At 44.4% G+C, this 144179-nt stretch overlaps 1 protein-coding gene and 1 long non-coding RNA gene across 3 annotated transcripts; both read left to right on the forward strand.

Annotated features, from left to right (window-relative positions):
* The first annotated feature begins 14571 nt into the window (after positions 1-14571).
* Positions 14572-24135, forward strand: LOC123277945 (uncharacterized). Its single transcript, XR_006515139.2, has 3 exons — positions 14572-14792; positions 16221-16321; positions 23616-24135. It is a non-coding gene; the product is annotated as an uncharacterized lncRNA (long non-coding RNA).
* A 19697-nt stretch (positions 24136-43832) lies between these two features.
* Positions 43833-106634, forward strand: CACUL1 (CDK2 associated cullin domain 1). Of its 2 annotated transcripts, none has more exons than XM_044750000.2 (9): positions 43833-44665; positions 66279-66405; positions 67283-67385; positions 84349-84444; positions 86481-86583; positions 91904-91993; positions 94862-95000; positions 101208-101251; positions 101692-106634. In XM_044750000.2, exons 1-9 carry the CDS (start codon positions 44299-44301, stop codon positions 101730-101732), a joined length of 1110 nt encoding a protein of 369 aa, XP_044605935.1. In that variant the 5' UTR covers positions 43833-44298; the 3' UTR covers positions 101733-106634. The 2 variants fall into 2 exon arrangements, with proteins under 2 accessions (XP_044605935.1, XP_044605927.2); XM_044749992.2 differs by having other exon boundaries at positions 44008-44665; positions 101696-106634.
* Positions 106635-144179: the final 37545 nt, after the last annotated feature.

The raw sequence follows: 144179 nt of genomic DNA on the forward strand, positions 1-144179 counted from the left end.
GTGGGCGTGCTCAGCGGGGCTGGGGTTTGGGGTTCCGGTGGTGGCCAGCTCTAAACTTTGGAAGCCAATGGGAGGGCTGCTTTCTGGGAGTCCTTCTGGGAGTCCCCTCATCCCTAGGCCAAGGAGCATTTGTCTTTGGGGGAAGGAAAGCTGGGGGCAAGAGGTAGGCACTGCAGGGGTAGCAGAGATCTCCGGGGCCCTGGGAGGCGCTTTGAGGGAGCCAGCCTAGATTCCTGCCCGCAGGGAGGTCAGAACCAGAACAGCAGCTGATCTGATAGGCTGTGATCTATAATTTATACCCAGCTCCTTCTAGAAAGGACTGGCGGCTGCCTGCCAAGGGATTTGTAGCTGTAAGTTTTGCTTTGATGAAGCTAAGGGATTTCAGGTTGTCCCTCTGGTTGGGTGTTCCTGAATTAACACCATCTGCGAAGCTCTTGCCCACAGGTTAACCTCTTTATCCTCACGGCACTGCTGCAGAGCCCGAATGATTATGTGACAGATGGGGAAACTGAGGCTCAAAGGGTGAAGTGACTTGCCTAAGATCCCACTCCTGGGGAAGAGACGATTTAAGTCCAGGACTGTTCGTTTCGGGCAGCATTCAAGATTGTTGCCTGGGAAGCAGATGGTGATACCATTTAAAACCTCTGATTGAAATCCCCTTGGTGCCTATAGGCATTGTAGGCAGGACCCAGCTCTACAAGTTAGCCAGCTGGTTCTAGACACCCACTGGACTCTGGCTTCTATTTCCCTGTGATGATTTCCACGCAAAACATGGGTCTTGGCTGGTCCTGAACGGACTGTCTTTTGTTGAGTAAGGAGGGAGGGGCTGGGATCTGGCGATCTGTATACTTTGTACATGCAGACCCAGCCATGAGGCTATCTATTACCCTCCTCTCCAATTAGAGGGTTCCATTGTAGATGACGAGGTCCTTAAGAAGGTGGCTCTGAAGTCGGACTGCCTGGTTCCAATGTTGGCTCTGCCGTGGGGTGATGGGTTAGTCCTCGGGCTGCCGTAACAAAATCCCACAGGCTGAGTGGCTTAAACGCCAGAAGTTTATTCCCTCACAGTTCTGAGGCTAGAAGTGCAAGGTCAAGGTGTGGGCAGGTCTGCTTTCTTCTGAGGCCTCTCTCCATGGCTTGCAGATGGCCACCTTCTCACCATTTCCTCACATGGCCTCTCCTCGGTCTGCATCCCTGCTGTCTCTTCCTCTTCTTCTAAGCACATCGGTCACGCTGAATTAGGGCCCCATCCTTACGACCTCATTTAACTCTAGCTACCTCTTTAAAGGGCCTATCTCCTAACATGCTCACAGTAGGGGTTACGGATTCAACAGATGAATTCTGGAGGAATGTAATTTAGTCCATGAGAGGTGAACATAGGCAGGAGCCTCCCTAAGCCTCAGTTTCCTCATCTGTTACAGGGGCATAAAAAAAGTAATCATTCCATAGGATTGTTGAGGGAATTAAGCGAGATAACACACGTAGAACAATGCCTGGCACTCAGCACGTGCTCAGTGTGCTGGGTACCATCACCATCATCCCTGCAGTATCTCCATCAGTCTAGAGGGAACTACCAGGACCCAGGACACTGCTGGTTTCAAGCCTCAGGTCCTGCTTGTCATTTATGGTTCAAGGTTGAGTCACGGAGGATCAGAGAGGCAAGGATCTTGACCCTTGACACCAAATGCTGATTTTACAAATGAGGAAACTGAGGCCAAGCTCATCTAGGGTCAGAATGCCAGTAACCTGTCCCCTGCCTGGTGTTCTCAAGGCTTTTTGAACCATTTCAGTGACCAGTAGGGGCCAGGAGAAGCTCCCACTTCCTGTTGGGGCAGCCCACGAAGTATCTGGACAATTCAGTTCATTTTTTCCCTTAATGTTTTAGGGACTGTTTCTCTCATGCGTAGTGCAGTGCCTGTCACATAATGAATGAATAAAGGCCATTAATTACCAAATTCTTGGGGACATGCCTCCCCAGCCCAGCCCCTCTCCATAAAGCCAGTGTTTCAGCTCCTGGTGTGATAACATCAAACCCTTCCAAGGACAGCAGAGCGTTACCTTTCCTCGTCCCATCCATGCACCTGTGTCTCCCTGGGAATTTGGATGGAAGTACTAATAATCCACCAGGCTCCTGTCAGAAGGGCATGATGACTCACTTGTTTTGACAGTATAATATCTCCAGTTAAAAATAATGCAGAAGCTGAAACCCCAAAATCCCAACAAGGCCTGGCAGCTCAGCTGGTTTCCAACTGAACGTCCGCTCCCGCCATCTTCCTTCCAGCAGAACCCCAAATGTGCTCAGGTATGGGTGCCGTGTCCTCGGTGGGGGTCCGCCTCCAGCTCAGCTCTCTCTCCTTTGCCAACGATCGTTTTAGGGCTGGGCCTGTGACCCAGTTCTGGCCGCTGGAACTTGAGGAAAGTCTTCTGGGGACTTGATTTAGATGAGAAGCACCCTCCCCCAGCTTGGGGTCATGGGATGTTGGTGCTTGGGGAAGCGATACCTGCAGCTGCCATCTTACAAGCGGGAAGGCGAGGTCAACACAATGGACTCTTGGAGGATGTGACCTGCGCCCTGTGAACCCAGCCTGGAACCTCCAACCTCCAGACTCCTCATTAGCCTCTATTGTTTGAGCCGGGTTTGCTCAGGTGTTACTTGCAGCCAAAGCCGTCCCAGCTGAAGCTAGGCTGGTGGTGAAGCCCTTGGCCAGATGCAGCTGAGGGAAAGCGTCTGTTCCTACTCAAGGATGGAGGAGGTTTAAGGGCGCTAGATACAGTTCTCAGTCTTGATGTCTCACCATGTGACTAGTGGTCAGATGGTCCTCCTCCCGCACCTTGTGTGATGGGCCAGTGGGCACTGCCCTGAGGAACGGGGTGAGGCGTTCGGACCCCAGCCTCACTTGCGTTCATACCTCCTCAGCTTCAGATCAGGGCGCTCTGCGTTCCCGTGGCTGTTCCTTCACCACCATCTCCACAGCTCGTCCTATTTCTGGAATTAAATTTCACTTGCAGATCGAGTAAGCAGCTACTGAGGACCACACATGTGCCGGGCCGTATATGCCCCACGCTGGACCCCTCCGCATAGAGCGTCTGATTTCCGAGTCTCCAAAGCGGGCATGGCGATCACTGCATTGCGCAGATGGGAAGGTGGGGCTGAGTGTGGCTGAGCGACTGGCTCCAAGGTCCTGCAGCCAGTTGTCTAACCTGCAGCCAGGCATCGAACCCAGGCCTCCTTCAGCTAGTCTTTCCCTATAAGATGGGGTGGGGTTGGTACCATAACGTAGTAGGTGAGGGTCCCAGCATGAGTGCAAGAGGATTCAGATGTGGCCGGGCTTGTGCACTGCAGCCCACTAGAAGTGGATTTGCCTGATGGACTGAGGAGAGAGGTCACCTAAGGCAGAGGGAGTCGGGAAGACAAGCTCTGCCTGGCACTGACCATGGCACGGCAGAGGGGGTTATGGGGGGCCACGGTGAAACTGAGCACAGCTTGGGGCCCCAGAAACCCATGGGGGGAGCTGCGTTGTGAGTGAGGACCATGAGATGTCAGGACGGCCACACTGCAGCTTGGGGGCCTGTGGGACCAAGGGGGGCCCTGAGTAGGGAGAGAGGTCTCAGCATGGCACGGGGCGGCAGGCCAGAGCTGGGGGGAGACTGACACACACTCAGGTGGGTCCTGTCCTCCAGGCGAGGTGTCGTGACAGAGGCAGGTGTGCACAGGGGCTGTGTGGGCCCCCTAACCCCCAGACCTTTGTGGCGCCCACATTTGAGGGTTCCATCTTGGAGGAGAGCGGTAGGTGGCCTCTCTTGCTGGCTTTCTTGCCCAGGAGATTGTGGTCCAGGGGTTGGCAAATCTGGCCCACCACCTGTTTTTGTATGGCTGGCCTGTGACCTAAGAATGGTTTTTACATTTTAAATGGTTAAATGTTAAATATTTATGCAAATACTGACACAATAGCCTCAATTTTGCCTCTTGGCCTGTAAAGCCTAAACTACTTACTATCTAGGCTTTTACAAAGCTTGTGGCCCCTGGTGTGGTCTGTTTTCAGAGTCCAGCCTTGGGGGCAGCTGGCTGCCAGTGGAGAGGCTTGGCGTTGCCCCTAGCTTGGCCCTGGGGAGGCCGGGATGCCTGGCTTCCTTGGCCTCAGTTCAGTGTGCCAGTGCCCTCCAGTTGTCCCTGAGGCCCCCCAACCACAGACAGGACCTCTGAGGTCTGGGAGAGGGTGCCAGGCTCCAAGAGCAAGCCTATGGCTCCAGCCTTCCCTCCAAAGTCTTCCCAGGGCGTTTCTGGCAGCCGCTCCTGCTGGGGGCAGGTGTGTTCCTGCCAACCGAGCAGCATCTTGCTGATAAAACCTAATGAGCTGCGTTTAACAACAACACGGCCCTGCCATGTGGCTTCCTCGCAGGGCTGCCCATCTGTCAGCCCTGGGAGGCCACTCAGTACTGCTGGAACCTTCCCCCATCATCGAATCAGGACAGAGCCAAGGTCCCTGGGGCCAGGCCCAGCACACAGGCCAGCAAATCTCTGTGCTTAGCTTGTGCCAGCTCCTGGCCACCCTCCAGGCTCTCAAAGACACTGCCAGATGGTGGCTAACGGAGGGTGGAAAGCTCCCGGGAAGGTCTGGGCACGGAGCAGTAGGGGGAGGCCAGTCAAACAGAAGGCAGCCTGACCGTGGCCGTGGGGAGGGCTCCAGGTGTGGCCTGCCTTTGCTTGGGCCAAGCAGCTTTCATTCCTGGCCCCTTGTCAGCCACCCTTCCTTTCTTCTCCTTGTCACTGTCCCCAGGGACCTGCCAGCTGGATGCTTATCCATTGCAAAGGATGAGCAAAGGCAAGGTGTTGGTAGATGGGCGCAGCCCACACGCCTGGGCCAGGGCGTCCCGGGAGGGCAGTTGCTCTCTGTCCCTCTTGCAGATGTCCCAGCAGACCCACCCTTTCCTTTTTCCTGGAGTGAAGGACTGGGGACATAACACATCTGGAAACCCTGCGGTTCATCCTGTACCCCCTGAGCCACAGGCTGGGCTGTTCAGGTGAAATGGTTTCACCTAACTTGTCAGGGCTGTGATTGATGTTGACTTTGCCCCCTGATGGTTTCAAGCATTGTGCTAGAGGCCAGTTCACAAACAAGTCCAGTCCCCACCTGGGCCAGTGTCTTCTCCCTCCAGACCCATCCCCGGAGAGGCCAGGTGAGAGAACGGGGCTGGTCAGGGCAGATCCAGCTCCACATGACAGAAGGAATGTAGTTGTAAAAAAATCCCAGCCAGCTGTAGGATGCCTGCTGCCTTAGGGGGAACACGTGGTATCCTTCCCATGAGGGAGAGGAAGTAAATGTGTGCCTGTATCCCTGTGGGGCAGCAGAGGGAGGAGAGCACAGGAGACGTGTGCTGCTATGAGAACGGGCCGCGGCGGACGAGTGAAGGGCTTCTGAGCTGGTGGGTGTTTGGAGCTGGAGAAGGCTGAAGTCCTCTGCATAATAAAGCGGGGGGATCATTTTGAAGTCGCAGGGGTGCCAGTAACGAAAGAGAAGGCTGCACAGCCTGTAGGCGCTGGCACCCGGGCCGGTGAAATGGCTGAGGTTCTGAGAGCAGACACATCCCAGATTTAATTTTAATCTTGTTTTGTGGATCCATCTGCCCTTCGTGTTTCCAAATCACCAGTGCAAACAGCTGCCCTCCCAGGACCAGATGTGGGGGCGCGGTCTGTGCCCCGTGGTTGGGTGGGGGCCACGTGAGCACAAAGAACCAGCTGCAAAAATGAGCTGAAAACAGGAATGCAGGGGGGCAGGGATCAGATCCGAGTGACCACGGGAATGTAGTGCTTTGGAGAGGCCTGGAGCTGGGATGTGGGAGGGGGCCTAGTTTAGATCTTAAGGGGCAGAGAGACCCCAGGTGACAGCTGGGTTATGGTCACTCCACAAAAGTGACTTGACCCCTTGAACCTACGGTGGGGCAGACAACAGTTTTGCTCTGCTGGATGCTGACCTATTTTCCTGGCAAGTTTCTAGCCAATCCCACGTCTATACCTCCCTGGGTTTTTTTTTTTCTTTTTTGGTGAGGAAGATTGTCCCTCAGCTAACATTTGTGCCAGTCTTCCTCTGTTTTGCATGTGAGATGCTACCACAGCATGGCTTGATGAGCAGTGTGTAGGTCCATGCCCAGGGTCTGAACTTGCAAACCCTGGGCTGCTGAAGTGGAGCAGGCGACCTTAACCATTACGCCACTGGGCTGGCCCCAACACCTCCCTGGCTTTTAGTGAAGAGTCTGCAGCCCAGGTCTCTGTCTGGTGAGGCAGAGCTTTAAGTGCTCACCAGCCATCCCTTCTGGGCCTGGGGAAGGAATGGGGGCATTTGAAGGTTTCTTTTATTCTTCTTATTCTATCTCAACTGATGGGGAGTAAATGGCAAGCATTAAAACCCAAAGAATCTTATAGCTTTAAGACAATTGGGACACAAATCTGGCTCCCGTGGGCTCCACTTCCTCCTTGACCCAGGACCCCTGCAGCGATGAAAATGGCTCTGGAGAAGGCCTCCCCCTGGGGACTGGAGGCACAGCCAGCCTAGCCCTGCTCAGCTGGGCTCCGGTGGAGGTGGGGTGGGGGCAGGGGAGGCTGGCCTGGGGGTTCTTAGCTGCTAAGGCTTAGTGCTTTCTGGCTGGTGAAGGTTCTGCTTGACCAGGGCCTCAAGAGCTAAAGGAGGTGGGGCATTAAACCCGGATGTGCCCTTTCTGTTTTAGCTGGGGAAGCCCGGGCTGCAGCAGTGTGAGTCGCCTGGCTCCTGCCTGGGCCTCCAGGGAGGCAGGGTTAGCATGAACCATGCTGAATGGGGCTTGGTGCAGACTGTGTTTTCCAAAGATGGCCACACCAACACACACCCCACCCCCACTCTCCTCGCAGTGATGCTGACACTCCTCCATCACGCAGTACGGCCTGTGTTCCCTTCCCCTGAAACTGGACAGACACTGGTAACTGCCTCCACCAATCAAGTGTGGCAAAGTGACTTCTGAGGCCAGGTCCTGAAGGGTGATCCAGCTTCTTCATGGTTTGCTCTCTTGGGACACGCACCTATGGTGCCCTGCGCATCCAAGTAAGAGATTTTAGTACCCTGAAGTCACTGTGCTGGAGAGACCACACAGAGGCAGAGGGAGAAGCCCCAGGAGACTGAGCTGCTGCAGCAGTCCTAGCCCAGTGTCCGGGGGGAGGAGCGAATCTTGAGACACCTCCAGCCCCCACATTCATGTCACTGCTGCTGACACCGCAAGGAGCATAATGAGTTGTCCCCTGAGCCCTGCCAACATGGCAGCTTCACCTGCAAAAGTGTTGCTGTTTTAAGCCGTGACATTTTGGGGTGTTTGTTATGCAGCCATAACTGACTGATATAGGGTGGGAGGAAGATATTACCACCTATGAAACAGCCATTTTGCCAGATATTTTGCGAGCATGAACTCATACAACTCTTGCAACAGGAACGTAGGCACCACTGCTGGCCCTGCTTCCGAGGTACAGACGCTGGCAGACATGAGAACTAAGTGACGTGGCCAAGGACACACACCTGCAGGTGACAGGGTTGGGACTGGAACCCAGGCTGCCCCAGGGCCTAAGCTTTTTCCCATGTTGGTGCCTCCCTGTTCTGGAATTCTCACCCCTGCTCTGTTGTGAGCTGACCGACCAGCCTGGGATGAGCGCTGCCCCCTCGTCTGGAACAAGAGACTCCCGGCCCTGACCTCACCTGTGGCCTTGCCCAACCCCTTTCTTTGGCCATGTGAGCTGGCCTCTATGGATCTACAAACAGGCCTTTTGAGGCCATTGGAGCTGGATAGTGAGCGTGCCTGGGGGGCGGCTCCCCCATTGACAATGGCAATGGGGGGAAGTCTGTGCTCTGGAGCACAGAGCTTTTTTTGGGGGGAGCTAAGAGATAATACCTTTTTCTATTTTTACCATTTACCTTGTGCCAAGCACTGCTCCAAGGGCCTTATAAGTATTAGCTCATTAATTGTCATATCGCCCCATTGTACAGATGGGGAAACTGAGGCACTGAGTGGTTATTGAATTTGCCCAAAGTTACACAGCTAGTGAGTTTGGAACTGGTATTTGAACCCATCAGTTTGGCATAAGAATCCCACGTGGAGGGACAGTAAAACAGCCCTATGAGGCTCATGTTGCCGCGAGTCCCGTGGGGGTGATTGCTCTGCACCTGCAGGAGGTGGGAAGGGGAGGAAGCAGGAGCGGCAGAGGGAGACGCTGAGCCGTGGTCCAGTCTCAGGAGAAGCCTCGGCGGGTCCTGTGGGCGGCGGTGAGATAGGATGACCCCTGAGGGCTGTTCCAGTTTGGGGTGAGAGGGCCAGGCCTTCATGCCCCACTCCGGCCCCGTTACCGGTCGTTGGATGTGAGCTGTCCGGGATGGAGCACGACTTTGGGTGAGGCGCTCCGTCAGCAGAGCCGTCATCCCCGAGCTGAGGGCGTCGCTTGTTCTGACAGGAGGAGCAGCACAGCCTGCAAGCACAGGGGGTGGGGAAGACCCCTCTGAGAGGGGACATCTGAGAAGAGACAGGAAGGTCAGCGCGACTAGAGCAGATGGGTGAGGGGCCAGCGGTGGCGGGAAACTGCATGGGAGCAGGGCCTTGAAAGTCGAGGATGTGGCTGTCCCTCTGGGGCAGAGGACACAATTCGACTTCAAATCAAGGCCGTGCTCTGGCTGCTCCACGGAGAACTGGCAGTGACGGGGAACAGGGAGACCAGCTGAGAGGCCACGGGAGCAGCAGAGATGGTAAGAGGGAGGATGCGAATATATTTTGAAGGTTGGAGTCCAGAGGACTTAGGGACAGGTCGGAAGTGAGGTGTCAGAGAAAGAGAGGCGTCTAGGCCCCACCTTTGGCCTGAAGCATCGGAAGGATGGATTTGGCGCTTACAGGTGGGGAGAACCGTAGAGAAGTGAGTTTGGGATGCTGGTGGAATCTGCAGTAGGTTCCATCCCCTTAACGTCCCAGGACTCCATCTCTCCCTGTGGGTGCTCCTTGGGGCCATACTCAGCTGAGCTCCCTCTGCCCTGGCCTGCTGGGGCTCCAGGAGCACCTGGGGGCAGGACTGTGTCTATTCGTGTCTTTGTAGGAACTGCTGGTGGGAGCAGGATGGGGAAGGACCCTCTGTGGCTGGTGGATTCTCAGAGGCTATGCTGCGTTTTCCTTCCTCTTTGCCTCCATCATCCCTGGATCCGAATCTCCTGGAGAAAGCGCACAGGGAGATGTGGGCTCCCACTCAGAAGGGGAACTGGGGAGCTCAGGGCTTCTCTCTGGCCCCCGGATGAATCCTGTGAGTCACCTGCTCCAGCACCCTGAGGGGAAGGGGCCTGAAATGTCCCCGGAAAGCAGATTCTCAGATGATGAGGCTGTCTCTGCAGTACCCGTTGCCATGGCAAACAGCCATTTGCGGAGAGCCAAGCAGATCATTCCAGAACCCCACCCCACTGGTTCCCCCGTAACCCAGCACCATGAGTGGGCTGCATTTTGAAGGTGGAGATGCCAAGTCTCTCACCCGAATCTGAGCTCAGTTTGGCCTCACTCTGACAGGCACAGGTCTGTGCCCCTGCTTCGTACCTGGAAACAGCTTTCCCTTCACCTCTCTGTTCTGGAGAAGGAAAGCGTGAGGTTCAGATGCTCACCACCCTTCGGCTTTAGAAAAGAGCAATTACTCTTTATGCTAATGCGCCTGAATCCTTGCGTTGGAGCTGTTGTGAGTGCCAACCCTGAGCTAGTTTTCCTTCTGAGCCTTGCCCGTCCCTACATCAAACACTCAGGAACAGCTCACGGGCCGGTGACTGAGGTTGGGTTATTGTTTTATTGGGTCAACCAGAACCTCTCCCTTTTTTGGGCTGCTGGGTTGGCAGAATGAGGTAGAATATATCAGGGGCTTAGCACAGGGCCTGAGCCCAGGGAGGGGCAAAATGCATGCTTGTTCCTGTTCCTTATCTTTATTTCCCCCCTACTACATGCTCCTCTGTCCTCTCTTTCCCCCAAAAGTACCCCAAAAACTTGAAAGAAAGCCTAGAGGGGCTTCCTGGAGATGGTGTTCCGATACCCAAAGCAGGATGTATATATTTTCCAGTAAAATAAGGGCCCCTATTTCTAGAGTATCTACTGTGTGCCATGCGTGATCTCACTTGATTGTTATTGCCGCCCTTCAAGGTTTCGTAATCCCTCATTTTCAGATGAGGAAATTCAGATGAGACTCAGAGAAGTTAAGTAACTTTCGCAAGATCACACAGGTTATTTGAACCTGGGAAGTCTGACTCCAGAACGTGGGTGTTTAACCCACATGCAATACTCTTTTGTGTCATATTTGTGTTTGTGTTTGCATTGGGCCTCTTCCCAGCTCTGCTTCAGGCCCCACTTCCTGCTCTGGCTCCTCTGAGCAGCACCGCCTGCGTCCCTCAGGGATGCTAGGTACTTCTGCCTTGGCTCCTTTTTGGTTCCTCTCTGCCCTCAGTGCAGCAGTGACCACAGTTGAGCCACTGGACCATAACTTCTAGTCCGCTGAATGCACATGGAAAGAGCAGGAAAGGTGGGGGACAAGCTCAGGGTGAGCCTGGCAGGGGTTGGGGGGGGGCATAGCCATACTAGTTGACAAGCTCTCAGGGAGGAATAAGACCCCAGGAACATGGGGAGTGGGGCAGGTGTGGTCCTGGCAAGGCCAACTGAACAATTACTGTCCAGAGTCCAACGGCAGGCTCTGGGGAGCTGGGAAGCAAGCCCCAGCCTCTAGGGAAGCAGCTAGAAATACTCAGAAGGGTAGGTGCCCGACTAGGCAGAAAGGGGTCTCATGGCTGGGCTCGGTCCATGGGGCAATGGAGCGCTGGGCAGGGAAACTGAGGCAGGAACCTTGTCCTCCATGCTGGGCTGAACCTGGGGGCCACAGGCAGGCTTCTGACTCCCTGGGGGACCTGGCCACACAGCCCCAGGCCTGTGGGCAACACAATTCATCCCAGCCCAGGGGCTGGCAATACTCTGGCTGTTGGGACACTTGCTGCCTGTTAGGACGGTCTCAGACCTGGGTGGTGCCTCATCTGCAGGTGGGCACGAGCCTTCCCACGCGGGGAGCAGGGAGGGAGAATCAGGTGAGAAGAGGTGATGATGGCGCCTCCCAGCACCCCATCTCTCCCACCGCAGGATCCTGGCTGCACAGAGCTCCCCCTCCCCAGCCCACCACCCAGAGTCCCCAGACCCCCAAGGCCTGCTCCCCAAGGACACTTAGGGTTGGTGTCACCCAGGCCTGAGGAGGGAAGGACCTGATAACCTGACTGCTGGACTTTATACTAAAGTGTCACTGACTACTTGTTTTTAAAAAAAGGATCCGAGGACCTCAAAGAAACCCCTCCTTGGTGTGATGTGGGGATGGTGGTGTTGACTAAGCTGGGGGATGCCATACACACCAACCCTAATGAGGGCCAAGCTGCCTTCCCCCACAGCCCCCTTCTCTGCCCCTCACAGATCTCCTGGGTCCTTGACTCTCCCCTTCGCACTCCTGTTGGGACCCCTCACATTCTCATTCTTCCCTCTCCCTCACTGGACCACAGTGAGAAGCAGTCCCCCATCTTGTCCCTGGCACCCTGCCTGGGACGCGATGTCTGCTATTCACTCCCCACCCCAATCCCCCATTGGGAGCACCAGTAAGAGAGGCCCCATCTCGGGCCCAAGGTGCCAATCAGCTCACCTGATATGTCCAGCCTCCCCTGCTGGGCCATTGCAGGGCAGGAGGGGTGGAGGAGGAGGTGACGAAAGCTGTGTGGTCCTTTGGGAGCCAGGAAGGCTCCCCTACTTCCCTCCTGACCCCTCCTTCTGAGGAGAGGCCAAGGCCCCACCTGGTAGTAGAAAGCGAGCCACAGAGGCAGCGCCCTGCTCCCTGGAGCCGGAAGCCCTGATCACCTCCTGCGTGTTCGTCCTGTAGTTCTGGCCCATCGTGAATTCACACACTGTCAACTGGCTCTCCCAGGTGGAGAGGCTGGCCACAGAAAAAGCCACGGGGAGAGACGAGGGAGGCCACTCCTCAGTGGCTCTTTGCTGTGTGGCTCCTGTGTGTGATTCATTATCCCCAAACCCACAGCACTGGGAGTCCATGCGCTGGCCACACTGGCCTCTGCCCGCAGCTGTGGCTGCCTAGCCCTGTTCCGCCAGCTTCATTCCATGACCAGTGACCGCCTGTACAGGGAGACAGATGACTGCTGTCATCCAGGCAGGTGTACATCATGGCACAGGCTGGGGGCGACAAGGGCACAGGTGACAGCTGCAGACAGGCTGGGAGCTGGTTTGGGGTCTCTGGTTTGGGAGGATGGATGCCCTGGCCCAGGCCCTCTGGTGGAACGCAGCTGCCACTCCAGCCTCCTTGCCTCTTCCTCTTCACCTCGTTCCTGGCCGCCAGCCAGCTCTCCCCGCTCAAGACCACTGGGCACCGTGGGCTATCCTGCAGCTCTCTGATCCCCCAGCCCCTGCCCCCATGGATGTGAGGGGACGTTCCCCAGTCTGGCTTTCTGTCTTTAACCTGATGCTATTATTACTGTTTCCGCCCTGGCTGTTACTAGGGGAAGAGGAAGCAGAGGAGGAGGGGGAGGAAGAGGAGGAGGAGGAAGAGAAGTGGGAGGAGAAAGAGGAAGGGGGAGGAGGAGGAAGGGGAGGAGGAGCAGAAGGGGTCCTTGACCCCCATGGGACACTGAGGTGGGAGAACTCCTGTCCCACTGAGCTGTGAAACTAGAGTGACTGTTTCAGTTTGCCTGGGACCAAGGGGCTTCCAGCAGGCAAGACTTTGAGTTCTAAAACTGAGAAAGCCCCTGGCAGGCTGGGATGAGTTGTCACCTCTGTGGAAAGCTGGGTTGGAAGGGGCGGCAGGCAGAGCCTTGCTGTCCTGGAGCAACAGTGCCTGTCTGCCTGCTCCCCTGAGCTTCTTCAGAATGCAGCTTTGCAGTTACTGGGCTGTGTGAGCCCGGGTGTGGCTCCTGGGGGATGAGGTCTCCTGTTCATTTGCCTCCACCCTCAGAGTCCCTCTGGTGGATTTCAAGTTCCAAGAACTGGTGCACTTGGAACCTTGGCAATGCCCAGAGAACGAGATGTCCCCACCGCACTGGCACCAACCCATCCCCAGGCCGGGGGCCCAGAGCCTGCCCCTGAGAGCTGACGGTCCAAACCAGAGAAGCAGATGCACTGTCAAATCCAAGGGTGGGGGTGGGGAGCAAGGGGGTCAGGGACTTCCGAGAGCACGAGACAAAGCCAGGTCAGGAGTTGAGACAATCCAGAAGCAAAACTGGTGAGTCGACTGCGTGGGTCACGAGAGGGTGAGCCGTGTTAAGGAACAAGAGTGGACAGGCAGACAGCTGTGGCCAGACATCCCAAGTCGCACCTTCACATGTGGCTGGACTTCACAGACGCACACCGTAGACGACGGTGAATGTCGGCTACCTGCCAGCACTGTGCTAGACGACGCAGGGGGTGCGGAAGAAGATTCCACGAACGCAAGCTTCGAGACAGAGAATCTGCTCGCCTTTTTCCTCCCTGTTTTCCTAGCACCAAATAATACTAGCCAACGCTTCTTGAGCGCTTAATATGTGCCAAGCATTATTCTGAGGCATTTTAAAAACAGCTTTGTTGAGATATAATTCACCTACTGTACAATTCACCTATTTAAAACATACAATCCAATGGCTTTTAGTACATTCACAGAGTTGTGCAACCATCGTCTTAATCAGTTTTAGAACATTTTCATTACTTCAAAGGGAAACCTTGTACCTATTAGCAGTCACTCCTGTTCTCCCCTCCCCCAGCTCCAGGCAACCACTAACCTTTCTATCTCTGTCGATTTCCTGTTCTGGACATTTCATATCAATGGAATCATACAATAGACCGTCCTTCAAGGCTGGCATCTTTCACTTAGTATAATGTTCTCCGAGCTTATCCTTATGGTAGCTTGTGTCAGCACTTTATTCCTTTCCATGGCTGAATAATCTATCGTACCACATTTCATTTATCCATTCCTCAGTCGATGCGCATTTGGGTTGTTTCTTCTTTTTGGCTGTTATGATGAAAATCTGTGTACAAGTTTTGTGTGGGTACGTGTCCTTATTCCTTGTTCTCATAAATTTATATGCCTCGTTGAATCCTCAGACTCTGACGAGGTAGGTAACGTTATTTTCCCTAAGGCTCAGAGAAGCTTATTAACTTGCCCAAGGTCACACAATGTGTAAGTGGTGGAGCTGAGAGAGGAACTCGGGCCGTCTTGCTCCAGAGCCCGCGCCCATAACCACACTGCTCTGTTACCTAGAATGCCTGGCACAGTCGAAAGTATGTAAGGAATGAGTGGCTGAGTGACACAGGGGCCCTGCTCTGGGAGACTTGTAACGGGGTTGCCATCTTGCAGACAGCTTCTCTCTGATTAATCTCCGCAATACTCTCAGGGCTGGAAACAGGCAGAGAAGGCTGGCTGGAATCAGCTGTTGAAAAGTTGGATGTAGTGGATGCCTATTGCTTAATGGGACACTTCCCACCGGGGCTGAGGCCGAGGGTTCCTCAGGGAGAGAAGAGTCAGCACTGGGGCCTGAGAGATTTGAGAAGTTACAGAAAGCTTCCTCTTCAGAGAGGCAAACAGGAAATCTGCTTTTTTGGTTGTTTTTTTTAAGTGAGTCATGTTGAAGGTGTTTTGTGTGACATCTCTGCCTGCGGTCCTGGACTGCCTTGTCCATGTTACCTGTCGCGGGACCACCAGAGGCTGATTCTGGGGTGGGTTCTGGAGGCAGCCTAGCTGAGTCATCTAGAACAGCTACCAGCGGGTAAGTGCAGTGGCTCGTGGCCAGTGACATTCTTGTCCTGGCTCTAGGGAGCAGGGAGCTGATTCCCAGAGACAAAAGGCACGTCAGACCCCAGCAGACCTCGTCCCCACAGCCCTGCCGCTCTGTTATGCCCTCTGCAAGGCCAGTGTCGATGAGCTTGCTCACCAGCTCTTCCCGGCCCTTGTACCAGCACCTGCTCCATAGGCACTGCGATGTTTTGGGAGGTGGCACTGACTTTTACAAACCAGACTGTCACCTTTTTGTCCCTGACTCAGAAAGTTTCAGGTTCACAGAATTAAGTGCAGACTTCTCCGCCTGGTACTCAGCTCTCTCAGGCCCAGCTCCTGGCTCCACTGTCAGCTCTAACCACTTGGCTTTCCTGCCCACCTTTCCCTCCACCCACTCCTTTGCCAGGCATTCTGGGTGTCAGCCTCTCCACCCTCCCTGCACAAACCCATTTTTCTTCTGCCTCTGGGTCTTTGCTCAAGCTGTTTTCCCAGCCTGGAACAGCCCCTGTGGACTGTCCCAGATCATTCCCGCCTCCTCCAGGAAACCTTCCCAGTCCCATTGGCTACAGAGAATCTCTCCCTTCCTTCCTAACCATGTTACTCCCACCTCTCGTAGCACTTCCCCCTTGCCTGCAGCTGTGAGAGTTATCTATGTGTGTCTGCTTCCTGGGGGGCAGGGACAAAATTGCATTAGTATCTGCTCTCTCTCTAGGCCTCATATAGCGTCAGATGTAGGTGTTCATAGGAGGTGTTCCGTAGATGGGTTGTTGGACTGAACTGACCATCTCTAGTATCATTTACTGTTTGAAGTCTTAATCTCAGGCCATAAAGATCTAGCTCCTTCTTTATAATCACGGCACAGTAGTCTATCATATGGGTGGACCAAAATCCACTCAGCCAGATTTGGCCAACTGAAAGTCATTTAGGTTGTTTCCAGCTTTTGGGGGTTACAAACACCTGTGCTGTCTTGCTGTACCTCAGTGAGTATACCCATCGGGGGGCATCTAACAGAACTGCTGAGTCAAAGGGCATGTGCATATGAGACATCCACAGAAACTGCCAGAAAGGTTGCACCTGTGCCTCTCCTCCCAGCAGGCAGGAAGGCGTGGCTGGTCTCCCAGCACAGGCAGGACCTGAGACAGCTTAGCCGCTCGTCCTGGGCTGTTGGGGAGCTGTTCTCCTCGGCTCCCGCTCGCTCCTCCTGCCCCGCCTCGGCTCTGTCTGTGGTCAGGTCTCGGGGCTCCCAAGCCACTGAAGCAAAGCCGGCACCTTCAGCGAGCTCATTGTTTGGCATCAAGGATGCTCAAAATCGAATCAATTCAGAAGTTGCCTGAATTCATGCGTTCCTTTTAAGCTGATCTAACCAAGTCAATCTGGTGGGATTTATTCAGATTTCAATACCTTCTTAATTTCTTGGTAGAAAAGAGGAAGAGAGATTCATTTGGAACCATTTCTACAATTTTGGTGGAAGATGTGACTCAGGGCCACTTATCCAAACACAGCAAGATTGGAATATATAAGGTAAGGTGGATGGGGCCAGGGTCAGAGGGCCACGCGAACACAGAGGCTCCTGCAGGCCCTGTAGGATACAAGGCTGTCCCTGTGTGAGTGGCCCCTGTCCACCTCGCCCACCACTCCCCCTCCTGCCACTCCCCCCTCCCCCACATGCTTCAGACAGGTGCACATGCTCCCAGTCTTTGGTTAGGCCTTGTGACCTTCACCCGCGCTGTGTCTCTCTCTGGACCTGTCTTGCCTGCTCTTCACATGGCTGACTCCCTCTTACACTTCAGGGCTTGGCCTGGGGGTCATCTGCTCAGAGAGGCCGGCCCTGACTCTCTGTGAGCGTGCCCTCCCCCGACTCTTCTGAAGGACACTCTGGTTAGTCTCTTCACACCACCAGTTGGTCCTTATTCACGCATATTTGTTTGTCGTCTACCTCCCCCACCTCTAGGGCCTCAGCGCCACGTCTGTCAGTGCATCGCCCAGTGCCTAGCGCGGGGCCTCATGCAAAGAGTTACCTGGCAAATGTTCATGGAATAAGTGGATACTGCTATGGATGAATGGCCAGATTAGGAAAAGGGGGAGGGAAAAGGAAACAATTAGTGGAGACCTGCAGGGATGGCAAATGAGTTCCTCCACCAGACAGCAACGGAGGGGGGTCTGCTCCTGGAGGGGACAGGCTAGTCGGCAAGTGCCACTCATAACCTCGGAGGTCCTGGTCCCTCTGGGAGATGGAGCCAGCAAGAGGGCAGATCCCACAGGGTCGGAGCTGGGAAGGATTCCTGGCTGCTTCTGAACTGTGCCAAACGGGCCGAGAGAGCAGTGAGCACAGGAGATGGACGCAGGGGTTTACAGGCACCCAGGCGTCCCAAGCAGCAGGAGAAGAGGGTACAGCACGGGGGACTGTGCCTTGGGGGAGGGTGCCAGGAATTCTCAGCATCAAGCAGGAGCCTATGGCTAACGTTTGGTGCAAGTGTTAGAGGGGGTCCCCCACTGGACGATTGGAGAAGCATCGTATGCGTCGACACCCCTAATCTGCCTCTTCTGGAACAAATTTAGGCTGTCATGCGCCAGCTACTGAAAAAATCATTTGAGCCACCCAAGATGGTGCTGCCTGCCAGGTGACAGGGCACCGTGAGCAGTTGCCGCTTTTGTTCAACAGGACACATGTGACTGTTGCAAAGTTTCATTGCGTTTTGCCCGTGTTGTTTTAAAAAAAGAGTGAAAAGTAGAAAAAAAAAAGTGCTCACATGAGAGAGATGCACCTATCACTTGCTTAAAGCGAGATTTCCATCTTTAAAAGATGGAAATCGTTACCCAAAGTGGCCAATCTTTGGCTTATTTACATGCTCATTGGATTTAAGTGGATCTACCATAGACTCAACAGCAAAGAAAAAAACAGCATGAAAGAAAATGCTATCAATATTTGACTGGAGTTTAAAAATATTTCTTAACCTCTCAGGATCAGGGCCACTACTAGCTGATATGGTGTCCTGTGCAAATCAGAAAAAGGGACTCCTTGTTTTCTCAATAAATACAACTCTGCACCAGAGTACACAGCCGGATGTCAGTCCCCACTACCCTCTTGGCTGGGTGCCCTTGTACAGTGAATAATCTGCCCAACTGTACAGTGCTGTTTGGGATGGAACAACCACGTGTAATGTGTCAGTCTTTTGCTCCACTTCTATGCAGTTACTTTTATACATGTTTTCACATTTATAAAAGCAGAGGACTGCCTATACACAGTATTTCCTGTTCATTTATTCTTTAAGGTAGACAACTTGTTTCATATTCAAGATATCCCTAGGGGAGTGGAGAATCCAGGACCACAAAACTAACTATGAAAATTGCCCAGAGGGTGGTGCTCTACCAGGGCTCATGCTCCCCTCCCTCAGCAATTCTGCTGCCCTTTGGACCGCAGGAGCTGCTCTTCACCTTGTTTCCTAGTCTTTGTATCATTTCTTCCTCCTCCTATGGATTCTCAACTCTCTGAGGATGAGAGCGATTTGTCTTGTCCTTTACTTCCAGCAAACAGCACAGAGACCTGTGAGAGTTTACTGGTTGTGCTTTGATAGAAAATAAAAAGAATTGCTGGAATAATTATTGTCATGATGCAGAAGAATTGAAATATTTTCTCCAGGCACTTGCCCCTCTGGGCTCTTGTCGCCATTTGGGGCTAAGCGACACTCGGCAGTTTGATTTGCTTCCTTTTCTTATTCCTTCCAGCGGCTGATGGGAAAACCTTTGCTGACACCAAGAGGGCTTGTGGGTGACGGAAGATTGTTAAGCATCAGATCTTATTTAGGCTTGAGTCACGCCTTCTCTAAAGGATTGCATTCAGGAGCCGGGAGTTTCTAGCGCTTTCCTTGAAGAGGGGCACTGTGTGTTTTCTTTAGTTAGTTCCTTTCTGTCTGCACCAGGAGCAAGGACTGGGCTTTGGGATGAGTCAAATGAGAGCAAAGGTCAGGTGTGGGGAAAAATTAGAACCCACAGTGATGGTAAATGTGATGGCATTTGGGCAGTGCCCCAGACGGTGGGATGTGTTGGACATGTCCTCTTAAGTAAGGAATAACTCTGGGATAGACTTGGAAAAGCCACAGGACCCATCTCAGTTTGCCACATAGTGGAGCCGCGTCAGCCCGGATGCCGCCCCAAAGAGGAGTGAATTGTGTGTATTTCCCTCACGTTGGCAAAGCAATGACTATTTCTGCACACTCTCCTGATTTCTTAAACCCTGGCTGCTCCTTCTACGCTATGTTTTATGCCACGGGCCCTGAGGTAATGTGTTTCCACTTCTCCCCCAGTAGAACGCCACTCATTTTAGTTTAATGCCCTTGTTCTTGACATTGTCCATCTCTTCCTCCCGTCTGAGAGTCAGGAATAAAACTTACCTCATTCAGGAAATGGGGCGCTGGCTCTCGGGGTGAGGGAAAGGAACTCGCAATGCACAGATACACTTCACATGGTTGTTTCCGATGAGGATGGAAAAGTTAATCTCTCATTGAACTCCACCGGGACGGCTGGGTTCTGTGCTGCCTCTCTCAGCAGCTTTCTGGATCTCTGTGGGCTGGGAGCAGCCCCTCGTGGGACTCACCCTCCTCTTCTGTAAGACAGGCAGGAGCTCCAAGTCTCCTACAGACTTGCTATTCCAAGGGCGGTCCTGGGACCAGCTGCATCTGTAACACCATGGAAATTGTAAGAAACACACAAAAATCTCGGGCACCGCCCCAGAACCACTGCATTTTGACATGATCCCCAGGTGATCCGTTTGCACAGTGAAGGTTGAGAAGAGCTACTCTGAAGCCCCGTGTGGCTATAAAGCTTTATGATTCCGCAGGGAGGTCTCCAGTAACAATAGCCAAAATATTTGAGCCCTGACTCTGTGCCAGGGCCTCTCACACGATCTCATCTCAGTGGGCACAAGCCTGAGGCAGGGGCAATCGTGATGCAGATTTTACAGGCGAGGAAGCTGAGACTTGGCTCAGAAAAGCTGGGCTCTGCCACTGAGGTCACCTAGCTGATTGGGGACAGAGCTGGATCCAAAATCTAGTGGGCCTGACTTCAACTACCGCACGTGCAGCATTGCTGTGGGGTCCAGGCAAGGCTTCAGAGAGGAGCTGACACTGGAATTTTGCATTGCCAGATGATGAGGAGGTTGCCAGCCAGTAAATGGGAGAGAGACATTCCAGGGGAAAAAAAGAGCGAGGGCCGTGGCCCAGGGATGGGAGAAAGTTTGGCAAGTCCAGAGAGTGGCCTGAAGTTTTGCTTTAACAAAATGAATGATAATTTAGCATGAGCCGGTTTCTGCTGAGCACAGCGTGGGAAGAGGAGGAGAGAGTCACGTGACCTAAATTATCCACAAGTTTAGATAAAACCTAATGACAATTTAATGTGTTTCTGAAGGTACTGTCTACTGAAGTGAAATGGATCATACTAAGCGAATGTACCATATGCTCGTTGTGCTGGAGAAAGATCATTCTTGTGGATTGCATTTGCTTTATATGATTTAGCTGCCACTACTTAAAAAGGGTCAATTTCACCCTGGCCACATAAGGGTAGTAGACCCCGGGAGTCCCTCCTTGGAAGGAGGGACCACCACCAAGGGAACTTATGCTTGGTGAGATTCTTCCCACATTTACCTATCAGCCTACGCTTCTGAAATTGGGTCCTCACATCGCTGCGCAAAGCAGCACAGAGTCACACGGTGGGCCCAGAAGTCATGTCATCACATATTTGTAGCCATGGTGAAAACTCTCAAAATCAAATTTCGGAAGTGTGCATGGGAGCAAACATTTTTTAAGCCCATCTTTAAAGATTTTGTTAGAGGCCTTGCCCCAGTGATGAATCACTAGATAAAAACATAAGAAAGAGAAGAAAATCAACACACCCTTCTCTTTAACTTGGATTTTCCTCTTCTGAGGAAGCATCTGGATCAGGCAGGAAGAGTTGAGCTGTAAGGAACAGAAACTGTGAGGAAACACGGCCTGAACAACGAGGATGCGTAACAAGCAGCCCCGAGATAGGGCAGCTCCAAGGCTCACGAGGGGACGGCTCCTCGGCGACATCTGGGACTCAGGATCTTCCTCATCTGTCCTCCTCAGAATGTTAGTCTGTCCCGTTGTCAGCTCCCCTCATGGTTCCAAAATGGCAGCAGCAACTCCAAAAGTCTAGAGGCTTAAAAAAAGGAAGCACCATCTCGTGAGTTTCTTTTAAAGAGAAGCCTTTCCAGAAAGCCCCTAGCTGACTTCTCACATGTCATACAACACAGCATGATTACATACAACACCAGCAACCTACAATTGGCTTCGATTAGTCAAGACTCGCTCCCTGCGGTTGAAGAGGACACCTTCCCTGAGCTCTTGTCTGGGCTGGGCAGAGGGTGAACTCCTGAAAAGAAGTCAGGGCTCTCCCAGCAGGAAAGAATGGCAGGAGGCATGGATCTGGGGAGGCAACCAATAGGATTTGCTATGAATAGTCACATATTCATGGTAATGAAAATGTTCTTGAAATTCTGGAATCAGGGGGTGCGATGCTCAACTACTGGCACAGAGGCACTGCTTAGCAAACAACTACAAAATTTCAGAGGCACCAAAAAAAGGACCATTTATTTAACCCATGGGCCTGTGGGTCAGCTGGTGGTTGTCTAATCTAGACTGTGTGTGGCTGGGGGTGGCTCAGCTCCACCTGACTCTCACCCCACTCCTGTATCCAGCAGGCTCTCTTGAGCATGTTCTTCTCATGGAGATGGCAGAGGAGCAGGAGCCCAAACCCCAGTGAGTGAGCCTGTTTCAAGCCTCTGCTTGCATCATATCTGCTGATCTCCCATTGGCCAAAGCAGGTCCCATGGCCAAACTCAACATCAAGGGGCTCCACCCATTTAGTGGGAGGTGCTGCCGAGTCCAACGGCTGAGGGTGTGGGTACAAGGAAGGGTGACAAATTGGAGTCAGTGATGCAATCTACCACAAGGGGAAACAAAATAATGATTCAAAAAGAAAATTAAGGGTAACAATACTCCTGTTTTTAAACTTCACTTTAAAGATTCGAAGCCTTTCTTTAGAATATAAAAGAATTTGGGGATCTGCAGGTGAATATAAACATTGAAAAATTGCATGTGTGTGTATGGATTGCAAAGGGCCTCACAAAGCAGATTTTTCCAGCTCCAAATGCTACCAGCATCTGTGGTTGTCATGACACCAGGTATCAGTGTATGAGTTTCCACAGAGCGAGCTACTCCCATTGCCCCTCTCCCTGTCTTAAAAAGCAATATCATAGACTACACTCAGGACATAAATGAAGGCCACTTTCAGTGAGAACAAACCAGCTGTTTATTTAGAGCAGAAATTCAAAGGCAGGCGGGGGAGTGGGGAAGCATTACAGCGAAGAAAAAGGAAGTCTTCAAGTGTGCCCTGCCTGGAGGTGTTGGCCTGGGGAAGCTGGAGGAGGGCATCTGGAAATGGGGCTTCTTGTGTGCTTGGTCCTGAGTTGGAAGCAGGGACAAAACAATAGGGAAACTGGCAGGCATTGACCGAGTCCTGAACTTTCTGGGCAGATGGCTGCAGACGCTGTCGTTTGGCTTCCTGGACAGGTTGCTTCACAGGTTGTGGTTAGAGTTCTACCATCATCTCTGGTCTGGCCAAGGTCCATTTGTATAGTCAGTCTCTCAAGACCCATCAGAGAAAGCCCCAACTCCTCAGCATCTCGACTCCAAACAACCTTTCTGGCTTCCTCCTGACATCAGCGCCACTAGCACCCCCACAGACACACACACACAGCTCCTGCCTCACCAACCCGGCCACAGTGACGCCTCCATTGCCTCCCATTGCTTCATACCTATCCGTCAAGGTCAAGGCCAAGAGCCCCCATCCCTAAGCCTTTTCCCAAGCTCTTTTCCTCTTTTCCACCTCATCTGGCTCCACCCCGTACAGAATTAATTATTCCTTCCTCTGTGGCCCCCAAATGGTTCGTCTGAACGTGTATTAGGATGGGGATGAATCCCACTGGGTGAAAGGCAGTGGTTACCAGTTTGTCTCCTGCCCTATGCAGTGAACACCTTGAAGGAAAGCATTATACTTGATTTGTTCCTAGTAAAGGACTCTGCAGACAGTGGGCTCAAAACAAAGGCTTTTTAGAAGGAAGCAAGGAAGGAAATGAGGGAGGGAGAAAGGAAGGAAGGATGGAAGGAAGGAGAGGAAGAGAGATAGGGAAGGTCATAGGTAGGGTTGACAGACAAAATGTGGGACACTCAGTTAAATTTGAATTTCAGATAAACAATCATTTTTTAAAATAGAACTATGTTCCAAATAGTGCATTTTAAGTAGATTTTTAAAATATTGCATGGGACATACTTATACTAAAAAACTCATTGTCTATCCAAAACCCAAATTCCACTGGGCGTCCTGCCTTCTTATTTGCTAAACAGAGCAACGCTGATCACGGGGCAAACACCTGGTTAAACTTGAAAGTGGTTTGACTCTGAGGCCAAGAGGAAATCTCCCAGTCCACTCTTCCCTTCCTTGTCAGGCCAGAACTCTGCCCCTGGGGCTGGCCAGGCTTTGCTGCCTTTGTGCCCGCTGATAAAACCCCAGCTGTCTGGCTCCATCCCTAGAGATCAGAAACCAAGCTGCTTGTGTCCTAGAGAATGCTTTGAAGAGTCCTAGGGGAGAAGAAATGCATGGAAATGGTAGTGGAAAGACAGGAGGAAGGAGCCTTAACAGTCCTTAAAGGGCAAGAAATTGCTTCTCTAAGTTGCAATGATTTCCTTCACATCGGAAAACATGAGTGAATTGTGAACAACCAGGACATGCTTCTTTGCAGGGGGAAGCCTCCTTTGATGGAGCTTGGTGTTCAGAGAAGCCCTGTACAGCCACGAGAGAGGAAAAGACAGAAGCCGGTCCACACTGTGCCCTCACCCTCCTTCTGGGCCCCCCTTCACCTGTTAAAATTGTGGGGAGGATGTGTGCAGTGGGCTGCATGATGACCCTCAAAACCTGCAAATATGACCTTATCTGGAAATGGAGTCTTTGCAGATGTAATTAAGTTAAGGGTTTTGAGATGAGATGATCATCCTGCATTATCTGGGTAGGCTCTAAATCAATGACAAATGTCCTGGTAAAGGACACACAGAGGAGAAGACAGGCGCAAGGAGGCAATGGCAATATGAAGACAGAGCAGAGTGACACAAGCCAAGGAATGCTGACAACACCAGAAGCTGGAAGAGCCGAGGCAGGATTCTCCCCAGGGCCTCCAGAGGGAGCACGGCTCTGCTGGCGCTTGATTTTAGACTCCTAGCCTCTAGAATTGTGAGAGAATAAATTCCTGTTGTTTTAAGCTGCCAAGCTTGTGCAATTTGTTATGACAGCTGCAGGAAACTAGCAGAACATAGGACTGGAGTCCTAAAGCCCAGTGCGTGGTCTGGGGAGGGAGCTGAGAATGTCCCGGAGGGCCACGCACTCATGCAAATATCAAATAGCCTTTGCAGTTTTTTTGTGAGCCTATGGCCCACAATCCTACAGACTTCCAGTTTTATGTAAGACCAAGCCCTACTCACCAGATACTTTATGTTAGCTCTTCCGTTGTTACCAACGTTGGGCATAACGCATTGTTTTAAATTTGAAGATCACATACAAAACCTCATATTTGTCTTTGACAAAGCGAATCAATGGTCTCCAAGTCGGGGTGTTCAACACAATCCACCGGGTTGGGGAAAAACAGTGGAACTTTGGGGCAAGAACAGTAAGGAAGCAATTATACTTTCCTAATCTTTTAAGATTGGCACTAGTAGCTTCCTTTGGTGGGTGTGTCAGAGGGCTCTATGTTACCCGCAGCACAGGTGGGCCCTTGAGGGCTCCACAATGTGGGGGCCAATGGTGGTGACCTCGCGTATGCATGAATCTCAGGGGAATTTGAGGTAATATGGTCTACATGTGCTGGGTAAGTGGACTTGTAAAGCACACAATCTAGTTTTAGCTCAACTAATCCCCACAAAATGAAAAAATAGTTTGAATAGATTGCTGTAGAGAGACTGAGGATTAAAGACAATGCTAATAGTACAAGTCTGGGTAAAAACCAAGAAATTAGCAGAAGTGCTGTAGCTGGTGTGAGCTCTGCGTTAGCACATCGTGAGGGAAAAGTGAGATGGGACAAGAAGTCCGTCCCCTTGCCCCCAAAAGTAAAATTATCAAGAAGCTTCCTTGAAAGATGGATTTACATTCACTGTCATTAATGATGAAACTCGCTATCCCATTGTGCCTTGGAATATTAGTTATTAATAGTAAAGAGTCATCAAAATTAATGCTTAAAATATTACTTTGTACCTTTAACTTATCTACTTAAATTTTCTATTTAATGGAAAGTGTATGTAACGTATACATAAATATGCATATATTGGAGAGGCAAAATAAAAAAATTAGGGATTGCTATGGACTGAATTATGTCCCCCACTTCCCATGTGTTGAAGCTCTAGTGCCCAATGTGACTGTCTCTGGAGTTAGGGCTTTTAGGAAGTAATTAAGGTTAAATGAGGTCATGAGGATGGGGTCCTAATCCAATAGGATTGGTGGCCTCATGAGAAGAGGAAGAGAGAGAGAGCTCTCTCCATGCACACACACCCAGGCAAGGCCCTGTGAGCCCAAATCAAGAAGGCAGCCATCTGCAAGCCACGAAGAGGGCTCTCGCCAGAACCCGATGATGCTGGCACCCTGATCTTGGACTCCAGCCTCCAGAACTACGAGAAACAAATTTCTGTTGTTTAAGCCCTCTAGTCTATGGTATTCTGTTATGGCCGCCTGAGTTGACCAACACAGGGGTATGTGATCAAAAACGTTTGGGGACCACTGAAGTACATAATGTGTGGTTCCCATATATTCCTTCTCTGATTCTTCATTGTCAAATTCTTTCTCATCTGGGAAGTGGGAATAGCTCGGTGTGGTTGACTGTGGCAGTGATGGCCCCATCTGTTCTTGCTTGTTCCATGTCCTTGGGTGGTCCCCTCCCATAGAGACTTTGGCCTTGTGACTTGCTTTGGCCAATGGAACCATAGCTAATGTGTCACAGGCAGAGGCCTGGGAAGTGCTTGTGAGTTGGAGCTTGCCTTCTTTCTTACTGTGCGATCTTCTGGCACATGGTACGGAAGCCCACCATGGCCTCCAGGAGACTGAGAGACCATGGGGAGAGTGGCTGCAGACATCCCAGCTGAGCATGGGGCTGTCCTGGACCACCCAGCTCTGGCCAGGCTGGCCCAGACCAGAAGAAGTGCGTGGATAACCCACAGGGTCATGAGAAAGTACGAATGTTCATCGCTGGAAGTTTTGGGGTGGTTTGTTACACGGCAAAAGCAAAGTGAGCCAGTCAAGTATAGGGTCTTTCCCCTAGTTGAGATGCATTGCAGTCTAAAAACTGGATGGTCACCAGATGAGAGGACTTCCAACAATCCTTTGTTATTTGTCTTTGCGTTTCCAGGGGCTAGAACAGGGCCTCCCTTATATTAGATGCTCCGAAACATTTGTTGATTGAAGAAGACAGGTCATAGCAAACATACATGGAACATTGGAACATTTCCTAAATGTGTTGACATGGATGATTTTACTTACTCCTTCCCCTAGCTTTGAGGTAGGTACGATGATTGCCGCGCCCATTTTAAGACAGAGCAACCAATGCTTACGGAGGTGACAAAACTTGCCCAAGACCAGACAATTGGAAACAGCGGGTCTCTCCCATGTCTGCCTTCAGAGTACCTGCTTAGGTTCTGTGCAACACCACCGAGTCTAGACGGCCTATCTTTCAATACTGAATGAATTCTAAGGATGAAAGCTAGAAACGGAATTTTCAGAGTCGCTCTGTTGCTTACATTGTCCTCAGTGCACACATCTGGCCCCTCCAGGCACAGTGGGGGATGGGGTCCAATCCCTTAGCTCTGAGAACCAGGTTTCTCATGATGGTGGCAGCTGTGGGCCTGGTGGGCCCTGCCTGATCGGGGAGAGGTCACCAATGGAGGTCATTAGGAGTAAAAGACCCACAGCTCAGGAGCTGGCGGCTTCCAACGCCATCACCTGGGAGGGGAGCCAGGTGCCGCTCCAGCTTGGGCTCAGTGAGAACTAATTGATGCCAGTTGCCCTCCCTGGGACCCAGGTGGTACCCATTATGCAAAGCCAGCTCAGCGGAGGGTCTGTGCCAGGCAAGGTCTGCAGCCAATAGCTTTCCCTGCTGGCAGTCTGTGTGAGGCCTCCCTCCATCCTCAGATGGACAGAAAGAGCACAGATTGGATGACCCTGGTAGGAGCTGTGCACAAGCGGCATGGCTGGGGAGGGGCACACTTGTGATTTGCTAATGGCAGGCTCCCCTTTGAGGAGAGCAGTTCTGGCAGCTACCAGGTGAGGACTATAATAGTAACTGGCCAGTGTGCCCAGAGCTTTCCATCAGTTACTCTTTTAGCCCTTAGAGGGGCTGATTTCCCAGTTCTCGGTGCTCACACTCTGTTCTTCTCTGTTACACTAAACTGTTTGCTGTGATTCTCGTTTGCTTGCTTTATCATCTCTCCATCACTGGACTGCATGCCCCAGGAACATCGAGGTCTTGTCTGTCTTTTTCTCAGTGGTTTCTCTAGCATTATGTCATGCAGATAGTAGATGGACAATAAAAGTTTGTTAGGTGAACTCTTCAAGACAGACATTATTTTCCTTATCTATAAAACAGGAAACCAAAATTCAGAAATGTTGGATAACTTCCTCAAGGTTACAAAGCTAATGAATCTTAGAAACCAAAATTTTGAAACTTGCGAGGTTTCTCTAGAGCATGAGGCAGGTACCACCTGTGGTAGGAGGGAGACTTTAAGTAGTGCATAAACACACCTAAATAATATGGAATCAGCGGGCCAGCCCCGTGCCTGAGTGGTTAAGTTTGTGTGCTCTGCTTTGGTGTCTCGAGGTTTGCCAGTTCAGATCCTGGGCACAGACCTATACACTGGTCATCAAGCCATGCTGTGGCAGCATCCCACGCAGAAGAACTAGAATGACTTACAACTAGGATATACAACGATGTACTGGGGCTTTGGGGGAAAAAAAAAAGAAGATTGGCAACAGATGGTAGCTCAGGGCCACTCTTCCTCACCAAAAAAGCATTCCTTTAAAAAAAAAATATTGAATCATAATGCATAATTCGTTTTAAGAGGCAGAAAGCTTGAAAATATTTTTGAATGAGATAAGGTATCTTTCTCTCTCGTGTAAATGAACCAGAGACAGATAGGCCAGGGTTAGAAAGGCAATTCCATGATTGTCAGGAGCCCAGACTCCTACTCTGTTGCTCTGGTACCTGTATCATGTAAAGTCTATTTTGTAGCCCAAGATAGTTGCTGCAGCTCCAGCCATCATGTCTGCCCTCTAGCCATCAGGAAGAAGGGAAGATCCTGCCTCTTTCTTTAAGGGCCACTTCCTGGAAGTCGTGTACAACAATTCAGCTTATATTCCTTCGGCCACTGGAGAACTGAAGAAGAAAGGAGGGGAGGGAAGAACCAATACTTTCATTTCTATCGCTCTGTGAGGAGCCTGACTTTCACAGAGTCCCTGGGCTCATTGCTCTCAGCAGAGCCTCCAAGCCTGGAAGCTTTGATCAGAAGATCGAGAAGTGCCTGGTTGTTGGACAGGCAGTAGAGTATGACTTGCCCTATGGCTCTGGGGCCCAGGCTGATGAGGACAGGGAGTCCCTCTGTGTGAGGAGGGCCATGAGGGCAATTTCCTTTCCTCCCCAAGGTGTGTGTGGGAGAGAGGGAGGGGCTGCTCCCCTCATTGTGCCACAACCCAGCGAAGGGGAAAGGTTGTAGAAGAGCCCCTTATAGGGACTGGGGTGCCCACAGGAGGGGAAGCCCGCGGCTCCATCTGATCAGATACTGCTCAGGCCCTGGACGTGCTGATCTGCGATGAGCCTCACTGAGCAGCAGGGAGAGGGCTGGGGAGAAAGGGCAGGGCTAGGGCAGGCACTTGTTAACCCGTGTGTGCCCTGAACACCCAGGTTGTGAATTTCTCAGGTGTCTGGGGGACATGGCGGGAGGTGGCTGCCTCTGGCAAAGGGACCTCAGCAGCAAGAAGCTGTGGGGGTGGCTGCCAGTGGGGGCAGCTTAGGTGTGTGGTCGACTAGATCCAGATTGCTGGCTCAGGGATCTGGCAAGTGGAGGCCCCCATGGATCCAGGGGAACTCATGCCTGCACCCATAAGCCACCAGCATCTACAAGCACCCCCACCCCCACCCCTGCCCTAGGAAGGATTAGCCAGGCAACCAGAGCCTACAGATCCAGAGAAGACTGCAATGCCCCAGCTACACCAGGAGACCTCTGTCCTCTACCCCAAATTGCTGACTCCTAGCCCCCAAATCCTACAAGCTGGAGAAGGGAATGTTTTCTCAAAGGCAGACCAAGCTCCCCTTCAACTCCCAGGTGTGGGTGTGCAGAGGAGGGAGAGAGCAGACTGCCTGTCCCCACTCAAGTCCCCAGAGCTCCAAGCCCAATCGTGATGGGGAAGGAGTGATCTTGGAATCAGATAAGAGATTATCATTCCAAACCAGACTGGCTGAGTTTTAATAAGGAAAGGGATCCGAAAGCTCTGAAATATTCCCAAGATCTTATTAAGGAACGGGAAAGGGAGATTCTGTTAAGGAAGAGGCTGGCTCATTCTTTTATTCACCAGATGGATTTACCACCTACTATGTGCTAGCCACGGCCAGTGCATATGCCCCTGCGCTCATCACGGAGCTGGGGAGACAGATGATGGAAAATAAACACACATTCCGGGGTCGGGGAGGGAAAAGGGCTGTGAAGGACTAGGAAGGAGAGGGAGGGAGCACCGCCTCTGCGGAGGGATCTTGAACAAGGGCTTGGAGGAGTGAGCAAGAAACTCTTGTGACTACCGCGGGCTGACAGCTTTAGGCCAAGATTGGCATTTCCCCCCTATTTTCTACTAGAGGTGGCCTAGCCAGCCTAGTGGGGACTTCCAGAGGGCATCAAAGTTGGCTGATTATTAGAATCTCAGATTCCCACGCCCAACCCTGGGATTCTGATCAGTTGCATGGGGGATGGGCCCAGAACCTTTCTGAAAGCTCCTCTGCTGATTCTGATCACCTGAGGGTCTGAGAACAGGTTGACTCAGTGTTATCATCTGCTACTCACAAAGCACCTGCTGGGCTGAGGTGGGAGGTAGAATCAGAACTGAGAGCTCTTCCTGTGTATTAGGAACCCTACTGAGCACTTTGTTTGCATTGTCTTTTAAAAAAAATATATAATATTTGCAAGAACTCTGAGGTAGGTACTATTATTCTACCTATTTTGTGGGTGAGAAGACTGAGGCTCAGAGATATTAAATCACCTGCTTGAGATCACAAGATGACAGGTGGGAATGCCAGGTTCTGACCCAGGCATGAAACTGTGGCCCTGCCTCCTTCCTGCAGAGATAAGATAAACGCTTACTAAAAAGGGAACCGGCCACACAAGCTAACAATTCCAGGTGACAGATGAGTGTGGACCATGCACAATTTAAGATTTCAGAGGTGACAAAGAGCCAGTGAGGTCTGGATATTCAGGAATAAAGGCTGGACTGCCTCCGGTGGGGAGTCAAGTCTGGGGGAGGAGAAGCCAGCAGAAGACGACAGTCTGCAGTACGGAGCATGGCGCAGTCACCCAGCGAGAAGCAGAGACCAGAGCACACGTGGGTCCTGGATGAGGAAGTGGAGACAATACTTGCCTTGGCTCCTTATGGCAATCTGGACCCTCATCCCAGCACAGAGGGAGATAAACGGAGCCTGGGGGCCAGAATTTGCCTGGAAACAAATGTCAAACAGTGAAACTAGAGGTTTCCTGTTCAACGTATCTAAATATAGTAAGTCAGTGCAAAACTGAAATAGGAAAGGTCCTCAACCTGCATCTTTGTGACACACCCATTGACTGGCACTCAGGCACCTGTGTCCCCTCTGCCCTCCCCCCTTGCTACGTATCTGATCATTTGCACGATGCTTGGATGTACTTTGTTTTCTGTCTCCAAAAGTCCATGAGGTCTCAGTAGCCTTATAATAAACCGTCCTTTGTGTCAGCTAGTTTGGGTGGTTTCTGATCCCTGCAATCAACATATTCCTGTCCAGATAGAAATGATGAATCTGGTTTCTAATACAGGCCCGTTGAGATGTGGGGGTGGGTCATACAGGTTGAACTCTAACAGGAAGTTTGAAATTAAAAGACAGAAATTGAGTGATGTATTAGTTAAGATAATGCCAGCTGCTGTGACAGATAAACCCTGAAACCTTAGCAGCTTAACACAATAGAAGTCTATTTCTTGTTTACACCATGGTGTGTCAGGGTTCCCAGTCAGGCAGCCTTCATCCAGGGACCCAGATTCCTCCATATTGCGGCTCCTCCCTCCCATATAACCGTGGAGTCCCCTGTGCTCAGGCACAGATGGGCCAAGACTGTGGGGAAGCACTCTGGCCCAGATGTGACAAAGATCCTTCCACTCACTTGTCATTGGTGAGAATGAGTCCTCAGTCACATGATCCCACCAAAATACAAGGTGGCTGATGCTGTGGAAAATAGTATGGCAGATCCTCAAAAGTTAAACATAGAATTACCAACGAGCCAGCAATTCCACTCTTAGGTACATACCCAAGAGAACTGAAAATAGATGTTCTAACAAATATTTACTTGTATTGGAATGTTCACAGCAGCATTATTCACAATGGCTAAAAGGTGGCAACAGTCCAAATATTCATCAACAGATGAATGGATAAACAAATTGTGGTATATCCATACAATAGAACATTATTCGGTCATAAAAAGGAATGAAGTACTGGTAGATTCTACAGCATGGATGAATCTGGAAAACATTATGCTAAGTGAATGAAGCCAAACACAAAATGTTACATATTAAGTGATTGCTTTTATAAGAAATATCCAGAATAGGTAAATCTATAGGGACAGAAAGCAGATTGGGAGCGGGAGGAAATGAGGAGTAATTGCTTAATAGGTACAGAGTTTTCTCTCGGGTGATGAAAATATTTCGGAACTTGATATAGGGAGTGGCTGCACAACACTGCGAACGTATTAAGAGCCAGTGGTACACTTTAAAAGGGTAATTTTGTGTTATGTGAATTTCACCTCAATTAAAACAAATGCAAGGGCGCTGGGAAATGTCATCCCTAGCAGGGCAGCTGCTGCTCCCTGGTGACAACTCCACACTCCAGAGGGGGGTCATGCATCCATGGTGACCAGCTAAATATCTGTGTGCACCGTTGTTTCTCCTTCCCCCCGGAACACACCCAGCTCCTCCCCCAGGGAGATAATCCAAAGACCTCTCAGGTCACTGTATCCAGTTCAAAGCCGAGATGCACAGTCCTCTCTTGAGTGTGGAGGTGGCTTCTCTTGCTCTGGTGACTTGTACACTAACAGGACAAGCAATCTGAATCCCCCCACCTTCACACCCAATACCCAGAAGTGGAGCAGAACAGCATGATGACGGTACAAACTCGTATTCAGCATGTGGAAGACTGGCTGACGGGCAGCCGCTGGCCCCTGGAGACTGTGAGCTCCTTCTGGGAGCACTGAGGAGGTGGGACCAGGGGTGGAGAAGTTCCCTCACTAGATCCCCTTCTGATTTCTGGGGGTCCATTATTCTTTATGGCCCTGACTCCACCCTCTGAGAGAGTTCTCCTTGATCGTTATCTCCTGGGCCACATCTGAAGGGAATATTGGGGAGTTTGCCCTAGTTAGAGGCTGTACAGCCTGCACAAGCCAACCTCCTGCCTGTGCGATCTCGGGGCCCCAAGGGTTATTTAATGCTTGAATAATCAAAATCGTTGTTGGTTTGGGCTTGACACTTCTTTGGCAATAAAATGCCCTAAAAATCGTAGGGGGGCCAGCCCAGTGCGCAGTGGTTAAGTTTGCACTGTTCCACTTTGGCGGCCCAGGGTTCACCGGTTTGGATCCCAGGTGTGGACATGGCACTGCTTGGCAAGCCATGCTGTGGTAGGCGTCCCACATATAAAGCAGAGGAAGATGGCCACGGATGCTAGCTCAGGGCCAGTCTTCCTCAGCAAAAAGAGGAGGATTGGCAGCAGATGTTAGCTCAGGGCTAATCTTCCTCAAAAAAAAAGATTGTAGTATGCTTCTTACTAGACACAAAAAAAGGGCATTGTGTATGATTTTAGTTGTATGATGTTCAAAAACAGGCGAAATGGATCAATGATGACACTTCGCATTTGATTGGAATCCTATAGACAAGAAGACTCAGAGTGGCTAAGTGAATAGCCTAAAGTCACACAGCCAGTTTGAGCAGAGGCAGGACTAGAACCCAAGTCTCCAAATATACAGCCCAGGGAGCTCCCTTTCACACTTTGGCTTTCACGGACAGTGAACAGACACAGCAGTTTCCAAATGCAGTTTTTTTCTTTGGGTGCTTTTAATTAGCATATATGAAACACACTGCCAATCTAATTTAATTATAATTAGGTAACCAGAAGTCTGATTATGTTGTAAATTTAGATTAAAGAGCTGTTGTTTTCAATTAGGTTTGATTGTAAAGTGCTTTGACACTTTTCCTGGCCTTAAGGAAAGTTCACTATATAATTTCCCACTTACTTGCATTTTGTCCACAGGTCTGGGGTAGTAATAACTGGACTAAAGTTTCCAGGGCACCCCCATTCTGGTGCAGATTTGGACCTGGTACCTATCCCATTGGTGGCAAGGGCAGCTGGATGCTGCTGGTCTGTTGTGTCAGAGTGCTCTCGGCTGCGTGTTAGAGAAGATGCAGCTGAAAAAGGCTCAGTCCTCCAGGGGCCTGAAAGTCTCACACAAAAGAAGTATGGAGGTAAGGCAGCTCCAGGGTTGGCCAATTGCTTTCAAAACATACTTGAGGACCCAGGCTCATTCCACCTTCCTGCTCTACCAACTTCAGCATGTTGGCTTCTGTCCTCAGGCTTGTTGCTAAGTGGTTTTGTAATGGCTGCTGCAGCTCCAAGCTTTCCCCTGTCCCCAGAAGAAGACATTTGTTCCTTGCATCCCTTGAGCTTCCGGTAGATTTCTCATGACTTCTTGGCCAGGACTGCAGCACAGGACCCTTCGTAAGTCAACCACTGTTCTAAGGACTCACCACGATTGGCTTGGGCAAATCAAGTTCGTCCTGTAGTCTTTCCTAGAGCCCATGGTTGTCTGATGCCTGCCAGCAAATTAGTAGAGGCCTGGGGACAGGAATTGGCCATTGGCTGGGCTACCAACGATCTATGCCTGGAGCCAGTGTGCCCACAGCCTAGGCGTTTCTGGCTGAACCCAGTTTGGGTCTGCAATATCATGACCCAAGGAAGCTAGCTGCAAATAATTGCTTTTTGCTTCTCCATGAGGTATCTGCCATTCCTGTGTTCCTGAAGGCTGAGCTGCAGCACTGCCTGTAGGTGGTGTTGGCAGGGTAAGGCACAGCTGGGCAGGGAAAAGGATGGAAAAGAGGGGACCTTTTAGAAGACAGCGAAGGAGGCAAGCTGCCTGGAAGATGAGAGAGAAGTGCATGTGGCTGTGGTGGGAGTGGCCAAGCTCCCCCAGTTGTCTCTGGGGAACATTGAGAGATCTATCTGCCTTGGAAAGAAGGCGTCAGAGAGAACTGGCTTGGCCCCCTGCACCTCAGGTAATGCTCCCAGCAGTCCTGTGAGGTGCGTATTACCCAACCCAAACTCTACTGTTCTGCTGTCCCAGGCTGCCTCCAGAAGTGACCATCCACTTGGCACTCCTGTTTCCCCCTGCTGCCTTGTGTGGCCCACTTCTGGACAACGAAGTGTGGTGGATGTGTGGATACGTCCTGGGCTCAGACTTCCCGTGCGCACATTCAAGTTCCTCTCCTCCCTGACTTTAGGAATTTCTTTAAGCTCTCTTAGCCTCAGCTTCCTTATCTGAAAAACTCTGCCTCGTAGAGTTCTTGTGGGGATGAAATGAGATAATCCAGAGAAAATGCTTAGCACAGTATCTAGCAATTAGTTAACAGCCAACGAACATTCACTATTATTATCACTTAATAATATTAATATTATTATTCGTGGTACTCATGGGCCACATGGAAAAGCTGGCTAATGCTCTGGCCATCAGGACTCCAAGGCTCTTTTTCAGCATTGGTTTTAAGGCTAGTTCTGAGTCCAGAGGAAAGGCAGTACACGCTGGGTGGAAGGAGCCCCCGGTACGGGCCTGGCACACAGGAGGTGCACAACAAGTATTAGTTGCCTCTCTGCCTTAGAATTCTGCCAGCGGCTCAATGGCCTTCCCGTTTTCTCTGCTGTCAAGCCTCCAGAGCAATGCTTAACCCGTCACCTTGGAGACACTGTGCTCCGGAGAGAGGTTTCCATTTTGGATCTCTGGTGACTGCACAGGCAGCCTCCGCTCCCTTACCGAACATGTTCCTTAAACCGTCGGGAAAACTGAATGCATGAAAGTTGAACAATGGATCCATGTAGTTATAAGAGGCTGTTCCATTCTCAGAAAGCTAAAAATATTATAAAATCCTTGATCACAATTGTTCTTTTCAACAGTCCTTGACAGTATTTTCTTGCCTTTTGAACTTAATTTTGTTCATCTCTTTTGAAATTAAATACACAAGTAACTGGCTGAAGTCCAGTGAATGGCCGACAGAGTGGAGTGTTAGCAGCTCTTCTAATGGTTTCCATCGGTGTCTAAACGGAATTAAGTTAACAGGGTTTTTTTAAATCACTGGTATCAGATCATCCGATTTTCCATTTTCTACTCATTTTTACAAAACAATAAGGCAAAAACATGCAATTTTCATGAACAGATACTGTTGACTAGATAACGACAAGGAGCTGCCAAAACTGACCAATTGGCTGGCAGGAGGTACCGCTGTGCCAAGGCTGGAAATGTTTGGGTGTAGCATATGAAAGGCAATTTGGGGTTTAATGTATGAAAGTGCCGACTGTGAGTGGAGTAAATGGAGTTGTGACCCATTTGTATCTTCCTCTTTTTAAATATGACAAGATAGATACCAACTCCTGCCAGATGATCAGCATGGCCTTTAAAAGGCACTGGCCTCTGCCCAGGGCTAATCCACTGAGATTTTTGGCCCCCAGATCATGAAGCATCTTGGTCCAACCACCTGGAATGCCAATGAGAATTGCCTGGATTGACTGGCCATGAAAAACCAGGTGTTTTGTGCTCACTGCTGCCAAGTACGGATATGCCCATGGCACCTGCCAGGGCTGGCTGATGGCAGAGGGCCAGTCCTGAATTTCAACCCCAGGAAGGGCCTCCCTTCCAGGCCACAGATGAACTGTGTTAGGCCCAGGTGTCCCCGTCTGCTAAGACTCCATTGGGATTGGATGCTCTGGATCTTTCAATGCTGTTTCATCACTCAAAGTGCAAACAGTGACTTTGAATAAACTTCTGAATTCTCGTCTCCAAGCTTCTCTGTAATCTTCTCCTCTGACACAATCCTTTACCCTTTTCCTCCTTCACAACCCCTTTCACTGCTCCAAAGTCAGCACATTCTTTTATGCGTGTTTTCTTTAAATATTTCCTCCAAGTCTTTGCCTTAATCCAAATTTAGCTGTCCCCTGAGCTCAGCTTCCCTGTGACCTCTCAAGGGGACATTATTTCTCATACCCTGTATTCCTCTAATAGGGAGGAGGTGGCATTTGTTCCATTCCATTCCTTCCTTTCTCCCTTGTAAGCTCCATTGAGACTCATGCCATTGGAGTTTTCCACGTCACCTCCTCATAGTGACCATCTCCTTGTCATTACCTCCCCCTCATTTTCATTTCTAGATTACCTTTACCTCCATGTCAACTCCTGCCATCCCTTCCAGTCCTCTGAACTTTTATGTCCCTGGCCTCTACCAGGCCCAATTCTAATATTTGCAGCAAGAGGGCAAATAAAGGCTCATCTGTATGTCCAAATATTTAAATGTTACATATCCAGCTAACAAATTGTTAAATAACACATATCCTGTCCCCCTTCCTTGATAAACACACCTTTATATGACGACAAAAGAAATATATGTAAAGTTATGGTAAAATATCAAAGATGACTGAATTTAACTATTTTTGTGTATTTCTGGGTGCTCTTTCCATGAGCTTATTATTTAGATACATAATAAAAAAGTCATACATAATTCGTAAATTATATTTATTCCATAAAAGTTAATTTTCTTGCCTTCACGTAAGTAAATTACTAATTATGTTGTTATAATCAAGACTTTTACATAATTTGTGTTCTATTGAGAGTAATGACTAATTATACAAACTTCTGGGGACATTATGGTTCTTAGGATGTTTATCATTAATTTCAAAATGGAGAAATTATGTTGAGTTGAGGTTGGAGCAACTGGAATTGTCAGTTAAATTCTTAAAGCAATACTTGGATTGGAAATGAATCACAAGTTTAATATATCATGTTCATATGATCATGATATACCATGAGTTTAATATATCATGTTTAATATATAACATTTTGATGGGGTTAGGTCATATATGAATTACTGTCACCAAAAATAGTATAAAATATTTTAATTTCATTACATAAATTGCTTTCACCAATATTATGAGTTTCACCGTCTCTTAAAAGCAATTATCAAGATCCATACAGTATTTTAAAGTATTTTCCCTCCCAGTTCTTCAGTGCTGGGATAGAATAAGAAAATTAACAACAGCAGCACATTATTTAATTTGTTAAAAAATCCTTCTCCAGATTATATTTTGATCTATAATGGCCAAAAATAGTCTCTATAGAAGCTAGTTCTGGGAAATTTTGTACAAGTCTTCTTTATATTACGCAAACATTTTTGCTTCCTTTAAAATTTTCTTTAAAAATAAAAAAATTAATACTTTAAAAAGTGAAACAGACAAACTTAACTCTGTATGGTTTTCTTTGGTAAGCATCAGTTCACACCCAAAACAGGATTGTGCAAATACAAAAGTACTTCCATTTTTCAGTAAAGACTACAATTCACTCATACTTGAAGACCTTTTATTGTTTTACTTAACTCTTCAAGTGCACCTCATGTATCTCATCTGAATTAAATCAAATTGCTTTAACACAGCAAGTAGATCCAAGACCATGAATTAGAACACGAAATGGGCACTTGGCACAACTGGGAAATGATACTTTGTTATGCAAGACTCTAGCACATTAATGCCAAGTGGAAAGGATTTCAAAAGTTAATTAATTTGTCCTCTCTCTCAGTTAAGTGCTTCTGTTGCTCAAATCCTCCCCATATTCTGATATATCACTGTCTTGTGTGTCAGTGGACACCACCCAGAAACCTTCCTGGCATCCAGAAGTGGTCACTTGTTGTTTTGAGGATATGGCATGTAGAGAAGCGATACTGAATTGCTAATTCAAACGTTCTACCTTTTGGTTATCACCTATCCTGCTGGTTTCTGGATTAAGGACAGACATCCTTGCAATAGCTCTTCAACCTTACAAAGGCCTCTCATCCATAAACAACTCTACCTTCTCTCTAGCTGTTGGCCCTATCTGTCTCTATTTTTTCATCCAGCTTGGAGTCCATGGCTGATCCATTATTCCCATCGCTCACGCAACTCTCTTCCCATCACCAACCATCCAAACGCCAGCTTTGGGTGAACATGAGCATCTATCTAGGCCTATATCAGAGCAGCTGAGCCGTCCTTGAAACCTGTCTTTCCCTCACCTTCAATATTTAATGTATCAAGTCCTGTCTATCCTAACTCTAAAATAAATCTGTAGTCTACCACTTCTTTCTGTGTCCACTACCATCCCTCTAGTCCGAACCACCCTTATCTGGTGCCTGAAATATTGCCAGAACTCTCTAATTGGTCTCTCTTTTTACTTTCCTTTCCTAGATGCCACTCCCCTCAAGGCAGTTAGATGCCCTTATACAATGTAAGTCACATCTTACAGCACTTCCTTACCTCTTTTCCATTCAGATAGAAACACAAATCCTCAAAGAACTTACAAGGACCTGCATAACCTGGCTATTTCCTACCTTTGCTCCATATGCCATATTGCTTTCCCTCTCCTTCCCTCCACTTGAGTCTCATTACCTTTCTTTCAGTTCCTAGATGATGTCAAACGCCTTCTGTCCTGTTGCTTCTTCTGCCTAGAATGTTCTCTCTCTAAACTTGTTGACTGACTACCTTCTCCCCATCCTTTCATCTTAGCAGAAATACACCTTTGCAAAAAGATTCTCCTTGATTACCCAAAGTAAAATAATTTTCTCTGTTATGTCCTCTCACGGCATCTCGTATTTTCCTTCATACGGCTTGTCACGCCTGGCTCATGTGGTTCAGTGTTTAACACATCACCTCAGGGCAACGGAAACTCTGTGAGAGGCAGAAACTCCGTCCGTTTCCTCCTGCAGCCCCAGCACAGTGCCTGAACACACAAATATTTGTGAATGACTGAGTGAAAGGGACAGGCCTGCAGCAGGGTGCTAGCAGGAAAAGCTTTTTTTCTACAGCCTCCCTCAGCCTACAGTCATTTCCTTCAGCTCCTAAATTCACCAGGTTTACAGACAGAATTGCATCATTATCTCTGTTCCCCTGCTAGGATGGAATTGAGGAGTCAGACATTCAGATGTAAAAGGAAGGAACAGAATCCAATATGGAAAGAAATACTGAATAGAGAACGCTCCCCCGAGTGGCTGCACGTCTTCACTGTAAGCAGGAGTCTCGCTGTGCAACTATTGAGGCTTGAGTTATTTACATGTCTCTGACCCTCTTACCTTCTGATCAAGATCCCTCTAAGAGCTTTGCAGTTAGACTTCCAATTGCATTATGCATCCACAAGTCATTCCTTTGTCAAATGCTGTATTGGTACCATTGTAATCTCCTAGGGATTAAAAAAAAGTAGGCATTCTTCTTTATCCTAATGTAGTTTATCAAAGTTGGTTTCTGTTTTCCATGCTAATGTCTTCACGAAATTAATAGTAAATTTAAAAGTAAAATAGCAATTAAAATAAATTATCTACATGTCTGTATGCTGTCTGCCACAGTCTCCTCTTATTCAGTTAGTCCTTACTCGACTACTTAGAAGAAGCATGTACAATCTGTGGATTTTTTTCATGTGATTTTTCTTTTCTTTCCTCTTCTTGCTCTCCTCTGAGCAATTTACCCTTTACCAACAATGCAAGAATTAGGAGGGTAGGATAGATGAAAAGATGTAAAAATGGCAATAATAAAACTTACTTTCTCTTAGGGAAAAATGTATCTCATTGTACAGGTTATGTTTTAAGAGCTGACTAAAGGAACAAGAACTGTTGATGTGGAGTAAGATTTCAAGTAGATTTAAGCTGGTCATGCATTTGTTCATTCAAAAATATTGATTACAATGAAACATTCTGTGCGAAAAGTGACAGGAAGGTATTTAAAACCACACAAAGACTAATTCTTAGTGACAAAGTCTCTGTGCCCCTACCCCCTCCAAGTTTTAACTATTATAGACCATTAGTCACATATTTATTTTGTAATTAAATAAACACGTTATATCTTTCTTGATTCTAATCAGTACATACACAATTTTGCATAACTATATTGATTAGGGAGGTATTTATGAAGGGGAGGGAGTAGAGAGGTTGGGATGAGGTTACGTGATGGATGGGCTCCAGAAGATTAGGTACTTGGGCCTATAATGAGCAGTGTTGCCTATCCAGTACCCATTTACACCTCCCAAACTGCCCCGAATTTTGTTCTTATATCCACCCTTCGCTTCTCAGCTAATGCACTTAAGGAGAAGCTGATCCCACTCTGAGTTCCACGGGTGGGCCTTATTTTCCAGGAATAAATCTATACCCTTTCCAGTAAATGGCTCTGGAATTCAGGTCTAAATGCCATATGGATCAGCTCAGGAATGGGCCAATGAGACATTGAGAAGGAGTTTGCTAAGGGCTCCTGGGAAAGAACTTGCTTGCTCATAATAGACAACTACCAGAAGTCCTGGGCCTCTTCTTCTTGGCATTGTTGTCCGTGTATACGAGGCCTGGGGTTGGGGCAGCCAGTTTCCTGGAAGCCTGAGGATGAAGCTTGAAAAGAGATCAGGTCAAAGAACACTGCATAGGACAGAGCTGGAGCCCTGACTGAAGCACGCCCCTCCTTTGCCCTCCCTAGACCTTATCAGTCTGTTAGCCCATGAATAGCCTTGGTTTTTCAGCAATATTTACTTGAGATTTCTCTTTCTGGAAGCCAAAACAAACATTTTAATGTATAGAATCCCAAACTGTACTTCTTTTATCTTGTTTTTGTTTCTTTTTTAAACTTTCAGGTTTGATTTTTTTTTTGGACTATGAAAATAACACATGCTCATTGTAGAGAATATAAAACATTGAAAGATACAAAGAAGATTAAAACCATCCAGAAGCACATTATCCTTAGATAACTGCTATTAATGTTTTGAATTAGTCTTCTCTTTATGTATACAAACTTACATATATACATATATTTATCCTGCTTTAATGAAACTCATAGACTGGTGGGAAATAGAAACAAACAAACCAAAAGGCCGAACAAATAGATTAGTATCTGTGACTATTGAAGGCTGTAGTAAATATTAACCTATTATAACTGTCCAGTGTCAGCTCAATGGTTGCTAGTAATGTTATTCCCCATCTTCATATCCCAGAACAAATCATTGAAGATTTTAAGTTAACTATTAAAATATAATATGCTTTTAAGTGTGATATAATAATGTCCATAAAATCAACCAGTTATCAATATGTTCGTTTGGTTTCCCTTCAGCAGGTGGTATTTCTTCTTCTTTATGGTAAGTTGCACCCTGTCAGTGACTGCTTTGGCCCAATCATCATTAGATTTTTCCTTAATGGTGTGTTTAGTCAATTACAGCTAAAATGAATGTCTTATATTGATCATTTTGGTAGTACACACGTGAAGGGTCGTGTTGACCAGTGTGTTGAGTAAAAACCCCGGGAGTAGGGCCTTACTAGGATGGATGTTATATTACTATCATACCAATTACTATCATACCAATCCCTTCAGTTCTAAATGTTTTCTAATTTCCATTATGACTTTCTGACCCATAAGTTGATTGGAAGAATAGAAATGTGGGCTTTACTAGATGTCTGTTGCTTATTGATTTCTAACTTGACTACATAATGGTCAGAGAATGTGGTTGCTATGATACCAATCTTTAGACATGTAGAGAGACTTGCTTTATGACCTAGTATGTGCAACTTTTGTAAACGTTTCACATATTCATGAAAGGGATGTACATCCTGCAGTTATTGAGTACAATGTTCTATATGTATTCATTAAATCAGGCTTAGTAATTGTATTATTCAAATTTTCTAGTCCCTTAAAGATGTTTTGGTCCCTTTGATCTGTGTATTAGTTTCCTGTGGCTGCTGTACCGAATTACCACAAACTTGGTGGCTTTAAATGACAGAAGTGTATTCTCTCCCAGTTCTGGACACTAGAAGTCTGAAATCAAGGCATTGGCAGGGGTGCGTTCTCTCTGGAGGCTCCATGGGAGGGAGAATCCACTTGCCTCATCCAGCTTTGGGTGGGTGTGGGCCCTGGGGTGGGAGTGTGGCTGGGTCACCCAATCTCTGCTTCTGTGCTCACACTGCCTGTTCCTCTTTTCTGTGTCTCCTCTTTTGTCTGTTTTCTCTTTTGTCTCAGATCTCTCTCTGCCTTTCTGTTATGAGGACACTTGCCACTGGTGGCCCACCTGGATAATCCAGGAAGCTCTCCTCATCTCAAGATCTTTAACTTGATTATCTCTGCAAAGAACCTGTTCCCAAATAAAGTAACATTCACAGGCTCCAGGCATTCAGACACAGACATATCTTTTTGGGGCCTGCTATTCAACCCACTGCAATCTATTAGAGAGATATGTGAAAATCACCTACTCTGATGGTAGATTTCTCTTCTTGTACTTCTGTTAACTTTTGCTTATCTTGTGACCATGTGGTTAGAAACACACTTATGGCTCTTCTATCTTTCTTGTGTATCCAATTTTTTATGTAGAGACCTCTATCTCCAGTCACACCCACCCACCTAAAAAGTCCATTGACGACAAACTGTCAGTTGTTGTTTGTCCGAAAAAGACTATAATTTGTCTTCCTTCTTCCATCCTTTCTTTTGCTGGGCATAGAATTCAAAGGTTACATTTTTTTTCCCCGTTAGCATTTCATTCAATTGTCTTTTATAAAAAATTTCTTTTTTTATATTTCCAAAACGTCTCAGGGCCAGAGAATTAGTATTGTTCTACGCCCAGAAATTAAAAACCTCTGCTGATTCAAAAAAATATATGCCATTATTAATATGACGGAGGATTGTCTCAAATGAAATCATTCTAAGTGACTGATAAAAATGTTTCATTAAGTATAGCGCAGAATATTTTGGGAAAATATATGTAGAGAAGCTGAAACAAACGTGGACACTGAAGTACATCAGAGACATCTCAGTGTCTGAAGAGATTCTTCACACTTCATTATCTGCTAGCTTAAATGTAATGAAGGGTTTTTCTAGAAAGCTTTATTGCTAGTAGCTAGAATGAGCTCCACAATAAACAATTATAATGTATATTCTCATATAATATACTGCTATTGCTACAATTTGAGAATGAAGAGGAATGAAAGAAATTAGTTACATAATCTTTCTTCTTTGCCTCGCAAGACTCTCACACATCATCTCCAATTTGTAATCAGTCTGTGAAATACTGCACGAAGCTTGGCACGTGTAAGTTTAACATCTCTGGCCTCAGAGTACGGAGGAGTTACGGAACTTTCAAGGGCTGCCCAGAGCGGTCCCACCCACTTATAACGTGCGGGCCGGGGCCTCTCGTGGCCCCCAAGCTCCGTCCTCAAGCAGAGGCCAGGGATGCGAGGCTCTCTGCGGTGCGAAAGGCGGGTAAACCCGGCGAGAGCAAGAAAAACACCATCGAAACGCGTGGTTTGAGCCACAGCGACCGCCAGCCCAGCTGTGGGTGCATCTTCAGACCTCCCGGCTCCCCGTCGTCCTGGTAACCAGACTGAGAACGCGCGTGCGCAGATAATTCTCTTATCACGTGAGGCCGGGCCAGGGGGCGGGGCCGAAGAATGCTCACCCGGACCCGTCGCCCCTCCCCTGTCAGTGCGGGGCCCGCCGAGGCTGGGCTAACCTGCCCAATTGCGTGGGGGCGCCTCGCAGCTCCCGCCCCTTCTCGCTTTGCTTTCTCGCGGCTGGTTCCTCGCACCACGTGCCCTCCTGGCCGCTCCCCGTGCTGCCCTTTCCAACTGCCTGTTGGAAGCTGCTGTAAAATGTCGTGAGGGGTGCTGCCGCTTTACGGCTGCCTCTCCCAGACTCCAGCCCGGGAGCGCCCACCGCCGTCAGCCGTGTCTCTGAGAGTCGGCCCAGTGGAGAGTGAGAGACCCGGCCTGCCGCTCTCTCCTTGCCGCGCCCGATCCGGCCCCCGGCGATGTGAGCTCGAGGAGGCTGCGGTGCCCCCCTGCCCGGGGTTGAGACGGGCGGCAGGTGCCTGTGAGGCGGGCGGGTGCTGGGGGCCTGCAGGATGGAGGAGAGCATGGAAGAGGAGGAGGGGGGCAGCTACGAGGCGATGATGGACGACCAGAACCACAACAACTGGGAGGCCGCCGTGGACGGCTTCCGGCAGCCCCCGCCCCCCCCGCTACCCCCCTCGTCGATCCCAGCCCCTGCCCGAGAGCCTCCGGGGGGCCAGCTGCTGGCGGTGCCCGCCGTCTCTGTGGACAGGAAAGGCCCCAAGGAGGGGCTCCCGATGGGGCCGCCGCCGCCGCCGGAGGCCAATGGGGTGATCATGATGTTGAAGAGCTGCGACGCGGCCGCCGCCGTGGCCAAGGCGGCCCCCGCCCCCGCCCCCAGCGCCACCATCAACATCAACACGTCCACCTCCAAGTTCTGTGAGTCCAGCCTTTCCCCGGCAGTCCCGGCTTTCCTTCTCCCCACCCGGACGCCGAGTCCACCCCTCTCGGCCAGCCCGCTTCCTTTGTTCCAGGCCCGGGTCTCTCCTCCCCTCCCCGCCTCTCCCCCCTCGTTCGGTGTCTGCGGCCAGCGCCGGGGCGGCCCTGGCTTCTTGTATTACCTGGCCGGGAGAAGCAGCCCGGGACGCGCGCAGCCCCAAGTTCTGCAAACGCGATCCTTATCGCAACCGGCTCGCTCTCAACTGTAGGAAGCTCTTTTCTTCTCCGTTCCCCCTTAAAGTTTCACTGTCAAACGTGAGGGGAGATTAAGGGTCCCTAAGTTTCGTCAGGGAGAGGCCTTCAGTCTTCCTTTTACAGCCAGAGAGAAAAGAAACCTGGCAACTTGTGCTCTTGTGCTTTTAGCCAGTCCGCGTTAAACAAGTCAGGAGTTAGAAAGTTAACCTACATCTACCCCTCGTTCTTTCTCTTCTCCGGTGTACATCTTCTGCATCCTGATAGGTAGGGGCATGTGTGAGTTGCTTCTTGAGTAACACCAATGCAGTGGGAGCTGCGACACCGTTTTAAAGCTATTAATGTATAAAATTACTTTTCAAAGCCCGCACTTGTAAGAATAAGCCATTCAGCATGTGTCCACATCCCAGATTCTGTTGAATATTGAACTTTCTGTTAGTGATCTGCCTTAACGCTCGATTGCAGGCAGAAAGATTTAAGACCATAGTCTGTTTTGTAATCGGAAACTGTCCCTGACCAGGATGTATGCTTCCATAGCTAGGGAAAAAAGTGCTTTTGCTCTGAGCGGTTTTTTTGGGGAGTGGTGGTGGTGACAGTTGACCATTACAGCCAGATTTTTCTCTCCTATTAATAACTGTAAGTTTTGAGTGGCATCTGCTGAACCAACTGGAGATTTCATTTCTGGTTACTAATTTTATCAAGCTGTACCAGTAATTGTCCAATTAGCTGTGCAGAGGAAATATCTGCCTTGATTCACATGTGTAGTCACAGCCTTACACTTTTTGTTTTTTATGGGAACAAGCACATAACCTTATTTGTTTGCCTTTGAGATAGTGCTTTAGTCAAAGACATTCATATGTAGGTATGGTTGGTAAGATTTGTATGTGATTTTTTTCCATATTATTCATACGTGAGAATAATGGTTATATCGTATAGTTTGTATGTTGAAGTTTATGTGGTGAAACCAGACCTTGGACAGAGTGGCAGGGTGACTTGTCTAATGCTGAAGGAAGCTTGCTTTAGTGTTTAAACAAAACTCTTTTGAAGAGTTCAAAAAAGATCATAAATTTAAAAGCAGAAATCAGTGAAATTAGGAACAAAAGGAAGATTTGCCAAAACAAAAGATTGTTCTTTGAAGATTAATAAGCTAGACAGACCTCTGATAAGATTGATCAAGAAAGAAAGATGCAAATAAAATACGTGAAAAATGGGAAATAACTACAAACATGAGATTTTAAAAAAGAATTTTATGAATTGCTATAGGTTAGTAAATTTGAAAGCCTAGATGAACTGTATAAATTCTTAGAAAACTACAAACTGATAGTTGGTATCAGAAGAAATAGATAGCTTGAACTGACTAATAGATATTTGATAAACTGAAAGGGTAGTTAAAGACCTCCCCTTTCAAAAACTGGACTGAGATAATCTAATGAGTTGCATCAAACTTTTAAATAACACTTAATTCCTTTTTACATGTTGTTCTGGGGAATACGGGGGAGGGGGGGAAAAGAGATGCTAAGCTCATTTTATGAGGTTGGTTAAATCTTTATTCTAAAACTAGATTAGGACAATATGGGAAAATTATAATCTGTCTCAGTTATTAACATAGATATGAAAATCCTACACAAAATACTAGCTCATCAAATCCAACAATGTGTTAAAAGACTCATGATCCAGAGAGTTTGTTTTAGGAATGTAAGTATGGTTCAACATCTGTTTATCTATTAATGTAATTTATCATTAATAGAGTAAAGGAGAAAAATCATGATTTTCTCGATACCATAAAATCAGTGAATAAGATCCAGCTACTACATATTATAAAAACTCTTTGCAAGCTTGGAGTACAAGATAAACTAGATAAAGGTCATTACCAAAAACCTATAGCAAATAGTAATACTTAATGGAGAAATTTTAGATACATTCACTTTAAGATCGGTAACAAGATAAAGATGCCCTCTATCATTGTTACTGTTTAACATGGTAAGAAAAGTCCTGGCTAACACTACAGAGGGAAAAAATAAGAAGTATAAGAATAGGAAGGGAAACAATAAAACTCATTATTTGCAGATAACATCACTTACCCAGAAGAACTGTTAGAATCTAGAGTGAAGCTATTAGAACTAGTCAGAGATTAGCAAGGTTACTGGAGTTAAGATCAACCTACAGAAACTAATAGCTTTTACTACACTAGCAGTAACCAAGTAGTAAAGGTAATCAAAAGCAAATACTGTATACGATAATAGCAACAAAACTATAAAGCCTCTGGGAATTAACACAAGACTACACAAGACCTTTAAGGGGAAAACTTTAGTAAGGAGTTAGAAGAGGGTCTTAATAAATGGGGAAACTTTCCATGCTTTAGGCATAAGATTACTGATTATAAGGATGTCAGTTTTGGGGGCCAGCCCCGTGGCACAGTGGTTAAGTTTGCACATTGTGCTTCAGTGGTCCGGGGTTCACTGGTTCAGATCCCGGGTGCAGACCTGTGCCCCGCTTGTCAAGCTGTGCTGTGGCAGGTGTCCCACATATAATGTAGAGGAAGATGGGCATGGTTGTTAGCTCAGGGCCAGTCTTCCTCAGCAAAACGGGGAGAATTGGTGGCAGATGTCAGCTCAGGGCTAATCTTCCTTAAAAAAAAAAAAAAAAAAGAATGTCAGTTTTGGGGTTGGCCTGGTGGCTGAGTCGTTAAGTTTGCATGCTCCACTTTGGCAGCCTGGGGTTTGCAGGTTTGGATCCTGGGTGCAGACCTACACACTGCTCACCAAGCCATGCTGTGGTGGCATCCCACATAGAAAATAGAGGAAGAGTGGCACAGATGTTAGCTTAGGGACAATCTTCCTCAACCACAAAAAAAAGCTTTCTCCATTTTTTTTTTTTTTTTTTGGAGGAAGATTAGCCCTCAGCTAACTACTGGCAGTCCTCCTCTTTTTGCTGAGGAGGCCTGGCTCTGAGCTAACATCCGTGCCCATCTTCCTCTAGTTTATACGTGGGACGCCTACCACAGCATGGCTGCCAAGCAGTGCCATGTCCGCACCCGGGATCCGAACCAGCGAACCCCGGGCCGCCGAGAAGCGGAACGTGCGAACTTAACCACTGCGCCACCGGGCCGGCCCCAAAGCTTTCTCCATTTTAATCTATAAATTCGATTAAACTGCGCATAAAATTCCACCTGCTTTGTCTGACAAACTCAGTAACCTAAATCTAAAATTTGTATGGTAGGCGGGATAAAGTTTCTGAATAGCTAAATCAAAGATTTGTTTTGGCGGTGGCTTGCGTTATCAGAAGTTAAGATACTGTTTCAGGGCTGTAGTAATAAAAACTAGGGTAAGTGCAAGTATAGAAATACAGACTGGGGGAACAGATTACAGAACAGAGACTTGCATGTATATGTTAAGGAACTTAAGACAGAGGTGGCATCATAAGTCAATGGAGAAAGGAGGCATGTGTTTATGAAGAGTCCCTCACTACATGGAGAAGAAACAAACCTAACACAGACAGGATGGATAGTGGATAAATTAAAGAGCTAAATGTGAAAGGAAAAATTAGAAAAGTAATGGAAGACTATGTTGAAGCTTTTTCCCTAGGGACAGGGAAGGCCTTCTTAAAGTTTCAAAAACTTACAAAGGTGAAAAAATAATGACACTGATTCTATAAAAATTAAAGATTTTCATTCAGTGAAAGACATGAAAGAATGAGAGAAGATATTTGCAGTGCCTAAAATTGACCAGGGATTAATATCTAGAGTAGAGAAGGAACTACATATCAATAAAAAGAAGGCAGCAGCTCCTGTGGAAAAATAGGCAGAGGGTATTAATAAGTAGTTTACAGAATAGAAAATCTTAAGCATAGAAGGAGATGTTTGAAATTATTAAATAATCAGAGACATGCAAATTAAGAGAGTAATGCAGTGTCTTCTTTTTCCATGTGTTAGGTTGGCAAAAAGTAGAAAGCTGGATGGTACCAGGTGTGGGTGGGGTATGGGGCTGTAGGATTCGCTGGTAGGACTAACAGTGTAGAGGACCTGTGAGGTGTTGAGATGCCTGGTCTCTGTGGACCAGATAGTGAAAGACAGCTGTAGTGATGAAGCCCTGAGCTGTGACGGTGAGGGTGTACTTCTGATCTGTAAGGTGAAAACAGCTTCTGATGGTCTGTTTTTGGAACAGATTGAAAAAAAAAAAAGCTTTTGTTACCTTACTGGGTGCGTACCAGATTCCAGGGACTGTTAATTTGTCCCAGAAGGAGACCATATCTGGAACAGCAACTACAATTGTAGTTGCCACTTGATGTGATTTACTGTATACTCTACAGTTATTTTCCAAGACCCAGCTCCTCCACTCTGGCCAAATAAGCTACTGAGATCGGAATGTCATAACAATCACAGTCCCTGTATCTTTTAAGTCTTTGAAGTTGGTACCATCCTCTGCAGTTTCCACCGGGATGCGCTGTTGTTTTGGTAGGAAAGGGCACATCTAAGGGATTTTACTTGACCCTTCCTACACTGATAGCCCTTACTCCATAGTTTAGGGAGCCTTTAACTGCATTCAGAAACTAGGGAAGTTACAGGGTGGGTCTGTGGATCCACTGAGCCTGCTATGAGACAGATTGAGGCCAAAACACCATTTATCAGTGTGACATCTACAGCTCCTGATCTGACTAGTTTACTACAGTGACGTTCTGTCAGGGTTTGTATTGGCTTAGAGCCAGCGTTGAGTAACCCCTAAAAAGCCTGAGTGATTCTGTTTCCCAAATGCACTGTCTCCTTGATGAATAGCTGCATGTTCTATTGGAAAAGGCTAGGAGGAAGACTTTAAGTATGCTCTTGATGCGATTTTGTAGGATCCTTCCTCAGTGAACCCATTTTCTCCTTTATTCCAGGAACTCTGTGTCTGTGAACAGGCTCAGTCTGGGTATTAGGTGAGGTGCCGTAACTCTCCATTGTGGCTACTTAAGTCAGGCCTCTGATATACTTAGAGTTTTTTGTTTTTGTTTTTTTTCTTTTTTCTTCCCATTATACAGATCAAGTAATACCTGAGTATACCGCCCATCTTTTTTTCCTAAAGACACCATGGTTAGCCACCACCAGAGATCCAAGCCATTCTGAGAGCCGTTTGGCCCTGCTGCCTATTATAATAACCATCCCCACTTTATGTCTGAGGAGTTAGTATTTCTACTTACCCTTTATCACTTTGGGAATCCCATTATCCCACTGAAATCAAGCAGCTGCTTTTAATGGTCAGTGTTGCCTGTCTTTAACCCAGAACTACAAAGGATAGCCACCTCAGCATTTTATAAGGATGTTGTATCCTTCACCAATATATTTATCAATTCCTTGGTGAAGGGTCTTCTCAGAGGACAGTTTAAGAGTGTGTATGTGAGTGGGCTGGATATGATAAAAATACTCTAACATGCGTGTCTTTATAAGTCTGGATTCATTCGTCTGCATACTAAGGAATTTTTGGCATCCTGACCTCCTCTCTCCTTCCTCCTCTTCCTCACTCAGTTCCCTTCCTGCTCTTTTTCCTCCTTGTCCATTTCCTTCTTTCTCCTACACTTTTTCTGTTTTCCCTCCTCCTCTGTTTATAGTCAATGAAGTGTACCCGTTTTAGCTATGTAGTTTGATGGGTTTTGACCCATGTAACTGTTTTATCTGGGAAATCCAGATAAAAGCAAGCTAAAAGCTAGCCCATTGTTGTTATTACTGGATGCTGGCAGAAGCCAGGAGACTCCTGGGTCAGAGGAAGAAATATGTTATTCATGACACAGCAAATAGCATGAGAATCGGCATATTTGCATAGGTTTCCTTTCCCCTCAAGTCCCCCAGAGGTGACACCATATGGCCAAGATGGATGCTCCCTCAATGGGTTTGTGTTGCAGCTGAAGAATATTGAACTTGAGGAATTCACTGCTTTTATAGAAAGCAGTAAGCAAGCCTGCTCTTTTGTCCAGAGGAAGATAATACCTCACCTTTCAAGGTTGTCAACTGTAGAATGGCCCAGGTTCAAGAGTAATTGGTCTGGGCCTTGCAGTCTTTGCTCACTCAGCATGACATGTAGGAGTGCAAGAGGCCGGTGGAGGACTGTCTCTCTGATGGTAATCACTACAACAATCAACAGATAGAAATTTCCATCACTAAAATACTTCTTATGCTTCTTTGCAGTCAGTATCCCTGCCCCTAGCCCCAGGCATCCACCGATCTGCTTTTTGTCGCTAGGTTTTCCTATAAATGGCATCATACAATCTGTATAATTTCCTGCTTGGCTTTTTTCCTTCACCCTGTTTTTGAGATTTATGCATATTCTTGTATGTATCAGTTATTTTTATGGCTGAGTACTATTCTTTTTTGGGATATACTACAAATTGTTTACCTCTTCTTCTGTTGGTGATCATTTGGATTGTCTCCACTTTGAGTTATGAATAAAACTACTATAAACAATCATGTGGAAGGTTTTGTGTGGACATAGGTTTTCATATAAATATCTACAAGTTTAATTGTTTGGTTATATATTAGTTGTATGTTTACCTTTATGAGAACCTGCTAAGCGGTTTTCCAAAGTGATGGTAGCATTGTACATTCCCATCAGCAAGGTGTGAGAGTTCCAGTTGCTCTGCATACTTATTGATACTTGTACTGGCCAGACTTCACCTTCTTAGTATTGTCAGTCTTTTAAATTTTAGGCTTTGTAGGGTGAATAGTGATATCTCATTTTGGTTTTATTTTGCATATCCTTTTTACATGTGCTGTTGACTTTTTCATGTGCTTATTGGCCTTTCATATAATTTTGTTTGTGAGAATCTCTTCAGGGTTTTCCTTGGATTGTTTGTCTCACTGTGTTTAAGAATTTGTCATCAATTTTGTATGCATATTTTTTCAGATATGTATTGTGAATGTTTTCTCTGTGGCTTTTTATTCTTAACAGTGTCTTATGAGTTGCAGAAGTTTTAAATTTTGACTAGGTTTGATTTGTCAATTTTTCTTCTATGGCTTGTGCTTTTTGTATCCTAAGAAATATTGCTTACCCCAAAATCAAAAAGATTTTTTTCCTTCTATTTTCTTCTAGAAATTTTATGGTTTTAGCTTTTATGTATAGATCTGTTGATATCTGTGTGTAGTTAAGGATTGAAGTTCATTTTTTTCCACATGGATGTCCAGTTGTTTTAGCACCAATTGTTGAAAAGATTATCCTTTCCTCACTGAGTTACTTTGGTAACTTTGTTGAAAAATAACTGACCATATATGTATGGGTCTAAATTCTCTGGTGTATCATATTTAGGATTGTTATATCTGCTTGATGAATTGGCTGTTTTATCATTATGGAATGTCTATCTTTTATCCTTGGTAATATTCTTTACTCTGAAGACTGCTTTTTCTGATAGCCATTGCAGTTTTTTCAGGGTTATTGTTTACACAATATATCTTTTCCTGTCATTTTATTTTTAACCTCTGTATTTAAGTGCATTTCTTGTATGCAGCATATAGTTGCGTCTTGCTTTTTTTAATCTAGTCTGATAACTTCTGCCTTTTAATTAGAGTATTTAGACCATTTATGTTTAATGTCATTAGTAATATGGTAGGGTTTAAATCTATCATTTTCCTGTTTGTTTTCTCTTTGTCCCCTCTGTTCTTTTTTTTAATTTCCTTTTTTCCCCATCTTCTTTTTGGTTATTTGTTATGATTCAGTTTTGTCTCCAGTTTGGCTTATTAGCAGTCTTTTTCTTTTTTTTCATTTTTTTTTTAGTGCTTACTCTAGGATTTACAATGTGAAAATTTAACTTATCACAGTCTATCTTCAAATAGTAAACTGCTTCATGTATAGTGTAACCATCAGTTTACTTCCATTTCTTCCCTTCTCTCCTTTATGCTATTGTTGCCATACATTATCATAATTTTACTTCAACATGTCATAACCCCCACAAATAGTTATTAATTTTGCTTAAGACAGTCATTTATCCTTTAAAAAAAATTTGAGATGAAATTCATGTAACATAAAATTCACCATTTTAAAGTGAATCATTCAGTGGCATTTAATACATTGGGCAACCACCCCTCTGTCTAGTTCCAAAACATTTTTTTTTTTTTTAAATTCACCTTGAGCTAACATCTGTTGCCAATCTTCCTCTTTTTTCTTCTCCTTTTCCCCAAAGCCCCAGTGTATGGTTGTCCATACGATAGTTGTAGGTCATTCTAGTTCTTCTGTGTGAGATGTGGCCACAGCACGGCTGTTGACAGATGAGTGTTACAGTTCTGTGCCTGGGAACCAAACCCGGGCTGCTGAAGTGAAGTGTGCCCAACTTTAACCACTACACCATCAGGGCTGGCTCGCCAAAACATTTTTTATCACCCCAAAATAATAGCTGGTACCTATTAAGCAGTTACTCCCCGTTCCTTCCTCCCCCCAGCCTCTGGGATCCACCAGTCTGTTTTCTTTCTCTGTGGGTCGTCTTATTATGGATGTTTCAGATGAATGGAATCATATATGAAATTTGTCTTAAATAATCAAAAAGTGGAAAATAAGTCTTTTTTATTTCCCAGGTAGTATTTGTCTCACTCTTCATTCCTTTGTTTGGATCCATGTTTCCACCTCTTATTTTTCTCCTACCATAAGAACTTCTTTTAACATTTCTTACAGTGCGGTTTATTTTGGCCTTCATTTATTCAGCTTTTGTTTGTCTGCAAAAGTGTTTTACCTTCATCTTCTAAGGATATTTTTGCTGGATACAGAATTCTAGATTGACAAATTTTTTTTGTTTTCTGTTTTTCCTTTCAAAACTTTAAAGATATCTTTCCATTATCTTTGGCCTGCATTGTTTCTTACATGAAGTATTGATATTCTTATCTTTGTTCCTCTCTATGTAATGTTTCCTTTTTTCTGGCTGCTATTAAGGTTTTCACTTTTAGTTTTCAGCAGTTTGATTGTGGTGATCCTTGGGGTAGGGTTTTCTTTATGTTTATTTTTAGTGTTCGTTGATCTTTTTGGATTGTGGGGTTTTAGAACTTGTCAAACTTGGGACATTATCAATCTTCTGTATGTTTTTTCGGAATTACTTCTCCTCTGGGTACACATTAGACCATTTGTTATTGTACCCTAAATCACTGAGGCTCTGTTCATTATCGTTTCTGACTCCCTTACCTCCCTTCAGGTCAGATAGTTTCTATTGCTATATCTTCTTTGGTGTCTAATCTACTGTTAATCCTGCTCTTATCAGCAGGAGTTACAGCTGTTTTTAATGTAGGCTGTCATTGAGTCCAGGTTTTAGTCAGTTAACTGAGCAAACTCTTATACCCATATTTAGCTTCTTGAGGAAGTGCAGTGAATAAAGAATCTTTAGTAAGTATGTTCCTTTTGATAACTTAAGTCTTATCTAAAGTTATGTTTCTTTCTTACTCAGTATCCCCGGAATCTGATCCCACATGTATTCTTTAGGTGTCTGTCCATATAAGATGTTCAAGTCTTTGGAAGTCTTAAAGTCCTCCCAAAGTCTGTAGATCTTTTGGAATGTAAGCTGGCTTCTGTTCATTTAGCGTTAGTACTTGTTCCCTTGGGAAATCTGATTTAGTTGGAGGATTAGAAGCAGTGAGGGCTGTCTGGAGGTGAGGCATAAGGAGAATCTGCATTCCCTTGCAAGGTTTCAGGTAATATCACGGCAGGGTCTTCAGTCATGTGAAGATTAGTCATGTAAAGGTTAGTTGGAGAGGAGGGGTGCCTCTTAGGCAGGGAAGGCTCAGTGTGTTGTGCAAGGTCAGAGTCCTCGGGTTGATCAGACTCCACTAAACTGGCCCCATTTCTGGTTTCAGGGTCCTCCTCTTTCACAGTTAGTGTCCTAACTTTTACTTAAGAGATCTCTCTAGGGTTTGAATTATTTTTATATGGTAATTCTGTAATTTGCAGGATCATTCTGTTTCTGATTTTTGGCTATATTAACCCTGTGCCTGGAAGAATTAAGAGATTCTTTTATGGAAGTCATAGATGCTCTTTGGCTTTGTCTTCATTGAGCTAATCATTTTCTTAAAACTTTTACCTGTCATCAGAATCAGACAACCCACTCCACAGTCTATTTCTCATTAACTGCCAAAGCAGCCTGCCATGTTGTTTTCTTCAAGAACAACTTTATTCCAGGTGTCTACAAGTAATAATAAGTAACTTTGTGCTGCTACATGGCATATATTATTAGTATTATGCTATCTAATGGTGGTAATGTCATCATTGCCTTTAAATCCAACTAGATCGTAAAACCAAAGCCAGCTTCCTAGCTTTTGAGGGTCTGTGTCCTGTAACTACTCTGGTACCAAAGACTTTTATCAGTCACAGTTCAGTGCAAGAAACCGCTCTAGGTATTCAAAGTGAGAAGAGATTTAATACTGAAAGTTAGGTCTTTTTAAAATTGTTGGAAAGGTTAGAGGTAGTGGGAGTCAGTGAGGCTGCTGCTGCCGCCGTTCTTACGTCGTCACAACTGCCTCCCTCATCCCTGAAGTTGGTGACCACACACTGGAACTTGGAGTTTGGCTGCCACAAACTCTCGCGTCTCTAACCTTACTGCCACAACCACCAGCAGCAATATGTCCTTTGCCTCACCTTGGCCTTCCAGATCTCAGTCAAATCTATCTCATTGGTGGAATCTAATCTGGGAAGTGTAATTATTTAGTTCAACTTTCCATTCTACATTAGTCAGCTTTCTATCATAGTAGCCCCCAAGTCTCAGGAACTTCAGGAACAACCAGGTTTATTTCTTGCTCGTGTTATGTTAGCGGCTGACAGTTGGATGTGGCTCTTAAAATGTTGTCTCATTCTGAAGACAGAGAATGAGACACAAGCTCTTTTCTAGGTCCTGTCACTCTTGGCAGAGGCACAGAGAAGAGAGTGGACAGAAACACAAAATGGCTTTTAAAGGTTCTGCTCAGGTGTAGCATGTGTCACATCTGCTCATATTCCAGATTTATTACACAGTAGAATGGTTCCCTGTCTGCGTGTGTTGGGATGGGGGCAGGTGGGACTGTGGTGTGAGGATAAAAGGCAGTGAATGGGTGGACGGAGGGAGGGAGGGATCTTCTATTGACTGATGATACTGTGCCGTGATCTTAGGAGAATTATTAACCCAGTGCACCAAACGGTTCTCTCCTCCAGATGAACAAAGGCTTCTAGTGTTTTAAATTGAACTCAGTGAAATTATTTTTTAAATTATTCCAAAGTGTGTTAAAATTGACTTTTGAATTGAGTGAAAATGTTAACTGATTTTAGTAAATCATAAATAAAGTTGCCCTTTACTTGATCAGATCCTATCTGCCAGTTTCCAGATTGGTTGGTTGTTTTACAAGTGGATCAGGTAATGTATTCAGGTCTTAAAATATGCACTTTTTGTAGCATCTGTGGTGGTATTTGGTATCTTCTTGCCTTCTAGCTTAGTGGAGTTGTGCTATAGCAAGCATCACTATGATATTGATTGATTGTCCAAATTCTAAGATCTCATTGGGGACATTGTCTTGCTGTCTTTTGACATGTATTGCACCAAGTGACATTGATGAAACTGTAAGAGAAAACCATTGTAATATTTATTCCAGTTCCAAATTCCTAAAGAAAGTGAATGCTGTTTACTTCCTCTTTAAACTGTAACTCTGTAAGGGATAGACCATATGTAATCACTCTGTAAACTGTTAAATAGTATATAAAACAGTTATTGTTGATATCCTTTTGTAATGTGTTGGCAGCGCAAACTGCCCTTCCATTCTTCTTCCTACTTTTGTTGTCATTTGGCTGTTAGCCTCTATAGAGTTATAGATCTGTAATTTGTAGTTGCAGGTGTGCTGACTAGACCGGGAATGGCATTTTATTCAACAATTATTTATTTAGTGTCTTCTGTTTACCAAGATAATATTTTAGCCTCTGGTGGTGAATGAGACAGAGTTTAGTGTGGGAGATGGTGGACAGATCATTATTATACATTATGGTAAAATGCTGTAGTAGAGTTATCTATGTACGTGGTAGCATAGAGGAAAAAAATAATCTTTGTGAAAATGAATATAACTTTGTCAGCAGGATTGAGGAGGCAGGGTTGGGCTGGAAGAGACCTCCTTTGCAGAGGGGGCAACTTGAGCTGAAGATCCAGAGTTGAAATTACTGTTGGAACATAGGGTGTGAGGAGGAAGTGGCACAAATTAAACCTAGATAGAAAGAAAGGTCTAGATATGAGGTGCGTGCGTATTAGATGTAGGATTTTCTTCTGTAGGAGTAGGAGCCACTGAGGATATTAAGGGGCTCAACTTAGTAAAATTTGTCTTAGTGTGTTCAGGTTAGAAGAGAGAGAATGGAGGCTTAGAGACTACTTGGGGGGTTGTAACTACTGTAGTCTAGACAAGAGATGATGGCCTGAACAAATAAAGCATCGGAGGAGAGATTGCTTCAGATTTTGGAAATATTTGGGGACTAGGTACAAAATTTGGGAGTGAAGGAGGAAGAATATGGATATGGGAGGAGTATAGGTAGGTGCCTCTATGTCTGCACATGTGTGCGTCTGTCTCTTTTTTAAGGTGTCTCTGGAACATTCAGGTAAAGAGGTTCAGTAGGCGGTACACTCTGAGCTTTCTCATTCCCTGTGCCTTAGAATATTGGAAATACTGCAACAAAAATTTAATTTCACTAGGTTTGTTTTTCCCTTTCTGAGGATTTGAGATTCACCAAACTCTTTGGCCTTAAAACAAAACAACACAAAACTTTGCTCTTACTAAAATACAGGTTTATAATTTGAGAATTCAAACTGTGAAGACACATAATGAAAATCAGTGGTTCCCTCCCCTGCCCCTTCTTATGCCGAGACCTGTGACCCAGAGTCAGTCACTTTTAATTCTCCTAGCTGTTTCTGCTGGTAGTTATCCATACGTCTTAATGAGTTAATATTGTTATTCCTTAATTTATCACTTTTATATTATCTGTTGGCTTCCTGTTATTAATATGAGGTTTAGTTCTCTGCTACCGCTACACACCTTACCTCTTCAGTTCTTTTAATACCACAACTTTTGGTTCAATTAATAAGCCATGTTTATGTTATAACTATGTAAATATTCACTGAAGGACCAGGAGTGTCTCAGATTTCTTTTGCATAGAACTTTGTTATTAGTTGTCCTGTTTATACTTGTATAACTTTTGTTAAACTTATTTTTAAAACGTCAGTGGCTTCATCAGATCTGCCATATACCCCTCACTGGTGTTTTTGAAATGCTCAATTAATTAGTATTTTCTTTTTGTCTGCTTATGAAGCTGTTAGACTTCTTGTTCCTATTTATTCTTTAGGGCCACTGCATGGTTGCCACTCAGGGACTTCTCAGATAGTTGGAATGATTGTGGCTTGGTGTCTTCCCCTTATTGGTTTAGTCGTGAGTGTGTGTGTGGAACAGATCTTCTAGTAGCCTCCTGAGAAAATGTGTGTGGATAGTAGTTTCACGCCTTGCATATATAAAAATGCTTCTTTAACACTTGATTGACAGTTTGATTGAATATAGAATTCTTAACTGAAAATTTTTCTTAAGTTTTAAAAGTGTTGCTTCATTGACTGTAAGCTTGCAATAGAGAATTCAGGTGCCATTTTAATTCTTGTTCTTTCACATGTAGCCTTTTTTCCCCGGAGGAAATTTCTGGGATATTTTCTTATATTTTTGTGTCAGTATTTTTCTCCCTTTACATTTTGTCTATTCTCTCTTTTCTCTGGAATTATTGGTAGTCAAATGTTGAATTTCCTGTTTTGATCTTCTAAGTCTTAACTATGTTTTGCTATTTTCTTTTTCTCTTAATGTTCTGAGAGAGTTCCTTGGTATTTTCTTCATTCTTCTATTGGATTTTTAACAATGGCTATATTTCTAATTTTGAGAGCATGTGGATTGCTGTTTTTCATCACAATGTTTTTAATTTTTATCTTACATCTCTGGGGATAGTAATTATAGGGTTTTTTTTTTGAAGTTTTCTTCTATCCTCTTATCTTTGTTTTTATCTTTTCAGTTTCTTTTTGTTTTGATCTATCATGTCTGAGACTTTGCATATCTTGGTGATCCTTAGCTGTCTATTCATATTCAAAAGTGAAAAAGGCTGATTGGTAGTTCTGTGTTTACAAGGGGCCTGGCCAGGTTTCACTGTTGCCTTTCACTTCAGGCTAACTGGATGCAGAGTGGCTATTTTGTTGGAGAACTGCCAAATATTAGTTTCGTGGATGACTTTTCTCTGGTCAGAATGGTGGGGGTGGGTAGGTGGAGCGGGAAGTAAACTGCATTTCTCCTGCCTGATGACGTTCTAGAATTAAAGAGAAGGAAGCAGGTTAGATGTTTGAGCATTTCTTATGTTCATTTTTGACTGTTATTTTGTCCACCAGCTCTCTGCTTCTCTCTCTCTCACACACACACACGCACACACGTCTGTGTCTCAGAGACACAAGTTTTATCTTTCAGTTTCTGTGCAGAATAACCCTTGTCTTTTTCACTATTTAGTCTATAGGCCAGCATCCAGTCTTCACCCGCTACCCACTGACTTCTAACCCACTCTCGCTGTATCCTGTCCTTGTGCCCTGAACTTCTCAGGGTCCTGCAGGGCAAGATGAGCTCACTTATTGGTGTTTCCACCTCAGGACACATGGCCTTATGCTCCCACCTCAAAGTTACTTTCCTGGTCTTAATGCCATGGAGAGATCAACTTGAAATCTTGCAGGAAATCACAGAATTATAAAACTATGGTAGATCTGCAATTAGCATGGTTTACACCTGTGTAATCTCAATTGAGCAGATACTTTCTATTCGAATGTTGTGAGTTTTTGGATTAGTTGAGCCATAATGGATGTCTTGTTAGCTCTTGACCTTTTCATATATGTACTATCATAACATGTTCATTTTAGGAACTGTGTCACAGGCTCAAGTGTAATGTTGTAATTGTAGAATGACGTTGAACAGTAACTATTCTAAAGGAGTATAGATTTCAATCTTGCTGGTAGGCTGCTGCAGCTAATTTTCATTTTTTTAAGATAGTAGTGATGAGGGAAGTTTCCACTATTCTATTACATTTCCTCAAACTGAGAAAACGTTGGATTTCTAAGCAGTAAAACAACAATGAAATGTATTTTCTATACAAGTTTTACAGTGTTTTGGGGAAAGAATGTTATTTGAAGCAAGGCAAAGCAGGTTGTGTAGTTTCATATAGTTAATATGTTACAAGCCTTATCTGTACCAAAATGTTTTCTTTTTGTGGGGGAGAGGGTGGGGTGGGAAGCACAGAACTCTGAAAGAATGTGTTAATGAGAACCTATATAAAATAACAAGGGACTGGCCCCCTGGCTGAGTGGGTAAGTTCATGAGTTCCGCCTTGGTGGCCCAGGGTTCACTAGTTCGGATCCTGGGCGTGGACATGGCATTGCTCATCAGGCCATGCTGAGGTGGTGTCCCACACACACAACCAGAGGCGCTCACAACTAGAATATACAACTATGTACCGGGGGGGGCTTTGGGGAGAAGAAGAAGATAGAAAAAAAAAACATTGGCAACAGATGTTAGCTCAGGTGCCAAGTCTTTAAAAAAAAATAAGACATCAGTGTTTAGTTATTTGTTTAAATGAATGTCACCATGTTTACATGGATGTAAGATTATATTCACAGTAGACATTTTATATTGTCCGTAGTGTTTAAATTGAATTATGCAAACTACAAACAGTAAAACTTAGAAACTCTCCAAACAGACACCTAAAGCATGCAACTTTAAGAGGTTTTAGCCTACTTTATTTTTTATCTTTTGTTAAAAGATTGGAACCTGCGCTAACATCTGTTGTTGCCAATCTTTTTTTTTTTTCTTCTTCTTCTCCCCAAAGCCCCCCGGTACATAGTTGTATATTCTAGTTGTGAGCGCCTCTGGCTGTGCTATATGGGACACCACCTCAACATGACCTGATGAGCGGTGCCGTGTCTGTGTCCGGCATCTGAACTGGCGAAATCCTGGGCTGTCGAAGCGGAGTGTGGGAACTTAACCACTCAGCCCCAGGGCTGGCCCCAGCCTACTTTAGAAACAATTGCTTCATTAGGACTTAACATTACCTACCCTCTTCTGTTGACAAATCAAAATATACCTGAGTAGGTGGTGCAGGTGTTTTTTTTCCCTACTGAGGAAAAGGATATTTAACATATTTGGTAACTTATTTTACTATTTTTTTTTTAACTGGGCCGTTCTCTTAGGAGCAGCTAAGTATTACTGTCTCCTTTGTCAGTATCAAGTTACTTTCCTTTTGAGAGAAATGAATAACTGGAATTTTCTTAAAAATTACACTACCTTGTTCTGGTTCTCCTCTTCCACTCTGTTCCTTTTCTGTATTCCTAGAGGCTTCCCACCTTCCACAGGCTTTGATCTTGGTCTTCAGCTTCTCTCTATTACTGGAAAGATTTCAGTCATCCCCTTGTGCTGGAGGGAGCAGAATGTTCCACCAGGTGGTAGTGTTTTGGACCACACAGATGTCCTGGATTGTTACTGATAGATGGGCACACCGTGGCAACAAGAAGTCATAATTTTTATCTTAGATCACATACGCTAGCCAGAGTTAAATAGAAAACCCAGGGCCTTTTCTCCTAGTCCATTTTGTCAGATTATCCAATTGTAATTAATTATGGTTAATCTAAAAAGTCATTATTTTGAGACATAATTTAGCCTGTTAAATTTGGCTTAATCATTTATTTAATAATTGCTATCACTGTTTTTTTAAAGATTGGCACCTGAGCTAACATTTATTGCCAATCTTGTTTTTTTCCTTCATCTTCTCCCCAAAACCCCCCCCAGTACATAGTTGTAGATTCTAGTTGTGAGTGCCTCTGGTTGTGCTATGTGGGACGCCGCCTCACCACGGCCTGATGAGCAGTGTCGTGTCTGCACCCAGGATCCGAACTGTCGAAACCCTGGGCTGCCAAAGCAGAGCCCACAAACTGAACCACTCGGCCACGGGACCGGCCCTCTATCATTGTATTCTTCAGGAATCAATTCTAAATGAGGGTGGCTTTTTTGGTGGGGAGAAGGGATATGAAAGAGTGGAACATTAATGAGTCTTTGATATGCAAACAGTTCCTAGCTGCCCTTTAAAAATTTTTCTTTGCTACATTCACACCTTTGACTCTCCAATTCAAGTTGTTTAGAACAAACCGTATGTTAGCAATCGAAAACAGAGGAACACCTGTGACCCCTGGCTGTCCTAGCTGCTGATTCTCAAACTTGAGAAGGCATAGGAATCACCTGGAGGGCTTGGTGAACAGATTCCTGTATCATGGGGTGTGCAGCCCCGTCCACCCTGCCCATAGGGGTTTGAGTTTGTAACGCCTTCTTTAAACAGTAGTGTGTTATTTTCAAGCTGGAAAATCTAACCTAGATAAAATTTAGTAATTTAATGGTAATTTCATTTTTGTTTAGGTTCCATATAGTATATTTCTTTTGGTCAGTCTGAGCTTTTTTGTGGGCAGATTGAAAGCGATTGATTACATTTCTTTAACAAGAGGATCTAGTTTTAAAATTCAAGGCTGTACATACATACACACACTTACTTTGAGGGTATGTATGTCAAAGGTTATAAATAAACAAAACAAACAGCTAATATATATTTTTGTTTTGTTTTTAAATCAGGGATTAGGTTGAATTTAGCAAGGAAATAAATATCTTAGAGGTTCCTGGATTGTCATTTTAAATGTTGACTGCAGATTGGTATAAAAAACCTTCCTGATCTTTGGCTCAGAGTATATACCAACTAGTGCTCATTCTTCAGACTTCTTCTCGCTCTGCAGACGCTTGTCTGTGTTCTACTATTTTGCTGAGTCTGTTCAGGCTGCTTTAACAGAACACCGTAGACTGGGTGGCTTGTTTATGTCTCACAATTCTGGAGGCTGGGAAGTTCAAGATTAAGGTCCTGGCAGATTTGGAGTCTGGTGAGAGCCTGCCTCGTAGTTCATACAGGGCCGTCTTCTCACTGGGTCCTCACATGGCAGAAGGGGTGAGGGATCTCTCTGGAGGCACTAATCCCATTCATGAGGACTCCACTCATGAACTAATCACCTCCCAAAGGCTCCACCTCATAACACCATCACACTGGGGGTTAAATTTCAACATATGAATCTTGGGGTGGACACGAACATTCAGTCTGTAACAGCTATAATATACGGTCAACTGATTTGGCAAAATGTATGTGGAAATAGATAAAGCTTTTTTTTGGATGTGGAAATAGGCTTTAAGATTTTCTGCTGTGACTCATGCCCTTTTCATTTTGGTTTTAAAGTCTCTTTTCAAAGATGTTTAAAAGCAGAGCATTAAAAAAGAAAATACCCCGTGAAAGACACTGGAGAGGCACTAGAAATCCCTGCTTCTGTGGTGGGACTGCATTCTGTACTTAGAGCTGCAGGACTTTACATCGTAGGTTCTTTCTCCTCCTTCCTGTCTTTGACTTTGTGATTTGCTAACGTGTGAAGCCTGTGCTTGAGAAGTAGGAGTGCGCCCACCTGCAGCCATAGGGTGTAGTTTGTTGAACTGAGCACCAGGAGCCCATGAGATTGGTGTGTTAATTCTTGGCTTTTCTCATACTTGGAGTTTTCTTTCTGAGCATGTCACTTACTTTCTTTAAGAATCAGCTTTTGGTGTAGAGCCGGTGTATGATGTGGTTTAGGTGATACACTGTTAGGGGGATTCAGTAACCTAGACTCACATAGCAAGAAAATTATTTCTTTTTCCATTGTTTTCAAATTTTTTTTTTAATTCTTCTGAAAGCAGAAAGGTAGTATTTTGGAGCTGATGTGTAACACTTCTCAACGTCTGCCAGTCTCCCTTTTTCACAGGGAAGGAAAGCAAGCTTGAGGCTCAGAACCTTTAAAGGTGGTAGGACCTATCTAGAATTTAATAACATTGTATTTATTTCTATATTTCCTTCTGTTTAATGGCAAATGACACTGCTTTTCTATTTTTGATCATTTCGTTTTTTTGTTTTAAGCCCAAGTACTTTTAATTAAGCACACGGGGGTGATTCTGGGAAGCACCTGTGGGAGTGGAAATGTGAGACAGAGATGGTAAGGAAGCTAGTAAAGCGGTCACCACTGTGGTCACCTGGAGCATTATCCCAGTGGGCACTCTGGGAGACAGTGTAGCACATGTGCCTTAGCCTTATCTCAGCTGAGAAACCAGGGAGACACTGGGGTATCAGTGTTTACAGCGAATTCTCTGTAGTCGTTACCTGAAGGTGGCTCCTGGGGTTAATTCTCCAGAACTTCCAACCTGCTCCTCCTCTAGGCAGAGCAACTCTGGCAGCCAGACGCAACGCTGAGGCAAATAGTGGTAGGTCTTGACAGTGGCCTTTTTGGACAGAGTAAACTGTTCACGGAGCACGAACTTCCGCGCATGCTGAGCTTCTTCTGCATCCTCCTTGTCTTATTAAACAGCAACCCCAAACTTTGGCACTCAGGCCCAAAACTTTGGAGTCCTGCTTGACCGTGCTCGCACATCTTGCATCCAAACTATTAGCAAATCTTCTTGGCTCTACCTTAAAATATATTAAAAAATCTGACCCCTCCTCTTGACCTCAGTGCCACCACTTCATTTAATTGCCCATCATCTCATAGCTCCTAACTTAGTTTATTCCTAACACAGCTGCTAGAATGATCTATAGAAAAGTAAACTCAGATGATGTCACTTCTCTGCTCAAAACCCTCCAGAAGCCCCCGTCTTACTCAGAGTATAAGCCAAAGTCTTTACATGGCTCATAAGGCCTCCGGGACCTGGCTGCCTCCCGCCTTGTGTGTGTGTGTCTGTGTCGCACGTGCATGTACACTTCTTTTTGTTTTTAGCCTTGTATGTGGTCAAACATTTCTTTCTTCCCCATTCCCTTCAGTGCAGGTTATGTGATTCTTTTGTAACTTAGATTCATTTGTGGGAATCTCAGTTTGCATTTCTATCTTTACCACTATGTTCTGGTTGATTTTTTAATTTATTTTCATTCAGTAAGTTGACTTTTATGGTGTATAGTTCTGTTGGTTTTGACAACGCATGGCATCGTGTATCCACTCCCACAGTTCCATACAAAACAGTTCGTCCTAAAAATTCCCCCAGGCTCTCCCTTTGTAGACGGTCCTTCTCACGTTCCAGCCCCTGTCAGCCACTGATCTCTGTTCCTTCCTGTAGTTTTGCCTTTATTAGTGTCTTAGAAGTGAGAATCTTAAAATATATAGCCTCTTTGGTCTGATTTTTTCATTTAGCAGAATGCACTTAAGATTATTCCGTGTTGTGTAAACAGTAGTTCATTCCTTGTGTCCTTTAAATTTATTTAAATAAATTGTTCAGTATTTTCTTTAAAAGTGATTTGATTTAAAGAAAATCTTGAACAAAAATGATAGAGGTGATACATAGATATGAGAAACATGTCGAACCTGAATGACTAGGATTTGGAAATCAGTAATATGGTAGAAAGATGCTAGGTGAAGGCTTTGCTTCACTTGGTACTTCTGCTGGTAATTAGCCATGTACTCTTGGGGAAGTCAACCCTCTCTTCCCCATTTTCTGGTAAAATAAATGTAAAACTTCTGATCTAGTGGTTGTTAGCTCCTTTCATGGTTCATAAGAACCGGGGTATCTTAGGTGCTTCAGGTAGCTCTTTTTAACATTAGCATTTCCTTGTTGTGAAGCACCTGTCACCCCTGGAGTTCAAAGTTGTTAGGACCAGCTGTTATAAATTCTTTATTGACCCTATAGTGAAGAAATAAGAGCCAGCCTAGGAAGACAGAAGCTTTCCTCCAGGTCATGGGCATTTTTTTCTGTGGAGCTTGTCTATAGTGTAAGATAGTGAGAGCCTTAGAGCTACAGTGACCTCCAGGAGGTACTGATGGTGCCATAAATCTCTGTAAGTTTCTAGCAACCTCTTTTGTTAGTGTCGCTTGTGAACTTTAATCCCCATAGTGTTATCCTTAGGTAGGTTTCCCCAGCAGTGTCTGTAAAGATTGATTGTTGGAAGTCGTCGTTTCCCAGAACTTTATTGTGGTTCACGGGTAGGCCATCTTGGCTCGTCATTGAGGGTCAGTGCATGTTTGAGAACGCTCCACTGAAGGCTTACAGAAACCAGGAAGGGAAACCCGTGATATTTGCTCATTTTGTTTTTATTTTTAAAGATGGGCAGATTCATAGTAATTCCTTTCTAAATCATAATTAATGGCTGTTTAAAATTCCTGACCAGGTTGATTTTTAAAAATTGAAAATGGGATAGTGGTTGAGTTGTATTTGGTGATAGAGTGTCATTGTGAAATCTGAGAGTAAGTGAAAGGAATTTGAGTGCAAAATTGCTGTGATTTGTGTGTTTTATATGTGGCACATAGTAATATTAATTTTACTTTTTACTTTTAGTAATGAATGTTATAACTATTGAAGATTATAAGAGCACATACTGGCCAAAATTGGATGGTGCCATAGATCAGCTTTTAACCCAGAGTCCTGGTGACTATATCCCCATATCCTATGAACAGATATACAGGTAAGTCGAGATTTAATTTGCCTGAATTTGAGAGGGTAAATTGAGGTTCATAGCAACTTGAATTATGACATTATGTATGCATAGAATATACATAAGATGAGGTTCTGTAAGTTATTTATATGTTACACACTTGTGGGTGGGAGGTTTGATTTATACTTTTTGCTTCAAAATTGGTTTCCAAATGAAGATAGTGTTAACCCCATTCAATTAGACTTCCTCCTGCCATACATAATGCAGAAATTGTGGAGGTCAGTGAAAAGGCAAAAATATGTATTTTTAGTCTCACAGGAAGACCCTAGCTTAATCTCTGGATGTTTATTGACACAGTTCTGACTATCTTTGGTTGTTTTGTTTCCCAGCTCCTGGAAAATGGAAACAGCAAATTAGTGAGGAACTGGGTTGGGGTATGGGATCAGCCCAGTCACAAGAGGAAGAAGTGACAACTGTGTTGTTCCTTCCACATAAGTGATGCATGTAGAGGTTATATTGCAAACGTTTTTGTGAATTAGAAACCTTCTGCTAATTATCGTTCCCTCTTCCTTGTTTTGACATTCATTAAAATGAGAGTGAGAAAGAAGCTGGTTTGTAAGTGGTTATCATAGTCAGACTCTCAGATTATCACCCAATATTAGAGTATCTAGTACTGATAAAATGTGTAATAGAGTACTCAAAAAAGATTATTTGTAACTGGTGGTAATGTCTCTTCCATCTGAACACTGATGGGGGCAGGATAAATTTTTATTTAAAATTCATGATTGGCCCCATTTGTTAGGCCAGAATGAATTATTTGGCCAGTGGCTGTCTATTGAAAGTATGCTTTAACCTTAGGTTGAATTAAGCGCTTCATCGTTAACTTGGTTTTTCTGTATTCCCACAGTTGTGTGTATAAATGTGTATGCCAGCAGCACTCGGAGCAGATGTATAGCGATCTGATTAAAAAGATAACTAGTCACTTAGAGAGAGTCTCAAAGGAGCTGCAGGTAAAGAACCGATTGTATCGATTTTTGCTTCTTTGGGATTTTCTGACTGGTTGGAATTAACTTGTGTAATATACATTTGGAGGTTTGCTAATTTGATTATGATATAAAATTATAAGTATTTTTCTAGATGAATATTGACCAAGTCATCTAATCTTTGGAATAGATTATTAATTTGAAAATTTGACATAAATTATGGAAATTTTTAGATTGAATTTATTTTAGACTTTAATTGGTTCCATTTATTACCATGTCAACGTTTCTTTTGTTTCAAACCTTCTTTTCTGTTAAGCTTCAGTATTTGGTGACTTTCATAAGATAAACATGTATGTTTTAATTTTTTTCTGGAACTTTTTAAAAATTATCTTTGAAGTGTGGTCTGCCTACCAGTTTCTAATATTTGCTAATAGACGCAACTGAAGTCAGCATTTTATTGATAAGCCCTCTGTAGATGAATGTCACCCCAGCTGTAGAATCTGGGGCCTAAGGTTCTGGAAATCTTCTGTCTGAGGAAGCACTCGGCCTCTTGATCCCCACCCCGCCCCTCCCGCCTCGGCAGAGTTTCCACTGCTTGAAGGTCAGGAGCTATCTTTATGCCAGGGCCAGATCGTATTTTAGTTCTGGTGTAGGAGTTACATGATGTGTAAAAAAGCCACTCGGCAGTAGATCACCAGGGTTCACCCACAATTAGGAGGTGCTCCAGCAGTTCTGAAATATCCGCAGTTTCTAGCAAGTGCTGGGGTGTGTTTTAGGTATTGTTCCTCACTTACCTTGTGGTCTCAGGTATCTTAGTCTTGTTTACACCAAACAGTTGTGGCACTAAGTAGCTTTTTTTTTTTTAAATTATAGCCAGAGGTATGTTTATCATAGCTAAATATATACTTTTCCTGTTGTTAGTGTAAGTTGTTTTCTTCCTTTTTTTGCCACTAAATACAAAATCTTTATTCATTTAACAAGTGTAAATGAATGTTTAGTGCCTAGGCATTCTTTATAAATTATAGATGAAATCTAAGATCTGTGCATTATAGCTTTGAATGATTTGCTTACTAGTTCTTGACTCTACCTTCTCCCTGAATTTCCACATCCAGTTTATTGCCAAATCCTATTTACTTCCTCTTTCTCTCTTGGCTGTTGTCCACTTCTGTTTAGTTGCCACTACTCCGTCCAAGCCACCATCATTTCCAGTGTTTTACTGAAATGCTGGTCTTGGCTTGTTGCTCTGCCTGTAGTCTTAACACCTCTAACTTATTCTTGCATTTTAGTCAGAGTGACTGTTTCTAAAGCACAAATCTGATTATCATATTCCTGTTAGAATAAAGTCTAAACTTCTTAATGTGATATAGGAAGCCTTTCATTATCTGACTCCTGCTTATTTCTGTAGCCTGATATCTTACCTCTCTGCTCCTGCGTACTGAACTTACTTCAGTTCCTTGGACATTTTGTGTACTGTCTTACCTCTTGACTTTTGCTGTGATAACTTGACTGCCTGAAACATTCTTCCTTTTCCTCTGCCCTCTTGTTTTTTTGGTCAGTGTGAACTTAACATTTAGGCTGCAGCTTAGACATCATATGTTTTGGGAAACATCGTCTTATGCCTTGTTCCCCCGAGTCTGTATTTAGGGGGTCCCTCATTTGTGCTTCTTTAATACCTCGTACGTTATTGTAGTTCTTTATGTATTGTAATTTCTCGTTTAGCTCTTCTCCTTCCCCACAACCCCTCTCCCCGTACTGTGTTCTGACAGGGCAAAGGAACGTGGCTGTCGTCTTCGTTATTGTCTTGGCAGCACGTAGTCCTGTATCTGGTACATACTAGGCATTAAATAGTTACGGAATGAACGTTTGTGAGTAAATATTTACTGGTTGTTGGATAGTGAAAGTTTTTCTAGTGGAAATCTGAGTTTGATCATGTTTTTAACCTGAAGTCCAGGTGGTCTTTGGGGTGCCGGCAGTACCAGAGATTTCGTTAGATGAGCAAAGAACTCAGTGACCTCAAAAAGGATTGTTTTGCTATTACTGAAATAATTCTAAATGTCTTCTGAAACAGAAAGCAAACCATTTCAGTTCAAATTACAGGGACAAAATATATTACTTGTCTTGGTTATAAAAGTTACCTATCAAACGTGAATTTATAATATGTATTATACTTGTGCTCTGCCTTCACATGTACATCATTAATTTGTCTGATAGAATTGTGATTTGCTAAATTTATTTGTCATACTGTGGTTTCTGCTTGAGTAGATTTTCCTTGTATTTAGTTTTGTAAGCATTGTAAGAGCTCTTTTCATCCTTAGAATGTTATTGTAAAATATTTTTAAACTTAGAGGGAACTGTAGTACTGTATTATCAAGCTCAGTCTAGTTGGTAGTTTTTAGAAGGCCACTTGGCTACATTTTCTGGCATGAGTTTGCTTGACCAGTTATCGGTAATGTGAGGGTAACTTGCCCAGGCTGGGCTGCACAGGGTACTAATACTAGGAGTCACTGAAGTTCAGAGAGTAAGTTTCTGAGGTTTTGGAGACTGGTCCCTGTCAGTATGTGAAGAGCTCCTTTATCATGAATGCATAGTAGTTCATTGCACCTTACTTCATTGATGCACCTTCATTTATTTAACCATATTTAGGTTACTTCCAGTCTTTGGCTATTACTAACAGTCTGCAGTGAATAATCAGTCTTGTAAGTAATGTCATTTGCTACATCCATGCTGTGGTTCACAGAAGTTGTACCACGTTACTCTCGCACCACTTCTGTGTGTATCGGAGTGCCTGTTTTTTCTCACCCTTATTAATATAGTGTATTAGAAAACTAAAGAATTTTTGCTTTATATTAATATAGGGATAATTCTTTAAAAAATTAAAACATAGTTAAGAATGATCTCTTTTTTTTAATTTTTTTTTTTGAGGAAGATTAGCCCTGAACTAACTGCTGCTGCCAATCCTCCTCTTGTTGCCGAGGAAGACTGGCCCTGAGCTAACATCCGTGTCCATTTTCCTCTACTTTATATGTGGACACCTGCCACAGCATGGCTTGCCAAGTGGTGCCCTGTCTGCACCCGGGATCCGAACTGGTGAACCCTGGGCCGCAGGAGCGGAATGTGCGTACTTAACCGCTATGCCGCTGGGCTGGTCCCAAGAATGATATCTCTTTTGATGTTAGTATTTAAAAAACCATATTGATAAATGTAAAGGTAATATATGATGTAAAAGCAGGGAATTTAGTTTATTTTTAGAATCAATGCATGTCCTACTTTGTTTTCAGCAGTCTGGCCCTATAAAAAAATCTTACTCTGAAGTGATCTCTTTTGTAAGATTATAAAGTCTAACCATTATTAAAATCAAGGTGGAGTTGGTGAAAAAAACATGGGGACCTGGGCTCTGGTCTGAACTCTGCCACTCAGCAGCTGTATGCTTCTTGATGAAACATGCTAATATCATCTTGTAAATTTTCTCAACGTTAAAATGAAGTGGCTTCACTGAAATATCTGGTTCCTTTAAGCTAAATTCTAAGATATTTTTTCTTCTGCTTCCAGCTTGGCAAATGCTCCTTCATTCTTTTCTCAGGCTTACACTCATTTGTGTCCACCCTGCAGTCTTCCTGGAATCCTCGCACACCCCTCACAACAAAACAGACCATTGGAATTTCTTCTGTGGATTCCTAGCATCTTGGCAATAGCAGCACTGTTAGAGCAGTGCTTATGTTGTCTCTTCTTCCACGTCTGGCCACTTCACAAGTTCTCCTTTGAGGGCAGGGACTCTGTCTTGTCTTTTTATCCTTAGTGCCTGGCACAGTTACAACTCAAGAAATGCTTGTTGAGTGAATGCTCAGCAACTAAATTTGACCTATACCAGTGGGACGATAGCATAATTAGCCTCTTATGACTACTAATCTTTGTTCTCTAGATGCTTAGGCGTTTTATTAATTTATTCAGTGTTCAATTAATTCAGTTTATTAATCAGTGTTACAAGTATGTGGTATGATACTGGTGCAATCTCTATAGAGACTTTAAAGGCAGTTTTCTTGTGGGACAGAATAAGATTATATGCCAGGCCCCATGAGAAAAAGTTTTGAGAGGAGTGTTTTGTTTGCAGCTCTGATTTTAGTAGTGAAATATTGTTTTTTATGAGTTAAAATAAGAGTGTGGAATGAATGGCTTTTTGCAGATAATGAGAAATTTAGTGTTAGGGTTGATAAATGACTGAGTTGAACCTTCAGGGCATCAGTCTCTATCTTTCAAGGGCATCTTGAAATTGCTGGTTTGTATAGTTTATGTATCAGAGTGACTTATTTATCTCTATCAAAAGACATATCCTTTTGAGGAGACTGAAGAGTATATGAAATAACGTTCCATATTCCCCAGTTATTGACTTAAAAGCTAGAGAATACTGTTTGCAGAGATTTTAAAAGATTATTTTAAAATTTTGAACCTAAATGTTTTTATATAAATAGCATAATCTAACTTGTTGCCTCTTTAAAAAAAACATTATTTTTCATTTTGGAAACGGTGACTTTTCACCACTTGAATAACTTTAAAAAGTTTTTTTTGTTGTTAAATTAATAAAGCCACTTAAGTAGCTAAACTTACTTAGTATTCTGCTTACTATTGTATTTTATTGTGCGTGTATCTATACTTTTTCTACTTACTACTAGATTGTTTGAACTATGACAGTATATTTTCCCTTAGTTTTTTTTAAACCACTCTCCCCCCTTGTGTTTAACTCTTCTCCTCTTTGAATGTGGTAATGAAAGTCTCTATTTTATTCTCCTTTTTCCAGGTCTCCAAAGCCTCAAAATGTGAATTTCCAATTCTGATTTTTTGATATACCAATGAATGGAAATAGATAATTATAGAGAAAAAAATTGGTTTACTAATTTAGTAAATTTTATTCTGGTTAGTTCTGGAAAATTCTGTTGAAACTTTTAGCAGCCACCCTACTTTTGGACTAAGATAACTACACGTTAGGTAAATGTGCTAGTCATAATGCTGTTGACCAAAGGTTTCCAATTCTCTTCCTTCTGGATACCTGGTAGGAGGGTACTTCTCTCTGCCATCGCAGTTAGACTTGGCCAGGTGCTTTGGCCTGTGAATTGTGATGAAAGTGAAGTGTGTTTAGTGAGGTGTGTACCCAAAGATCTGAAGCCGTTAAGATCCGCTGTGCAATTTCCATGATTCCCTTTTCCTGCTGAGTGTTCCAGATGGCAGCAGCTCCCTTAACCTGGGTCCCTGAGTAAGTATGACATGGACCAGACCCTCAAGATGGGCATGGAACATGAATGAGAAAGAAAGGTTTACTATATATTTTTTATATTTTTAAAGTCTGTTTTTTTATTGCAATACAATTCGTATATCGTAACATTCACCTTTTTAAATTATACAACTCAGTAATTTTTAGTATGGTCGCAAAGTTGTGTACCATCACCAGTAACTTCAGAATATTTTAGTCACCTTGGAAAGAAACCCAGGACTCATTGGCACTCACTCCCTCTCCCCTTATCTCAGCCTCTGGCAACAACTAATCTGCTTTCTGTCTCTGTGGATTTGCCTGTTCTGGACATTTCCTAGAAATGGAGTTAGACAGTATGTGGCCCTTTGTGTCTGGCTTAATTAACTTAGCATAGTGTTTTCAGGGTTCATTCATATTTATAGCATGATTAATACTTCATTGCTTTTTGTGGCTGAATAACATTCCATTGTATGGTTTTACCACATTTTGTTTATCCAAGCTCTGTTGTGTTAAGTCGCTGAGATTTAGGGGGCTGTTTTTTGACTGACACAGTAAGTATTTGAATTGACGATGTTGGGAATATCCTGTTTTGCCTCACTACTGTTTCGATAATTGAACTTAGTGGATATGGCATCCTTTATTCTTAAAGCTGTCTTAAATGACACTTCCACATTGCAATTACGTTTGTGTGTGTCTGAATCCAGAATCCACTAGAGCATTTGGGAGGCATTTTCTTCCCACGTAATGGTGATAAATTTATTGTATACGTTAATGCGCTTTATGGAATTGAGAGTATATTTTCACTTTCACCAAACAATAATAGTCTGCTGTTTTACTCTAGTACTTTTATAGTCAGTAACCCATTAGCAAGTGTGTTCCTTCCAACAGTTGTTTCTCACTGATTTGGAACTTACACTGTACATAACCCCCAGTAAACAGTGTTTAAACAGAGATCTGGTTCCCAGGCCAGGACGATAACATTAAAGTGTTAGGAATAGCACCAGTAATACTAACCTGAGTTCTGGGTCCTGAGGAGGAGAGACCACAAAGACAGAGGCGGAGAAGGAAAATGTTGCAATTTTTATTCTCAAATAGGACTGAATTTATTTTTTTATTAAAAAAAATTTTTTTTTTAAAAGATTGGCACCTGAGCTAACAAATGTTGCCAATCTTTTTTTTTTTCCTGCTTTTTTACTCCCCAGATCCCCCCAGTATATAGTTGTATATTTTAGTTGTGGGTCCTTCTAGTTGTGCATGGGGGACACCGCCTCAGTGTGGCCTGATGAGCGGTGCCATGTCCGTGCCCAGGATCTGAACCGGGGTAATCCTGGGCCGCCGAAGTGGAGCACGCGAACTTAACCACTCGGCCATGGGACCGGCCCCAGGACTGAATTTGGAATAGTTTAAATGAGTATTTTTCAACTGTTTTAAGAGGAAGTTAACTAATTACGTTTAAACCATTCATTTTAGTAAAATTATACTTTTGATGTCTTCTAAGCTAAATATATCTTGAATTAAATATAATTTGACTCTCAAACCTATTAATAATAGAAACTAAACCATAATCAGTCCACAATGCTTAACTTCACTCTTCACAGACACCAGATTACACATAAAAGCTTTATTTCCAAACTGCCAGCAAACTGAGCCAGACTTTGTTGGTGTTTAAAATCAGAGAAGGGTTGCTTTGCTATTTGTGTTTTGTCCGGTGGGTGGCAGCAAAGCTCAACTAGTTGTATGTGGTCATTTGAAATTCTATGTTTTTTTTTAAAGGCTATAATTTCTATATCTCTTGAACTATAAAGTGTGTTTAAAAAAAAGAACTTTCATTCCTCCAAATATGCTATTTATTCCTTACTAGAGTGAGGAAGATTTTAGATAATAAGAATTGCCTGTTATCCTTTCTACATAGATTTCAAGTAAAATAAATATCATTGCTGGCTGGTAAGTAGCTCTTCACGTGTGTATTCTACTGAAAGTTCTCCTTCGTAAGTTATTTGGAGATCTGTTTTCTAATCCAAGCGAGCGCTTAAAGCAGTTGTTATAGCAAAGTTGTTCTTGTCTCAGAGAATTTGCCAGAGACACCCTAACCCTCAGTCTCTAGGCTTCCATTCAGAGCATAATTCTAATAAGTTTACTATCAGTCTTTGGAGACAAGGACTGTGTTTTCTTTTCATGTGTCCTCATAGGGCTTATCATAAAGCCAGGCCCCAAAGAGAGATCCAGTAAAAGTATTTCTTAGTTGATAAAAAACATGCTTGCTTTACAGTGGAGAGTCACTAGAATCGTCGACTTGTCCCAGTTAAAACAGCATCCTCAACTTGGAAGGTGGAATTTGTGATGAGCAGGAGAGTAAAATCACTTAGATAACAAACAGTTATTTGCAACTGTTTATTATCATAGTGTACGGAGTACAATTATGAGTTGTACTCTTTTTGAAATAAGCTTTTTTTTTGAGACAGTTGTGTGCTTAAATTGGAAAAAATAAGGAAAAAGTTTCTTTAAAAAGTAAGCAAATAAGGATAGATGGTAATTTTTGCTAAGTGTTAAAAAGGTATATAGGTGTATAGGAAAGAGAGAAGTCATCCTAGTCCGTCAGACTTCTTTAGATATTTTCTCTATTAAGTAATCCTTGAACCTTTTATGACTGGTCTGTGAAAAGCTAGGATTTGAACCTAGGTTTATCTCATTGTTGTGTGGATAAGCTGAAGCAATCCAGGATCATAGAGGCTGTTCAAGCCAAATAGTATTTGGAAAATGAGGAAAGTCTTATTTTAGAAATAAATCAAGAAGACATTTCCATATGATAGTAGTAGTAACAATTGTAGCAGTTAACCTTCAGAGTGGAGAGACCTAAGAGAGAAGTGTCTTCTGCTGTCTTATGTTAGACTCACTTTAACTTCTGTATTGTGCTTTTAATTAGAAAATCATTCTTACACTTTATATTAGGAGCATCTCATACATATATTACAGCTTTTAACAGCTCCTAAGGTTCATTTACCTTCTATATAACAGCTTTTTTTGGATATTCTACTATGGAAACAATATCTGTACAGCAGGAATGAGAATGCAATGTCAGATGTATGTGTCTATTTGGGAAGAAATTCCATTTTTCTGTAGCATCTTTGTGTCAGCCTCAGGTGTAATTGGTGTTGCTTCTGTATGTAGCCTTAACAAATCTGTCCATTGGCAGTATGGTGTTGCTCTGGAAAGTCTTGGAATAAGCTAATTAGACTAAAAGCATATAACACACTGTTAGTTTTTGCTAGAGTTAGTCATGTAGAGGCAGATTTAAAAAAAAAAAAGGAATTTCTAGTTTTGTTCTGAAAATAATACTAAGGATCCTTGAGAGAGCATCCAGGTCTATTTGTATGGTATCCAAAATGCCGAAGTCATACTTGGTAATATAGGAATACATATTAAAAGATTATGAAGGAACTATTGGAGAATTTTTAGCATTCCCAATTGATTTAGAAAGAAATACTTTCCATTTGTTTGTTGAAATTCCCCATCTTTTTATGTGTGTTGTCCACCATTTCTAGTAAGTCATTACATATATTAATCATAGTTATTTTAAAGTGTGTATCATAGTTCCAGCTTGTGAGCATCTCTGCATCTGGGCCTGCCGACTCTTTAACTCTTGACAGTGGGTTGTGTTTTCTTGCTTTTTGGGGTATTTCTTAATTTTTGATTGAATGCTGGAGATTGTGTATAAAACAACAGCAGAGACTGACATCAGTAATATTTATGCCTAGAAATCGGCATGCCTCTTTTCTGTCAGGCTGTTAGTGTGAGGAGCTGAGTCAGGCCTGTCAGTAGTTGAGCTGGGTTTGAGTTTTGTTGTTACTATCGGCTTTAGATTCTCTGCTAGTGGGCTGTGGCTACCCTGTTCCTAGTGTGAATCAGAGGTATTTTTCCAGTCTTCTGCTCTACCGCCAGCTCTTAGCAGGCCCTGCCTCACTGAGGGGCTTTTCTTTGCTCCATGGCCCCTCTCCCAGCAGTGAGTGGATGGCTCTTGCTTATTGCTTGGGGAATGGGGGACAGGTTTTTTGGTTTTTTTCTGGTGCTCTCGCTTCTGCCGTAGTCATAGGTAGTCCCTGTGTGCTGAGCCCTCGGAGGTGGGGCTTGCTCAGTGTTCTCAGCTCCCTCTTCGCCACCCCAGTTGCAGATGGCCTTTTCTTCCTCAGTTCATGGTTAGAGCAGGGGTTAGTAAACTTTTTCTTTCAGCGGCCAGGTAGTAAATATGTCCATGGGCCTTACGGTCTCTGTTGCAGCATCTTCAGCTCTGCTGTTGCAGCGTGAAGGCAGCCATAGACAGTTCATAAATGAGTGGGCATGACTGTTCCAGTAAAACTTTATTTATAAAAACAGGTGGTGGACCAAATTTGGCTGCAGGCTCTAGTTTGTTGACCTCTGGTCTAGCTCTGGAGGGTTTCTTGCTCTCCTTCTACCTCCGTAACCTCTTGTCCCCTGCACCCCTGTGGCAGCCGCATTTTGCCTTGTGTCTCTTGGGCGCCGGGGAGTGAGCAAGTTTCCTGCACTTCCCTCAGCAGTAGTATGCTTTTGCTTTGTAATAGTGTAGAAACCTGGGCATGAGTGGATTTTCTTCCCCCTCTCCAGTGGTGGCTGACCTTTACCTGTGACAGGAGGGCTGGAGGATTACCTGCCCATCCCCCAGCAGTAGGCGGTTTTTGCCGCAGGTCAAAGAAGAGTCACGAGGGTATGCAGGTAGGTCTCTGACCTCTTCCCTTCAGCAAACTTGTGTATCTGAGTCGGGTCCAGCACACAGGCATTTGTTCATGTCTTCCGCTGGCAGCTAATCACCATCTTTTTCCTGATGGAGGGCCCAGAGTGTGCATGGGCTTCTCCGGTACTCCTCTTCCCTCCTCAGACCTTGACAGCCTTGCACATCTGTGCCATCCAGGGTGGCTCTCAGATCTCTTTCTCTGTCCTCAGTCTCTCTCTCAACGACCAGAGCTGGAGAGTAGGGGTGGACCGCCCTTGTGTTGAGGCTCCCAGGGATTCTCCACTGTTAGTTCATGCTTGGCTTTTAATGATTGATGACAACTTCTGTTGTTTTCTTACCAGCTTTTGTGGCTGCCATCACCAAAGGAGAAACAGTTCCTGTGTCTTTTCTTTCCTTAGAGGAGCTTGTCACTCTTTGGAATTTGTTTCTCCTGTTTGGACGTTGCAAATGTAAAACACAGTCACCTCAGGTCTCTGATGAGCTCAAAAAATTGATTATGTAGGTTAACCAGCTTTTTGTTATTGTAAGGGTGGGACTGATTCTAAGTGGAGGTGGAACTTCACTGTGACCTTCTAATAACTTTGTTATCACTGAATTCAGTAACAGTCAAGAAGGTGTTAAATTTCAAAGAAAAATTCACCTATAGTCTCAACACTAATGTTAAAATGTTAGTGTATCATGTTTTTACTAATTTCAGTATAGTTTGCGGCTAAATTGGTGTGGGTACTTGCTGCTCAACCCTCTCGTGAATCCTCTAGGCCTCCTTCCTAGAGAGCTCCTCTCTCTCCTTTGAAGTGGTCCCAGGTAGAGGTTTCTAAAGGCTTAACAGCTGCTGGGTCAGCGGTTGAAGGAATCCTCTGAAGTTCTTGTTAAAGATGTACAGTCTGGAAAGTTTCTGAGTCAGGACGTTGGAATATGGCAAAGGAATCTGCATCAAGAAACCCGTTAGGTGATGTGCCTGTGGAAATGTGCCATTGTTCCTCACCCTGGTCTGTCTCTTAAGCAAGGAGTGGTGTCATTTTGTGTTTAAATATAAGGTGGTGCTATTGCTGAAGCCACTGAACGTGTTTGCACCACCAAAGTGCAGTCTGGATTAGAAGCATCTGTGTAAACCTCGATAACAGAAATAGCAAAGCACAGTTTAAGTATCTAATGAAGGGGGATTGATGGAACAGACGATGGTGTGTGCAGAGGTCATTAAAATTAGGTTGTAGAAGTATATTTGACCTGGGAAGTGTTGATGACATATGGCTGAACGATAAAAGCAGTTTACAAAATAATGTAATTCCATATTTGTTAAAATACACACACACACACAAGAACAGGAGAAAATGTTAATAGTTATTTACCAATGTTGATAGTGGTTATTTTTCTCTAATTACATTTCACATTTTTTTAAATTTCGGTGAGCCTGTATTACTTCTGTGAAGATACGTTAGTGGCCTTGTTATGTTTATTAGATCCTTCCCTCCCTTCCTTTCTTCCTCTCTCTCTCATTTTATTTGCAAAAGTCATTTCTTCACTTGAAGACAACCAAAATGTTTTTGTGAACATAAAAGCACATATTCTTAAATTTTTTTACGTTTTGTTTTGATGGGATGGGGATGGGACATAGGAAAGAAGGGATATAAGTATGAAATTGTGGAACTTGTCTGTATTTTACACCTGCAGTGTCTAATTTGGTAGCCACTAGCCACATGTAACAAAATTAAAATGAAATAAATATTCAATTCCTTATTTTCGTTAAATGCATTTCAGGTTCCCAGTAGCCACACGCATGGCCAGTGGCCACCATATTGGACAGTTCAGATGCAGGACATTTCCATCATTGTGGAAAGTTCTTTTGGGCAGTACTGACCTAGATCATAGTATATTTAAGGTTATTGGCTGGTAAAATTATTTAAATAAATCATGCTGTTTTAATATGCATCTAATTAGAGTAACTGACCAGGCTTCTTTATCTAGCTTTCAAAATTAAAGATAGCAAGCTTCTGTTCTCCTTCCTTCCTGCAAAGGTTTGGTGTGTGTATCAAACCTGACCCTTCCTTTCTTGCTGTAAGGCATTTCTCACCTTTTACTTATTAAGGAATATACTCAGTAAGTAAATTGTGTGTGTGTGTGTATTAATTTATTTATTTGGTGAAATTTAACGGGTTGAGTCTGTAAAAGTGGGTGCCAAAATTATTTTGTTTTTAAATAATGATACATAAGATTATCATCTAGTTCTGCATTTTTTAACTTTAAAATTTTTCTTTAAAACTGCTGTCTACAAAATAACATCTGTATGAAGTTATTTATTACAACATTGTGGTAACAAAAGATTAGCAACAAGCTATTAATATGGAGACTAATTAATACATTCAAACATTGTACTTAGAAAATAGATTTCTTAAAGAGTGGTTTCAGGAGCTCCGAGGGTCCCTGAAATCCTTTCAGGGGGTCCGCAAAATCAACACTGTTTTTCTAATACTACTAAGATATTATTTGCGCTTTTCACTAGGTTGATATTTGTTCTGATGGTGCAAAAACACTGGTGGGTAAAACTAGTGTTGCCTTAGCCCGAATCTTCACTTCCACACACTCGCAGTAGAAAACAAAAGCATTCCGCTTAAGAACGTCCTAGATGAAGTGGTGAAAGTTAGTAATTTTATTAAATTCTGACTTTGAGTATACCTAAAAAAATATTCTTTGTGAAGAAATGGGAAGCTGCGTACCAAAGTAACAATGATTATTTTGAGAAAAAGCCCTTGTGTGGTTTTGAGCTAAACTAGCTGGGTTTTTTTCCCCCCTCTAGAACACTATTTTTATTTGAAAGAATGAGTGACTGACAAACTGTGGTTATTTGGACTTTGTTATTTGACCCACATTTTCTCAAAAATGAATGAAGTGTATGACTTCCAGGAAAACAGCTGACAGTATTTGTTGCCAATGATAAAATCTGAGCTTTGAAGTGAAAATTAGAGTTTTGGAAAACACGTATCTACCATGATGACCTTGATAGTTTCCCAATACTTATAAAGACTTCTGATGAGATAGGTGGTGATATTAACAAATATAATTTTTTTAAATGTTGTATAGTGAAATTTGTCGACGTTTGGAAGTTCTGCTTAGCTCAGTGAGTCAGTATTTTCCAAATGACCAATTCGTGATGTTATAAAATGTCTGTAAAAGCGCCGTCAAAGTAGGAGCTAGAACAGTGGGTTTTAATGTAACGGAGTACAAAGTTTCAGATTTCATTGGTAGTTTCAGATTTCATGTTGCAACTATTAAGAAACTACCACTTGTCAACTTTCAAAGAATATCCACAATTGTCTGAAAAGGCTATTAAATATACCTTCCTTTTCTGTCTACATATTTGTGCGAGGGTTGGTTTTCTTCATTTACTTCAACCAAAACAGCACGTCACAGCTGATTCAGTACAGAAGCCGACAGAGAATCCAGGTGTCTTCCATTAAGCCAGACTCTAAAGAGACTTGCAGAAATGTAGAAACAATACTGCTCTTCTTACCATTAAAAAAAAAAAAGTTATTAACATATAACTGTAGTTTATAATATAAAATATGTAACCATATTTTAGTATTAAAATATGTTAAAGTGCAATGCGTTTATAGTCATTTTAGAATGAATTAACACGTATTTTTAAAACCCAGTTTTAATTTCTAATATGGTAAATATGATAGATATAACCCACAGTATAAACAAAAGCTTTTTGGAATCTAGTTATTTTTAAGAATTTAAAGAGTTCCTGAGACCAGAATGCTTGACAATCACTAGAATAAAACTGTCTCCAAGATGCATTGTTAGGAAAAGTGCAGATCAGTGTGATTGTGTGTTAGCATCTGTGTGGAAAGGGATATAAATGGGACACTTCTGTTCTTGTATGTGTGTAAAATTCTTCTGGAAGAATATAGAGGAATTAAGTGTCGGTTGGTTCAAGGAGGAAGGGATGACAGGTAAACTCTTTAAACTTTTTTGAACTCATTTGAATTTTAAACCAGATGAATGCATTACTCATTTAAAAAAAGAAGAAATTAAAACATTCCTACCAGCTATATTATAAATTTCAGGGACTCTAGGTCTGTTATGAAAAGTTGGAGTCATGGTTATTTTTCTGCTGCTTGCTTTTTCTTGTTTTGTTTGAGAAGAAAATGAAGCTTGCTTATTTTAAGGGTAAAAAATTTCGTTTAATGTCCAAGCCAAATACATTCATGTTGAAATAATGTAAATAAAATAGGTTGCAATTTCCCCAGTGGGGCCCAAAGTATACTGGACTTAAGTTTTAAAGAGGAGTAATTTGATTAATTTTTTTTCATTTAAACAGCAGTTGTTTCTAAGTTCCTAGTAAAGAGATTGGATTTATTTTAGAGGACTTAAAGTTTATAGTCCTGTTATTTAAAAGGTTTTGAATAAGTGCTGCATGAAATGTGGAAGTATAAAAAGCTAAGTAAATGTTCCGACATTTGATTCTTTACAAAAAGTCCTTTTTAATACTCATAACCTTTGAGGCTTTGGGAATTCTTGAAAAGAATAAAGAATTCAATTTTATTTATTCTGTCTGCTATTAAGTGTGCCTTTTGATCAGTGTTCATACTTTTACCTTGTGGATAAATGAAGTGTCCTTTTTATGAAAAGGGAAAATTATTTTAATGCAAAAACTCTTTATTTTCTTTTTTCATATAATACTTCTAAAATTTATTTTTTGAATACTGAAATATCATTTCCAGAGTTCTTTGAAGCAGTTTAGAGAAAGATATTACATGTGATTCTGTTCATTAGTTATAAAAATTTGCTCATCATGTGGAACCATTTTCTGCAAGTTCTTTAGTTAACAAAGAATGCCTTTAATAATGTTAATGGATTTTTCTGAAGTCTTAGACAAGCAGATAGTTAATTCAGAAAGGAGTTTACTTACTCTTACTAGTTACATATGCATGTTTGACATTTTCAAAACACACATTGTTTTCTTTGATTCTTAGCATATCTTGGAAGTAGCACAGTTAGTATTTTTCCTCTTTTGTGTGTATGGAAATTGAAATTCAGGGAGCTAAATGAGTTGCTTAATGTCATACAGCCTTGTGAAATAGTAAAATAGCAATTTAGATTTAAACAAGCCTAGATTAGATTTAGGTTTAAAGACTGTCCTTGCCAAAAATGCGTTTCTCTCTCCCAGGCTCTGTGGTCAGCGTTGGTGATACCTCTGATATAAAGGCAAGACATGGATCTTGTGCTTCAGGGGCTTAAAGTTTAGTGGCAGAGACTACTCCGTGGGGGAAGTGAATAAGTGCGATGGTGTCCCATTGAAGGGCCATATAGCTCAGATAGTTTTGAGGAAGTGACACAAATCTTGAAGGATGAACAGGAGATAGGCAGGGCGAGTCTGGTTACGGGGCGGTGATGAAGGTGTTCAGGTGGAGAATGAGTCAGAGGCCTAGAACAGCACACTGATGTTGTTTGGGAACTGTTACTACTTCCATATGGTCACTGTGCTGGGTTACATGTGAAAAGGAGCGCGATGTGAAAGCAGACAGGTAGATAGTGTGCCCTAAATTGGAAGTTTGAACTTTTTTCTAAAGGTTTCAGGGTGCTAAAAAAAGGAATGTAAATAGTTGGAAGGACTCAGATTGGCCAAGGTTTGAGTCTTTGTTCTTGGGTTTATTAGCTGTGGGACTGTAGTCACGTGACTGTTTCTGAGCTCCAGTTGACTCATATGTAAAATGGAAATAGTGTTCAATTTGAAGGCCGTTAAGAAGACTAAGAAAAATAGACGTAAAAACAGCACCTAGGGTGCACCCAACCTGTAAGTAGGTACTCGAGTGGAAGATGAATTAGAAGTAAGGACAGTTCGCTACACATATTCTGAGCTTCTAAGTAGAACTGAGAAAAATTTGAATTAAATCTTATTTTGAAATAGTATTGGAACATTTGGTTATTTCTAAAACAGCTGAAATGGTTTTATAATTTTAATGTTTAATATTTAGGAATCTTTCAGTGTGGCATTTCCTTGTATCCTTGTTTGAAAGTAAGACTTTCTGTATATGATTTGGTTGTCAGGTTAGGGGACTGCCCTGCGTAAGACCTGTGTAGAATCTGGTTTGTTTATGAGGTTTTGTGCCATGCCCATTCCCCCAACTCCCTGGCCCAGGAATGAATTCTTAGCTGGAATACCTGGATCTGTCATCTCCTAACACTCTAATTTTAGGCAAATTACTGGCGCATTTGTGTGTTTCTTCAATGTCAAAATGATACCTAATTAATTTAGCTCTAGAGAATAAAATAAAATAGCATATGGATGCGTTTTTGTAAAAAATAGTATGTTAGTCTGCTTGGGCTGCCATGACAAAATATCACAGACTGGGTGGCTTGCGCAAAAGAATTTTATTTCTCACCACTCTGAGGCTGGGAAGTCCCAGAGTAAGGTGCCAGCTGGATTGGTTCCTGATGAGAGCTCTCTTCGTGGCTTGTAGATGGCCTCTGCTCACTCTGTGCTCACATGGTCTTTCCTCTGGGTGTGCAGAGAGAGAGACCATGTTAGTACAACCAAGTTAGTACAGAACTCAGAATATTACTGTGCCTAAGGTAATTATTAAGTCTGTGCCACTTCCTTGATTTTCTTTTTTTTCCCCCCCATTCCAGGCCCAAATATAGTTTGGTTCCTATAGAAAATGTCTATATAGTTCAGCGATAATTTTAAAAATCTATCATTTACCTTACTTGTGAATGTACCTTTTTACTCATTAATACAGCAAGCCTTTTAACTAACATGGTAAAGTTGCACAGTTTTTAAAGACAGCTAAACCAAACCTCAGTTTTGCATAGCAGATCTTGGAACAGAGATCTAAATCTTAACTGAACTTTAGGATATAAACCTCCTCCTTTTCTTTATTGTGAATTTCAGTGTGAATTTTGACTTAGACTTCTAAGTCTGTGTGCATTTTAGGTTGTGGTGGAAGGTCTTTATACCTGGTTTCCCAGAATGATCACATTTGTGTTCTTTCTTACAGGCCAGCCCTCCAGATCTCTATATTGAAAGGTTCAATATAGCTCTTGGACAATATATGGGAGCATTGCAGAGCATTGTGCCTCTTTTCATTTATATGGTAAGTCAGAGCTGTCTCCCCCTTTCCAATACCTCAGTTTATTGATCTGAGCACAGATAGATGCAGAGAGTTAAGCATGTTCTATTTTTCTTTTACTATATGTTATGTTTGAAATGGAAATTAATCTATTTCAGTAATGTTTGATAGTGTTGACATAGAAGAATTATTTACCCTTTTACTTTTCTAAAGTTTCATGAATAACATTGCTGAATAGACAATTAGGCATTAATAGTCAGCAGTCACCCAGTTAGCGTTTATTTTATTTCTGCCAAATGGAAGATACTGTGCTTGGAAAATAAAGATATATAAGAAAGATTTCTTGTCTTCAGAAAGTAGAGAGTTAAGACATGTATCTGAAAACGTGATGTGTGATAAATACCAAGTAAGTCATTCCGTAAAAAGTAGAACAGTGAAGTGTGCTTCCATTCTGATGCTCGCTTTCATTTGGAGAATTAATGCCATGAGTCTAATTTGTAGTCTCTTGCCTTTGTTGCTTATCCTCCCCCCCTCAAATATATAAAGTATAGAATCTTAATGTTAGTGTTCCTGTTGAACAGAGGGGCCCTTAGAAACCATTGTCCCAATTCCTCTTGGTTTATTAGGTTAGGGAATGGGATGTTTAGGTTGATTCCATGTTCTGTGGTGTAAAGATCGCTAATGTGGGATACCATCCTCAAAATGATTTATTCTCCATAAGATATACTTTATTTAAAAAAACAAAACAGAACATTGGGAGAAATCTGTATTATCAACAGAGGACTATCATTTAAATAATTTATGAAAGATATTTCAGTAGAAAAATATGCAGTTAAAAATAATGACGTCTGTATGTTATTTTGAGAAAAATCTTCCCAAGTTACAACATTAGGTGAAAAAGCAAGATGCAAAGCAATGTGTAATATTTCTTCATTAGCAAGTATATTTTTCTTTACTGGGAAAAAAAGCGCATACCCACATATATGCAAGCAACATTTTAGAAAGAATATTCAGAAGTTACCCCAGTGTAGGACGGGATCTTTGGGAATGGGACAGAGGGTCTGCTGTGGAAGGCTTCTTTTTATTGCACACCTTTTTGAGCGATTTTAGTTTGTAACCATGCGCATGTTATTTTTATACTTTTTAAAGAAAAAAAACCCTTCTGTTTAAGAATTGAGAGAATCAGTGAGCAACTTGTCAACATTCTTCTTTGTATTTTCCACTCCTATACATTGAGTTAACATCTAAACATGAACAAATTCAATCTTTTTTGACCTGCTAGTCATTCTAGTCAGGATGCTTTTGGCTGTAAGAAACAGAATCCCTGATTTAAGTAAATAAGGAAAAGTCTTATCTCTTGTAATAAAACTCCAAAAGTAAGGCAGTCTCCAGCTTGGTTGAATCTCTGGTTCAACAGTCACCAGTGTTTCAGGTTCTTCTTTGTCTCTGCTGCGCATGTCGTCTGTTGCTCCTCATGATTGTAAGATCACTGTAACTTCTCGCTCAACCTAGGTTTCTGTCAGTCTGATTGGGCTACCTTGGGTCACGTGTCTGCCTTTGAACCAAAGTCCATCCATAGGGAATGCCATAAGCTGAATGACTTAGACTAATCACTGAGGTGGAATGTATGTTGGGGAGTCAGCCAGTGTATGTCCACTGCCTGCTTTCAGCCTAGATCATTGATAAATGGGGGACCTTTCATTAGTGTTTTCTGATGTTGCCTTTAGATGACAGTGTAGTGTTTTTAAAGGGCATATTAAGTGCATGTCACACAGTGTGGTTCATATGTCTGTACATCTCTGTCTAGTTAATGTTGGGTATCCTCCTGTTCTTTTGGAGGTGTATGGTTCGTTGCATTTTATATTTATGTGCTTTTAACCTCATGCCGGAAAGACGTATAACTAATAGTGGCAAGGCTTTTGTTTTTTGATGTTGAGTTTTTATGTTTAATTGATGCCTTTATGAATTGTTTCTTAAAATAATTTATTTTTTAGTGCTTCAGCTCATTAAACTAATCATTTCTCTCTAATCGATGCACTGAAAAATAATGTCTTTTTCAGAATAAGTTTTACATCGAAACCAAGCTTAACAGAGACTTAAAAGATGACCTTATAAAGCTGTTTACGGAACATGTTGCAGAAAAGCACATTTACAGCCTAATGCGTAAGTAATTCAACTTACAGGGTGCGATAACACTAGCAGTGATCTTTTTTGTTTTGTTTTGTTTTGGTGAGGATGATTGGCCCTGAGCTGACATCTGTTGCCAATCTTCCTCTTTTTTTTTTGTTTTTTTCCCTCCCCAAAGCCCCAGTACATAATTGTACATGCTAGTCATAGTCCTTCTAGTTCTCCTATGTAGGATGCTGTCACAGCATGGCTTGATGAATGCCCAGGATCCGGACTGGCAAACCCTGGGCTGCCAAAGCAGAGCGCGTGAACCCAACCACTATGCCACCGGGCTGGCCTCTATGATCTTTTTTTTTAGTGTTGAAGCCCATTTCTACAGAGTGAGACACTGATTGAAAACGTGACTTGAAGGCCACCTAGTGAGCTGGGAGCAGCTTAGCCATGTCATTGGACAATGCCTTCATATCTGGTCTGATGCTGGATGCCTTTTTTTTTCCGTTTGATAGTGGGGAAATATTAAGGGGTTCACCCCAACTTTGTTTCACTCTAGAAGGAGTGCAGTGCTATATCTTTGCAATGGTAGTATAGAATCCTGTCTGATTTTTACTTTTAAGTGCAAAAACTCTTCTCTAGTCTGGCTCTGTATTATTGACTGTATCCTAGGTAAGCTGTTTAGCCTCTGCTCCTGCATTTTCTCTTCTGTGAATTGTGATTTTTAAAATGTTTAACGTGGCTATCTATGCACATTAAGTAAGCCGGTCAAAGTGCCAAGTTCAGTTAGTTTTTCCTCTCCCCCCGTTGTCGGGCCCCCTGCCCCTCACAGAGGTAGCATCTTATCCTACCTTTCCTCAAAGAATACACCTCTCCACGTGGAGTTTAGGAAGACCCTGCAACCTACTGTTGCAGCATCCTTTTAAAGCTCATAGTTTATGCATATCATCAAGTTATTTTTTAGAATTTGGCACATATTCTGGATTTGCAGTATGTATTTTTACTTTCCTAATAGTCATAATTAATTTCTACCACAATGAACTTTTACCAGAATTGGCAAAAGGATTGTTCTAAACTTGACCACAAACTCTTTTTTCGTTTTTGAGTTTAAATTAACAGAAAGAATTGTTAAAATAGGGCCAGTTTATTTTAGAAAGGCAAGATTTTCAGATAGTATTGTAGATGAAGATAATATATGTTTCATTATGATGTTCCCAGGAGATTCTAGAATCAGAATAAAGGCCTAGAATCGTGAGAGTTTGACTTTTTTTTTTTTAAAGGTTGGGCAGATATTTACAAATGTCTTTAGACATTATCTCATGGGGTATTTCAGCTATTATAACCATTTGAGTATCACCTCTAATGTTAATATTGTCTTCTGCTTTTATTGTAAGATAGAGCCCAGCATTTTAGAGTCTTTCCTGTTCAAATTCTGTAGAGAAATGCTACCATTTGTTAGAGAAGCTTATTCACTATGTAAATATGTTTTTTATGTTTGTCAGTGATTTGGAAGTCAGTTTTATTGGGCATATACAAAGAGAATATTCAAAGAGAATATAGTAGTCCAGATCTGGTGAGAGAAAACATAAACAGATTATTCCTTCCTTTTGTTTTTTTTACGTAGTCTGATTTTCAATAAAAATTACGCTTAAAGATGGGTATGCCTGTTCTTTTCCAAGTACACTGAAAAGGCCATTAAGCTTTTGAAAATGAGGGAAAACTGAGTTATCAGATATTTATTGAGCAGCTACCATGCACTGTACTTAGAGTAGGGGATACAAGAAACAACCACTGGCCTCGCCACCGGGAGCTGGTTTGGGTTCTCTAACAAGGGACTCTATAAGTGTTTAATGATGTTATGTGGACGGTCATCAAAAAGACTTTTTTAAACACGCACATGCTGCTTACTATGTGGTGTAGGACCTGTTCTAGATTGTTTACCAATATTATTTATTTCTTATAACTCTGTAAGGTAGGTACAGTCATTACCTCCATTTTACAGGTGGGGAAACTAAGGCACAGAGAGGTTAAAATTAAACCAGAAAAACACAACTGTTAAGAATTGATGTCTTGTCTCCAGCTACACATTTTCCTATACTCACCCCCTCAGTTCAACAAAACAAATAACTATACTCAGTTTCTATAATTGTCTGAAATCTGATCAGTAGTTTCCTTCTTGTGGCTTCAGATACGTTTGGAAATGCTAGTGTTTCATTTATTATTGCTGTGTGACGGATCACCCCAAAGCACCGTGGCTGAAAGTAGTGGCTGTCTCTCATTTGGCTCACATCCTCGGTCTGGCCAGGGCTTGGTGGGGCAGCGTCTTGCTGCTCTGCTCTGCGTTGGCTGATGCGACTTGACCAGGAGTTGGGGACTTGCAGGATGGCTCACTCAAATGGCTGGCAGGTTGTGCTGGATTTTGGGTCCTCTCTTGTGTCCTCCGAGAGGGAGCTTCCCAAGATAGAGGAAGTGGAAACTGCCCGTTTCCTAGGTCGTGGGCCCAGAAACTGGCCCAGTGTCACTTTTGCTGTATTCTGTTGGGCAGGCAGTTACAGAGCCCAGGTTCCAGGGGAGTGGACGTGGATACACCTCTCAATGCCAAAAGACTTTGGTGGCCATGTTTTAGAACCAGTACAGCAGGGCAGTGGACACCCTCTGTGCTAATAAATAATCGGTACTTGAATGCACAGTACTAGCAGTTGTTTCATGAATGAGGACAGGGACTTCTCACTGCAGATCAAGGTAATTTTCTATCATCTCTCCATGGTATAATAATTTTTTCATACATATATGCTTCTAAAATGGCTTCTACTTTGGGCTGGTAGTAAAATTATTTTCCTTTGAAATGAATTCTTACTTTGCATTAAACTTTGAAAACTGCAGAAATGCTAGAGTCTACGTTAATCCAGGTTTCTACATTATGTGGTACTGTTGTATTGATGATTCTGAGCAAATATGACAAAATGGGTCAGTTAATGGTAGAAATTTCCTGAGAAAATGTACTGTGTTGAGTTGCAGTAGATTTATAGTTCAGTTTGCACGGAAGGTTTTAAAAACATTTCAGTTATTATCCTTAGGAGTTATCTTCTGCCTTTTAGTTGAGGCCCTTGTAGTTTGAGATTTTTGGTTTTAGTTTTGATTTTAAGAATTGCTTCTCAAAGTAATAAAGGAGAGAAGCTCCTGGGCAAGTTTGTAGCTCTGAGGAGTAATGGAAAGAGCGGAAGAGTTTGGTTCTGGTCCCAGTTGAGCTATTAAAAGCCATGTGACTTTCAAGAGGGCACTTAACCTCTGAGACTTTAGTGTCAAAGGGATTAGCGCTGGAAGTTCTCTAAGGTCCTATTCTAGTTTTAAAACTATTGACCGACTGACAGTTGGCCATCAGTGGGATTGTTGGAGGATCCTTGTTTCTTTTAAGTTAGATAATTTTTGGAAGAAAATTGTTACTAAGGGTAAAACTTTATTAGTACCAGTTTGCATATAAAATCAGCATTTCGGTGGTGGCTTGGTGAAGTAGAAAGAATACAGAATTTAGAATGAAACACAAGTTCTTGGACCTCTTCTGCCACCTGCTAGCTCTGTGACTTTAGATGGATTATTCATTGTTTTTTGCTCCATTTGTAGCCTCAGTTTCCTTATCTGTAAAAAAAAAAAAAAAAAGTAGATGAGGATAAAGCTTGTGAGAGAGTAAATTCTAAGTTAAAGCTTATGAGAATTAAGCATAATGCAAAGTACCTAAGACCTGATAAATACTCAATAAATATTTTCTTTCCTCTCATGCAACTGCTTCCTCCATAGTCCCATTCCTTTTTCTTTAAAAGGGGAGCTCAATTAGAAAATCTTTTAAACACTGTTTTCCTCCAATGAGTTTAGGTGGAAAGGATTTTAGTGAAATGTTATACCTTCTCAACTTTAATAATTTTTTGTTATTGAATATAATTATTTTCAATTGATTCATTCAAATTAATTTATATACTTTTTATGTATAATTTAGTCTGTGAATTTATCATTTCTTCATAGCTATCAGATTTGACATAGGTGATTGTAGTTATGTAGGGGTTATTTGCAAATGTATATATTTGACAACATAATGATGTGTGGTTGAGTGTGAAGAGTTCGTGAGAACAGGACTTACTGAAGGCCAGAATGATTGGTCAAAAAGTAGGATGATTGATTAATAGAGAGCGCACCTGGGTTTTGGGTGCATGTTGAAATTAGAACCTTGAGTAGAAGAGACTCTCAGAACTTCAACTTTAGAATTTGTTTTTAAAGGTTGCACTTCAAAATGTGATTTTCTGCAGTGCTTAACATTTGTCATCCTTACATTTATCTATGCCATTCAAAATTATAACTGTCTACTGATGATAAAATCAGAAGGATAAACTTGAACAGTGCACCTCTGGCCTTCGTCATGTAAATTCAAATGTAACTCATGGTGTATGTTTGAAACCATAAAATCATTATAGGCAAGTGAGATGGTGTTCTCATTTTTAAAAAGGCATGGAGAGAAGAAAACAGCTTATACAATTCTACAAGCCTGGCTTAGAGTAAAATTATGCCAAGTTTTATGGGATTTTGGTTAGTACATTACAGGTCTTTGAGAGAGAAATTAAAAATGAACTGAGTCAGTAATATCTGTTGTATCCACTGAATAATAGAATTCATTTGTGTCTGTTAATGATGTTATATGGAGGAATTATTCCTATCCATTTAAAAATGTTTTTGTAGGATTTTTGTGTGGCAGTAGATAACCTAAAAGAAAACTGACTCTGTTGTCACGTTTGGTGTGGGTCACATGGTCACCGGTCAGGAAGGTGGGAAGGATGAGCCAGTGTGATGTAAGGAAAAAAGGACATGCAGGTGTAGCATTTGGGAAAGTGAGTTTCTGACTCGGATCACAGTTACTGAAATTACTAATAACATGTCTTTCAGAAAAATTCCGAGAGCCAAATGTGATGATTTAGTGGAAAGAGAAATGATTGAGTAAGTTAGAGAACAGTTTATTCCCCAGATGCGTGACTCTTTTGAATCGTGGACTTGATGGGAGGCACTCTCAGCGCACTCATTAAGCACCATGAATACTATTGCTTTTGGAAAGCTTTACTTACTTATTTTCAGAACCTCCATGAATTGAATCATTTCCATTAGCGTTTCAACAGACCTGCATGTATTTACTTGTTAGATTGAGCTACTGCATCATGTTTTTTTAAAAAAAATCTTCAGTGTATGAACTCTTAGTTTCTTCTCTTGGGCTGTTCTTTTCTTGTACTTGTTGACCTTTCAGTCTTTGGGAGAAGTAGTAGGAAGACAAACCTTGACAATTCAGTGTTACATCATTTTTGTAACCCATTTTCTCGTCTTATTTCAGCTTTACTTTTAGAAGCCCAGTCAACACCATTTCAGGTCACACCTTCAACTATGGCAAATATTGTGAAAGGCCTGTACACTCTCAGACCAGGTAAACATTCATCATTTCTTTTGGGGTTGGCTTGTTTGTTTGTGGCAGTTCCGGTCTTATCCAAGAGGACAGTGTTTCTCTGTGTGTTTTCTGAGGCCTATCGTATTTGGATTTGCTCTAGCGAAAAAGTTGAGTAGATACTCATCATTGTGAAATGTAAACTCAGGACTTACTTGGAATTCTTTCTCTGCTAGTGAAAATTGTGGTACTAGGGATAGACTGTGATGGCAGAGATATCTTCTTTCTCAGGCCACTTTAAACAATTAGTGACTTGTAGAGTATTCAGATTTAAAGTTACTTAAATTTGGATCAGGTCTTGCTCTGTTATAATTTTTCAACAGATTATTTGTATTAAGTAGTTACTTACATAAAGTAGCAAAAATATTCTCTTGCATGTGTCCAGTAAACCAATGTTTTTCTTTTTCTATTGTCTCAGAATTTTGAATTTCATTTTACTAAATTTGATGAAAATGGTTCATGAATTTTTCTTTTAGTGCTAGATTATGAATGATTTTTTTGTTTTATTTTTATTAGGCATCCAAGTGCAGTATGACAAATTTCTAAATTCTGCCTCCCAAGCAGGCAACTTTATCAGCTCTGGCTTTTATTATAAGTAACAAAATTGCAGAATAAAACTAATCACTAAGGGTAAAAAAACTTGTAGATACGTATTTGTCTAAATGCTGTTTTATCCCAGTTTGAGCTCTTTTGTAATAAGATTCATTCTTCATACCTGTGAAGAGATTTCTGTATTTGAGAATTGTGCTTTTCAAAAGGTGAATTTTATCACAGACTAACCTTTTGCTACCTGAGGCCTTTTCTAAAATGCTATTAAACATATTTTTATATTTACATGTCTTGCCAGTACCCATTGTATTCTTAGTTTATTAAAGCAGTTTATTCACCTGACAAATTAAGGTTAAAATATTTTAAAAGTTAAATTTTACATGTAAAAGTTTCTTTCATTGCAGTGGTTCTCACATGCTGCTTTTTGTATAATGAATGCATCTGAATCACCCAAGAAAGTTTTTTAAACTATGAATTCCTGGGCCCTAATCCTTGGAGATTCTAATAGCTATTACCATTTTTGGTGTGTTTCCATCCAGTCTTTAGAAGCTCATTTTAGAAATAGTTCCAGCCATCCCCTCCTGCCCTTCTTCGTTTCATGCACACACTTTCTTTGTTTCTTCATCTTTGTTTTAATGACTCCCTAGAGTTCCATAACGTGGCAGATCGCTTTGACTCCTGCCAGCTCTGGCTGACTGGTTAGTGGTTCCCCGGAGCACTGTATTGAGACTCTTTCTAAAGCCATGTTTGGCCTGAGCTGGAAGGAGGGACCCTGTTGAGTACATTTTGCCGTGAGTTTGTACAAGGGGTGGGTGGATGGCTTGTGTTGTTTGTGGTGCTTGTTTTTTTTTGCCAGCTCTAACTTAGCCATTCTCCTGTTGGACGTTTTTTTACTTACCGGTGACCCAGATTGCACAGCATTAAACGTGTTTTTTTCAGATTTAGAATTATTTACTCATATTATAGTTTTTAAAGTGAGCTCATGAGATTAGATAGAGCATTGGTATTTTATGTTTTTGTTTTGGTTTTTTTTTTGGTAAGGAATATTAGCCATGAGCCACTATCTGTTGCCAATCTTCCTCTTTTTTTTTTTTTTTGCTTGAGGAAGATTAGCCCTGAGCTAGCATCAGTGCCAGCCTTCCTCCACTTTATATGTGGGTCAGTCCCACAGCATGGCTGACAAGTGGTATAGGTCCACGCCTGGATCAGAACCCATGAACCTGGGCTACCAAAGTGGAGTGGACCGAACTTAACCACTGTACCACGAGGCTGGCCCCGACGGTTTTGATATATACGGCCACGATGTTTTCACAAGGGAAAATTTGAAAGGGCTAGATTAAAAGAATCCACAAGGGATAATAGTGTTGCATTGGGCTGACCAACAAGGAAGGCGTTGCTGGTTTTGCCACGCCCCTGCTACAAGTGGGCAGTCTTTGTGTTTGTGAGTAGCGGAAAGGGGGAGTAGGTTTATTTTAGCCTGAGTTTTTCTGAATATTAACAATGCTGTTATTTATTTTTTCTTGTGAATTATTCAGTCCTGTCTTTCACTCATTTGTTTGGTCTTATTTGTAAAAATGCTTTGTAATAAATATACTAATTTATCTGTCATGTCTGACACAAATATTTTCCTTAGACTTCTCTTTGCCTATTTACGTATGAATGTTTATTTTTCTTTAGATTATTCTCTTGATCTTTTATCTTAATAACCATTTAATTCTCTTTTCTTTTACTGTTAGATATAATTTGCTGTAACTTAACATGGGTCAAAATAGATTTTTATTTCAAAAGTAACTTCCTAGTTATCTCCAGCCCACTTATTAAATAGTCAACCCCTCTACCCCCATTTTTGTGGTACTTCTTTTTTTATAAGTCTGCTTATTACTACCTGTACTCTTCTATTCTTGGGCCAGGCTATTGTTTTAATTAATGCTTAATGGGGCTGGTATTGCCACCAAGCCCCCTCCCTCCAAATCGCCTCCACTCAGAATTCTTTGGTTTATCTCATTTGTTTGACTCCATATTTAAAATTTTTGATAACATCCCTTCAAAAATTCTCTAGAGATTTTCATTAAATTTTGTTAAATAGTAAAATGTAAAAATATCTGCTTTCTTTGTACTGTAAATTCTTTTTAGAGAGGAAATCGAACCTCTTTGTATGTTCTTTATCAGATGGGATTGCACTATTTTTTTCCCCATTGTAAGTTTGGTTTACTTTATATTCTTTGAACAAAGAAAAACTTACCCTTTTCCATCTACTTTGTCTGTATGATTGCCGTAATGAATCTTCTTCTTCCCTCACAGAGTGGGTTCAGATGGCTCCAACTCTATTTTCTAAATTTATTCCAAACATTCTCCCTCCGGCTGTGGAATCTGAACTTTCTGAATATGCTGCTCAAGATCAGAAACTTCAAAGAGAACTAATACAGAATGGCTTTACAAGGCAAGTTTTTTTTCCTTTTGTGACAAGATATGTCCATTTCCTTAGGCGCGTTTGGCTTGGCAGGGGAGGGCTGCAGGGTTCTGAGATCAGCGTGCAACTGTGCGAGAATCAGAGGAGCCGTGCCCAGGTCGGCAGCTCCCTGTCTGGGGAGCTGTTGAAGCTGGGTTTGATTTTGTGGAAGCTGCTCTTCGCTAAATGGATTTTGAAGAAGGGATTTCTCGTTGGGTGGGCAGTCAGGCTGGGCACTCTCCAAAGCTCTTCCAGCTTCCGTCCTCTCATATTCGGTCTGAACACTTGGAAAAACAATGTAGAAATTTTATGATCAGTTATAATGAACTGTTATGACTAAATTAGTAAAGAGGCTTTAGATTCTGTTTTTTTCATTTTCACTTTTGCCCTAAATGCTAGTTATTTCTTCTTAAAAAGTAAGATATCTGTTGATATGTGTCCAGAAAATTTGCCTTGCTTGACTTTGCTGGTTTTTCTAAAATTTGCAATTCAGTATCATGGCTATATCATGGAAAATTTTGCAAAGTGCATATTTTCAACTAAAACTGTATAAAAATTTTGTGATTCCCTATGGGAAAGCAATTCTGTGTCACCAGATCATTGAAGGGTACAGTAATACCTTATATTTTCATAATCCTTACTTAGCACTTTTACCTATCTTCTCGTGCTGGAATCCCTGGCTTTAAAGGAAGAAAACTGTGGAAAGGAGGACGCCTGGCTTCCTCACTTCAGCATAGTTAGGACTGCTGGAGGTGGATCTTCTCTTTCATAGGGTCTGAGGCCAAACCAGGTCTCAGAACATGAGTTACTCAGTCTCTAGTTTCAGTACAGGTTAGGAAAGAAAGCAGATAATTTGTTCTTTGTTGCCGGTGGGTTGGCATTTATCCCCTTTTTGTCCCTGTGGCATCTGTATTCGTGTGCTAGTAGAGGCAGTAAGTAATCCACTGGTCGTTTACCCCACTCACTGGCAGCTCACACTGGAACGCCTCAGTGAAGCTGTGGAGTTAGGTCTGGTCAACCTGACTTTCTTGTGGTGAGTTAGGGGAAGGAAAGGCCAGTGGGAAATGGTAGAATGGAAACAGCTAGTTTTTCTCCCTGATGTCCAGTGATCAGGTGTTTCCTGATATTTACTTTAATATTTCTAATAGTGATATTATTTTCACACATAGAATGAGACCGTTTAATGCTGTTGTTATTTTACTCATTTTTGAAGAGCTAATATATTTATATAATTCAAAAATAAAAGTGATACAAAAAGTATACATTGAGAAGTTTTGTTCCCACCTGTCTCTCCATCTACTCCCACCCCCCTAGGTAACCATTTTTATTAGTTTCTTATGATTCCTTCCAGTGTTTTTTTTTATTTACAGTTGCAAGCAAACATAATGTATGTTCTTGTTTTTATTCCTTTCTTACACATTCCATTGTGCAGATACCACTACAGCTTACTTACTCAGTCCCCTGGTTGGCAACGTGAATTATTTCCATCTTTTGTTATTACAGAGAATGCTGCAGTGAATAACCTCGTACATGCATAATTTTCTACCTGTTGCTGGTATATCTGGAGAATAAATTCCCTCAAGTGGGATTGCTGGGTCAAGAGTCAATGCAGTTAGAATTTTGATTAATATTGCCAAATTGCCCTCCATAGGGGATTGTGCCATTTTGCATATCCACCAACAGAGTTAAAAGTGCTTCTTGTTCATGGCCTTGCCTACACAGTATGGTGCTAAGCTTTTGGATTTTTGCCAGTCTGGCAGGTGAAACATAAGTACTCAGAGTTGGTTTAATTTGCATTTCTCTCATGAGTGTGAGGCTGAGCGTATTTCCACGGAAATACGTCTGCTTTTTCTGTAAACAGTCTGTTTTTGTCCTTGCTTTACTCTTCTCTTTGATTGTTGGTCTTTTTCTCTTGGTTTCTAGGAGCTCTTTCTGTAGTGAAGAGATCGATTCTCTGCCCAAGATAAGACAGTTATTTTTTTCAGTTTGACTTTGCTTATGGTGGTTTTTAAAAAATTTTAAGTCATGCAGAAGTTTTTAAATTTTTTTATTTTTATTTATTTATTATTTGTTTTAGTTTAAAAAACTAACTTTATCGTTTTTTCTTTATGGCTTATATATTTTGAATTATAGTTAAAAGTTTTTCCTTAAATGTTTTTAAATAAATGCAAAATAATCTGAGTGTACCTTCTATGTTTTTTTTCCAAGGCTGACCACAATTTGAAGTCTTTTATGCTTTTATTCATGTTTTATTTGAATGTTTGCTTATAATTTTAGAGATAAGCTTATTGATGCTTTTAAAAAATAAACAGTCTTCTGAAACTTTTATTCCTGTGAAGCAGTTTAGGAAGATAGCTTTTGTGGGTTTTTCAGAACTCCTTGAATTCACCTTCCATAACAGTGTGTGAAACTGTTTAAACACATCCAGAGACATTTTCCTAATCCTAATTTTGGAACTAGAGTAAGAGAACAGGGCCAGGCCAGCCTGATGATAGTCGCTCTTATGTCATGTTTGCTTGGGCTGAGATGAGTAACTGACTCGCTGAATAGCCTCACGTAACATTGCCTTCGTATGTGAAGGACTAACGTAGCGCTGTTCTGCCAAGGCCAAGTGGGTCGTATTCAGGGAACTGCCTTGGATTTTTAATGTAAATTTGAATTTTTCTTTCTCTTAGTGGAATTCTTTCATACAACTTTTGCCTGAAACTGAAACGTTAGAATTCCAAGAGGTGAGAATTAAAATGTGTTATTTTACAAACTTTCATGAATTGGGCTATTTCTAGAATTAAGTTAACAATTCATTATGTATTTACCATGAGGATTAAAGTCTGCCTCGTAAATTATCCTGATGGGCACTTTGCACAAAGTAAGCCCTGCCTAAGCTGATGTTCTCAGACTCACTCTGCCCCACTGCCAAGCTGGCCCAGACCAGTCAGCAAGCATGTGCACACACCATATTCTTAGCAGCTGAAAGTCTGTCTGTACGTCCAGCTTTTGTGCTTCCAGCTCTTGTCCCGCATTCTGCCCTGCCACACTTGATCCCTTCTTTGATCATTATTTGGCTAGGATTGTTTTGGAAGAAAAGTTGTGCACTCATACAAAAAAATTTGAGAATATAGTATAAGCTATCTAATAAGAATTCTGTTACTGGCTGTTCTGATATGAGGAGCCATTTTATGGTTTATGCCTAGCCAACCACATGATTCCTGTTCAGCTGTGCAAACTGTTTTTTCATTAAAGATTATGTTCCACTTAGTTGATGTCGGGAGCCCAGAATAGGCAGGACAGGTTTGATGCGGACGGCAGGGCGGTCCATAGGTTTGATGTGGATGGCACAGAGTGTTTGAAATGTTTAGAAATAATGTGTGACTGTTGTCAAATATATCCTCTTTTGCGGTTAATGGACAGATTCTTATTTGAGCTGGAGTTTATGTTCCAGCTCCAAGAAAGATTTTTAGGTGCATGGAAATATAGTGTGGAGTTATTTCAAAGCAAGAATTAACATAAAAGCTAAAAGCAACATTTTCTTTTTACCTGTTACCTGCATAATTGAATTGATTATTGTGGAGGAGAGCAGGTTGGTGTCTCTTGTTGTCAAAGATTGCATTTGGAAGATAAGCTCCTTTGAGAACTTGTAACATGCACATCCTCAGATGGGACATCCTCATTCCAACCAGCTTGTGGTCCTCTACACAGTGTCTGCCAAACAGCTTTTAAAGGCAAATAAAACGTTCTTTCTGAGTAATTGTTACCTGGATTTCTGAAACAAAATAGAACTTCATAGGAGTGTTGTTGGTCTTTTAGCTGTGGGTAACTCTAGAACTGGGCTTTTCCATTTGTGGCAGGGGTCTTGTTTCCAGGGCAGCTTATAGCTTTCTGGACTTCGGCAGCCTCTCGCATACATCATGTTTACGTCCTTTCTTCCTTCCTCCTGTTCTCCCATCTCTATTTTTCTCCTGTTATTTTTGCATGTTCAGTTTTTATTTAACCTCTGAGGGATAGTCCTGGAGGTTGTCTGTAGAAGTTGAGGTTCCAGATAGAAGATCCTTTATCTTCCTTTTGATCAGCATTAACTTGTTTGTTTCAGAATATTTGGTGAATGCTGCTGTGATGACACTAGTGTAAATAATAATGTAAGACATTCTGCTGGCTTTGGGTAGGTGTAGTGTTAACAATAGAGGTGGAATTAGAATGTCTGTTTAAAGCTCGTTAGGCTGACTAAGGCTGATTCATGCTAAATATTGTGTGCATGTTTTGCCCTAAATGCTCAGCCTAGAGAAAAACCCTTGATAAGGCCATTAGGGTTTGTTCTCTTTCTGTTGGTCACTGAGACTCCTCTCCTAGCCCGAGCAAGAGGCTTCTGTCCTTGTCTTGAGCATGACCAGAGAAAGAAAATGGGAAACTTTGGCAATCTGGAAGATGGTTCAAAAGTAGAAAGTAATTATTTGGACTAGGATTTTAATAATCCATCTGTAGAGGCCATCTATGAATTATTCACTGATTTATTAATTCAGCAAATGGTTATTTTCTACAACATGCTGAACACTGTTCTAGGTACTGGGTGAATAAGACAGGCAGCATTCCTGTTTTTATGGTGCTTATGCTCTAATGTCAGGAGATAAATAATAAACATGTAAACAAATTATTTCAAATAATAATAAATGCTGTGAAGAAAGTGAAACAGAGTGGGATAGAGAGTGAGTGACCAGGGCGTGTGTGTGGGGCTGTTCCAGCTCACCTAGAAACGTGACGCCTTCCAAGGAGGGGACATTCCAGCTGGGGTTTAGATGCTGATAAGGAGACAGGCAGCTGGCTAACTAGGGGGAGAGTGTTGCAGGCAGAGAAAATAGTAAGGACAGAAGTGCTGACCTGTCCAGGGGGCAGGAAGGAAGCACAGTGGCTGCAGTGTAGTGAGCAGAGGTAGAAAATGAGAGTGGTGAGGTCGGCAGGAGCCCGTCTCACATGGCTGGGAAAATGAATTTGAATTGATTTTTACCCCAATGGGAAGCCAGTGAAGGGCTTTAATCAGAGATGTGAAATAATCTTGGTTATGCTTTCACATAAGATCATTATGGCTCTTGTCTGGACTAATAAGAGGACTCTTGCAGTTGTGTAGGGAGAGATGACAGTGTCTTGGATTGGGACTGTAGCCCCTGGGGTTATGAGGAGTGTGGTTCACTGTGGACTGTGTTTTGGGATAGAATGCTACAGGGTTAGGCTTGGAATCAAGAATGAACTGTGAGCCAGTCGTGATGGCCTCGTGGTTAGAGTTCAGTGCTCTCCACTTCAGCGGCCCGGGTTCGGTTCCTGGTCATGGAACCACACTACCTGTCTGTCAGTAGCCATCCTGTGGTGGCAGTTCACATGGAAGAACTAGAAGGACTTGGATTTAGAATATACAACTATTTACTGGGGCTTTGGGGAGGAAGAAGAAAAAACACAGGAAGATTGGCAACAGATGTTAGCTCAGGGCGACTCTTTCCCACCTAAGGAACCGAGGAAGAAAAAGCTAGTGAACTGGTCATTATTACTCATTACTTAAGCATTTTAGTCATTTGTCTGGATTATTGTCTGAGAAACCGGAGAGACAAAAATAGAACAGGTAGCACAGGACCTAGTCAGAACCTCTATTTTCTTATCTCTAAAGTAGAGCTGGAACCTCTGCTGTAGGTGATTGAGGATGAACTGGTTCATGTATTTAAAGGCTCATGTTCTTCTGCCTGCGAGAAGAGTTTTCATACATTAAGATTGTCAGATTTTTCAAAAGCTTTATGCAGTTTTTGGTCTTGTAATAGGGCTTTTAGGGAAGATTTTGAATTATTCTCTCTGTTGTACTTTTGAAATTTGCCATAGTATGTGGAGGTCACTAGGGAAGTTGATAGCAGAACCCAGGTTAATCTTCAAAGACATTTTAGTCTGAACCTATTTAGAACCCAGTGTAAATCATCTTTATAGATAATCCTTCCTTCATTTAATAGCTTTCTATATTTAAAAGACAGCACCATTTAGCTAAGAATATTCAGGTTATAAATGACTCAACTACTGTTTAAATTTAATGTCTATTTTAAAATAGGTTGTTGGGTTAGAATGGAAATATCTGCTCTACTCCATTATCAGCTATGTCAGTTCATTTCTCCTGTTTGGTATGTGAAGATGTCAGTCACTTCTGTTGACTCCCTCTTCTTTTCTTATCCCCAGAGGTGACCAGTCCCGGAAGAGAGCTGGGGATGAGTTGGCTTATAGTAAGTAATGATACTCCTCACCATCTTGATGGTTTGGTGGTGTAGGGCAGCCACTGGTGGTGACGCGCAGTGAGTATGAGGATGTCCGCAGTGTTCTTGATGGCAGTCTTAGAAGGCTCTGTGTGCTCGAGGTCAGAGTGTTCCACACGCTGTGGCAGCTCTCGAGTCCAGCTGGCTGTGGTGCTTCTCAGGCAGTTGTCACGAGGCTGCCACGTGCTTTAGTGTCTCTTAGAATGGGATGATGACCCAGTCTCAGTCCATGATCTAGCCCCCTTTCACTTCACTCAAAACCATATGGTTTTCAGTTTTGGGGTTTTTGAAGAATGTCCTTTTGGGGATTGCGAGAGGGATCAGAAATATGTGTGAAATATACACATTCCTACCATTATCAGGTGCTGTCTGCTATTCATACTTTTTCCTGTTCCGATATTTTCTTTCAGACAGCTCGTCAGCATGTGCAAGTTCCAGAGGGTATAGATAGTGAATGTGTTGAATGTACTTTCCTTCCTGAAAAGAGGACACACTGGAGCTACAGAGACTATTGAGAGCACAGCGGGGTCCTGCGACACTCAGGAGCTGTCACAAAGCCCTTCTTGGAAGAAGATGTGGGACTTCTTACTTTGGTCTGTAATTTTAAAAAACAAAAAAACTAACAAAAACAAAAAACAGTCAGTTGCTGCTAGACTTGGGGATGATTTTGAAATGGGACAATCTTTTAATGAGTTTATCTACAGATTCCGTGAGGAACAAGCATCTTGAAAAGTGACCATTGCTAAATGAAATCTGGCAGCCCAAATCAGCAGCTTCCTCCAAAAATATAAAAGCAGAAGAATCGTTTTTTCCTAAAGCACTTGATTTGTTCATTTGTGGACTTGGCACTTCGGCATATTGGTTTCACACATCAAGATATCTTTTGCTTTAAAAATCAAGAGGATCATTACAATACAGTATTTTTCACCCATAACCAAAACAAACCCTTTTAAAAGAGTTGGTCTTTGTTTAGCATTAGAAAGTCTCGTTAAGGGAAAATGCTAACTCTGCTTTTGCTATAATTTTCCCCATAACTTTCCCCCCATTAGTTCACAACCTTCTTCTACTCTGTGCCTTGAGCTTTGTGCACTTTGCAACTCTGTGACCATGTTGTGAAACTCACAAATGCTTCCTGAAAAAGCGTGTGGTACCACAGGCTAACCCACCACGACGTCAGGTGTGACTGTAACGGGATGCTCAGTAAGCGGGAGAATAGAAGCGTGTGGCACGTTGGTCAGACTTCCCCTTCTTCACCGCGGTGTCTTCACGTTGACGTTGGGGACCAACTCTTGTAGAACATTTCCATTCCCTCTGTCACTTCACGTGATTTCACCAGCTGCTGTCGTATTGCATTACGCAGGTTTAGGGCTGGGCAGTAGCTTAGCATTAGAGCTGCCCTTTTTAGTGTTGCTGAGAATTAGCCAACGGTGAAAGCTGGTTCCTTGGCGCTCTAGGAAGCAGATACGGTTATTAAATCCAAATATAATCAATGGCGTGGGATTCCTGGTCCATTTCATTTTAAATGGGTGAGGTAAGTACTTAAAAAAAGTCTGAAGTCTGCATCTTTTAAACATTATATTCGAGTATAATAGAGAAGTAGCTATGCTGTTTTAAGGCTCCTTTTCAGCTGTAGCAAAGCTATATTTTCTGTTTTTCTACACCCACAGTGCTATTTAGTTCCTTATAAAAGACTCTGAAGCTTATTCTAGGTGTTTTTGAAAGGCAAAGAAAAATAGAAAGATGCGGCAAGGGAAAACTATTTTTCTTCTCAATTTTGCTTGAATCTAAGTTGAACATATGCTTGACTCTATTCAGCTATGTCAGACTAATATTTACCTCTTTAGAAAACTTAGGGCAGAAAAAGAAGACATCATGGATGCTGGCACACTTCTGATTTGCGGGTTTTTCATAGAGTTGCCTCTGCCACTTCAGTTTGTCCTTTTTTTGTGGAGTGGGGTGGGTGGGAGAGTTAGAAGTGTGATATTGGGAGCCACTAGGTCATCTAATAGAAGCCCTCTATTTGTAAAATTGTTATTCAAAGAAGTAAAAGTAAATGTTGTCAGATTGATTTTTTTTTAAGTACTTATCAACCAGAGTTGGATTTTTGAATTGGACCCATTTAACTCTATGAGCATCTTGGATTGTATTGATAAACACTGAATTACTGTAGGAATCACTATACCCTGTACACTTTGATTTGCTACACCAGTAACATTCTGGTATCAAGGAAGAATTCCATTTTATCATGAAAGCCAAATTTTACTTTTCTCAGTGGAATGCTTACTGCAGGCTTATAAAGAACACTTGCACCTGGAGTCTCTCCTGAGTGGTTTTAATAATATTTCTGAAAGGAACAGAATTGGAATGTTTCTTTAAATGTGGATGAATTCTTCAGTATCCTAATAATATACCGAAATGCTTTTTCTGGGAAAGAGTGTTCTTCTTTGGCCAACAATGGAACTTTCCCTATAAAGCATTGTATTATTATGTGAATTGGCATTAAAACCTTTGGATGCTTTTGCATTATTAAGTTAATGGAGAAATATTTTATATTGTTTTCTTTTTATTATTATGTATGTGTTAACAAAAAGTTGGCAGTGTAAAGTTTGCAAAATTTAATTTCTCTAAATTTTTGCACAGTGATTACAACCAGCTATGGGCCAGGCCTTGGTACTGCAAAGCCGTGATTGGAAGGCTCTATAGAGAAAATACACGCGTTCTCCCAGTGCATGTGACCTGGTTGTTACTCATCTTGGCCCCTTGAGGTACATCGTATGAAAAACCTATTTATTTCAAGTCGAAATTGACCTTGCTTACTTAATTGGGATTCTTAACAACATTTCTAGTTTGCAACATGAGAGGAAATCAGATTTGCCCTCCATTTTGTATTGAGTAAGCACTGTTTGCCAGAAGTATTTTCTTCTCATGTTCACTTGTGTTCTTCTTGCCAGTACAGTATATAGTTTCTCCACCCCAGTTAAATACTGGCTTTTGTGGGGCCCAGATCATTGAAGACAGAAAATCGCACATGCAAGGCTGGTGGTCTCATTAGTCGACACGTGCAGTTGATGTGGCTCAACTGACTAGCGTGTGTGTGCAGCCTGGAACTAGACCCTCCAAAAGAAAGCCAGTTCAGTCACTTGAAATCATGCCATGGAAAAGTAAATAGATGATAATTGTTTCCAGAGACAGTACTTATTTTAAAGGTTGGCCTTAAGCTTCAGTAACAGTGTCATCTCATGTCCTCTGTTGTCACAGCTGCACCCTAACCCGACAGGAAGTACTGCTTTGTTTTCTGTGGGCAGAAAGCAAAATCTGATGTAGTGACTCTTGACCCAGTAGTTCTTAGGTAGAGTTAGTGAGAAGAGACACAAACCTGGATGCGTGAGTTGTGCATTATTAACTTTGGTGGAAAAGTTACCTTTTTTCCTGTCCCTTTTACAAGTTTGAGGCAGTTCCCCTCCCTTTCTTTGAGGTATAGGATGAAAACTGATTTTTGAGTAGGTGAGATTGTAGAAGAATGGATGCCCGTGGCCATTAACACTGCACAGGCATCTTCAGCGTGGCAGCCCTGTAAAGCTGCCACCCCCCTTGCTGTATGCCGTGCTTTCTGTTGGGTTGCAAATTTGCACACATAAAGAATTCCTCAGGAAGAGTTTGCACGTGCATCACCTCACAATATTCTGTACTGACCAAACAAAGGATTTGAAAGTTTTTCAGCGTGGAAGGAGAACTTGAGAGTGGTGGTCTGTGCACACATACTAGCAAAGGTAGTGGTGATCCAGCAAACACGGTTGTTTGTGCAGTCACAGAGTGAGCAGGAGCACTTGTATCATAGTATTTAAATAAGCCTGTTTAATCTCCCAGAGTAACGCTTCCAGATCATCTTTTTCTCATTGAGCCTAGCTGTATTTTCTTCTGTGTTTTTTGTGTTTTATTGCAGTTAATTATTTCCATGATTATTATTCAAGAGGCATTTCCCTTGAGCTAAAACTCAGTTGTTTAATAAGCACCTAGTATTAAAAAAACTAAACATTGTTTTATGAATATACACTAATCTGAAATATTAAAAAAAACTTTACAACTAAAAAGCAAAACAAAAAACCTATGTTAGCTATCCAGTCATTGTTTGGATGTTTTGGTTGATTTTTTTATGGTGTCTCATTGAGGTTCTTAGCTCAGAATATTATGTTTACTTTAATCCAGGTCTAGGCCTCTTAAGGGGCTTTAAATTTTAAGATCAGAATGTGAATCCCTTGACCAACACCTGTAAGAGGTTTATAAGATCTTTTTGATTGTGATTACTGTTTTCAGTAAGATTACATGAGATGAAGTTCGTGCTTATCGGAACTTAAAATAGAGGTCACAGGAGTTCATAGAGAAATGGCTCTCCTATTACTTTCATTACCTTGTTGAAATTTGCCCCAGTTTCCGGCCACCAGAATATATGAAAGGACCCCTGTTCTTTTCCGAGGGAAATGATTCTTCTTCTGTCCTTACTGTTTATTAACTAAGTCACTGATACTTTCCCTCCTGCACTGGCCAAGACCCTTTTTGAACCTCCTGTCAGAGCCAAGTGGCACAAGTACATACACTATTTCTGCTTATGTTGATGGAGTGGCTGTGGGAGCATTAAAGAAAATGCTAATCAGAGGTACATTCTTATAGGACCCTAGCATATATTGCACCCCTGCTGGTTGGAGATTATCTTCGTTTCTGGTTGGACTGCATTGTTTAGAAAAATGTTAATGGCTTACAATTCTGGGAATTTTTAGTGTGGCTCTGGGGTGAATTCTGTGGTTTGAAAAAAATAAATATTTTGTATTGATTCTCACATGTCATTTCAATGTTGTGACTATGTACTAAATGCAATAAGACTGTGGATATTCTTTTAGAAGGATATGTTTTGTTAAACAGATGGCAATTTAATTGCTGTCATTAGTCCCGTTTGTTAATATTATAGCCATGCTATTCAGGAGAAATTATTCAAATGTGAAGTTGTGGGAAGCTATGGCTGGAAACAGGAATGCTTAGGAAGAAATGGGAGGTCAAATGCAGACAAGAGGCGTTTGCCACCCACCAGCACAGCCAGAGTGAGAAGGAAGCAATGAAGTCTTGTCCCTGGTGGTGCTTGTTTGTTGGAAAGCATTAGAACCTGGTGTTCTGTGCGTCAGCTCTGAGTAATCCAAGAAAAACAAAATGGTGGGTGAAACTCTTATTGACCGGGGATTCAAAGCTGACTTTGGCTCTGACCTTTAACTCTTGATGGATTTTGAATCACTCGTTCTGTATTAGAGTGTAAACCATCACTCTAAAACATTGTGGTTATTGAAATAAATCTTGTACAGATGTCCTTGGCCTTGTTATATTGATACCTGGTTCACTGGAACTTTGTTATAATACAGAACATAGGATTTTGCTTACAGTACATTCAGTTGCCTCCTAAACCATAACCACACTCGGCATGTGTCTGTTCTGCCGTGGTTCATTAGCCCGCAGGGCAGTGTCCATCTCGACCTGTGTACCAGTGAAGAGAACTGTGCGTGTGTGTTTCACTGTGTACATATAATCACATATTCTATATACATGTATAGTATATATGCATATGGACAGATGTATGTAGTTTTTCTTTTTTAAACAGTGACACATTGTGGGCCTTTAATTAAAACTTGCTGACTTGGGGGTCTTTTGCATTGATTATACTGTGCTTTTTAAAAATAACCCCTTGTGTTTTCTTGCTATGAAATTAGTAATATTCCCTACGTTTTTTGTAATCATTCTACACAGTTTTAGTTTCTTTCGCTATCTCTGACCTCAGAATGCTGGTTCTCCTCCTCTTTTTATGACCTGAGCTGTGCTTGGATGACCACACACAGTAGGATGCGGTGACTGTCTTTTCTTTTTCTCTGCATTTGGATCACTTGACAGTTTACTTCTTCAGCTTTTTTTTTTTTCTCTCAGCCAAGTAGGGAGCTGTTTAAATCCTCTCCTTTCTCAGCAATTTTTTTACTGAGTATAAAACTTTTCCACTAGACCCAGTTTTTTGTATGTGTTTATGTTTAATTTATTTCCTTTATTGGCTTATTTCTCAATAATCCAAAATTCTAAAACATTCTGAGTTTCAAAAAACTTGACATAGTAGAAAAAATATCATACATAGGATTTGAGAGCAAAAGTTTAAATATTGGAGGCCGGCCCAGTGGCACAGTGGTTAAGTTCATGCACTTGGCTTCAGTGGCCTAGGGTTCATGGGTTTGGATCCCAGGCGTGGACCCACACCACTCATTAAGCCACACTGTGGTGGAGTCCCACATAAAATAGAGGCGGATTGGCACAGATGTTAGCTCAGTGACAATCTTCCTCAAGCAGAAAAAAGGAAGATTGTCAACAGATGTTAGCTCAGGGCCAGTCTTCCTCACACACACAAAAGTTTAAATATCAGCTTAACTAGTTGTATGTTCTTGGGTAGGTTATTTTTCTGAATCTCAGTTTCCCAGTATTAAGTCTTTTTCCCTCCCCAAATTACTGGTGATAGAGAGCCTCTATATATGGCAATGGGCTTAATTTGCCAGAAGGAGATAACAATTCTAAACTTAACTATGCACCTAAGTGACTGATAATATTCCTCATAATATGTTTTTTTAAAAAAATGGCCACAAGTACAAGGAGAAATAGATTAATCTACCAGTACAATAGGCATTTTCAACACACCTCCTACATTAATTAATAGATCATGCAGAAGACAAAAATCATGATTATTAAGGGCCTATAAGATTTAAATAGCACAGCTAATAAATTTGATCTGATGGAGAATAGGAAAATAAGCACTTTTTGCAAACCAAATCTAACATTGTATTTAAAGTATAACATGATGACTGAATTGGGTTCATCTCAGGAATGCAAATTGGTTAATTTTTAGAAATCATTTGTGACTCAACCATTAACGGATTAACATTGTATGATCAGATTAACTCTGAAAATCCAAAAAATCTACAAGGCAAATTAAAAGGCTTAAGAGTTGATCGAGGTTGCTGGAACTAAATCAATATGCAAATGTCAGTTACGTTTCCGTGCACCAGCTACAAGCTGTAATGGTTTTAAGACTTTTTAAATGTAATTAAGAATTTACAGTAGGAATAAAAAATATAAAGCACTTAAGAATAAATCTTAATAAAAGCATATAAGCCTATTAATGAGAAAATGATACTAAAAAGCCTCCACCTTTATTGACCTAAATAAATGGAGAGACTGTGATGGATAAGATCATCATCTGGGTCTCAACCCTTTCTCCAGTTCGTTAATAGATTAATGCAATTTTAACAAAAATTTCCAATAGTTTTCAGTGTGGTACTTGACAAGGTGATCCTAAAATATACATGGAAGGGCAAAGGGCCAAGGATATCCAAGATGCTCCTAAAAAAGAATGCAGTGTGAGGGGAACTAGCACTACCAAATTATCAAACTTATTGTAAAACATAGTGATTAAAACAATGAAATTGGTACGGAGATTACAAGTAGATGAACGGACAAGAATAAAGAGCTCAAACTGACCCACTCGTGTACAGGAACTTAATTTTTAAAAGGGCAGTTATTGCATATCAGTGGGCAGGAAGATGGGTTATTTAGTAAATGGGACTTCAGTCATTCTTCACAAAGGGGAAAAATGAATGTAGACCTCTGCCTTGCACCAGGCGCCAGTCAGTACCCAGGTGGATTAAGGATTTACATAGGAAAGCTAAAACTATAAAACTTTTAGAAGATAATATAGAAGAATTTTTTTATGACTTTGGGGAAGGGAAGGATTTTGTAAACAAGATAGAAAGTGCAAACCATTAATTATTAACATAAATGATTTGGCTACATTGATAGTATTTTTGTTTACTAAACATGCCATGGAGTGAGAAAATAAGCCCAAACTGGAATGAGATACAGATAATCAGAATAAATTGATAACTGTTAAAGAGCACCTGAATGCAAGTCAGTAACAAAACAACTTGGGAGAGAAATGGGCAAAACAGACAAGCAGGCATTTCACAGAAGAAACAGAAATGGCCCATAAGCATGAAAAGATGCCCACCCTTAATAATCAGGACATGCACATTGAAACCATAAAGAAATACCACTTCCTATCCACCAAATTGGCAGCAACTAAAAAGTCAGAAATTACCAACAATTGGAAAGATTATGACAACAGGAACTTTCATCTGCTACTGTTGGCATGTAGGTTGGTACTAGCACTTTGGAAAACAGTATTATCCAGTGAAGTTGAACACAGGTATATCTTCTACCTTATACCAGGATTTAAGCTTGTAGAGAAACTCTTGTGTGGGTGTATCACCCAGGAAACATGCACAGGAATGGTCACAACAGCATTATTTGTAATAACCAAAAAGGGAGAGGGAAGGAGAGAGCCAAATGCCCATTCACGGTGTGATGAATAAATAAGGTACGTGAGTGCAACAGGATTCTGCAGAGCAGTAAGTGCCCTCTAGAGCTTTGAGCATCAACATGTGTGGATCTCAGAAATCGTGTTGTTAAAGAAGCAAGTCAGAAGAATACAGTCAGCCTGGGTACCTTTATATAAAAGTTCAAAAACAGGAAAAACTGTATTGTTTAGGGATTGATAGGTAGTAAAGCTGAAAAGAAAAGAGAATTATTAACATTCAAGATCATGGTTTCCTTGGTGGGGTGGAGAGGAATGAGAGCAGAGAGGTGCACAGGGGCTATTTATAAAAGCACTTGATAATAGGAACATTTTGACCATTGTAAACATGTTGGTTCTTGAGTTAATATGTAAATTCAGTGCAAAGCCAATCCAAATGCCAGAGTATTTATTTTCAATACGTATTAGGGGCCGGCTCCGGGGCCGAGTGGTTAAGTTTGCATGCTGCACTGCGGCAGCCCAGGGTTTGGATCCTGGGCACGTTGAGTCGGCGTCCCACATCCCACAACTAGAAGGACCTGCAACTAAGATATACAACTGTGTACGGGGGCAGGGTTGGGGAGATAAAGCAGAGAAAAAAAAAGAAAAAAAAAAAGATTGGCAACAGGTGTTAGCCCAGGTGCCAATAAAAAAAATACATATTAAAAATTCACATGAAAGCATAGATGAAAATAGGAAAATCTTCGTTGAAAGAAGGGGAAAAAAGGGAGGAACTTGCTATACCAAAAAGCTTTTTTTTTTTCTTTTGAGGAAGATTTCCCCTGAGCTAACATCTGTGCCAATCTTCCTCTATTTTGTATGTGGGTCTCTGCCACAGCATGGCTGACAAGTGGTGTAGGTCTGTGCTCGGGATCTGAACCTGCCAACCTGGGCTGTGGAAGTAGAGTATGCCGAACTTAAGCACTGTGCCACAGGGCTGGCCCCCCAAAAGTAATTTTTTAAAAAGTGCAGTTAAATTTTTACACTGGTATAAAAATAGACAAGTTAATGGAAAATAGTTAAAAAAAATAGAAAACCTCAAATACTGTTAAGAATTCAGAGTATGTTAAAGGTGGCATTTTGAAATACCACCATGATGGATTATTCAGTGAAAGGTGCTGGTATAACTGGAGAAAATTAAGTTGATTCCCATAATACCATTCACCAAAAGAAACTTCAGAGACTAAAAATTATAAAAGAATTAGTTATAAAAATTAGAAGACAATATAGTTAATATTTTCTTGGGATCAGAGAAGTTTGTTCTAAGGATATAAACGAGGGCATGAAATAGAACCATGTGTAAACCAGACAGTCCCCTGTCTGCACGTGACGGAGCACCACTCCCAGCAGGTGTACATAGACATATATATTTTTTAATTAATGTTTATGTATTATACTAATACACGTAAGAAAAAATAGAAGAAAGATGAGGTGAAAAATGTTTAAAAATATTTTGTGTGTATTGTAAAAATACCTTTTTGCTCTTTCTAAAAAAATTTCTTTTAGTGAGATATATGATTAAAAATGCTTCATTATTTTTGAAACTCCTAGTTTTAACACTTTATAATAAAAACAACTTAATATTTGGTTCTAAGGTAAGTTTATTTTAATGCTAGGTTTTAATGGCTATTGTAGCTGAAAAAGCCACTTGCTTAAGATCTGTGGATCCACATGACTGCTTACTGAAAAACAACGCTCTTCAATTCCATCCTCTAGTCTTAAAAAAGTGTTTGTTGAAATCTTTATAATAAATTGCCGTCTTTCTCACTGTCGGTAACTTGTTCTCACGCATTAATTGCAAGTGTGGCATTTTTATTATTGGTAACAAATGGGTTCAAAACCTACTGAGACACATTTTTGGATTTCATTTCCCAAGTTTTTGTGCACTTATGAGAGTTTTTGTAGGTGACAATTTTGGGCAACACTTTTTCATAAAGCTGGAAGCATGTCTAACCATTTTCAAAATGCTCTTCACATGAATTTCTTTTGGAAAAATAGCTACTTTCTTACTCATTGTTAGTATATCATCTTTACCTTGAAAGGTCGGATAAACTCTGGTTTTTTAAAATACCTTTTAGATTGCATATTACTGATAAGTACTGTCACTACAAGAAATGTTGGCAAATTGCAAACATTTGTCTTTTTATCAATAAAAATATGTAACATGTTAAGTTTGACAATACTTTTAAGAATGTTACCATGAGATAACCAGCAAACCTCTTTTGGTGTTTAAATTTCCGCATCTCATAAAATATGATAAAGATGCTCTTAGGTAAGATGATAAAATCTCTATGTCCAGCTGCCTCGTAGGGGCTCGTGAACGACAATATTCTGGAAGAGGATGGCGCATCGTCAGCCCCTCTGTGTGTGGAGTGCTTCCTGTTCCTTTCACGGTACCTCTCTGTGCTACCTGACCACTTACATGTGCAGTGTGTATATTCAGTTCTGGTAAAGCTGCTTTACTCTTAAAAACATATATAACTCACATGTTTTCTTCCTGCACCTGTGTGGATCATCTTGTTTTCTTTGGAGACCACTAGCTCCAACATGAAGGGAGATTTGCTATCTCACAGAAGTCCCATGGTTGGGCACTTCCAGGGCTGAGAAATACAGCAACTTATGGACATCATCCAGGACCCAGGTTTCTTCTAGCTTTCTGCTGTGCCAGCCTCAATAAGTTAGCTTTGTCCCTCAGGGTCCTCACTTGGCTGCTGCAGTAGTCAGACATGACCCCAAGCAGTGGAGAGGAAGGCCTCTTTGTTCCCAGCATCTTTATTTAAGAACGAGTTAGTTTCCCAGAAGCCCATCAGCATAGTTCCCCTCACTTTTTTTTTTTTGGTCCCCAAATTCCCCCAGTACATAGTTGTATATTTTAGTTGTGGGTCCTTCTAGCTGTGGTGTGAGGGTTGCCACCTCAGCATGGCCTAATGAGTGGTGCCATGTCCGCACCCAGGATCTGAACCAGCGAAACCCTGGGCCAGCAAAGCGGAGTGCACGAATATAACCACTTGGCCATGGGGCTGGCCCCATCCCCTCACTTTTTATTGGGGAAGTTGGGATGCGTGAACATGCCCAAACTGATAACTGGGAAGGAGAATGGACCACCGTGGTAGACTCACGCTAAATACGTCTCACCTCTTGTGGGCTGTGGCTGAGCTCAACCTCCCAGTGGTCTGAGGAGGAGATACTGAATACAGCCGGATCTGTTAGGAAGGTGGAAGGGAGGAACGGCTGTTGGCAACTGTGGGTTGCATGAACCTACCACACAGGACAATGATGACTGCTAATTGGGAGCCTTTGGGAGATGGCAAAAACAAACCAAAAAAAACCTCCTCTGGTTCCACAGTCACTTCATTTTCCACACGTACACAAATACACATCAACTCTTTCCACCTCTCCGTCAGAATGAACTGATGTGCTTTTGTTTGAAAGTCATGGTGGTCCAGATCTAGAATCCATAAACGACAAAGAATGTAGTCACACTCCTGACTGGAATAGCCAGGGAGCTATAAATAAGATGAAGAGCTGGAAAGAGCTGGAGCTCGCTGAACATAGGCCAAAGAAAAAGTCTCTGGCTGGAAAAGAAAGTGCTCTCTTGGGTATGTCTAGTTTCACCCGTGACAAAGCTAAGTAGGATGCTGGTATGTAACAATGTAAAGGTGAGAGGCCATTGGGGAACAAAAATAGGACCATGCCAGTTGAGCTGGTTCTTGGTGAACACCTCCTCTCTCAGTGAAAAAAGACAGCTCAGATAACAAAGGAGAGGGGAAGGGAATAGATGAGAAGGGGGCACCTACCGTATGGGGATGGCTGCAATTTCCTGGATACGTGCCTGTGCTGCAGGTGCGTTATGCACATTGTAAGAGCAGTCTAAGTGAGACATTTATTAGCCCCACTCCACAGATGTGTGGTAGGCAGTTTCTGACACAGCCTCCAATGATGCCCACCTCCTGGGATTCACACCCTTGTGTCATCCCATCCCCTTGCGTGCGAGCTGGACCTAATGACTCACTTCTAATGCAGAGAATGCAGCAAAAGTTACGGATGTCTCTTCTGTGATTAGATCACAGGAGTCTGTGACATCTGTCTGGTGTGCTCCCTCTCGCCCTTCTCATGCGCCTGCTCTAACGGAGAGGGCCACCTGGCAAGGAACTGAGGGTAGCATTCAGCAGACAGCCAGCAAGGAGCTGAGACTGTCCGTCTAACAGCCCGCAACAAACTGAATCCTGCCAACAACCACTGAGTGAACTTGGAGGTGGATCTTGCCCCCGCTGAACCTTGAGATGATTTCTACCCCAGCCAGCACCTTGATTGTAGCTTTTTGAGAGATGCTGAAACAGAACTTCAGCTCTGTCCAGATTCCTGACCCATGGAAACCATGAGATCATATGTGTGTGGTGCTTTAAGCCACTAAGTTTTGGAGTAGTTTGTTACCCAGAGATAGCTAACTATTACCAGATAGCCAAGATGTCGGAGATTTAAATAACTTGCCCAAAGTCGCATAGTAGGGGCAGATTTGAACCCTTGTCTGTCACAGTGCTTTTGCTCCCTCCTGGCAGTATCCAGTGTAGGTAAACCGTGTCCCATGGACCTCTGTTTAGTTAGAGGCTGTGCATTCTTTTTTTTTTTTTAAAGATGGGCTGAACTAACAACTGTTGCCAATCTTCTTCTTTTTTCTTCCTCTTCTCCCCAAAGCCCCCCAGTACATAGTTGTAGATTCTAGTTGTAAATGCCTCTGGTGGTGCTATGTGGGATGCTGCCTCAGTATGGCCTGATGAACAGTGCCATGTCTGCGCCCAGGATCTGAACCAGTGAACCCTGGGCCTCCAAGGCGGAGCTCATGAACTTAACCACTCCGCCACAGGCTGGCCCCAATGCTGTGCATTCTTAAGACCCCCCAATCATACCTCCCCAGCCAGGGCTGTTAAACCAGCCTATAATAACCTCAGGAGAGTCAACCTTCTCAACTGAGATGCCACGAGAGGAGCCCTACAGAAAATGATTCGAATAATTTTTTTCACTTTGCCCAAGGATGGTAAACTTCTAGATGCACAGAGGGAGGTTCCACATAATGGATGCCTTAGGGCCTAAGGGCTTAATTTTGTCCAGGAACCAGGCTGTGGGGAGAAGGAAGCAGAGAACGGGAAAGTCATGAGGTGTGTTGTGGGGAGAAAAATCTGGTTCCATGCCTTGGGTATCCTCTAGAAAAGAGAGTTTCCTCATGAAGCAGCCTAAAAAGCTACCACGGCGGCCAGGAACTCCCCATATGCCAGGGTCCTGCTGGGGCCAGCTGAGGCCGGTCCCCTCTCTGCCTTCCCCCAGCCCAGGGCTCCACCCGGGTGATAACAGGCAGGCCAGATTGGGTTCTGAGGGCTCTTGCATTGTCCCGGGGTTCCCGAGGTGGGCGGGGGCCGCGTGGAAGGCCCGGGGAGCGGCGGGACCCTGCTCTGGGCAGGGCGGTGGAGCGGCGCCCACCTCTGTTTGTTCAGCTCGGCCCTGCGGGGTCACTCGCCAGGCTTTCCCTCCTCGCCTCCCCTGATGACTCCCTGGCTGCCTCCAAAGGGGGCGCTTTCTCTGGGGATGGCCCGAGTGCGGCACCGCTCTCGGGAGGAGGGGCTGCAGAGGCGAAGGGGGCTTCCTGCCACCTCAGAGGGCGTCCCTGGGCCCTGGCCCCAGGCAGAAAGCTGTGCCAGCCCAAGTGCTTGCCTCAGCCCTGCAAAGGGCGGCGTGCGTCCCGCGCCTGGCAGACGGGCATGGACGCATCTCTTACAGGCGCAGTTCCCGGCTCTCTGCAAAATCCCCTCCCGGCACGTCTTAGGCAGAGCTGAGGCCATCCTATAACAAGAGGTCGTCGGTGTGGGCTTGTCCTGCAGGGACCGGCTGAGGACGGTCAAAGCCCCAGCTCTGGAGGATTCAGCGCCATGCAGGGTTGGAGGTGGGGCTCCTGGGGTTGGGGTCTATAGCCTGCCTCAGCCTTCCTGGCTGGCTGCGGCCAGGCCGGAGCATCGCGAGCGCAGAATCCAGGCCCCACCCGCAAACCGACCGGCACCCACTTTCCTCTCATGGCTTTACTGCAGCCTGACCTCAGAAGTCCTGGGTTTTCCGAATGGAGTCCGTGTCTCCTTCTGGGGAGATTTCTCTCCACGTAGTTGCCGCCTCGTTTCCTGACCTCCTAGACTAGTGATGCATGGTCCTTATTGGGACCAGCCCCTCAGGCAGCGCCTGCCAATTGGTGCGAAGTCGGGGGGGGGGGGGGGGGGGGGGGGAGCCCGTGAAAGTCGGAGATTTCAGGGAGCGTTTTTCAGCTGTGTGGGTTCTTTCCGTGTGATTGTGATGTCCATACACCTGAGAGCGGCCCTCAGGAAACCTGTCAAGTACTTCATGCTTTCCCAGACGCTTCGTCTGTCACCTGGCCGTTACAGTTAGGCAGGCTGAAGTTATGACCTCTGGATGTAGTGGCAAAACTTGCGCTTTGGAGTTATAACAATCAGGGCTCAGTCGGGCTCTGTTCTGTGCACAAAGTGATGTGCTTGGAGCCGGTCACCTGTTCGAGCCTCAATCTCCTACATGTGAAGCGGAGATCATTCCACCCAGGAGGCAAGGATGCACTGTGTGGAAGTCGCCTCGCACAGGGCGGGCGCCGAGCAGGCCCCCGGTCACAGCCAGCTGTCTCCCGAGTAGCCGAGACTCAGAGCTGGGCTCAAGCCCACATAGCTAGTTAGTGCAGTCATGCCAAGTGGGGTCTCCCGGGTATGAAGGAGGCCTGGGTGGAGTGACCAGAATCATTTCCCCAGTCCTGGAGACCATCTGCCAAATAAAAGGACTCCTTTTAGGGAGGCCGCTTCCCAGTTTTTCTTTCTGCCTGTGACCTGCCACCAAGACCAGTTAGATTTGCGGGCTGCTGTTTGTGAAGAGAAAGGCACATCATGAGGGGAGGTGCTCAGCTTCCTGCATGCAAGGGAGGTTGGATATGTATCAAATTTATCCAATGGCTTTAGCCAAAGAGAAGTTTAACAGAGGAATTCAGGGCTGAGACTGAATTCTACTCGACAGTGTTTGAGTTTGAATTTTGTTTCTCAAGAGCCGGTGCAGCCCCTCTGATTCGGACGGTGAGAAGCGTTTACGGCTTGGAGAACAGATGGCTTGTTGAGTGGACCACTCCTCCCGTTGGGATCGAAGGCCAGAGGATACACAGAATTCTGTTGTTCTTATCAACCTTCTTCCCGATGAGACGGAACACATTAAAGCAGCAATCAGAAACATTGGGACCTAGGGGCTGTCTCTGTGGCTGAGCGGTTAAGTTGGTGAGTTCTGTTTTGTTGGCCCAGGGTTTGGCCAGTTTGGATCCTGGGCACAGACCTAGTACCACTCATCAAGCCATGCTGAGGCGGCATCCCACATAGCAGAGCCAGAAGACCCTATAACTAGAATATGCACCTATGTACCAGGAGGCTTTGGGGAGAAGAAGAAGAAGAAAAAAGATTGGCAACAGATGTCAGCTCAGGGCCAATCTTTAAAAAAAAAAAAAAAAAAGAACTATTTGGGCCTAAACCTTGTCTATCCTTCATACAAGATAAGAAAGAGGAGATTCAGCCCTCCACTTTGGGAGGAAAAAATGGCATGAGATCTGAAAAGATGTCAAGCAGACCCATGAAATATTTTATTTCAGGAAAAAGGGAAGTTTTTGTGTTAAGATGAGGCGGTCTTAACTTCTTGGGCCTGTGGTATTAATTCGGGTAAAAGTTTGGCAAAGATTGAGGCCACTCCGCAGGGCAGAGGCTGGGGCTCAGTAAGTGAGAGGACTTCTCCTGGGAGCCTTTCCAGCATTAGGTGAGCAATGGACGGAATTCCTGGATCTCACTGGGAGAAGGTGGAAGTTGAAAGCATTCAAAATCCCGTGGACTGGAGAATAAGGACTAAATCTTCCTTGCAGAAGAATTCCAAATAATAAATTGAGAAGGAATGAGGGAAACAGAAAATCCGTTAGAACACCACAGTAATAATTGCTGCAGGCAAGAATTGAAGATGCTAAATTAGTGGGCAAAAGCTTAAGGAGAAACAGGATGATTGCATAGATTCAAAGTTATCCCTCACCTCTCCAAAATATTTATTAGTCTGGTGGTTTTAATGCATATATACAAATTCTTTGATACTCCTACCTCCAGAAGGTGGAGCTTAATTACCTCCCCCTGAGCGTGGGCTGGACTTAGTGACTGGCTTCTAATACACAGTATGGAAAAGGGGAAATCCTAACTTCACTGTAGTGAGACCCCAGGGCAGCCCCTGATCCAAGTGGTCAAGGTTCACATCCTGGTGAGAAGTCACACTGGTATCTTGTGCCCCCGGATACCATGCACTGAGGACGCTTCACGTCTGCAGCATTTTCCCCAAATCCAGAACCTCAGCCTACACGTGAGAAAACATTGGACAATCCAAAGTGAGGGACTTCCTACAGGACAGCTAACCGCTCCTCTTCAAAGGTGTCAAAGTCATGAAAAACAGGGAAAGACCAAAAAGCTGTCACAGGTTAGGGTGACTATGGGGACGTGGCGACCAAATGCAACGTAGGATCCTGGGCTTGAAAAAGGATGTTAGTGGAAAAACTGGAGAAATCTGAATAAAATCTGTGGTTAGCAGTATTGTGCCAGTGAAGATTTCTTAGTTTTGGTAAATGTAACACAATTATGGAAAGGGGACACTCGGGGAAGCTGAGGGAAGGATTTACAGAAGCTCTGTACTACTTCGCGACTCTTCCGTAAATCCAAAACTATTTCCCCAAAAAAGTTAAAAAAAATCCCATGGGTTTCTCCGAGTTATAACGGGGCATGAAAAAACAGTTCTCACAGGAATCTGAGCCTCTTTTTTTCCTCTTCTTCTCCCCAAGCCCCCCTGTACATAGTTGTGTATTCCAGCTGTGGGTCCTTCCAGTTCTGCTGTGTGGGACGCCATCTCAGCGTGGCTTGATGAGCGGTGCTAGGTCTGTGCCCAGGATCCGAACCAGTGAAACCCCGGGCTGCTGAAGTGGAGCACGTGAACTAACCACTCAGCCACGGGGCCAGCCCCAGAATGTGAGCTTCTAATTCCTCTTTCAAAAGCCGGACAGGGAGCCACAATACTTCCAACATGCACGTGGCTATTGGGCCTGATGGCTGATTTCTAAACTCTGTCCTAAAAAATATCAATTTGAGATAACTTAAATGTTCATCTTTAAATTGAAGGGTATGAACTTAAGCTGGCATGTGAACCACCTGACTTTTGTTCATAGCGTCCTCTTGCTGGCTCTGACAGTACATTTTGGCTTCTAATCAGGGATTAGAGAACTGGATTGATGTTGGTATTACCAGCCCAGCTGTAGCTAAAATGTCACTCAAGCTATCAGGGGAAGCTTTGAAAGAGGGGCAGTTGAAGTCCTTGGCACTCAACTCCTAGCTGGGGATCTTGTCCCGGCACTGGGGGGGTGGGGGTGTCCCTCTTTTCTGGGATCCTCACACTCTCTGCTCTTGGGCTTTACAGGGATAACCTGGTTATCCTCAGATGCTCCCCCAGACCTGGAGTTCTCGGCTCTGCTGAAAATGATGCTGCATCCAGCTAATCCAAGGTGGCACTGTGAAGGGGGGACTGCTTCAGAACTACAAGCACAGCAAGAGGATTAAAGGCACCACACCCACCTGCTCATATGGGAAAGGACATGAAAGGGAAGAGAGCAGGCATGAATGGGTGCGATCTTAGCAGGGGGCCTAGGAAAGAAGAATGGGAAAATTCAAGTGAGAGGCAGGTGCTGCGGGGAAGGTTGGATGTAAGACCATTTTTAAGAGACCAGACTATCACATCAGGCCCTGGCCACCTCCAGCTGGGAAGGCCATCGTGGGCCAGGGCCAGCGTGAGCCCTCGTGGGCAGGAGACATGAGGAGCCTGTAGAATCAGAGAGGCTCAGGGAGCAAGAGGCAGCGAGGTGCAGCTGAAAGAAGATACACTTCGGACTCAGAGATGGTTTGGGGTCAGCGAGCTCCTGGTGCTACGAGGGTGTCCCCCCGTGCAGGTCACTTCACGCTCTGAGCCTCAGTGTCTGCTGCTGCAAGAGAGTATTCTCGCCTTCACTTTTCCACGGCTTAGCTGTTTCTCAGCCTTCAGGTCTCAGAATAACAACGACTGCCACTATTGTTACTGCTTCCACTGCTACGTTTACCGAGGGTTCAGGGTGTGCTTGGCCCTGTGGGAAGCACTCTCTGTCCTCTGCCTCAACCAACAGGACTTCCGAGAGGTGCAGTCGAAAGAATACATACTTCAGACTTGGAGATGTGCTTGGGGTCAGCTAGGTCCCCGTCCTACGAGCTGTGCAACCCTGAAATTGGCCCATGGTGGCAAACGCTGGTGTTTGGGTCTGCTCAGCCTCCATTGCCCTTCTTCCTGTGATTTACTTCGAGGACGTGCTCCTCCCTGTTCAGCATGGTGTTGCAGTTTGAAGTCTGCAAAGGGCAGGAGCAGGGCCGGCCCGGTGGCGCAGCAGTTAAGTGTGCACGTTCTGCTTCAGCGGCCCGGGGTTCTCCGGTTCGGATCCCGGGTGCGGACATGGCACCACTTGGCACGCCATGCTGGGGTAGGCGTCCCGCATATAAAGTGGAGGAAGATGGGCATGGATGTTAGCTCAGGGCCAGTCTTCCTCACCAAAAAGAGGAGGATTGGCAGCAGTTAGCTCAGGGCTAATCTTCCTCAAGAAAAAAAAGGGGGGGTGGGCAGGAGCTGGCCCTTCCCAAGTGTGGCGACGCCAGGGCCTGGGCTGAGCTCCTGCTGCTGAGGTCCCCAGAGCTGCTGGTGCTGACTCCTGAGGCCAGCTCCAGCTCTGCCTCACTCGGTCACCACCCTCCCTTCACCCACCATGGCCTCTCCCTCACCCGGAGGAGCGGAGGCCAGTGTGGCTTGCAGCCCAGGTGCCCTGACTGAGACACTCAGAAGACACCCCTGGGCACTCTTGCTTCAGAGCCATTCCTTCCCCATAAGTGGGGTCTTTGTTACCCACTTGGGAGCCTTTCAGAAATAAGATGTTGAAAAAATTAATTAGTGCATTTAAAAGATGAAGACAACGGTTTCTTCTCTTCTGCGCTTTCTCTCTGGAAAGAAAAGGGAGATGTTGATCCCAAACCCCAGGTTCCCAGGAACACACAGCCAGGCACAGGCTCCCTGGCAGTCCCCAGTCCTTGATCATCCACAGGCAGAGGAACCCAGGTGTCTGCTCACCCCAGCCCCCGTCCGGCACGGCCGGGCCTCTGCTCACCGTGAACAGACGCCTCTGCCTAGTGTTGGTGCCTCTCTCTCCGCCCTGGTCAGTGCTGCTTAATGAACCGCAAAACACTTCCAGCCGCTCTCCGCGGGCTGACCACTCGTAAATGACTGCCCTGGTGCCTCATGGTGAAAAATGCATCCCCAATCTCCGGGCAGCAACAGGTGTGTCTCTGTCTCCGCAGCAGGAGCTCACAGGGATGACCTGACAGCCTGGGCCCTGGTCCTCGGTGCTGGGTCTCCTGGGCTTCCAGAGGACCGGTGATGTTCCGGGAGGGGAGAGCCAGGCCACTCCAGGGAGGGTGTGGGTGGGCGATGGGCACCGTGTGGGGACCCTTGGCCGTACACACAGCGGGCTGTAACGGGGAGCAGGGGCGAGAGCAGCTCTCTAGTTACCTGCCATGTGATATGTGGATGGAGCCCCCACTGCCACCCCAGCCTCGCTGGGTCCTGAGCAGGACCCTGAATCCGGGCCTCAGTTTCTGTTCTCTAAATAAGGCCATTTAGGAAGCCAGCCCCACTTGGCAAGCCCTCACTCTGTGCCACACGCTGCACCGGGCACTTTCCACACTTTGTGTCACACGTGCATCCTCACACCGCCCTGTGAGGCGGGCATCACTGCTGTTCATCCCGTTTTCCACATGAGGTTGGGTCCTGGGTCCCAACCAGGGCTTTGTGACTCTGGAGGGGCTCTGTTATCCTGCAGCCCTGGGAGGCCAGCTGATACATCCAGGTCCCCCTGCCTCCCCCAGGGCCATCGTCTCTCCTGACACCACTCCATCCACACACCGGGGCAGAGCTGGCCCCTGGCATGGTGGCACCTGGGGGCCACTTACTTGGACGGCTTCCTGGGGCCTCGTCATCCGTCCCGTCCTGCCTGGTGAGACAGAAGTGTGGGAGCTGGTGCTGCGTTAGTTGCTGCTGGGTTTCTTCCTGATGTTCACTCCAGGCTGCTAGTTAAGAGTGTGTTTCCTAGGCGGCCGGCGGGTCTCGGCTCTGCCCCCTGGAGCAGTGGGACCCGGGTCCACATGCCCCACGATGCACTGGGGGCTCGTCCTAGAAACGGGGCTGGTAATAGTCCTAGGGAAAATGACAGCCGCTGTGACTATGGTGAGTTTAGAGGGCTTTTTCTTTAAAGGAAAGCAATTATCCCACAGCACGTGCTGGCAAACAGCAGCCATATTATCACACTGTGTAGCCAAAGCCCATTATTCAAGCTGCCTTTTAACTTTCTCTTCTTTGGGCTAAAATTAGATTCCCGTTTTCTTTTAACTCAATAAACAGCCATAGAGCAGCCTCCATGGATTAGATTAGACCATCTCCATGGTAATCCGAAGCGTCTGCGTCTTATTAGATCTGTATCTAGGCCTCTGTCCAAGGCTGCGTCCGGAATGGAAGGCCTTGGTAAAAACAGTAGCTTTCAATTACTGAGCGTGTCTGTTGTCGGGTTGTGAGCTGAGCCCTTCATACACAGGATGGCGATTACTCCCCAAGGCAGTTCCACGAGGGCGGGAGCAGTAACATTTTCAACCCCGTTTTACAGATGAGGTAAGTGGAGGTCAGAGAAATTGGGTAACTTATCCAAAGTCCCTCAGCTACCAGGGATGGAGCTGTGGTCCGATGTGGATTTGTCCCCAAAAGCTGTGCCCTTCCTCCTGGGCCACACTGCAGACCCCAGAGTGGGAATGGACCCTGAGCCACCTCAGGATGCTTAATAGAAACCAATCTCATACCCCAGAATTCTGCTCAGACAGACTCATTCCAGGGCTGAAATGCTATTAACTCTTCATGGCCACCCTGGGGGTCTCCCTCGGGTCTGGTTGGCTCTGATGGTCCCTTAAAGATGGGGTTAACGAAACAGAGGCTGAGTTCACACTGAACAGCACTGTGGGCAGGCAGCCTGGAGTCCAGTGGGGCTGGGAGCAGGGAGCGAAAGGCGTGGGTGCTTAGGGCTGGGAGCAGAGTTGGGAGCTCCTGTTTTACCCTCCTTCCTCTTGTCTGTTCAGAAACAGGCAGGGATGACGGTGGGCGTCAGGGAACCAGGGAGGACCTGAGAGGCAAACACAGCTGAGCTGCCTGCCCCATCTCATGCACCCCCAATGACTACTCCAGGATGTAGGAGCCCTGGTTAGTCCTAGTTTTCAGATGAGGAGCTGAGGCTCAGAGAGGTACCCGGGGTCACATAGCTGGTAGATGGCAGAGCCAAGATGGCCAGACCCAAATCAGAGCACTACCTGAACTGTTCCCTCCTCTGTCATCCCTGCTGGATATTGTCGCCACACAGCAGTGGACCCCAGACCAGCAGCCGTGCCTCTTCCTGAAGACCCTACTGGGCTGAGACTCCGCCTGCCTGGCGTGCACCTACTTCTCTGGCTAAAAGGGCTGCCAGAGCCCGGGTCCCCTTACCTGCAGCTGAGATCCATCTTGCTGCAAAAGTCCAGGGCCTTATGCCCCACATGCCTCCCGACAGTCGAGGCTGGCCATCACCCTTCTCCCCGCCCTCTCAGCCATGGCAGCCCTTCTCAGAGGCGTGCCCCAGGCCTCCTCCTGACAATACCTTGCTGGGGCCCTCGGCCAACCGGCTGCCCCTCTGTCTTCTCACTGGCAAGAAGAGGGGGGTCCTGAACGTCGGCGTGCAGAGCTCTCACCCAGGGAGCCTGTTCCTCCCGCTGCCCGATTCCGATTCTGCAGGTCCGAAGCAGGGCCCAGAAACCTGCATGTCAGCCTCACCCTCCAGGTGACTCGGATGCCCATGGGGCCCACCACACATGGGGACACAGGCTAGATCAGGTTGAAGGTTCTAACTGGTATATTGTCTAATTGAAGACAAATTCTCAAGTCATCTTTAAACTTTTCTCATCTAGGGCTAAAATAGAATCTCCAATTTAGTTGACTTTTCATTCAGTTCTGTCACTGTGCCCCGAGTACCAGCGGGGCCAGGACCTGGGCTGAGGGCCTGATAGGGACACACAGTGGTCCATGTCCTCCTGTTGTTCACATAACAGAGCCCTTGGCGGCAGCTGGGAGGAGCTGAGTGCTTCGATGGGGGCCCAGCTTGCAGGGTCCACAGGTCCCATCTTCTGGAATTCACGATGCCTTTCTCCCTGAGCATTCTCAGGGTTTTCTCCTCTCCCACATGCCCTGGGAGCCCTGTTGCCGCTCAGTAGGTAGGCACCACATCTTGGAGCCCTGAGGAGCTGGCGGTCTGCTGGCCCGGTTAGGGTGGAGTGATTACCCAGCTAGCTGGGGATGGGATGGGCCGGGGTGGAAGATCTTTGGAATGGAGTACCCCAGAGCCCTCTGCATCTAAGGGCTTTGTTAGTACAGATTAATGGGCATAAATAAGATTCTTTTTTTTTTTTTTTTTTAAAGATTTTATTTTTTCCTTTTTCTCCCCAAAGCCCCCCAGTACATAGTTGTATATTCTTCGTTGTGGGTTCTTCTAGTTGTGGCATGTGGGACGCTGCCTCAGCGTGGTCTGATGAGCAGTGCCATGTCCGCGCCCAGGATTCGAACTGACGAAACACTGGGCCGCCTGCAGCGGAGCGCACGAACTTAACCACTCGGCCACGGGGCCAGCCCCCATAAATAAGATTCTTGATTTCCTCAAATAAATGAATGGTTACTCTGGCAATCAGGCCGGGCTCCTGTCATTATCCAGGGGAAGGAGACTGAGTCTGGTAAGATCTCTGTGCTTGCCCTTAGATTTTGCAATCCGTGAGTTTGGGGGTGGGGAGAGCGGAGGGTGGCTTGAGAAGTGTCATTCAAGGGGCACCATTGGCCTCTTGGTCTGAGGCCAGGCCCTAAGGGGAAATAAGGTAGGTCTGAAGTGGACAAGTAGGCCTCCAAATTCTGGGCCAGTGGGCTCATCACCAGGGGCCTTGAATGCCAGTAGCAGTGTTCTGTCATTCGATGACAACATGGAGGTTGCCTGTGGGGCACAGATCCAGGACTCGCCCTGCTGAGAAGGTTTGCAGCTGCCTGGCATGGGCTGACATCAGTACCACCCTCCACCCTGCCTGCTCTTGGGCCTCCCTATTGTGAGGTTCTTGAGAGGAGAGGAGAGGAGAGCAGGGGTTCGGGGGTGTAGACAACACTACAAATATGCCAGGCAGAACCCCAGGAGCTCAGGGAAGGAGCCCTCTGAAAAGCGGAGCTGGGAGGGCACCAAGTCACATGACCAGCTGCTCAGAATTCTCTGCAGACACACTCCGACCCAGTGTGGACGCTGAGACCAGAGCAATGCCAAAGGCCCGTCATGTGGAAACCAGTGGTCCAGGGTCCCGTGGGACCCTCATCCTCTTCACAGCAGCCACCATGTCTTGAGCGCTATGCCTTGCTCTCTTTTTGCATGTGTGATCTCGTTTCATCCTCCCAGTGGCTCCATGAGGCTCGGAGATGTTAGGTCAAGGTGGCAGAGCCAGGAAGCAGGGTGCAGACCCACGTGGTCCGGCTCCAGAACACATGCCCATTAAGCAAGTTGTTCACTCAGCAACTCTTTGCCAAGTGTCTATTTCATGCCGGGTTCTGTCCTTGAACCCAGTAGGAGTCCTAAAGCTTCTGGGTACAGTTCTGGGTCTCTGGCGTCAGATCAGTCCCACACCTCTGACCTAGTCCCTGGGGAGGCTGACAGTGTCCCTTTGTCGGCGTCACTCCCCACCTCAGCTTGTGGAACGTGATAGATGAATGGTGTTCAAAAGCCTCCTGTCAGGCTCGGATGGGAAAATTGCAAGGGAAGAGCTGATCGCCACCCACAGCTGCCCTCTGAGCGAGGCTGCCCGTCAGGAAAGCAGCAGAGGTTGGGCCGGCCCCTGAGAGGGGGCGGTGGGCTTCTCCCCCGTCCTGGTGGAGATTCTGTCTCCCCCACAGTATTTGTGCCCCTGCTAGTGGGGCTATGGAGGGGTTCTCATTGTCTTAATCTGACTCTTGCTCAACCCTCCCTGGATCAGCCTCCCACTAACCTGGCTTGCAAGGAGATACAGAAATACTTGGTCTACAGTCGTGCAAGGAGACAGGTGTTCCCCAGAGCCGACTGTTGGAGTTAACTCATGCGCCTCCCTCCTTCTCTCCTTTCTTTAGCTTTGCCATCTTTTCAGGAATTCAGTCTGAAGTACTTCTATACCTCATTCAACAGCGCATCAGCTCATAGCGAGCACAGTTTAAATTTGGCTTAGTGATCCTTAGCCTCCATTTAGAATAGAAACTATTGTGGAGTGATGAACTAGATGCTGTTACAGCGGTGCTGGCCAATTCAGTGGCCACTAGGCACTGTGGCTATTTAATCAAAAGTAAATTAAACATCCAGTTCCTGGGTTGCATCAGCCACATTTCACGTGGTCAACAGCCCCAAGTGCCTTAGTGGCTTCCATCCTTGCAGAAAGTTCTCTCGGACAGCGCTGGTCCAGAGAGCGCCTGGGGTGGAGAAACGATGAAGTGGCCAAGGGGAGCCAGGTGCCCCGGGCCCTTTGATTTTCGGATGTGCGGCCAGTGGAGCCCGCCGTGGCGATGCAGAGAGCGGGCACAGCCACTGAGCCTGGACGCGGGCGGAGCCTGGAGCCACAGATGGCTCTTGAGCCCAGGCAGCCCCCAGGAAGAGCACCTACTTCATGGAACTGTCAGGAGAACGGCAGGCACCAGCGCAGGCCACCCACCGCTCAGCGCCTCTCCTCGTGTCCCCCGGCAGTGTTACCGCCATCTGTTAGTTAGAACAGACACCTGTGTGCACAAAGGTGATGCTTCTTCTCTCTCTGCTCTTTAGAAAAATTTTATTAAATTATGGTAAAATATGCATAACATAAAATTTACCATCTTAACCACTTCTAAGCATTCAGTCCAGTGGCCCTAAATCCACTTACATCGTTGTGTGGCCATCACTGCCCTCCATCCACAGAACTCTTCATCTTGCCAAACGGAAACTCTGTTCCCATTAAACAGCCACTCCCACGCCCCCGCCCCCAGCCCCTGGGAACCACCACTCTGCTTTCTGTCTCTATGAGTTTGACTGCTCCAGATGCTTCGTATACGTGGAATCACACAGTATTTGTCCTTTTGTGATGGGTTCATTCCACTTAGCATACTGCCCTCAAGTTTTGTCCATGTTGTAGCGTGTGTCAGAATTTCCTTCCCTTTTAAAGCTGAAGAATTCCATCGTATGTATACAACGAATTTTGATTTATCCTTTCATCTGTTGACGGACACTTTGGTAGCTTCCACTTTATTCCACCTCAAGTGAATAATGCTGCTGTGAACATGGGTGTACAAATATCTCTTTGAGACCCTGCTTCCAATTCTTTTGGGTGTATACCTATGACTTCTCTTATATATGCACAATATTTAGTGTTGACGAGGAAATGGGAACTCAGAGATGGGAAGTAACTTGCCCTAGGTCACACAGCTGGACAGAGGCAGCACAGGGGTCCTGATTTCCAGCTCAAATTTCTCTCACTGCATGATCCATTTGGAGGAACATCATAGGAGAGGTAGTGCAGTCTAGTGGTTAGAATGTGGGTTCACGGGCTCAGATCATCTTGGTTCAAATCTCAGCGCTGCTACCTGTTAGCTGTGTGGTCAGAGACAATTTACCTAACCTCTCTGTGTCTCAGTTTCCCTATTAGAGAAATGGGAATAATGATAACAGCAACCTCACTACACGATTAGAGATGAAGTGAAATAACCCATGTAGAACTTTGAGAACAGTACCTGCACACAGTAAGTACTCAGTTGGCACTCAGTCTTACTATGGTCCCTTCCCTTGAGTCTTGTTCAGGACACAGATTATAGTCTTTGACGGTCCAGTTACTGAAACGGAGATTTATTTCCTGCATTCAAGCAAAACAAGGGAGAACAAGGTACCTATTCTGGGCTCCACACTCTCGGGGGGATGTTGATGAACTGAAGCAGCCAGGACAGCAAGTGGGAGGGGGCAGAGCATGGAAATCCAAGGAAGGCGGGAACAGTGGTTTAGCCAGGGGATGTTGGGAGGAGGGTGTTCCTCATTCTGGGGGAGGGGAGTTGCTGACCTGACTGATCAGAACTTGGCATTCGCTTGGCCGCATTTTGCTAATGGGCAGTCACACCACCTTGGAAGGAAGCCCCCAGGCGCTGTCTGTACCTATGTGGCAAGCGCACAGAGGTGGGGTCTGCCCTCCCCATGCCTGCCGCTGGTGGTCTCACTGCTTCTAGGCTGCCCTACAGCCCCAGACACCTTCAGTTCAGTTCAGTTTCAGGGGGAGGAGCTCAGATAGCTGGAGCCTCCTGGCCAACCTGGTTTCTCCCAGGGAGCCCCCTCCTGGAGGGCTGCTGGATGCTACTTTGGACGTGAACCAAGTGTGCTTTGACTCCCAGCTGCTCTTGTTCTGAGTATGGCTCCCTGGGCGGGGGACCTGTGGGAAAGAAGAGCAGGCAGCAGGGCAGGACCGGGGCATCCCTGGGTCCCAACTGCTATGCCGTCAGGCTAGCACCAAAACTTCCAACAAGGGGCAACTGATCACGTGAGAATTCTTGACTACAATGCACACATGCATTCCCCAAATGAGATCTTCTTCACCAGGGCTGCTAACAAATCACTAGAGAACCTGGAAACATCAGTGACCCCCACCAGCCTGTGGCTGCCTGCGTGTCTCCTATTTGGGGAGCCTTTTTGCACACCCAGGGCTGCCTGGCTGGCTCTCTTCTAGATGACCGATGGAAGTTGAGCCTACATGTCAGAGCTGGAAGGCCCCTCGGCATCACATGGGCTAGACGTCAGCAGCCCCTACAAAGGGCTTTTACCGCTTATCTTAAGTCAGGTTCCCTGGAAGCAGAGCCTGAGACAGGGATTCTGTGCACATGATTTACTGAGGGAGTTCTCCGGAAGGAAGCTCTCGGGGAGTGAGGGAAGCAGGGAAGAGCCCAGCAGAGATGCGGTTTGGCTTAAGTGTGGCCTCAGCCTGATCCCATGGGGACCCCAGTATCTATTGCATCCCCTAACTGCACATGCCACCATCTAGTATTTGGGGGAAACCCAGGAGGGGTCTCCCGGGTGCTCACAAACAGGTCCAACCCTATTGGGTACCAGTGAGTCCTCTGGGCATACGATGCCTCTGCCCAGCATCACGGCCCCCACCACATATCACTGTTTCCCTTCCAGGACCCACCTGAGCCCCCTGGTGCCTGATGGGTGCGGGACTCTTTGAAGAAATGTGAAGAACGCCCTTCTCCCCATTGGTGTTCCATCTTGTCACCTGGGCCCTGAGGCAGCATTGCGTGGGCCTGCATGTCTCAGGGGCCTTTGGGATCTGCCTGCAGCATTGACTCCATGGACCCCCTGTGGGCAGGATGGGTCCCATGTGTGTATATATATGTGTGTGTGAGTATATAGTATGTATATATGTGTGTACATATACATGTATTTTTTACTTATACTGACACTAACAATTATATATATATATATATAATTTATTTATTTATTTATTTTTCTTTTGATGAGGGAGTTTGGCCCTGAGCTAAGATCTGTGGCAATCTTACTCTATTTTTTTTTTTTTGTACGTGGGATGCCACCATAGCATGGCTTGATGAGCAGTGTGTAGGTCCGTGCCTTGGATCCGAACCCATGACCCCAGGCTGCCAAAGCAGAGCATACAGATTTAACCACTACGCCACTAGGTCCCTAACAATCATATTTTTAAGAACGCCCATGCAGAAGGGTTCCCTCCATGAGTTACTAGGCCTGCGGTCTAGAGAAGAGGCTCTCAGCAGGATCTCAGAGTGAGATCCTTCCATATGCAGACAAGGAAACTGAAGCCCAGCATGGGAAAGCGACTAGGCCAGGATCACACAGCAGCCTAGTGACAGGGTCAGGGTTCCCAATTCCTTATCCAGAATGTTCTCTGGAACTCAAGGTGGAGCTGATCTGAGGTTTGAGTTCCTACCTGGACCAGGGGGATTCAGAGATCTGTTGAGAAGTCTGCAGAACCTTGACCCTGGAGAAAGGAGAGGAAATTGGTCAACAGCAATCAGTTTCTACTGCTCAGTGACCGAAAGGCAAGGCGGACGCTCCCAGCTCTTGAAGAGATTAGGCCCCTGCCTGCAAATCTGTGGGTGGCTGAACACCACATCTCCAGCAGTTTGCTACCTGTCTTTTATTCAATCTTTTATATAGAAATCATTCACATGGTTCCAAAATTTAAAAATATTTTAAAAACTTAAAAAGCAGTGAAAATTCTCATTCTTACACCTATCTTCCATCCACTCAGAATCTTCCCACTTTTCCTTTGTCCACCAATAACCAACCACATTAATTAGCTTCTTGTGTCCTTCCATAGTAAAGATATGCAAATATAAGCAAATACAAATGCATATTCTAATTCCTCCCCCTCTGTACACTGCCCTTCACCGTGCTTGGACATCTCTTCCCTCCAATGCAGAGAGCGTGCCTCATCCTTTTCCACAGCTGCATAGCATTCCACCACCTGATGTACTCAGCTCATCTCCTCCCATGAACTTTTAGGTTGTTTCCAGTTTTTGCCTAACAGACACAGCCTGCAATGAAAATCCTCTGCATCTGCCATTTGGCACATGAACCAGTTTATCTCTAGGATTAATCCTGGAAGGGGAATCATGGAATAAAATGGCACATGCATTTAAAATTTGGCTTGCTATTGCCAAATCACTAGAAGTGATAATCAGTTTAGCTCCCTGCTGCCAGGTAGGAGAGAGCCCGTCACCCACATCCCCGCTGACAGAGGGGGCTGCTAACCTTTTGGATTATTCCTGATGTGCAAGGCACTCTCCTGTCTCAGTGCGGTTTAGTTTGCGTTTCTCTAACATCTATGGAACTGGGCACCTTTTCACATGTTTAGGAGACACTTACGCTGCTTCATTTAATCGGCCCTGCCTTCCTCCTGATCATGGACCAAGGTTCTCTTTTTGTCTTTTAATTAGGAAAAAAGAAATTTCGGGAACATACAGAGAATAATTGGATCATGGCTGCAGAGCCATGCTGTCCAACGGAGCTTTATGTGAGGATGGGAATGTTCTCGATCTGCACCGTCCAATTCGGCAGCCACTGGCCTCTGTGACTCTTGAGCCCTTGAAATGTGGCTAGCGCAACTGAGGAACTGAATTTTTAACTGCATTTAATTTTAATGAATTTAAATGTAAATGTCAATAGCCACACGTGGCTTTGATACACTAAAACTGCTGACAGCTGGAGGGCGCCACATTCTGGGAGACTCTGAACCTCAGTATTTCAAGACCCTCCTGGACACAATCTGTCTGTGCCCAGTGAGGCTGCACAGGCTGAGGTCACATCAGTTCAGTGGCTTTGAACAGAATGGTAGGAGGGCAATGGAGTCAGCAGCCGGGGTTCAAATCCAGGCCCTACCACTTCCTAGCTGTGTGACCTTGGGCAAGTTACTTGACCTCTCTGAGCAGGTTTCCTCATCTGTAAAATGGGAGTATTACTAGCATCTGCTCCAAAGTGTTGCTTTGAGGGTTAAAAGAGACCTTTTGGTAAAGTGTACTTGAACCCTGGAAGGGGCCAGGCCCATAGGAGGGATAGACACATCCCTTCAGGCTCAGCCTGACCACAGCTGGGTTAATGAATGCTGACAGGATTCCCAGTGCTCCAGGCACCTCGAAGGTATTCCTTCACTTAGTCCTCCCCACAACCCTAAAAGGTAGCTATTGTCCTTAGCTATATTTGGCAGATTAAGAAAATAGGCCCAGAGAGGTTAGGTAACTTGCCCCGGGCCACACAGCTAGGAAGTGGCAGAGCTGGGCTTCAAACCCAGTTTGGTTAACCCCTGAGACTGTTCCACTGACTGCTGTGCTAAACAGTCTGTGATTGAGAGGCTGTTTCGAAGTATGTTCCCAAAGGCAGTGGTTCTTGAAATGTGGTCTCGGACCGGCAGCATCAACATCATCTCAGAACTTGTTAGAAATGCAAATTCTTGGGCCCTAGCGTAGAGCAACAGAATCAGAAACTCTGGGGGGCGGCCAGCAGCCTGTGCCATAACAAGCCGTCTGTGTGATTCTGGGGCAGCCTAGAGCTTGAGAAGCATAGCTCGCAGGGCATTTGAGTCTTGGCTTTAAGCTTCGCTGGGGCTCGAAGCTCCTGCTCTCTCTCCTGGCCCGGTACAACTCCCTCCCCGACCCCAGCAGCCTCCCTCAAGCTCCGGCTGCCCTGTGATATATGCCCCCCAGACAGGGCCCTCCTCTCCAGACCTGCTCGTGGACCTGAGAGTAGGCCAAGACTTCAGTGGTTAGCGAGGGCTGGCCCCACCCCCGTCCCCCTGCTGCTGGCCCGGCTCCCGTTTGGGTGTCATTAATCTGCAGTCTGCAGGGGTTGCTTCTCAGACTGTTAGCCTCCTGGTAATTAGCCCCATGGAAAGTGGCGCAGACAGGGGTGCTGCTACCCTGTTGTTTTGAAAGGGGTATATCTCCCCGGCTGATGGCTTGTTGTGACTGACTGTCAGCCTCAGATGACAGAAATCAGGCCCCAGTGAGAGCATCTGTCACAGCTTGGAGCTCCCAGGTCCCCAGGAGAACGAAAAGGGAGGGAGAAGCTGGAGACACGTAAGCCCCAAATAATTGGTGGAGGCCAAGGCGCCGTGGGGCACGCAGGGCTCTGGCTGCACGTTAGCATCGCCCAGGGAGCTTGAGGACATGGGGAGCCTAGACCACATCCCAGGCCAATGAGATCAGACCCTCTGGGCTGGCACCTGGGTGCTGATCATTTTTAAAAGCTTCTCAGATGATTCCTCCCCTCCCCCCAACTTTATTGAGATATAATTGACATATAACATTGTATAAGTTTAAGATGTACAATGTGATGATTTGGTGCATGGATGCGTTGCAAAGTGAGGACCACAATAAGCTTAGTTTACACATCCATCACCTCCCATAGTTATTTTGTTGTTGTGGTGGTGAGGGCATTTAAGACACTGTCTTAGCAACTTTCAAGTAAATAATACAGTATTGTTAACTATGGTCACCATGCTGGACATCCTATCTCCAGGACTCCTTCATCTGATAACTGAAGCTTGTTCCCTTTGTCTTACATCTCCCTTCCCCCATCCTCCAGCCCCTGGCAGCTGCCAGTCTACTCTCTGTTTCTATGAGTATGGCTTTTTTAGATTCCACATCTAAGTGAGATCATCCAGTATTTGTCTTTCTCTGATTATTTCACTTAGCATATTGCCCTCAAGCTACATCCATGCTATTGCAAATGGCAGGATTTCCTGCTTTTTTATGGTTGAATAATATTTCATTGTGTATATATACCACGTTTTCTTTATCCATTCATCCGTCGATGGACACCCAGGTCGTTCCTGCATCTTGGCTGTTGTGAATAGTCCTGCGGTGAACACTGGGTGCAGATCTCTCTTCGACATAGCGATTTCATGATTCTAACGTGTAGCCTGTGCCGGGGAGCAGGTGGCGGGTGGGGGGACTGCTGCAGCCCGTCCAGGCAGTGGTGGGAAGGCTTCACCAACTCTTGTTTGAAAAATTAAGCTGAAAAAGAATCAGACGTCCCATCTGACTCAGCCCCATTATCCCTAATCACGTTGAGATTGCACTAACCTCTGCCTGGCAAGTTCCTATGGCAGCAGCTCAAGAATGATGCGCGGGTGGAGGGAGGGGAGAGTGGGCAGCGGAACTGCTCACTCCTGAGCAACCGGAGAAGGCAGCCCCTGCCCACTGGACATGGCGCTGTCACAGGGGGGCTTGTCCCCAGTGGGGACGACCAGTGCCTTCACTTGTCTGCCTGCAGAGCTGTCGGGGATGTGGGCTCTGCAGCGTAGGCCTGGCGTGGAGGCTGGGTCTCGGCTGTCCTTGGGTCTCCCCTCAGCCAGGCTCACGATGCTGCTCTCGGGGAGTCCCTGCTCCAAGACAGAAGGCACATAAAAAGCCTCGATTTCAGAAACATTTGGTATAAGCTGAATGCAGGCGTTAAAAATGATGAGGTAGCCCTTACAGAGAAGGACCTCAAAAGACATCTACTATACACTATCAAATGAAAAAAACAGTTTAGGAAATAGTGTGTGGAATACTCCTAGCCTGCCCAGTCTGCTGTAATACAACACCACGGGCCAGGGGCTTAAACGACAGACATTTATTATCTCATAATTCTGGAGGCTGGACGTCCACGAGGAAGGTCCTGGCAGGGTTGGTTCCATGAGGACTCTCTTCCCGGTTTCCAGAAGGCCACCTTCTCACAGGGCCCTCGCACAGCCTTTCCACAGTGTGTGCGCTGTGGGGCGGGGGGAGAGAGCCTGGGTGGGCGGAGGAGCACTCGCTCTCTGGTGTCCCTCCTTAGGACGCCCATCCTATGAGAGCAGCACCCCATGACCTCAGTTAACCTTAATTGGAGGCCCCATCTCCAAATCCAGCCACACTGGGGGCTAGGGCTGCCACATATGAACTTTGCGGGGCACAAACATCCAGACCATCACTAGGAGCAAATGCTGCCAAGGACCTTGGGCTCCAATCAGCTCCTCTGTTGACGCATTGGGTCACCTAGGTGAAGTGATGTGACTTCTTAGAGGTCCTCAGTTTCCCCTCCTGCAATCTGGGGAAGACTGTACCTCTGCCTCCCACCTTCTGGGACCGTTACAAAGATGAAGATGACTGTGAGACCGTGAGAGAGCCTTGTAACTTGTGAGGACCCCGCAATCAGAGGTCCCATTTGAGAAGGGAGAGCTAGAGTGATTCTGGGGAGCCCCTAACCCTCAGGCTCACCTCGGGTCGGAGGGGGGTGTTCACGAAGATGCCTGGTGCTTGAGGTTCCAGGTGCAGCACATGCATCTGCCGGGGCACAAACACAAATGCCAGAAGGCTGGGCTGGTCCTATCCTTCAGGGGAGTGGAAGTGGGCATGGCCAGGATGGCAGGTTGCCATGGTGACAAGGCACCTGGACCCGGCAGGCCACACCCTGCTTCAGCCAGGGAAGTCGGCTGTTTCCTCTCAGTTTCTGAATTATCAGGACAAGATGGAAATTTGACTTGTTCTGTGGGTGGGTAGGTAGCTGATGGAAGCATTTAACACACTAGCAAACCAAACCAAACTAAACCAAACAGGCCCAATTTGGCCCACAGTCCAGCAGTTTCTGACCTAGGCTGTCAGAGTTGCTGGCAGGATGGGCAGGGCTGGGCTTGGGAAGGATAAAGGAGCTGGAGAGAGATGGGGGTGGTGGTGGTGGGGTACCACTGGTATCTAGTGGGTAGAGGTCCGAGATGCTGCTGAACATCCTCCAGTGCACAGGAGAGCAACCCCTCCCCACCCCGCCAATTCTTTCTTGTCCTGTGCATTGTAGGACACACACATGGTCTTAACTGGGAGCTGGGCAGTAGGGGACTGTCCCTCAACATTCAGCCTGATGCCACTCTTCCTCTGAAATACATTCAGCCCAGTTCCAAGCTGCCTGTCCTTATTCAGAAGGCAATTCTCAGGTGGAAGAGGTTTCTAGCAGTCTAGCCAGGCCTGCTTGTTCCCAGCCTCTCTGGGAGAAATGTGCAGCCTAAATATTGGTTATTACCATGTTGATAAGATTGCACCTAAAACGTTTTATCCTAAGTATGATCAACTGGGCTCTTCAAGAGAGAAACAAACAAGCTTATTTCATTTATGCTGAAAGTTCCCATCCAGAACCCAATTTCCCTCCCCCTCCCTGCTCCCGGCCAGCCGGCAGGAGGGCGCCTGAGCACTCTGAGAGGGGAGGGCGCAAAGGCAGGTGCACCCTGCTGTCTCGCCGTCTTGGGGCTCAGAGTCCTTAACTGCTTCCAGGGCCGCTTCTCCATGAACCAGCGCTCTCGGGAGTGTGTCTGCCATTTATTATTTGATTAGTCTCTCCAAGGGCATCTTAATTTGTCCTTCCCAGACACGTCCTCCAGCCAGACGGTGTGAGAAATTACGTCTCTGAGCCTGCTATAATAAAACAATTATTCCAACAGCCTCCCACATCACGGCAATAAGTCCTGAGCTTGGTCATGGCCCTAATTTCCATCAGGGGTGAGAACGCACGGAAACTTTGAGAAGCTGTAGCTTTCAGAGGACCAGTGTGCAGAGGAAAAACCCAGGCAGGGCCTTGACTCTGGGAGTGAGGTTTGTTCCCCTCACTGTGCTCGTGGTCTCTGGAGACATGGGGACAGCGTGCAGGAAGCCATGGGCTTTGGAGCCCAAAGACTGGAGCTGGGATCCGAGTTCTGCACTGTGTGTGGCCCTGGGAAAATGATTTAACCTCTCTGGGCCTCAGTTTCCTCATCTGTAAAATGGGTGTGATTATAGCAGTCCTATGGGACATCGGCTGCTTACTGGCTGCTCCACACCTCTTCTCCCTCCTTTGGGAACAGCGTCTTGATTTCCTTTTGGGGAACTACCTCCCCACCATGTGCAACATCAGGGGGACACAAATCAACGCATTCTGTCACCCTGGCCACTGAGCGATCATGGGACCAAACCAGACCAATCAAAGTGACTCCAGGTGGGGACACCTGCAGAGTGACCGGGGCTCCTCCTTCTGGCAGCTGAGCCCTGACAAGACCCCTGAGAGATGCTGCTTCTCAGACCCCCAGATCTGCTGGGGTTCCTGGGCCTTTTCTGCTCCCGTTTCTCCAGCTTTCTTGTCACCTCCGTGAGCTAACCAATATCCTTCCAACAGACTCCTCTTTGCTTCCATTCTCTGGCGTTAGTTTCTCTCATTCGTAAGCGAAGACTCCTGTCACCCCCAGGCTTGTTGAGAAATGAGAAAGCGGATCTCTTGTATAATTAAGTTCCTGCCTCAGAGCCTAGCATATGTGGGTCCTCAGGCAGCGGGGCGCTCTCCCAGTCTCTGTCCGGGAGAGCAGAGTGTGTGGAGCGGAGGAGAGGCCTGAGAGAGCAGCCCACGTGTGTGTGTGGGGCGGGGGGCGCTGCCACTGAGGGCCGAGACTGTCTGGGGCGAGGGCTCTTCATTCCCCTGCTTCGATTCGCCTGTTCCCCTGGGATCCTTTTCTCACTCCTTCTGACTCCTCGGAGGGAGGGGGAACGGTCAAGGGAGGGGCTGGAAAGGGACCATGGACCCGAGGCGCCCCTCCTTTCTGGTTTGGAGGAGGCGGCGGGCTCCAGGGGTGGGCTGTCCGTCCACCGCCCCGCAGCTGCTGAGCCTGCCCACCTGCCCGCTCTGGGTGACGAGAGACGCGCCGCCAGAAGGAGAAGCTCTTTGGATTTCAAATCGCATCTCCATGTGCACAGATGAGCTGCCTGAAGCGCCATCAATTTGCCTGAACCTCAGGAGAGGCAGGATTTGCTGGGCCCCCTGGACAGCAATCATCAGATCCAAACGCGCCAGCGAGAAACAAATGTTCACTAAGTGGCATTAAATGAGCAAAACACTTCAGAATCACCTACTTCCCTTTTCTTGAAAAAAAAAATCTATTTTGTGAGAAATTAAATTGCACAGAAAAGTAAGTACAAAAAGAATATAACCAACATCTACCTTGTCACCACTTAATAGCTGTTAACATCTGATCTTATTTTCTCCCCCTCTCCCTTTTCTAAAAACAGTAAACAGGAAGGGAGCTAAAGTCTTTTTGACTCTCTTGCCGGATCCCATTTCACTCCGCCACAGCCCAAGGCTGCTCCTGCGAGGTTGCTGTGGACCCGTCCGCGCCGCAGTGCGCACACAGTGTGTCCACAGCACGATCAGTACTGTTTTTGTGTGTTTTAAAAAATGACATAATTACATTGTTCTATACATGTCATTTGTCTTCTTGCTTTTCTCATCCACCGTTTTGTCTTTGAAATCTGTGTTGGGGTGTATGCCCTAAGGACACACTTGCTTCATTTTAACTTCCATAAAGTATTCACTGTATGGAGAGCCGAACTCCTGCTGCCCTGTTGCTGGACACTCAGGTGTGTGTCCCCCAGTGCTGTGTGCCTCTGCGTGCACCTGTCGCCCTGAGCATGTGTGCGCTTCCCTCGGAAGGGTTTGGGGTGTGCATTTCCAGCTTTAGGAGATCCTGCCAGGCGGCCACCCATCCTCCCTCCCCACTTTTCCTCGCTGCTCAGTCCTCCAGTCTCACAGGAGCCTCCTCTGGTCAAATCCAGGGGTCACTGACCAGCCTCCTCCTTGATGCTGGGTGACCACGCCCATCCCCCTGGTTTCTCTCCCTCTCTCACCCACTGTGGCTCTTCCTGCTTTTCTTTACATGCTTCTCTTCGCCCACTCCCCTCCAAGGCTCCGCCCAGCTGTTATGGAACCAGGTCCTTCTTTGCCCTCTGCCCAGAAAGCCAAACACTGGGATGATGAGATTGCAGCAGAGAGAGAGTTTAACCACGAGGCAGCCATGCGAGGAAGCGAGAGCGTGTCTCAAATCTGCTTCCCCGAAAATGGGGCCTCAGGGATATTTATGGGGTGGGGGCAAGGAGGTCTGAAATGTGGAGAGAGGTGATGGGAGGTGAGGAGAGGTGAGGTAATTGATGATCTGCGCAAGGTAATCAGACTCCGTGCTCCTTCATAGGACCCGTGTTCATAAAATGGCGGCTTTAGCATGTTCTGGGGGAGGGGTTTTTTAGCCTCTTGAAGTCAAAAGGTCGCCTATTGGACATCTGTGTGGGCCCAATTGATGGGTTGGTGGTCTCAACCAGCCTGGAGGGGACAGAGGGGTTCTAGTTCCTCACAAAGAGCTCAAACATCCACTTTCACGGTGACCCAGGCTGCAGGGAGATGTTGTCTAGAGGAATCTAGTGGGAGTCAGATAGTGTATTGTCTAAACAGCATAGTTAACAATGGGTGGGTTAAACCGCTAAAAGCTATAATCGGTCATTGCAAAAAGGAAAAAAAAAACCTTTAGTTCCTAGCTGCTTAATCATCAACGGCTAACCCTCTGCCAGTTTCACAGCCTCTCCGATTTTTGTTTGTGCCCGGACTTGCACGCTGGCAGAGAGGCAGCTGTGGCTGAGATGTGTCTCGTCTGACCAGCACGATGTTCTTGAAGCTTTTATAATGGGAACCCCCAGCCCCAGGTACTCCCCTCTGTGTCTTACACCAGCCGGAAGGAGGTTACCTGCTTGGCACCTGTAGTGGAGAGCATCAGTTGGCTCACTCAGCTTCTGTTCCAACCTCCTTCTGGGATAACTTCCTCCACGGCAGAGGCTGGAAAGCTAGGGTCTGCATTTCCCAAACTCCCTGCAGGTGTGGCTCCAGGAGGGACTCAGTCACCATCGGACACACTTACTGGGACTCGCAGGGGAGAGTGGCAGCAGCTGTTTTGCTGTGGTGGATTCCAGCAGGTACAACGCGGCTCTGGAGCCAGCTGTTCTAGGGGCAGCTTCTTGACCCCCGACTGCCAGTGGTGTAGACATGGAGCCAGCTGTTGCTTCCTACACCTGCAGCTTCCTGATTATAGCAGAAGTAGCAATTCCCTTCCTTCGCTGGACCAGTTCTGTGGGGTTTTTTGGAATCTCTTCTCAGCCTAGAGATTATCTGTTCCTCCATCACTTCCAATGACTCTGTAGGCACTTAATTCCTGGAATTAAATTCATTTCTGCTTAAACTAGGTGGAGTGGTTACTCTTATCTGCAGCTGAGCCCTGACTAACAGGGTCCCTGAAGGGAAAGAGTTTTTTTTTGTTTTTTTTTTTTTTGAGGAAGATCAGCCCTGAGCTAACTGCTGCCAATCCTCCTCTTTTTGTTGAGGAAGACTGGCCCTGAGCTAACATCCGTGCCCATCTTCCTCTGCTTTATATGTGGGACGCCTACCACAGCATGGCTTGCCAAGCGGTGCCATGTTTGCCTCCGGGATCCGAACCGGTGAACACCCGGCACCCGGCCACCGAAGTGAAATGTGCGAACTTAACCGCTGCGCCACCGGGCTGGCCCCAGGGAAAGAGTTTTTGACCCCTGATTTATTCCTTCACTTTCTGTGAGAGCACATGCTGACTTCAGTTTCATTCATTTATTTATTGAATCATCCAAAAATATGTATAAAGCATCTATTAGGCGCTCGTCACTGTGCTGAACGTGGGGGATTCGACAGTGAACAAGATGGTGCCAATCAGCATCCCCATTCCAGTCCTGGGAGCAGCACTCTCTCTGTCTTCTAAACTGGAGACCACACACACGCCGTTGACTCTTCTCTTTCTACCCCCCCGTCACATCCCAGTGGCTCCTCTGTAAGTTCTGGCTTCATAGGGAGCTTCAACAAATCGTTGATTTTATTCCGTAGGACCCTGAGGCCCTACATTCTCCAAGCATATCCCTGTGCAGACAACATGACAGACAAGCCCCCAGGAAGGAGGTTGTTACCCAAGAAGGTCACCTGCATTCCTGAGCTTTCTAAAGGGCAGCATTAGCATCTGCCCTGAAAAGCCCAGCTATCTGGGTCTAAGAGAACTGATCAATTGCCGCTTTCCCCAAGACAAAGGGCCTTATCAGCCCAGCTGACAGAAACAGCTGCTTCCCCTGCAGCTGAATTGGATCACGTCTGGGAAGGTTTAAATCAAACAGACCATTTCTTTTTGTATAAATGGATGCTGTAACGTTGAGATCCGCCGTGCCTCAAGAGAGGGAGTGAAAAACCCCACAGAATGTCGTTGACTTTAAATGAGCCAGCGCTGCTGCAGGGACGTACATACTTTCTTGTCTTTTTCTTTTTTAGAGTTGGAAGGGAGCGTATGAATTATTTAAACTAGACTTCAAGATAAAGAATATTGCCAAAGCTATTCATCATGACAGACCTTTCCTAATGATGAAAAAGGCCAATTCATCAGAAGACATAGCAATCCCAAATGTATGTGCACCCAATAACAGAGCTGCAAAATACAAGAAGCAAACCTGACACAACGAAAGGGACAAGGAGACATATCTGCCTTCTAGTAGGAAATTTCATTACCCCCCTTTCAGTGATCGATAGAGCAAGTGGACAAAGGATGTGGAAGATCTGAACAAAACTATTAACCAGCTTGACCTAGTTGACCTTCATAGAACTCTCCACCCAATAACAGCAGAAGACACATTTTTTCTCCCTGTGAATGGAACATTCACCAAGATAGACCATATGCTGGACCACAAAACAAGTCTCAATAAATTTCAAAAGGGTGAGATTATATAAAGAATGCTCCCTAACCAAAATGGAATCACATTGAAATAAAAAATAAAATATCTAGAAAATCTCCAAATATTTGGAAACTAAGAAACATACTTTTGAACAATCCATCGATCAAAGAAGAAATCATAAGGAGAATCAGTGTATCACCAATTGAGTGGATAATCATACTTCCTTTCACTCTCAGAAACACAGTGACCAAATGTCCCCCGTCTGCTCAGGGCTGTCCCAGTTGTTTCCTGAAAGTCCCGTGTCCCAAGAAATTCCTCAGTCCTGGGCAAATCAAGACAGTTTGTCACCCAATGAAATGTTTGCATTCAGAGTACAAGTTATGTGATCACCTTAAGTATAGGGCTTCTTTCTCTCTTCCCTCTCTCTCTCTCTTTTTTTTTTGAGCTTCTATTTTTTTTTATTGAGTTCATAATAGTTTACATCAATGTGAAATTTCAGTTGTACATTATTTCTTGTCTGTCACCACATAAGTGATCCCCTTCACCCCCTGTGCACACCCCAACCCCCCTTCCCCTGGCAACCACTGGACTGTTTTCTTTGTCCATATGTTTGTTCATATTCCACATATGAGTGAAATCATCTGGTGTTTGTCTTTCTCAGTCTGGCTTATTTCGCTTAGCATAATTCCCTCCAGGTCCACCTATGTTGTTGCAAATGGGATGATTTTGTCTTTTTTTCTGGCTGAGTAGTATTCCATTGTATATATACACCACATCTTCTTTATCCAATCATCAGTCGATGGGCACTTGGATTGTTTCCATGTCTTGGCTATTGTGAACAGTGCTGCGATGAACACAGGGGTGCATATGTTACTTTGGATTGTTGATTTCAAGTTGTTTGGGTAGATATCCAGTAGTGGGATAGCTGGGTGTATGGTGGTTCTATTTTTAGTTTTTTGAGGAATCTCCATACTGTTTTTCATAATGGCTGCACCAGTTTGCATTCCCACCAGCAGTGCATGAGGGTTCCCTTTTCTCCACACCCTCTCCAACATTTATTTTTAGTCTTAGTGATTATAGCCATTTTAACAGGTGTAAGTGGTATCTTAGTGTAGTTTTGATTTGCATTTCCCTGATGATTAGTGATGTTGAACATCTTTTCATGTGTTAATTGGCCATCTGTATATCTTCTTTGGAAAAATGTCTGTTCATACCCTCTGCCCATTTTTGATCGGGCTGTTTGGTTTTTTGTTGTTCAGTTGCGTGAGTTCCTTATGTATTATGAAGATTAACCCCTTATCGGATATATGATTTGCAAATATTTTGTCCCAATCGGTGGGTTGTCTTTTTGATTTGATCCTAGTTTCTTTCGCCTTGCAGAAGCTCTTTAGTCTGATGAACTCCCACTTGTTTGTTTTTTCTTTTGTTTCCCTTGTCTGAGAAGACATGGTATTTGAAAAGGTCCTTTTAAGTTCGATGTCAAAGAGTGCACTACCTATATTATCTTCCAGGAGTTTTATGGTTTCCGAACTTATCTTCTAGTCTTTAATCCATTTTGAGTTGATTTTTGTGTATGGCGTGAGATAATGGCCTACTTTCATTGTTTTGCATGCAACTGTCCAGTTTTCCCAACACCATTTATCAAAGAGACTGTCTTTTCTCCTTTGCATGTTTGTGGCACCTTTGTTGAAGATTAGCTGTCTGTAGATGTGTGGTTTTATTTCTGGGCTTTCAGTTCTGTTCCATTGATCTGTGTGCCTGTTTCTATACCAGACCCATGCTGTTTTGATTACTTTAGCTTTATAGTACATTTTGAAGTCAGGGATTGTGATGCCTCCAGCTTTGTTCTTTTTTCTCAGGATTGCTTTAGCAATTCAGAGTCTTTTGTTGCCCCACATGAATTTTAGGATTCTTTGTTTTATTTCACTATTTCAGAGTGAAGAATGTCATTGGGATTCTGATTGGGATTGCATTGAATCTGTAGATTGCTTTGGGTGGTATGGAGATTTTAACTATGTTTATTCTTCCAATCCATGCGTGTGGAATCTCTTTCCATCTCTTTATGTCATCATCTATTTCTTTCAATAATGTCTTATAGTTTTCATTGTATAAGTCCCTCACCTCCTTGGTTAAATTTATTCCTAGATATTTTATTCTTTTTGTTGTGATTGTAAATGGAATTGTATTCTTGAGTTCTCTTTCTGTAAGTTCGTTATTAGAGTATAGAAATGCAACTGATTTTTCTAAGCTGATTTTGTACCCTGCAACTTTACTGTAGTTGTTAATTATTTCTGATAGTTTTCTGATGGATTCTTTAGGATTTTCTATATATAAGATCATGTTGTCTTCAAACTGCGAGAGTTTCACTTCTCCACTTCCCATTTGGATTCCTTTTATTCCCTTCTCTTGCCTAATTGCCCTAGCCAAAACCTCCAGTACTATGTTGAATAAGAGTGGCGATGGTGGGCATCCTTGTCTTGTTCCTGTTCTCAGAGGTATGGCGTTCAGTTTTTCCCCATTGAGTATGATGTTGGCTGTGGGTTTGTCATATATGGCCTTTATTGTGTTGAGGTAATTTCCTTCTGTCCCCACTTGGTTAAGGGTTTTTATCATAAATGGCTGTTGGATCTTGTCAAATGCTTTCTCTGCATCTATTGAGATGATCATATGGTTTTTATTTCTCATTTTGTTAATGTGGTGTATCACATTGATTGATTTGCGGATGTTGAACCATCCCTGTGTCCCTGGAATAAATCTCACTGGATCATGATATATGATCTTTTTGATGTATTGCTGTGTTTGGGTTGCCAATATTTTGTTGAGGATTTTTGCATCTATGTTCATCAGCGATGTTGGCCTGTAGTTGTCCTTTTTTCTGTTATCCTTGTCAGACTTTTGTATCAGGGTGATGTTGGCCTCATAAAATGTGTTAGGAAATGTTCTATCTTCCCTGATTTTCTGGAATAACTTGAGAGGGATAGGTATTAAATCCTCTCTGAAAGTTTGGTAGAACTCTCCAGGGAAGCCGTCTGATCCTGGGCTTTTATTCTTTGGGATGCTTTTGATTACTGTTTCAATCTCTTTACTTGTGATTGGTCTATTCAGATTATCTATTTCTTCTTGAATCAGCTTTGAGAGGTTGTAAGAGTCTAAGAATTTATCCAGTTCTTCTAGATTGTCCAT

This window comes from Equus asinus, chromosome 2 (genome assembly GCF_041296235.1).
Source record: "Equus asinus isolate D_3611 breed Donkey chromosome 2, EquAss-T2T_v2, whole genome shotgun sequence".
NCBI lineage: Eukaryota > Metazoa > Chordata > Mammalia > Perissodactyla > Equidae > Equus > Equus asinus.

Bases quoted from the DNA above. Each gene is read 5' to 3' on its own strand.
- CACUL1 (XM_044749992.2), top strand. From the start codon at position 44,299: ATGGAGGAGAGCATGGAAGAGGAGGAGGGGGGCAGCTACGAGGCGATG. The intron at 66,406-67,282 runs GTAAGTCGAGAT...GTATTCCCACAG, and splicing joins TCCTATGAACAGATATACAG to TTGTGTGTATAAATGTGTAT. The intron at 84,445-86,480 runs GTAAGTCAGAGC...TGTCTTTTTCAG, and splicing joins TGCCTCTTTTCATTTATATG to AATAAGTTTTACATCGAAAC.